The sequence below is a fragment of the Falco cherrug genome, chromosome 7, assembly GCF_023634085.1.
Source record: "Falco cherrug isolate bFalChe1 chromosome 7, bFalChe1.pri, whole genome shotgun sequence".
Lineage (NCBI taxonomy): Eukaryota > Metazoa > Chordata > Aves > Falconiformes > Falconidae > Falco > Falco cherrug.
Window position 1 is genome coordinate 36,492,805 of NC_073703.1, and position 144,179 is coordinate 36,636,983.

The 144,179-nt window shown below is 44.8% G+C and overlaps 2 protein-coding genes across 13 annotated transcripts; both read right to left on the bottom strand.

The window, feature by feature from the left end:
• Window positions 1–5,142: 5,142 nt before the first annotated feature.
• On the bottom strand, window positions 5,143–27,572 carry AMN (amnion associated transmembrane protein). The gene is made up of 12 exons (XM_005437919.3): window positions 27,447–27,572; window positions 25,104–25,222; window positions 24,950–24,994; window positions 15,072–15,159; window positions 13,328–13,563; window positions 11,613–11,750; window positions 11,423–11,531; window positions 10,277–10,359; window positions 9,117–9,303; window positions 8,217–8,391; window positions 5,732–5,834; window positions 5,143–5,462 (listed from the first exon to the last, which is right to left on the bottom strand). The coding sequence occupies exons 1-12, from the start codon at window positions 27,487–27,489 to the stop codon at window positions 5,352–5,354; spliced, it is 1,437 nt and encodes a 478-aa protein (XP_005437976.1). The 5' UTR covers window positions 27,490–27,572; the 3' UTR covers window positions 5,143–5,351.
• Window positions 27,573–33,674: 6,102 nt separating this feature from the next.
• TRAF3 (TNF receptor associated factor 3) lies at window positions 33,675–104,946 on the bottom strand. 12 transcript variants are annotated; one of them, XM_055715502.1, is made up of 15 exons: window positions 104,795–104,946; window positions 104,388–104,525; window positions 103,690–103,745; window positions 102,787–102,914; window positions 101,459–101,485; window positions 68,318–68,574; window positions 65,296–65,347; window positions 62,950–63,054; window positions 61,895–62,062; window positions 57,206–57,286; window positions 54,443–54,517; window positions 52,587–52,679; window positions 47,978–48,118; window positions 42,736–42,910; window positions 33,675–41,535 (listed from the first exon to the last, which is right to left on the bottom strand). In XM_055715502.1, the coding sequence occupies exons 6-15, from the start codon at window positions 68,557–68,559 to the stop codon at window positions 40,964–40,966; spliced, it is 1,704 nt and encodes a 567-aa protein (XP_055571477.1). In that variant the 5' UTR covers window positions 68,560–68,574; window positions 101,459–101,485; window positions 102,787–102,914; window positions 103,690–103,745; window positions 104,388–104,525; window positions 104,795–104,946; the 3' UTR covers window positions 33,675–40,963. The 12 variants fall into 12 exon arrangements, with proteins under 12 accessions (XP_055571477.1, XP_055571476.1, XP_055571474.1 ...); XM_055715501.1 differs by lacking the exon at window positions 101,459–101,485 and having other exon boundaries at window positions 102,791–102,914; XM_055715499.1 differs by lacking the exons at window positions 101,459–101,485; window positions 102,787–102,914.
• Window positions 104,947–144,179: the final 39,233 nt, after the last annotated feature.

Here is a 144,179-nt window from a genome sequence, read left to right on the forward strand (position 1 = left end):
TGCTGGGGACACACCGCTGTGTAAATACTCGCTCTGTGTTTGCAGGGTAAGTGCTTAACACAGCAAAGTCACGGGGAGGGGACTTCAGTGTGGAAATGCCAAAGTTCCAGGCATCCTCGTTCTGCGTGACACCAGATTAGGCATCCCTGGGAGAAAGCAGATGCATAAAGGTCTTAAGAGCTGGCACTGCTAGTCTAAAGCGCTGAGAAGCAGGGAAGCGTTTCAGGGAAAAGGTGATTGTGGGAACTGATCTGCACCTTCGGGTGCAGTTAGGCAGTCGGAGGGAGGTGTCACACCGCGACTGGTCTTGCTGCTGAGTTTAGCCTGTTTTAAAAGGAAAAAATAGATTGTATCCTTGCATGCCAGGCTACTGGAACATCTCATGTTCAATTCACACCCTGCCTGCTCTGTAGGAAGCAGCTCCGGCAGGCAGAAGTGAGGACATACCAATATTAGTGTTCGCCTGCCCTGCCCTTGCCTTCCATTGCAGTGGCAGGAGGTCTGCATTGCCTTCTGCCTGCTCGCACGGATGTGCGCTTCCCTCTCCGTTCCCCTTTCTCTTGTCGGCAGCCTTGGGCTCCTCACAGCTCGGGGGGCCGGAGCTGCAGCCGCTGCCCCCCTCGCCGCCAGGCTGAGAGCTGTTGCCCGTGGCCTGGGCTCACCGCCAGCGGGGCCGTGCAGCAGCCTGGGGTTGGAGGGGCTCTGGTTCAGGGGAAGGGGTGCAGTGGGCACAGGTACCACATCGGGGAGGCAGGAGGGAAGGTGCAGTGGTTGGAAAGAGCCAGCACGATCTCGGTGCTCCCTTGCAAAACCCTCCTGAATGTGTTTCTGGGGACTAGGGGTGATGACGAGACCGGACATCAGCTGCGCGCTTTTGCAGGATGCCAGGGAAAGCCAGATGTTGGCAGAGCATGTCCCAGTGGCGAATGATGCTCAGACTAGCGTTGCCGGCAGGGTTAGCTGAGGACAGGAGCAGAAGACAGCAGGACGTGCTCAGCAAGGGAGAGCTGCAGTGCTGCGCTCCAGCCAGAGGAGGAACATGAACTCAGCTATCAGCCCGTTCCCCATCCTTGCAGCAAATATTTCCCCTGCTCCCCAATAAGCTGCAGCACTTTTTTGTCACCTGACTGCACAGGTTTATGCAGCTCTGTTGGTCTTTTTCTCATAGATAAACCCCTCAGATGTTTTGCAGCATCGGTTGCGTTCCAGTTTCATATGCAGTCCCTGCTCTGCAGTCCCCTGAGGAAGAGCAGTACGGAGCCCTGAATGCTGATGGAGGAGACGGCCACAGCTCTGCTGCAACCCCGCAGCGCCTTGGCCAGCTCCTGCACCCTGGTGCTGCCAGACCCTGCCAAGTCCCCTCCCTTTCGCTGCTGCTACCTCTTGCTAAAAAAAAAAAAAAAAAAAAAAAAAAAAATATTAAAAAAATGCATTGGCCAAAGTCTGTTTGTAGGCTCGGTGGTATTTTAAGCTCTCCTGCCTGCCGCACCGTCTGAATCCAGATTTGCACAACTTCTGTGAGCAGCTGTAACCCGTAGAGGGAAGGCACATTGACACGAGTTGGTGTCCATTAATAGTGCGCAGGTAGACCCCAGGAAGCAGCTACTCCTGAGATCTTGCCATTAACACTAATGCATTTTGCATTAGTCTGTCACAGCAGGGGTTCCCTGACTCTCAGGACCAAGAGCAAAACAAAGCCATCAGGTGCCCAGCCGTGTGCTGCGCACAGACGAGGTGGCATAAACCACCCACCTGATGCGCTGCTTACCGAAGATGTCTGAGCATTAAATTCCTTGTTTAGGCAGGATCCCAGGAGAGACTCTTAGGTACTGCAGCCCTTTGTGTTACCCTGCCTGCGCTGGGGCTCTGGGGCGCAGAGTGGTGATGGATACAGCTGGTTTTCTGGGAGCTGTTGGTCCCCAGCACCACAAACTGACTCTGGTGCTTCCGTTTTTTCTGCAGAGCTCCTTGCTCCCTGTGATGCTTTCTGTACGAGTGAGTGAACGTGGCTCCTGAAGGAAAAGTACAGAATGTGCTCTGCTAGCAGGCTGAAAAAAATTGATCTCTACTTTAATTAAAGCCTCTATTGTAAGTGACCTCGAGCTGGTAATGCGTTTTAGAAATGAAGCCTTGCCAACAGCAAATCTGTACACCCCAATACAGAGGGGTGACCAGGCGGTGATCTGCTGGAAGGTGGCCTGCCTCCCTCTGTGCCAGCTGTGTGGCCAGCTGCACGTCCCTGGAGGCCATCCCACCGCACAGGCACATGCCTGCCTTCCTCACCCTGAAATCCCTGCGCGCCCAGGTGGGATGCGGCACCGTGGTCTTCAGCAGCTCACAGGGGGGAGATACTATCCTGCTGCCATCTTGTGCAGTGGTCCCTGTTGCCAGTGGGTTCTTCTCCCTCCTGTTGCCAGTGGGTTGTCTTTTTCCTCTCCAAACATGTGGCCATGGGATGCTCTTGCCTTCAGCGCACGTTGTGGGGATTGCAACCGCCAAGACCCTGTGCAGTCCTGGAGCAAGAGGCCCAGGAACAGCACGGGGAGGGAGGCTGTTCCCTCCGGTGGCTCCCTGGGGTCCGGCCCTGAGCTCTCCTTGGAGGTGGCAGCGCTGGTGTGCGGGGCTGCCTGGTACAACAGCCTCCAGCACACAGCACTGCCTTGGCCTGAGCCATGGCAAAATCAAGCGTCTGTATGTGTGTACTTGAAGGCTTGTAAGCTAGAGGTGGTACAGGCACTTGCCATGAAGTGATTTGAAAGGGGGAAAAGAGCACAAAGAGGCTCTCACAGGCAGCAAGTAAAGCACCCTTACGGATACGAATCCCTCCCTCTCTGCAGCCAGACCCAGCCGCGGTCCGGGCCAGAGGATGCTGCGGCTGCTCTCACAGGCACCATGGTAACATTGCGGCACCAGCGCCTTGATGGCGAGCAATGCACGGGCTGCCCGCGCTGCCCTGCACCCTGCGCTGTGCTGTGCCTGCACTGGCACCCCCTCCCCCAGCTGCGGGGTGCTGTCTTGACTCGTGAAGTCCAGACAAGAGCTTGGGCTGGTGTGTGTGTGTGGGGGGGTGTGTGTGTGTGTGTGTCTTCCTCAGGTTCATTTCATGGGGGTGACTGTGTGCTGTGGGGTGAGTTTTGGGGACCTGTCCCTGGGCCACTGCTCTCCACAGACTCCACAGAGATGCACTTGTTGCAGGACCACGGGATGGTGAGACTTGGGTATTCCCCACCTGCTCATGTCAGCCACCTCCTGCAGCAGCAAATGGCTTTCTCTGCTTTTTGACCTGGCTGGTGACCATTTCATTCAGCGCCAAGTGCCCGACAGCCACAGCAGAAGCTCCTGCCTGGGCAAGTCGCTTTTCCTCCCAGTACTGCCAGACGGGCACCCCCAAGAGAGGTGAGCATGGTGAAATCCCAGCAGCGTGCACCTGAGCACAGACCTCCTCCCCGCCGGGCTCTGTCCCACTTGCAGAGCGATGGCAGCAACCAGGGCCTTGGAGATGGTCTTGTTCCCTGCCTGGCTTGTGTTTTGTGTCCTGACTGCTCGTACTGCTCGTTACTGAAGTCCCTCTGTGGGCAGGGGGCAGCAGGGCCCCAGGTGATCTCCCCGCCACATGCTGCCCATCACCCTTCGTCAGGGCTCTGATGAATTCCCAGGCCTTTGGAAGAGATTATGTCTTCCAGAGACAAGAACAAAATATAATAAAATTAAAATAGCTGCTTCCTCATGGAATACGCCAACAAGCCCTGCTGAAAACCCAGTACCGTGTAAATTTGCATCAATTTGCATACATCTCCATAATTTCAGCCTCACCCATCAGACCTGCTCCCATAAGGATGTGCTGCCTGACACTGCAGGCAGCTGAGGGTACTTGACACACGCCAGGCCATGAACACCGCTGCTAGCAAGGCCCTTCGGCACCACTGCCCTGACTCTCATTAGAGACTGGCCAGCATGCCCGGTGCCAGCCTGCATCCCTACCCGGCACCCCCAGCATGCCCGGTGCCAGCCTGCATCCCTACCCAGCACTCCCAGCATACCCGGTGCCAGCCTGCATCCTTACCCGGCACGCCCAGCATACCCGGTGCCAGCCTGCATCCCTACCCAGCACCCCCAGCATACCCGGTGCCAGCCTGCATCCTTACCCGGCACCCCCAGCATGCCCGGTGCCAGCCTGCATCCCTATCCAGCACCCCCAGCATGCCCGGTGCCAGCCTGCATCCCTACCCGGCACCCCCAGCATACCCGGTGCCAGCCTGCATCCCTACCCGGCACTCCCAGCATACCCGGTGCCAGCCTGCATCCTTACCCGGCACCCCCAGCATACCCGGTGCCAGCCTGCATCCCTATCCAGCACCCCCAGCATACCCGGTGCCAGCCTGCATCCTTACCCGGCACTCCCAGCATGCCCGGTGCCAGCCTGCATCCCTATCCAGCACCCCCAGCATGCCCGGTGCCAGCCTGCATCCCTACCCGGCACCCCCAGCATGCCCGGTGCCAGCCTGCATCCCTACCCGGCACCCCCAGCATGCCCGGTGCCAGCCTGCATCCCTACTCAGCACCCCCAGCATGCCTGGTGCCAGCCTGCATCCTTGCCCGGCACCCCCAGCACCCGCACCAAACCTCTTTCCCCTTGGACCAGGAGAAGATGCAGTCTCTCGCCACAGGGAATAGCACAACAAATCCAAGAGCCAAGAGGGGTCTTACAGCTGTCAGCCCAGATGCAGAGGGAAGGAGTGAGTCAGGTAGCTCAGTGGAGGGGATGGGGAGGGAAATACTTGCTGAGGGCTGCACCTTGTGCCAGTGCCCAGGGGATGGGAGTGAGGTCCCCAACAGGAGGAAGAGGGGACCCTGAGCAGAGATCCCCCAACACCAAGCACACTGCTGGAAAGCAAAATAATCTCCTTTTAAACCAAAGAGGTCCAAGCCCTGAAAGTATTTGGGCATTTGAAATGCATGTGAGCACTGACTCCATCACACATCCAGGGATGCATCCTTCAACCTGCCACATGCCCTTGGCAAATCCATCATGGTATGGCTAAAGCACAGCATGCCAAGTTAGACCCCAGCTTCTCCAGATATCACCTGGGACCCAAATCTCAATGTCAAACTGTCTCAATAGGACTGATACTTACAAAATCCCGTTTAAAACCCAGAAGCAACACCAGAGAGGCTGTGCCTGTGTGGCTGATCCCTAATGGCGAAGGTTTGCTGTCATTTCCTTCATCGTGCAGACACTTTTATTCAGTTGGGATCTGCCTGTGGTTTAGATCCCACCAGGAGTGATGTGAGGGGCTGTGAGGGCTGGAGAGGCGATGGTGTCCCCGGGGAGGTGGTGGCTGCCCCCAGAATCAGGCCTCTGTCTCGCTTGCATTGTACAGAGGGTTGAAGTAGAAGACCTGGTGGTCTTTGGGAGCCATCTCCTGCGGTATCTCCTCTCCAGGGTCAGTGACTGGTGGCTCCTGCAGCACCGAGAGAAGGAAAGGCAACTGACGGGCAAGGAAAGAAGCCAAACCCTTGGCAAAACCCACCCAGGCACTGAGTCCGTACAGCTGGTGACCTGCAGGACGGCGGGACCGTCCCACAGATCTCTCCTGGCCTGGGGAAAGGAGGAACCCTGCCAGATGCATTGCACCTTGCATTGCCCCCCCACTGGCACTGGAGTGGGCTCTGGCTGGGCCCCCACCACCCCCTGCCCACAGCCCTGTGTCCTGGGGAAATGGTAACTCACCACGTCAAACATGGGGTTGTCGAAGCCCTTGTCACTGGCTGGTGCAGGGGACGCCGGGTCCTCTGCTCTGTCCCAGGGCCGGTGGAGGTGCAGGGCAGGCAACCTGAGGAGAGACCTGGGCATCACCCACCCACATCCCCCACATCCCAGCAGCTACCCTGGTCAAAACCCTGTGTTTTCAAGAGGTGGATGGGAAAACTAGGGGGCAAATATCAGGCTGTCTTTGAAATAGGATGTTTGTACCCTTTCCCAGGGAAAAGCTGCCATATCCAGCAAAAAACATTAAGCCTGGATGTCTGGGACCTGCATCCTGGAGGGAATTGTTTGTCAGATGCAGACAACCCTAGCACAGGCTTTGCTTTGGAGCCATCACTCTCCCCCTGTGGCCTAAAATGAATTGCCGCGGAGCTGACACCAGTTCCCACTGCAATCTCAACAAACACTAATCACTTTTAACATTATTTTTATGTTATCGTTTTATCCTCTTAATCATCATCACTCCTTTTATTATTGTATTCATTACTCTTATCCTAAGGGTCCCAGTCACCAAACATCATTCCCTGGAGCAGGCACCTGGTGCGGGTGGGCTTAAGCAGTGGGCTCGCACATGACCCCGCAGGTCCTGGGAGCCCATGGATATTTAAACCCTGTGCCTTCAGGCTCTGCGCACACAGCTGGAGGAGCTGTCTACCTGCAGGGAGGCTGTGCCAGGCCCTTTTTGGTGGAAACAAGCTAAATTCACTGGTGGTCAGGACAGCTTTGCTGTGTGGAGGCAGGCTCTGCAGGCTCCCAGCACCTCCTGCCCAATTTGCAGCATCCCTACTGGTATCAGATGCCTTCACGATGCTCTGCAGCACCACCCAAAAGGGCCCTGCCAGGGACAGCCGGGGACAGTCACCCAGGGACGCGCAGCAGGAGCAGGTCGGCTGGGGACGTAGCCTGAGCTCAGGTTCATCCCTGTCTCCTGTAGATACATGAATTTCCCTCCTGCTGCTGACGGAGCTGGTTTCAAAGGCCTGTCCGGCATCCAAAGAAGTGTCAGTGGAAGATAAATCATCAAGTAGCAATTATGGAACTGGGAGCTTTATTTAGAAATTAAATGAAGGCGCGGGTTTATTGCTAGGAAATGTCATGTCAGCACGTGCTGAGCGGCAGGACAAGCATTCCTGGCCACGGCTGCTGCTGCGCAGTGAGAAAACCCCGTTGGAGGAACCAGGAGGGAAGAAACAACCTGACTTATGAGCCTGTGACATGTCCAGCCCGAGCACTGGTGAGCTCATCATCCCCTGGCAGACATCAGTGCACTTCGCACATGCAATTTGAGCAATTCCCACCCCCGTGGTTATAAAATGCATAGGGTCTAAACCCACTCACCCATGTTCAGGGAGGTAAGACAAGCCATAGCGGCTCAGAGGATGGCCTCACGCACAAAAAGGTCTGCCACTAAACCCTGCAAAGTCCTCCACATGAAGGTGGGTGCATGAGCGAGGAGCAGAAGTGGGTGCCCCAAGCACCTGCTATGGGCACTGCTGGGATGCCCTATTCACCACCAGAGCCCGTCTCCAAGCTGCAAGGAGAAAAGGTGATGGAGAAGAGGCGGTTCTGACCAGCTCACAGCTGTGATGCAGTCAGGCCATGTGCCCTGCCATCCCTCCCTTGGGACATGCACACCGCTCTCCATGCAGCATGAGCAACTAATGCACCAGAAGCTGCATTTGCTTTTGGATGCTCACACTCCCTTTCATGGCTACAAAACTGTGGAAAGACTGTTTTGCATTATTTTGATGCATTTCTATTTAGCAACTGGCAGTTTCAGTCCTCCACCCCCTGGCAGGGCTGCAAACTGATGGGTACAAGGGACAGGAGGTGCCACCAGGCAGCACGTGCAGGCTGTGCAGAGCTGCAGCCGAGCTGCAGCAGCCCTGCTCCTCCAGGGCATGCTGCACCATGCCAAGAAGCAAATCCTCCCAGTCATGGAGGAGACTGAAGTATCAGCCCAAGGGTACAGAAGTGCCTTTCAGCTACCTCACCTCCAATAAACCATGAGGAACAACAAGGGCAATGGTTTTAGACTAGAAGAGGGTAGACCGAGAGAAGATGTAAGTAAGAAATTCTTTTGTATCAGGGTGGTGAGACACTGGAACAGGTTGCCCAGAGAAGCTGTGATCCCTCATCCCTGGAAGCGCTCAAGGCCAGGTTGGATGGTGCTTTGAGCAACCTGGGCTAGTGGAAGGTGTCCCTGCCCACAATGGCAGAGTGGACTAGACGATCTTCAAAGGTCCCTTCCAACCCAAACCATTCTATGCTTCTATGAACCAGTAATGTTGAATATAGCAGACTGCCTGGCCATGGCCACCACTGTGGGAGATCTGGGCAGTACCACATGCTCCTGTGCCACCAGGATAGCTGGAAGGACAGCCTGGGGTGACAGATGGCCCAAAGCAGAAGCCTGGCAATATGCTGCCAGCAGAAACCCCACACCTACCTTAGCTTTCCCTTCCTGTTGAGAAAGAACATGCCCCCAAGGAACAGCAGACAGAAGAGCAGCCCCGAGACCATCCCTGCTGTGATCCTGCTCAAGGCATGGCTCCCCACTTGCCCGCTGAAAGTGCTGCCAGTGGCCACCTCCAGTCTGGCACTTGAAATGCCCAGTGTTTCACCTGGGAAAGAGCAGGAAGAAATAGGGGTGAGAACTGGACAGGGCGACACATCCCCCCACAGACCAGGCAGAGGGAGCCTGCAGCTGAGTCTGGCACTGCTCACCTGCTTCATCACCTTTCCCCGGGGACAGGGGTTGACTCAACTGGGACAAGCCCATGTGAGCCTGCTACGTACACAACAACCACCATGTCCCCTGGCTGTGATCTACGTGCTCATCAGCATCTGCCAGCTCTCGTGGCTGCCTGCACGTGCAGCGCTCTGGCTGGAAAGCAGCTCTGCAGAGAGGGACCCGGGGGTCCTGGAGGGCACCAAGCTGACCATGGCCAGATATGGCACAGAAGGACAATGGTATCCCGGGCTGCAGGATGAGGAGGGTTGCCAGCAGGTCAAGAGAGGTGACCCTTCCCCTCTGCTCTGCCCTGGCAAGACAGAGCTGGAGTGCTGAGCCAGGCTCTTCTCAGCGGTGCCCAGTGACAGGGCAAGAGGCAATGGGCACAACCTGAAATACGGTAAATTCCATTTAGATATAAGAAGAAACTGCTTTACTGCAGCAGTGGTCAATCGCAAGGACAGGCTGCCTGGAGCTGTTAGTGGAGTCTCCGTTCCTGGAGACATTTAAAGCCCAGCTGGACACGTGGGCTGCTGGCAGGGGACAAGGAGCTCCAGACAGCAGGGGGTTTATGTGAGCCTGCGGGGGACCTGCCGGGGAGGACGGCACTATTACCGTGCTGTGCTGTGTCCTCCACGATGTCTGCTGCCAGTTGCTCTGCAGTGGTGCCCATCTGCGCTCCTGTTCCATTATCAATCAGCACAATTTGGATGAGAGGAACGGAACCTCGAGGTATGACTCCCAGGAAGGTCTGCTCTTTGTGCACCTTGGATATGGCCATCTGCACGCCAGCGTACTTGGGCTTTTCAAAACACAAGGAGATGCATAAAGCCCATGAGAGTGGTAGGCAGAAATTAGTCACCTTTATAGACAGCCATTATGGATGCACCAGTAAGGCCCACCTATAAATCTTCATGCTAGCCGTCACTGTTACCTCAGTGCCGTTGTGTTTGCGTTTCCCAGATGAGAGGTTCATATCCCCTCTGCTTTCCAACCTGTGACCAGCACCTGGCATGCAGCATCCCCCACGGAGGTGAGCGTGCCAAGAAAGCAGTTTCATGTAGCACACCCATTAAACGCTGTATTAAGACATGTGCAGCTGTAAGGAGGGCAGGCAGCAGGCTTTCAGCTCAGGATCAATGGAGCAATACCCTGATATCGATCCTTCCAGTGTAACTCAGAGCACACCTCCTCCTCTGGCAGCTCCCAGCCAGGAGAAGGGATGTCATGCCGTGTCTGACAAGCAGTAGCATGGAGTGATGCTTGGCAGAGCATGCATCTGCACGCTGACCAGTGCGGGTTCCCACCCAGTGCTTGCCTACTGGGGAATGAAAAAGCAGCCCAGCGTTGGGAGCTATCTCCCAGAGGCCACAGCATCCCCTGCAGCAGGTTTGCATGACCCCAGGTGCATGGCCTGACCTCCCACGTTATCTAGACCTGGCCTCCTGTGTTTTCTAGACCAGGGTTTCTAGCAAGTCCCCCTGCATCCTTCCCCATCTGCCTGTCGGCAGCTGTCCCTGCCCTGTGGTGAGAGGGGCAGCGTGGCTGTGGTGGGGCACAAGGGACACTGCACCAGCCCCCATGGCAAGCTGGCACATCCAAGAGGCCAAATGTGGGGGGTGAGCCCTGCGGGGTGGTGGGGGGTGAGGCTGAACCTCCCGCAGTGCTGGCACTGAGTGCCCTACTAGACAGCCCCACCAGCATCAAGTCACCGGCAGATGTGGCCGGTGGCTCGTGGCTCCGTTAGCCCCTTCCAGTCTGGCAGGGTGACGTACCTGGCTCAGCAAGGCTTGGACCACTCTGTCCCGGTACTTCTGCAGGTCAAAATCGGGAGTGAAATCCAGGTTAACAGTGGCTCCTGCAGCCCGAAAAGAGACAGATGCGACATTGTCACTGAGCCCAGGCAGAGAGCTGCTGCGGCAGCACAGCTCCGACTGCCGTGAAAGGCACTGGGGACTCTCCAGTATGCAACTGGTCTGGCTGGGCTCAGGAGAGGTGGCTCCACAGTCCTGCCCAAGCAGCGCTGCCCCAGGGAAACCTCTCCCTCCCTCAACAGTCTTTTTATCAACTGGGTTTGATGAAAGGCTTTTGGTTACCACCATGTTCTGGAGGGAAGCTTTCCCTGGAAATCTTTCTCCCACACATCCCTCCAGGAAGCTCTGCATAGAACTGGCTTTGGGGCTGCAAGGCTGCACTTCAGCAACACTACTCTGGCTTGGGGGGGAAGACAGAGAGGAGGGGACACCTTCGCTCCCCATACCACTGTACTGCAGTCACCGAGTCCAATATTTGCCTTGGAAAAAATGCAAGTAAGCATTTGTTGAAATGATGAAATTCTCCTAAAGGCTATAAAGGGCTCTGCTTTTAGAAACCTGTCAGAGAAATGCATGGTGGCATTTTAATGAATTTGGTATGATATACCAAATACCTAGGTACAATTGCGTGTGAAAAATTCCCCTTAGCAACCTTCCAGATAGATTAATGGAGAAGCGCCCATTGCAGAGGGAACACTGTCAATCTGCATGGTTTTATTTTAAATGAAATGAAACAAACTTGCTGTTGGGAAGCTGACATTATGGTGAAACAGGTGCATTTTCCACTGCAAAAACTCAGCAGAGCCCTATTAACTTGATGAGCTGTGACATCCTGACAGGATAAACCAGAGGCAGGGACAAAGGGCTGCAGCTCAGAACAGGCTCGCAAAAGCCAGGCTGATGCTCCAGAGAGATGCCCCAGGAGGGTGGCACAGGGGATGCAGGTGGGACATGCTAACGGGACCCATGGGAACAGTGATACAGCAAACCATCATCCCACAGCAAGCAGCATGCCCCGCACCAAGCCTTCCCATGTGGAGCCAGGGGCAGGGGGCTGGGACAGCTGACGTGGCAGGTAGGAGGAATAGGGCTGTGCCCCCCACTCACCACAGACCCTGCAGCAGTGGCCAAGGGGCTGCAAAGGGCTCTGGCACGCCGGCGCTGGGCACTGCCGCCCTGACACCCCAAGCAGGGCCGCACAGATGCGGTGGCCATCCTAAAGGAGAGCAGGGCAGCATCAGTCACTCATCCCTCAAATTGCAATGGCACCCCCCCAGACTGCAATGGGAGGACTCACCGGGGCGTTCCCGCAGGCACAGCCAGACTTGTCAGGACAGCCGGTGCCTGTCACTTGGAGAGTACCATTGCCGTGAAAATGCAGCGGGGCGGAGGGACCCCGCAGGTACCCAGCCCAGGCCTCTGGGTTGCTGAACTCCTGCGTGGAAAAGAGCAACAAAGCGGGTGAGTATCCCCAGCCGGGTCCCAGCGCTGTCCCCAGGCACCTGGCCTTGCCGCCTTGGTGCCCAGTGCCGTGGCTGATGGCCACCTTAGGGCAGCCCCATCGTAGGCAGTGAGCGCAGCAGGAAAATTCTGCCAGTACACCCACCCGGGCTTTTCCACAGGGCCAACAGAAAAACCCTTTCTAATTTAAAAAACAAACAAACAAAAAGGACTATAAATAAGTCATGAGATGGCTGGGCACTTTTTTCTTCTTGCTTTCACTCTTTCTGCTGGCCCAGAGAATTCAAGTTATCAGCTTTTAGTTACTGGGAGGAAGGGGCTGGATCTGAGGTGTTTTCCTTCCATCTGGGAAGCGTTTCAGTGGGCTTGGCATTAGCAAAGGCTGAGCTGGACGGACCAGCCTCATCCTGCCAAGCTGCTGGCAATTCCCTCACCTGCTGTCTTCCACAGGAGGCTTCTCCATGCCCTGGCACAACAGGAGGATTTCTCATGCCCTGGGCTGAAAATACCCCCCGCAAAGCAAGGAGTGGGCTGGCTCCAAAGGGCCAATGTAGCTTATAAGCTCAGTTTTTAGGAAACCAACAAGCACCTTCTCCTTTCATTGCTCCGCAGCAGCTTCTGCCCCAGTGCATAGCCAGCTGCAGTCCTGGGGGTGGGGGTGGGGCGCAGATCTGGGGGGGATGCTGTGCCATGGGGTAGTCCCAAGGCATCAGCAGGAACAGCATCACTCCAAGCACCCAAGAGCATTCCCCTCTGTATCCCTGGGGCTACATGTGCCCATGGTGAGCTCCATCGAGGTGCTGCCTTGTCTAGAATTGCCTGCACCTGCCTGGACACTGGCTGAGTTTATTGTTCAAAAAGCAGTTACCTAATGCCTGCCCCCAAAATGACAGATCCCAGGCAGTGCAGTGTAGAGATAATAAATAAGTTATGAAATGACTGCCGCATCTCCCACTCCTGGAAGGAGCCTGTGTTTGCTGCTGTGATGCCTGTGATCTTTCACTCCTCCGACCGGCAAGGGATGGGGCTCGGCGTGTGCCTGATTCCTAGGCTGAAGCACAGACGACTGCCAGCGTTTCTATAATTATCCCTCCAATCAATTAGAGAACAGTACCGAAGCAAAGCTGGGAGACGATTGCCGGGCCACAGGCCATGTTAGGGTTGGGGTGACAGGGAGGTGTCCCCAGAGGGGCCCTCAGCTGTGCAGCTGTGGACACATGCCTGGGAAGGGGGCAGCCCCTGGATGCCAGAGAAGATGTCATGTTCTGGTGGTTTGACCCATGCACGTTGGCCGTTATTTTTTTCAATGTGAATAGTGAGATGACCTGTGCTCCCACACTGCAGGGAGGGAGGCGATAACAAAACGGTAGAGGAAAAAAATCCTCGAGCCCATCCACAGCAGCAGCAGCCCCTGAAGCTGCAGCACCGTGGGAATGCCCCACCTCCCCGTACAGCACCGCTCCTCCATCCCTGGTGGTCCTTCCTCTCCTGACCTACTTTGGGGCCCTGGCAAGGAGGTGTCAAGCTGGTTTCTCATCATCCCCATGTTACCTGGCCCATGAGAGAGAGGCTGCGGACGTGAATCACTCGCCGTGATGAGTCAACGTTTACCCGGAAGGAGGTTTCGGGCTGGAAGATAACATCATCATAGCTGCACGGGACTCGTTCCTCATCCACTGAAAAGATGCTCCCGCTTGGCTCCAGCTCCCCGCCGGGGGACACAGCCTGCCACAGTGTGGGGTCAAACCATGTGCGGTGCTCGGCATCGGCAAAACTCACTGTTGCACCTGGAAAAGCAGCAGAAAAGGTTGAGCATGACCCGGACTCAAATCTGCAGCCCCAGTAGGTGCATCAGGGTTGGTGAAACCAGGCGTCGCTTGGCCTGAAGCAAAGGAGCTCACCCTGCAGGCAGGGAGCGAAGGGCTGGCCCCGGCATCACCCTCCCAGGCAGCTGTTGCGGGCACCTCCCAGAGCTCGGGGAGATTTCCAGCGCTCGGGGCTGGGACCTCAGCTCAGCCTGGACCCCACTTCTGGCTGCAGGTCTCTGGCCCCAGATCCCCCAGGGCATATTGCCCTCTGCTTCTTTAAAGCGCACCTTTATGATTAGGGAGGAAAACAGCTGCCCAAATGCTGAATAATAGCTAAACCAGATAAAAATGGGTATGTTAATTCATGTCCCATTTTCCAAGCAGCCTGGCAGGCCTGCAGAAACACGACTGGTCCTGTTCCCTACCACAGGTAACCCCAAAACCAGTTGTTTTGGTGCCCCATTTAACCACTAATGACTTAACCATTAACCATTTCCCAGCTGGTCACAGTATCATCATGCAGTGCCCTGCTCCCTTTTTACCCCTCTCCAACAGCTGAACCTTTACTGATTCAGTTTATTGACGGAATTATTTGCATTTGTTTTAAAATCATGCTTAAAAAAATCCATTTGTGTAATTTGCCCCAGAAATGCCAGTTAATTTCAGGGGAGCAGCACGTGGTCAGCCCAGTACAAAGTGCAGCTGCCAGAGCATCCCTGATGGGGTGCAAACAGTCCCAAACCATAAAAAAGGTAGGGATGAAGGATTTCAGGGTGGCTCCAGAGAGTCTGATGCTACAGTCCTCCCTCTGGACAGACCCATTTGGACTTTTTCTCTTTTTTTCTCTGTTCTTTTGCTAGTCAGAGTGCAGGCAAAGGCATTCCGCTTGGACTCTTCCTTTCTTGCAGTTGAACTAAAAAGTTACTTGCCACTGAAAGCATCAGGTAGCTTAATGCCCCAAATGCACCTCCCTAGCAAACAGCTGTCAGACTAATAACAGCCACTGATGGTACAAACCTGCTGTCTCAGTCACAGCAAACTTGGGCTGGAGGCTAAGAGGGGAGAGAAGGATGCGCTCGTGCTGAAATGCCTGTGCACACTGAGCCAAGGGCCAGCTCGCTGCGATGGCTGCGGTTCAGCTCACCGGTGTGTAACTCCTAACCAGTTTTCTTTAGAAATACCATGGCAAAGTAAATGAGGGCTTTGATGTGGCTACGTGCTTAATAGGCAGGGTAAAATACAAACAATATTTGCCTCTCTGCTACAACTTCAAAGGTTTCCCTGCTGTAATTATTTTTTTAGAAGACAGGTGATCTAGCAGGAAAAAAAAGATCTGATGTGAGGGAGGTCATCAAAGAAAAGGTAGGTATTAAAAAAGGAGTGATTCACTTTGAGGTGGGCCAGCAAAGACCTTTGTAGCAGTGTTTGGGCTGAATTTGCATGATTCATCTTGGACTGATGAGGTGACTGATCTGGGCACAAAATACCTGAGTCACAGCCTGGATCCCAGCTGCCATCGAAAGCTGCGAATCCTGCACCAGATGCCAGCACCAATTCTCCATTCAGGGGCAGGTACTAGATGAAGGGATTCAGAGTATTACTGTGCAGTCCTGTTGCCAGCCACTCAGGCTTGTATTCAAATAACAGTGCTAATTATTAGGCTGCCTATTACACTTGCTGTCTCTGAGGCACTTTTAAAGTCATTAGGAGTCACCCTTGCCGTGCCCCACGTTAAATCGGCAGGTATCGGCTCCTGTTTTTACAGATGGGGACACTGCGATGGGGAGAGGTAGTTTAACATTGCCTTCCAGTCACGCAGAAAGGCATGAAGCATTCAGGGAAGCAAGAACAAGGGAAAGCAAAATAAGCTCTTTTGACAGCTCTTTCCTCCTCTTGCACACGCTCTCAGCGGCTCAGAAATGGCTTTGTACATTGGTATGCCATGAAAAACCTGACCAGAGGTCCCCTGACTTAATGGGTTCTCACCTCCGGGGGCTGCACTTGCCCTACAAAAAAAAATAACCCAGGGGCCCAAGCAATGCTTGGTGAGGTGTCAGATAGTGGGTTCATGGTGTGAGCTAAAGAAAGCACAAAGTGGCATTTGGCACAGCTTGCCACAGCTACACCCTCCTCCTGTCGGGCAGGACATCGCCAGCAGGTCATCAGGGTCACCACATTTCCCTGGTTTCAGCCTGGGCAGGCTTCTGCTTGGGGGCACAAGGACAAACCTCAGCAGGTGCAGCTTTGCCATGGGGAACCCTTTCGGCAAGGAGCTGTGGCCACCCAGGTCACCAGCTGGCACTGCCAGCTCCGGGACAGGCCTTGCCAAACCACTGTCAGCCGACGGGTTCACAGCGCATGGGTTCTTCAGCCCAGCCGTCTCATTTTACCATGAGAAATTGCCAGAGAGAAAATCAGGTTTTCCCCCAGTATTTTCACACGTCAAGGAGTGAGTGATGTTCAAGGCTCCCTTCTACTGTGACTTGGTCTATCCAGGGCTTTAGCATCACTCCCCAGACAGCAGCCAGAAGCCCCCCAGGACTGCGTTGTGCTGATGCACTGGGTCCTGTGCTCAGGCAGAAGCATGTTAGACGGGATTTTAAGGTTTCATCTACTTAACTGATCTTTAAATATGCATGTAGGTTAGGGAAAGCGAGAATTACGAATGACTGCTGCGGGTGGCTGCGATAGCTCTGTTATTGGCGCAGTCTCGCCTGAGGATGCTGTCCCACAGAGGGACCACCTTGAGGCAGGGGGGAACACATGGTTAAAAGCTCCTCACCCCCACGGTGTAGACAACTGCTTAGAAGCTTAGTGCCTTGGTGGTGCGGTGGTTTGAAGGCCATAGCCTAGCTTTTCCTCTTGGTTCAGGAACTGTGAGAAGCCAGGGTGCAGAGCAGAGGGCAGCTGCCACTGAGAAGAGCCCTGCCGTGCTCCTGGGCACCACCTGCTTCAGACCAAGCAACGCTGTACGTTGGGCTGGACAAGAGGGGATGACAAGATAAATAGCTGATGTCTGGGCAATGTCTGCCCCAAGGGTATGGAGTCTCCCCACCGACCAGGAAGAAGCCTTTGCCTATGGACACTGCCCCATGAGACGGTAGCGTGTGCCATGCCTAACAGGAGACCATGCCATCAAGTTCTCTGAATTTCTACTACCCTTGAATAAAGCCAATTTTTCCAATACCAAAGCACTGAAAGAGGCTGAAAGATCTGCCAGGATAAGAACAGCAACATGTCCTTCAGCCACAGATGCAAAAGCCATGTCTAGTGACATTTTGATGCTCAGGACTTGGCCTGCTTTGAGCTGAGCAAGGTCTATGCTAGCAGCTTCTTTCACAAGATGCTTCACTTCAGAGGTTCCCTGGCTTGTTTTCCTGTGAGCCCATGCAGGAACAGGTGGTAGAACACTTCAGAGCCATCAGCTAATGTCTGTACCCAGGGCAGGTGCCAGCAGCACTGTCAACCAAGTCCCTTCTCCCAAACCCCCTGGGCCACTTCGGGCCGGAGCCCCCTCAGTGCTGCCTCTTGCCCAGTTTGCAGGTCACCACCCTGCAGCCTGCTGTGCATGACGGGGCTAAGCAGCAAGGGTGGCCAGCTGGCTGCTGGGGTACAGCTGAGCTGCTCATGGATGGGACATGATAGATCATTCCACCAGCACAGGGCACCAGCTCTTCACATCAGTCACCTGGGGACACTCAGGCCCTTAGCTGCAGGGACCTTTGGGTGGAGGAAGAAAAATCAGACAGCAGCTGCTGGTGACAAGGATGGGTGACAGCAAGGCCATGGCTGGCTGGCCTCTGCTTGCTTTCCCAGGCTGCAGAAGCTGGTGTTTGTGAATGCTGTGGCTAGATCAAGTGCCCAGGGTTGGGAAGTCCCTGCTCTCATCTCTGCCTGCCTGACAGTTCTTTTCCCTGTAGTTACCAAACGCTTTGACTATAGCTGTGGGTCAGAGCTTCCCAAACACCCTGTGGTGTCCATGCAGGACACAATGAGCTTTCCTGTCCAGGGGGTTGGCCATTCAGGTCTTCACAAAGTAACTAGGGGGGAGAAAAACACCACAGAGACAATGCTTAGACAAGTATGTGCCTAGATTTGTAAGCTGCAACACTCGTGCTGCTCCAGGGAGCAATGCAAGAGCACTGTGTGCACCGAACGCACAAAGTAAAGCAAGGAAAACCTCGTAAGGATCCACCTGGTGCAGCTGAGTTCAGTGTGGCAAGAGCAGAGATAAGGCGGGCTTGCTTGGTTAGATACACATGCGAGTGCACACAGACGCACAAATACTGGTTCAGTGACCAACCAAGGTCGCATCCTCCTGGGCCTGCAAGGGCCCAGGTGAGCGGGGACTGGGTGGGGTGCAGAGCAGGCGCAGGTCAGCAGTGCACAGCACCAATCCTGCCCGCGGAAAGACACAAGAGGAAATGTTCACGCTAAATCTGTCCCATGCCTGCAGTGCCTGTGCAGGGCTCTGGAGACGCTGGGCTCTCTGCGGAAATGAAGCTTCTCCAGCTACCATTGGAGATCCCCCTCCACCACCGAGGCCAGAAGCCCAGGCTGGCTGGACTTCCCCCCCCAAGCCCAGAGGAAGCTGTCCACGTGAGTGTGAGTGTGAGTGTGGCAGAGAAACGAGAGTCCCACGGCACACACGCTGTCCCAGCTGCTGACTCCACACTCTGGGACTGCCCAAACATTGTCAGCACCAGCCCTGGGATTAAAATGCAACACAAGACAATGCAAGCTGGGGGATGGAGCCACCTCACCTCCACAAACATGACGTGCAAGAAGAGCCCTGTACTTCTGCTTTGTAGCAGGAATTTCTGAAGCTGGTCCCTGCAGATACAGCTCCTTGTCCACCGAGGCAGAGGTGCTGCCCATCCACCACCAGTGCTCCCCAAGATGCACACCACTGGGGAGCATTTCAGAAGTGGCTCTGTCATCTAGGCGATCTTAGTTTGTAAACAATTTGCCATTTCTTTTTTCCTAACATAAGTTAAGCATCTCAGCTCACTGCAGGGGATAAATGGACACTGCTTGGGCAGTGGTTTTCTGCATTTGGGAGTTTAGTATAGAAATTGCATATAGGCTGGGCTGCTTTCCAAGTACATTTTGAACTGAGCAATGACATGTACCAAAGGACCAGAGCCAAAAAGCAGGCAGTTTCATCTGCTTTCCCTTGCTCCTGCCAGCCTGTACTCCAGGGCCATTAATACAGCGAGCTTAGAGTCCCACTAGTCATTTTCTGTCCCTGATACTGGTAAATGACTTACCTCCTCGGTCATCCTTATCAAGTGTAGTGACAACTGGAACACAATCATCATATTTCTCATCAAAGTCAGGGAAAATAAAAAAAAAAGAGGAAAAACCCCATGTGGCTCTCAGCTCAGAGTGACCACGTTTGTAACCACAGTGTTGGACCACTGAGAAGAAATCCTGCTGCCCCAACACATAAGCGAAAATGAAACTAACCTCTGAAAGGGCCGAAAGGCAGCTTTTGAAGTGGGTGGCTTTGAACCAGCCTCTGGCACATCCCGACCCTCCTCAATTCACGAGCATCAGGCTGAGATGACTGACAGCAGCAGTGTGACTGGCATGTCACCATCACCAGCGCAGGAAAAAATGCAGCACTTCTGCTTTGAACCTGGATGAGCGATGGTCATGATTGCAGCCAGCTCTTCCCCCAGCCTTGTTTTAATTTGCAGCACCAACACATTTGAATTCCTTGGTCAGGTGAGAAGTGCCACCATCCCCATCATGCAATGCTGAGACTGCCTGGGCACACTGGGCTCTGCAGCGCTGTGCCCATGGGTGCACCAGTGAGCAGGTCATCAGCCATCAGGGCTGCACATGGCTCCTGGATACTTCCCATCACCTGGTACCCAGCCTGGGACCAGCTTTGGGGCTGGTGCTGGTGGCACTCCATCAAAAAACATCGCCAGGGTAGGATGCGAGGGGATTATTTCTCCAACACAGAGTCCTGTAACCCACCACAGGCATTAATGCACAAGTAAAATTATTTCTGTATCATCTCCTCCAGTCCTGCTTTCCTGGGGCAGCAGCAGCCCGCAGATGGCAGCAGGCAGCCCCTGCCTGCTGCTGCCCATGGGTGGGAATAGTGGGGGTTTTCCCAACGCCCATTGGTGCCAGGGGGTCTGAGCACAGCTGGGTGTGTGGGTGCTTGGGTGGGAGCCAGCCGCTGGCTGAAGGCTCCAGAAAGGCATGGTGCCAGAGTCGTCTGCAGGTGAATCCCTTTGATGGCTCTGGAGCATTGCCAGGGGCTTGCTCGCCACAGGGTTCCTTGGGTTCGTTAGCAGGGGTTCACTCATCCGCTGCCCAGGCGAAGGTCCCACCTGCAGCCTCAGGCCAGCATCCTTCGCGCTGGCTGCACGTGCCACCCCACACCCCCAGCCTGCCGCCAGCTCTAGCCTGCCCCCACCACGGCCCCTGATCCTGCACTGGCTATTCCAGGTCCTCCATGAGAGGGGCCAGCAAGGCAGGATGACCTGCAGCCCCCTTGAGACCTCTGGGTGAACCGAGAAGGGCAACCTGCTACTGGACTAGGACCTTGCTGCCCAAATTGCTCCCTGCCCAGCCACATGCTCCCATGTGGAGTGGGGCTTTAGAATCCCAAGGAAACCAGGCAAAACCCACATTTTTTTTATCCTCGTGAAATCCACGCTCAAGCAGGCTGGCACAGGACACAGAAGCTAGTGCTTCTCTCTGCTGGACTGCTCAGCAGCAGGCAGAAGATGCCCACCAGCCCTCCTCTGCTCCTAGCAATAACTCACCCCTCTGCTTTCATCCCCCCAGAGCAGGCAGGGGCACAGGCAAAGGAGCGGTGGGCTGGCAGGACATCATCATTTCAGCATCATCCCCTGCGAGCTAATGAGGCACTTGGCTGCTCTCCCATGCCTGCGTCCCTGCCTCCCCCTCCGTAAGGCAGGGTCCTTTGGCAGCAGCATGGCCACTCTCTCATTAATACAGGAGCCGGTTCCCCGCCGTGTCTGCTTGTCATGTTTTACGTTGCATTTTGGGGTTAGGGCTCCCTACATCACCTGCCCAAGCTGACCTTGCCACCACATCCCCTGGCACGTGGGTGGCCTGGCGCACTGGGCTTCCAAAACATCACGCTCCTGCCTGTCCCCACAAAGGTGCAGCTCCTGGCCATCCCACACAGGTACTGGCCATCACCCGCCTTGCCAAACCACCCTGCGGAGCCCAATAAAAGCCATGAGGGGGTAAAGAAAGCAATGGACTCAAAAAGGCCATGGATTTGACTGGAGCACCCCAGTGCACACTTCCAGATGTGGAGCCAACCAGGCTCCAGCAGGGTGCAGCAATCAGGTGTCCCAGGGAGACAGGAGGACATTGGGACACCATCGGGGAGTGCATTAAGGTAAACCAGCCCAAGACACCTGACTTACAGATGCAGAAGGCACGCAGAGGCTTAAAGCCATTTGCCAAATCTACTTCAGGTTAGTTCAGCTCATTTTCCGGAACCTCCCTCCACAGGCAAGGTCAGAAAGAGCTGGAAAGCGGCTTGAGCTGTGGGCAGGGAAGCCAACCCCCCCCAGCAAGGGCCAGCAGACTGTCCACAGAGCAGCCACCCAGCCAGACCTGCCCCAGCATCCACTCCAGCCCAGGATGCAGAAAAGCTGCTCCACTCATCACAGGTTTTAGTAAGTCCTTCTGCTGGAAGCTAGCCTGCAAGGAGCAAATAAACTCGGGGAGGCGCCTGTAAAAGGCTGCCTTACTGCACTCCTTTCCTAGGGCAAACCTTCAGCAGGAACACTGCTGGAGAAAAACTGGCAGGACTGGGGCTTGTAATTATGTGCTGGCACTCACACACGCACTCCTGTGAAAATTTTTACCTTCATCTCAGGAGAAGGAAAAATAATCCTTTTCCTGGGTATCTCGTTACCCTGCCTTTTGGGGAGCAGAGCAGAGGGAGTGCTGGTGCCTGGGACGAGCACAGACTGTGGCAATTCATTAGAGCCGGTGCCCCTGGAGAGCAATTGGCATTTCAAGATCAATCTCTGCCAGGAACCGAGCAGGAGCATCCTGCAGCAAAGCCGAGTACATTCTGCTCTCGCAATTAGGCAGCTAAAAATATAAGGCTGGGCAAGGCGTCACCAGTTAGACACCAGTGCTCACGCGCTCCCGACCCTCACCCAGACTTTGTGGTCCCTCATGGGATGGGCAGGGAGGAAGTACAGGCAGCTCTCACCACCGTGGCAGGGCTTGGTGATGGGGCAGAGCTGGAAAGGTGACATCAGTGCTGCCGAATAACCCCGGGCAGTGCCCTGACCCTGGCACCATGGGGGTTGAACGAGGCTACTTCTGCCCACGTGGCTAAACCTGACTCCTGCCACCCCAAAAATAGCAAGCAGCATCATCCATCCCTGAGCTGCGCTGCAGTGCTGGCTGGCTCAGGCACAAACTGTACCAGGGCTGGTTGTTATCGGGGCAGATGCTGGGCTTGCAGTTGCAGCATGCCCTGGCCTGGCTCCCTTTGGAAGCAGAGCCATAGCCAGAGGGTCCAACCCCCTCAGAGGAGCCCTTCACTGCAGCAGGGAGACAAGCAAAGCCAAAGCCTTCCTTGCCCTGGAGCACCCGTGTCAGACACAGCCACTCCGAGCACCTCCATCATTTTGGGGGCTTTACTCCCAGGTGCCTGTGAAAGCCGGCTAAATACTGATCTGCATCTTTAGGCAGCTAAGTACCATACAAAATCCAGCTTAATCACAACAGTTGTGCTTCAAAGTCACTTACACTTGAGCTGGATTTGGATTTAGTGTGTGGCTGAATTAAGGATCCACACAAAACTCCAGATCAAATAACCACTGAGGTGGGTGACAACTGGCTTTCCCTCGAGCAGGGAGGCAGGTTGCCTGCCCTGCATGCCCCAACAGCCCCAGGCTCCTCCCAGGAAAGCAGCTCCCAGCACTTGGATGGTGCCTACGTGGGATGGATGGGGAGGGGAGCTAGAGGGATCACCGTACAGAAGTGTTTCCTGTAACATAAATGTCTCGGGTGGGGGCTGATGGTGGCACATGAGGACCCCCAGCACCTCAGGGCTTGCTCCACGCAGCTGGGGAGTTGGGATGGGAGGTCTCATGCTGCTCCTCCACCGGTGGGGCACTGGCACCAAGCATCCCCTCCCTGCACCCACTGCAGCAGGCACCATCCTCATGAAAGTCAATCAGAACCCAGCCCCTTCCCTGGCTGTGAATTTCTTCCTGCACTACTATGGCAAGCAATGTTCTCCTTTTTTTTTTGGCCAAAGTCTGTATAGCATCTCCATGGCGACTCTAAAGCTTAATGTATTCCTGCTGATTTAAGTGATTAATGCTCCAGTGCGGCACGGCCAGCAGCTGAACAGGTGCAGCCCAGCCTCTCTGCAAAAAGCCTCATGACCAATTCATTTTCTAACCAGCTGGTTGCCAAATTTCATGCCATCCCCACAAGTGGCAAACTGGCTCAGGTGCCGGGCTTGAATTCTTTTTCATCCCTAACCTTGGCAGTCTTTGTATCACCTGGTGACAATGGAGCACAGCAGTACACAGGAGGGAAGCGGCTGAGCTGAAATTAAAAAGAATTTTTGACGACCGCACTAGGAAACTTGCTGGGACAGTTCGTTGCCAACCTTTGGGGCGGTGATACTCAGAAGGACGGTATGGGCTGCAGTACGGGTTATGGCCTAGGACGAGCTTGGCTGCTTACAAGTGGCGCAGTCTGTGCAGCGGCAGGGCTAGCCCCTGGCTGGAGGGGAGCAGTGCTGCGCTCTCACAGCCCGTGCTGCTGCCACGATTTATTCCCTTGTGGCCCCCCCAGCCTTCCTCTCCTGCGGAGTGGTGGGATTGTCATACTCACTGTAACCCTGGAGCCTACACAGCCACTTACCAGCACCAGGATCCCGGAGAAACCCCAGGGCAGCAGCGAGACCCTGGGGTCTCCCACAAGGACTGCTGGATCCTTTGATCGGGATGAGTTGGGGGCCACTCTGGCACCCTGGCCCCATCACTCAGGGGATGTGTGGGAAAGACCCCCCTGAGCAGCCAGCACGTGGTCGGCACGGCCACGGATTCCTTGGCTCAGCTCGGCTCTTCAGCTTGGTGGTGAAAGGCTCGCACCATAATGAATAACGCTGCTCTGCAATTACGCACTTTGCAGGCCCCTGATGAAAGTACTTTAGAAATATTATACATTCATCTGTAAGTAAAATAAAATCTACTGGAGTGATATTTCGCTCTTTTCTTCTCTGGGTAAATTCCACATCATTTATTATATTATATTTGAACGTATTTCCCCAGTACATTCTTTCCTTCAAAATTCGTATTTTAAATGCCATATAAATAAAGTAACTCCTCCAAATATTTGTAGAGGAATTAAATGTGGTGCATGGTGTTATTAAAGCATCAAAACTATTAGTGGCGTAGACAGCCTGAACAAACTACACCACAAATTTCAAGTGCTTGTTCGAATTCAACAGCCTATAAAAGAGCAAAGCTGCCCTAAAACCGAGGGGAAACTCAGCTGCGAGCTCGCCCTGTGCAGGGGAGGAGATTTTTCAAATGGGATCCGGCCCATTTTGGGCCATCCTGGTGCTTTTTGCTTTTATTCCTCCCTGTTAAATTTGACTCTTCAAACCATGGGGATCAAGACCCCACAATTTCATGGCTGCCTGTCAGCCTGCTCTGGGCAGGGCTCCTCTTTTGGGGGGACACTGGGCTGCTGAGGAACCCCTCTGAGGCAAGGCTCCCCAGCCCCATCTCACTCAACACATGCATTTCAGTAGTGTGCTGTGCCCATCCTGTCACAACCAGGCTAATAACATTGCAGAAAACTATATAACTCTATGGCACTTGAAAGAAAATTTCTTGAGCAACATTTTGGGATTTCCCAGAACGGTTTGTTTTCATTTCAAGGTATTTTGATGTCAGCTTTAGTTAGTCTCTGCCTGGGGCTAGTGCCTGCTCTGCATCAGCAATGCCATGGGTTGGTGCTTGTCAGCAAAATACCATCAAAGTCTCTCAGTCCCATAGAGGAGGTTTTATCCTTCCTTTGGGGAGAAAAATTTCATTTCTTCCCAATGAAAGTGAGTTTTGGGGTGCTGTCCCCCATCTCCCGTAATGAAAAAAAATAATCCCAGAAACAGGCTTTTTAGCTCCATGGTACAGAGAGACCCAGCCTGCCGTGACTCTAGTCCCTTGCCCCAGCCAAGGTGTCCTCCATCTGGCTGGACCATGGAGCAAACTGTCAAAGTCCCTGGAGAGGTGGATGGGGCCGTGCCACCCAGCTGGCAGTGCTCCAGCACCAGCCCTGCCCTCGCCCACCCACCAGGCACCTCTGCACGCCGCCTTACCACGTCTGTCAGTGCGTGGGGAGAGCTGATGAAGACCGAGACCACCTGTAAAAAAAAGCAAAAGTAAAAGCATATGTTTCCCCGGCAGGTAAAGGGCTCTTCTGATGCCCAATGAGGTTTTGCAAAAAATAAATAAAATAAAAAAGTTCGGTACCTTATTCTCCTCAAAATGAACCACATCACCGGCACAGGGGGCTCTGCCTTTATCCCAGTTGGAGGCGGCTTCAAAATTGGTGTTGGGGATCCACTGCTTGTACACGGCGGCAGTGGCAGCTGGGAGGAGCAGGAAAACCATGAAAACAAGTCCATGGGAGGCACTGGGAGCCATCTCCAGGATGCGTTATAGGATGGTTTAGCTTTTTTTAGGCTAGGTTTGGGGATTTTTCCACCAAAAGAGCAGCCCCTAAGTGTTTCCAGTTGAGCAGTCACAGCTTTCCTCTGCACAGGGGTATTTTTTGGCTGAGTGATGGTTTTTACCCACCCAGGTAGGAAGAGGAGTAAGGGGCAAATACTTGGCAGGCAGAGAGGAGGCAGGAAAGTCCTGCAAGACAATAGGCACCACCGCGGTACCTAAGTGTTCAATGCAGTGGGTTGTGTTGGCACTTGGACTAATTAAATGTGCAGAGATCTCTCAGCCTTGGTGTTTCCAGTAGATACAGAGCAGGCATGCAGAGCAGGCAGGACTGTGAGGACAAGGCAAGAGGGAAAAAGGCATTTCCTATGGGACGTGTAGCAAAAACTATGGGCTGGTTTCATGTGCCTGGGGCTGGAGGGAGAGGATTCAATGGTGTTCTGCAGCTTGAGGCACTGGCAGGTTGGGAGATAGAGGTCTTCCCCACGGGGTTGGCTGGGACAGTGGCGGTCCTGTCCCCACAGGATCCCCACAGGCTGTGGCAGAGGTGGGTTTCCACTCTGTCCCACTCTGTTTGCATGAGCATTGCGGAGCCACGTGCCTCCCAGCCTGACATCACCCGGGCTTGGCTGGGGATGCATGTTCAGCTGGAGAGGAATCTCCAGCAGCCAAAATTAAAATGGCTTTGGGCAGGTGAGTTATGAGACAGAAAAGAGGGCAGAAAAAAAAGAAAAAAGAAAAAAACGTTTGCTCTTAATATAGGTGTTCTTTTCTTTAGAGGGAAACCCCACAAACGACAAAATTCATAGCAAGCCAGTGGTGGAGGGGACCAGGATGTGGAGTGGGACTTGGGTGCTGGAGGTTGGGTGAAGAGGGGACAGGAGGGGGCGTGGGGACCCCCCAGCCCAGCCTGGGGAGACAGGCGTGTCTGAATGACTCTGGCTGACGGAGGGAGGTGCACTGCAAGAAACCTGGGCCCTGCTAGTCCATGCGATGGGAGGGATGTGACCAGTTGTGCTAAATAGACTCTGCAGAGGCTTTATCAGCACACAAGGATGGCCTCACAGCACAAGTCACGCTGTCTGACTCGGCCAGGGGCTCTGCTGAGACCATTGCGGTACGTAGCCATGTCCAGGTGAAGAGAAAATTATGTATTTTTAACCAGAATGAAAATCCTGATGTAGGAATAGGGGCTGAAGCCTGGGTGCAAGGTGCAGGGGGCTCTCCCAGCCCCACGCCAGGCTGCCGCCCCCACTTTCTGCTGCATGAAGGAGCCCTCAGAGCAAACGCTCCCTGCCCCATATCCACTTTAAAACTCCCTGGAAGGGAAAAAGACTGCAACAGTGATAAGAACAGGACCCAGATAGCTGCCTGCAGTGTTGTGGGCACAAATGTGTTGCTGGCTTGGAGCTGAAAAGAGCTTGAGAAAGGAAAAGCCCCCCAGATGGCAACTGCAAGTTGTTCTGTCCCTGCTGCGGTTGACTTGTGTCCCTCCCATGCCGGGAAGTCGGGGAACAGAGGTTAAAGCTTCAGCAGAAAGGTGCAGCCAGCCCCATTGCACACACACCTCATACTCCCGCAGCTGCAAAGATATTTGACGCAACTTGCAAGTTGTGTCAAGCAAGCTCATGCCACACCACACCGAAGAGATGGCTCCGTTGGCAGCAACATCTCCATCTCCTCCGGCCCGGAGCTCTGGGGCCGCAGAGGTTCATCTCCACTTGCCAAGCCTGTTCCCCCATACCACTGTGCTGATGCATTCCTGCACCCTCCACAGCCCTGGAAATATCAGCGTGCTATTTAATCAGCCTTGTCTCCAGGGAAGCGCAGTCCTTGAACATCAAAGCTACATGCATATTCAACAGAGTGTGTCCTGCAGTGCAGAGCTGCTGGCTTCAAATAAGAGCAGGAAAACCCGAGCTGCGGAGGTGCAGTGGACACCATACGGTAATCCCAGCCTCATTCCCCTGCTTTCTCTCAGTCCAGTTAGAAACGCCTTTTCCTATTTGCATTACAGAGACACTTTAAGTGACAGATCCTGCAGCTCTGCTCCAAAACAGGATTGCCAAAGGCACACCCAAAATGGGGAAGTCATCCAGCGGTCACCCCTGCTCACCATGGCAGTCAAGCCTTGGGCATACTCACCGAGGAGCTGCAGGACACTGAGGAGGAGGAACAGGTGCTTCATTTTGCAGCAGGCTGCCAGCCCTTGCCTCTGCAGCCCCTGCCCAGCTGGACCTTGGACCCTCTTCCTGGCAGCACGTGATGGGCTCAGCCTGGAGGAGGTTGTAGGGAGAAGAGGGCAAACCAGTACGGGAGGCAGGTTTCCCCCAGCACTATCCAGACCCTCCCTTAGCTCCAGAAGCTGGTTTGCTCTCAGCTCCTTCCCAAAGCTCCCCCCTCCTCGGCATCCCTGGGATAGCTGCTGGGGAAGGAAGTGGGGAGGTGAGGGCGGTGGTCCCCCCAGCTTGGCTTGCCGGACCTTGCCACCCACGTTCCCTTCACCCATCCGGGTCCTGCCAAAGGGTGGTGAGCACAAACAGGCTGCATGCACGTCCCACCCCGCTCTCCCCTGCAGAATGCCAGCTACCTTGTAATTACTAATAATGGCCTCAATGTATTTCCAATTAGCTCACTTGGAAGAGAGCAGCTCCCAGCGATGACTTGTAATTGTACTTTGGCCACCAGCTGATTTACTCATTACCCGGCACACGCCGCGGCAGCGCCAGCGCAGCCCCACGCTGCTTTTGTTGAGGCTGCCGGGGTTCGAAAGGGGCAGCTGGTGGTGGCACCAGTGCACGTGGCTGTGGGAGGGGAGGAACAACACCATCCACCTCTTCTGTCCCAGCGTGGACTGATGCTGCGTGCAGGTCCAGGCCCACATCTTTACAAGGGTGCAAAAGGTGGGAGGAGCAGAAAAGGATGGGAGGAAAGCAATACCATCCTGGGAAGAGGACAGCGTGGGGATAGTGACAAGAGGCCTATGCCATGAGGAGAGCTGGGAGGCTCAGCACCCCTCCAGCACGGACCCTTTAGCTGACACTGGTACAAGGCAGGGGAAGGGCAGAGGGTTTGTGAATGCATGGGTTTACAGGAGCCCAGGAGGAGACTGGAGAAATGCTTGGAAGAGACACCTGTGGAGGGGTCACAAACCGCAAGAAACTCTGACCTGACACCAGCGAGGATTTAAGAGTGCTGGAGGGGTAACAGGTCATCCCCGTCCCACCCATCATGTTCCCACTGCTTCCCAGCTTCCAGCTGGGCAGACCGCGAGAGAGTGGGGACCAGGGACCCATCACTACTAGGTAAAATCTTTGTCTTCCAAAACTTTAACCCATTTGGTGCCATTTCCCACCTCTGCTGCAAGCACAGGAGTGAGAAGAGCAGCAGGGCTCCTGCCCCAGGGTGCCCCAGCACAGCCCCAGGCGATGCACTGTGCCCTGCAAAGAAAGGCACATGGAGGTCCCCCTGCCTGGAGCTCTGTCCCTACCGGTGTCACAAGCATGGCCCATGAATTGCCAAGAGAAAAAGCTCCTGAGCAGCAGCTCTCAGCCTGGGTATCAGTGAAAATGCAGTCAGCACTTTCTGCACAGGGAGCTGAATGCCAAGAGATGTCCTCGAGGTGAAAGGCTCCTGCGCTCTCATTACCACTCACAAATCTCTCCCAGGGGACTCTCGGGGTGAATGCTGGCTGCAGTGAGATGTCCTGTGTTTAATGTGTGTGTGTGTGAATATAAATCATGGATACTCAGGAATAATAGCTTGGGAAAAGGACTGCAGTGTGCAGAGGGCAGCATGCATGCTTGTCTGTGGCCTCAGCATCCCTCGGCTGAGGTGGGGAGGAGGGAAGAAACAGCTCACAGGACCCTGTGCAGAGAGAAATGCGATGGCCCCTGAAACCTGGTATTTTGGTGGGGGTGGGGGTGCTTCACACCTTCATTTTTACTTTTTGTACCTGGCAGCTGCTGCTTTTCAGTGCTGCTCGTTTCAGCTGCTCAGCAGCTCTGGTCCCACCGAAGCTGATACTTGCTTGATTTTTAAGCGTGCCAGGATTCATCTGACAAGCAGATAAGGGCCTAAAATACCCAACCTATCCTGTATTCATCAAAAAGCCTGTGAAATCCTGGCTGTGGATGGACAGTCCCCACTCCCCCTGCTCTAGTGTTGGGGTAGGACAGAGCAGAGCAATTACAGAAATCCCAGCAAAACCTGTTACTGGGGACAGCTGCCCACTGCAGTGTTGCTGCTAGGACTGAGGTGACAGAATTAACCAGCCTGTGCTGTGGGTCTCTCCCCGGGGCCAGAGCATGCTCCTTTCCAACCCAGCTTTTGCCCCTGCTACTGCCCCAAGATGCTGCTGTGCCCCAGGACCAGGCTGGATGGGAGTGAGGTTTGGATCAGGTGTTACAGAAAAAGAGAAACAAAGACAAAAGGAAGCAGAAATCAGTCCCCAGAAACGAAAGCAGCTGCCTGAGTGCAGAGATCAGCATGTTCTACTCCTTGCCACCAGCCCGCCCTTCTGCTCCCCCAGCCTGCTCCCCCTGTGCTGGCTGCCGCAATACCCCTGGGAGGGTGAGCACATCGCTGACGCAGAGGGGGAAAACAGTGCACAGCGGATGCTTGACCTTCCCAGCACAGAGTTATAAACCGGTAGCAAAGCCAGAAACACCGTTCCCCTTAGCCAGCCAGCAAAGCCACCTCCTAAGCCCATGAGGGACACCCAGCACCTCTCTGAATTACCCTCTTGTACAACTGTGTCTCTTCTTACCACTTAGAACAGTTGTAGCCCACAAAACAAGGGATTTCTCCAGTGCAAGCCCCCAGCCCCAGTGCTTTGCAGCTGGAAAGTGCTGAGCATGAAGCGGTGACGTTTGTGAGCACCAGTCCCCAAGATGGCTGATCACTCCCAACACACACACGCTCCCTGCCGCCCTCCAAACAACCAAGCAGCAGTAGCACCGTCCCCAGAAAGTCATTAAGCACACGGAAAAATTATTCTGCCATAACTGTATTGTGCCCCACAGCCTCAAACAGACGGGAGTGGGCAGAGGCTTGCTGAAACCAGCCGCCTGCAAACCTGGTGGTGCCAAAGCCACCCTGCTGCAGGGGCAGGAGGCTGCTTCCAGGGCGCGCTGACCAGCCAGGCTGTGCCCAGGCACACGGTGTTTACTGGGCTTGCTGGCACTGCCGAAGGTTTGGACATGAAGCTAATCCTAAATAACTGTGGAGAAGTGCCCTGTCAGGTGGCAGCCCCTCCAGCTGTAACATCTCATGGCTGCCCTCAAAGCAGGCAGCCCCTAGCAGCGGTCAGAGGGAGCAGGGTAAAATCCCGCATGAGATTTCATTTTGTCTAAAACGATGTTAATCTCAGATGCAACAGCACAATCTATACTGCCACGGCTGATCCCTGGTAGCAGAGGAGCTGCGTGAGCTGCCAGGAGAGGCACAGCTCCACGGCAGGGCTGGTGGGGAGCCCAAGCTGAATACTCCATCAGCCCATGGAGCCCAGCCTCCCCCGGGGCTCCACGCCAATTCAGCAAAAGGAACTCGCCCAGCGCTTACGGGCTTCCAGCAGCTGCACAGTCACGTCCCCTAGGAGCAGCAAGGCAGGAGAAGTGGCCGGAGGGGATCGCACTTGATCTCAGAGCTATCTAGAAGCCGCTTGCCTTGCGGTCCGGAGCCGGAGCAAGAGGGCTTCCTGCCGAGGATGGCCGCAGGCAGCAGCTACAGAGCTGCACCAAGCCCGCATCTCAGGTCCTGAGCCCGCTCCCAGCCAGACACTTTAACCAGCCCACTTCATCCAGGCCCTGCACTTAGGTAAGATTTCTTTTTATCATCGGAGGACTGAATGCCACTTACACCACTACCTACCCCCAGGACACCTGCTAAAGGGGCAATGGCTGGGGACCGGCTCAGGGCTCAGCCACGTTCCCACTGGCTGAGGGCGCAGGGTGCACAGAGACAGATGCCATTTCTAGCAGCCAGGGCTGATCCAAACAATCTCCTCTGCGGGAGCGCCTGTGTCGGCGCAAAGCAACCATCGAGTCTCCATTTGCCTGCAAACAACTCCTGCCTCTAACAAGCACAGCGGTGCTGCCACAACACACGTTGCCACCCACTGCACCCCGAGCTGCAGCCAAACGCTGCTTCACCCCACGTGCCGCCCGCAGGGTGCGAGTCAGTCCCCCAGGGCCTCTTCAGTCTTTGCCAGCCCAGCTGGTGGGAATTCAGGTCCTATGGGACACACAAGAGCACACATCGGGGTCCAACGTTCACTACTGCCAGAGATCACCCCAAAGGAGCCGCGCGCTGGGTGGGCTCACCCTCTCCAGGTGCCACGTTTGCCTAGGGGGGCACGGGGGGGACACTGGGGTTATCATCTCTTTTGGCCTAACAAGGACGAGCCAGACACATTACTTGACGGTGGCAGCCACCAGGGCTCAACCCAGGCATGCGGGAAGGAACCACACAACTAACTCAGGGAAAACTGGCTTTGGGGAAGGATGGGGGAAGTCACCTCTTTCATCACTTGTTTTGACCACTGGCTATTTTCCCCTTCCTCAAACAATTCCAGGACTTGGTCCCACTGAAGCAGCCTATCCCAGAGAGCAGGAGATTGGTCCATCTGCAGAACCAAGAAGTCAAGAGGTTTTGAAAATCTTTCTCCTTCACAGACAGCAAGCAAACCCAAGGCTTGAAACGCGAGGCAACTTCAAAAAAATTTTAACAAACCCATAAAAATCCCCCCGCAATTCTTGCAAGAGATGGCCCAAGCGGCAGGTCCAGGCTCAGGCAACATCCATGTCTGCACAGCACCCTCTGTAGACCAGGATTGCTCCTCAGCCCACACCCCCCGGCTGCTCCGCTCCCCAGGGCCGGCACTGCTCCCGTCACCCCAGGTACCACCGGAGGACAGCATGCTGCAAAGCTGCCGGCTGCCATCTGCGGCCTGCTGCGAAGAAGAAATCTTTGAAGACTCATTCTTGCCGGGAAGAGCATCATGTATCGTTTCAATTAAGATCCATTGCTGGGGAGGCGGAGCAGAGAGGTGGAGAGAATCAGGGTTTGCCTTCACGTGTAAAGCAATTTGTTTCCTCTCCACCTCTCCTGCAGCACTATAATGACACAAGCGTCACGTCTGAGCAGCACCAAGCAAAAAAAAAAAAAAAAATTGGGAGGAGCAGCTCTGGGGATAGCAAAGGTTGCTCTTCCTTAAGAGGCCTCTGTTTGAAGGTAACCCGTTTCGTTAAGACAAGGAAGTTCACCGTCCTTTCACACTCCACAGCGAGGAGATACGAAGAGCTTTAGGCGGCACAGCCTCAAGCGGAGTAGGGGTGGGAAGTGTGATGAGCAGGGCAGGGGATGCCAGAGCATCCACATACCGGTGACTGCTCTCTGCAGCAGCTGGGAACATCTGCCTCAGCACATCCCGGATGGCACCTCTTAGCCATCCTTCCCTCTCACCGTGCCCACCTTCCTGTATTCGCCTTTTCTCTGGTGTCCCCATTTTGCCAAGAAAAGGCAGTCAGCCACCCAGCACTTCCAGATTACCTGCTGCAAACACCAGCATCAGCTGGCGAGGTCACACTCACATTTGGGTGCCAGCAGCCCAACGGTGGACTCTGCCAAGACACCACGGTCTTGCCTCTCAGCACGCGCAGGACATTCCTGCACTGCTAAACCCAGTATTACCCCTATAGTGACGTGAAAGAGGGGAAATGGGAATTTCAGTAAGGAAGGGGTGCAAGGAAAGAATAAACAGAAGGACAGACTGGTCAGGCATGCCTCACACCCACCTCTGGGGATCAGGGTTTCCATCACTAGGGCAGATCTGAAATGCGGCAGAAATACTGCTTCACTCACTTCAAAACAGGGTGCTGCTTTTACAGACTGCACTGTGGTCCATGATTTCAAACACACACCTGAAATGCATTTCTGAGTTGCGAAAAGTCATTAATGACACTGGAGAAGAAAAAAAAATAATAATCTACATCCTCAGACATTCAAGCCATACTCTCGTCTTTCCTCTCCCACACCTCTTTGGGAAAGTGGTGTACCAAAAGTACATGAAAAGCCATTTCAATTATTTCTACTCTATTTGCATAACGACTCCTGACACTGATGTTAGGACGAATACCATCACCTTGTTTATTCTAGCAGAGTTATCACATCGAAAATCGGACCGATAAAAGTTATGGCAAGTCTCCTGTGAAGAGGAAGGGATGTGCCACAATAAAGGTCTATCAGCCATGTAACTGTAAAGCACCGAACAGCCAACCTACCATGGGTTCAGAGAGGAGAAAGGATGCACCCTGGCCACCTGCAAGTCAACAGCTGCCATTCAAATTCAACACACCAGTTTTTTTTAAAAAATATGATTTCCTACTTAGATTTATTTTTTCTTTAATAACACAGTTTAGCATTTCAGAGTTTGGCATTCTACACTCTTACACACTGTCCTTGTTTATTAGCATTTGAACACAAAAAGACATAGCAAGACCTCCAAACACAAATAAATACAAAAACACAATATACAATAAACTGAAATACAACATATAATAATGCTATTGGGAAATTAAGACATGTTGCTAATTCCTTTTTCATATTATTATTTTAACAACATGGTTATTGCTGAGCAATAAATTATACATTTTAAAGTTGTTTTTCCCCCTAAAAGAAAAGGACGAGAACCACTGGTTACCAGATCACTTGCACTGTATCCTTACAGCTATTGATAATTAAGACAGGCAGAATATACACAATCAAATGAGGTTGGCCTTCTTTGGTCTTTGTTTTTGATCATAAAACTGAACACAAGTGTACCGTTCACTGAAGAGTATGAGATTAAAGAAATGGATACACAAGTTTCAAACACGTTAATTTGTACATTATTCTCGATCACTAATGTCTTTTCCATAGATATTTCTTACAGAATTTCTTGGAAACAAATGTCAGCTTTCGTTTTCCCGATTATTACGTTGTTCCATGCATCTTAAAGGTTATCCTACTTGTCTAAGAGAAATGGACCTACGTTTAGCCCATCATCTCCTAATGGGGTATTTTTCACAGCTCTCTAGTCACCACTAAATCATTGGAGTTTTATACCTTGTAGAAAAAATCCTGAACTTCCCCCTTTTTTTTTTTCTATAAAACTGAAAAATAATCTATAAACCAAACAACACTAAGAAAAACAAAACAGGTGGATCACATGATGCATCAGCAATGATGGAAGCTTGTACCTTCCCATTCCACAAGTACAAATTATACAACTCTCTGCCAGTGATGCAGGTCATAGTTGGAAGATGTGTCCTTTCAGGTGTGAGCTATATTCAAATCCAAAGCTCAGAACACTATGCAAGAAAATGACCTTTACGAATGATAATGCTGGTTTATCTCAGTAACCCTTAGACAGAGTCAAATTTTATCACTACGCATCGCACTGCCAGCAATGGAGCGTGTGAACACCGGCATTGCTAAGAAGTTAAAAAGTCCTTGCAGAACTGGCAACCAAATTAAAAGCTTAGTTCCAAAGGACCAAAAACACAAACACCACGTAGAGACAACAAACCCTTCCCTAAATGGGTAGGTTAGTAAGCCACAGAGTTGGGATCCAGATTTGAATTCCACATCAAGTCTGGGATGTTTGGGTCCAGGATTTTGGTTCAGGTGCTTCTCTGTGAAATTTAGAACTTATTTGAACCCTAAGGAACTAATCCTAACTTGGAGGGAAAAAAATCTAAACAAACACAGCCTAGTATCTACACTAAAGATCATGAAATGGAAGACAGAAGCTGCAGTCTTGACCACAAATTGGAAAAGAAATAGGAATAGTCAGATCCCTTACATGTTGTAGATCTCTACTCTTCTAAATCTTAAGAGGATGTCCCTGAATCAGCAGTCCAAAGTTTTCCACAACCGTCCCTATCTGGTGCTTCTCAAAGGCCTGGATTAAGAGGCAGGGAAGAACAACTAAGCCCTCCATATTTTGGTTTAAAGAAAAAAGGAAGAAAGCCCCGCAAGAAAGAAATGGTTGGTCACGCTACAGGCTGGTAGAACTAAGACGAAGCCACTTCACTTTAAAATTGTATACCCCCTCCTCAGTTAAGAGGAGCATCAAGTGAGACTTACTTTGTTGGGTGATTCTGAACAAACAGACCAGGACACGCATGTGCTGTGATTACTCACGCTGACACATCGTGCTGGCGTTCCACTCTGCAGGCTGTGCAAAGCACCGAGTAGTGAGCAACATCTGGGCTACCGTACACGTACAACCCCAAATCACGACAGCTTGTATGTTTAATACTAGCCCTTACTGTCCCGATGTGGGTCTTTTAAGGTACATCAAATCCTTTTTCAGTTCCTTTAAAGGACAAATGTATTAAATGAGTAAAACCTAGTCATTTGAAGATAACACTAGGAAAACTGGAACCCCTCATTCGGTCCCAGCTCTGGGAGATTCCTTTAATGACTCTGGGCAAGTCACATCTCATCCCTGGTTTCCTTTTTCCAGAAAAGCCAAACAGCACTTGCTCTAAGAGGAATATGTTTGCAGATGCAAAGTGCTTCCTACACTGTAAATAGCACTAAAAACTACTCTCAGACAGGCTGAATTCCCAAACCGATTGTTTTTATTGCAGTAACTATGATTTCTAGGTCAACCAGAATATAGAGGTATTGACTGAACACGACAGAAATTCCAGGAAGAGGTCCAGCTGCTTTTTATTATATTTTGTTCCCAAATTAAAGGAAAGAATTTGCCATCAACAACTTGCCCATCACTATGCTTGTTCAAAATAGCGGAACCTCCAAATTAGCAGAGTATGAGGAAGGACATGTGTCCTAGATGACATTCCAAGGTCTTCAGAAAGACTAAACAAACTGTTTGCTATATACAGGTCTTCAAACCTGGAATATGTGAATCCAAAGTTTGTCCTTAGCCAAGATCCTCCCTTAGCAGCAGCAAGTTCTATTTGCACCAATTGATCAAGTATAACTTGAAGGGTTTTGTTTCATCACTTCTACATAAAGACATTGCATATATATGTGCATGCATGTCTGTGTGTATATGTATGTACCTACACACGTATGAGTCATTTACAGAGCAAAACCTAAGAGATTAGTTATGCAACCCAAGAATTTTTCCCCCTCACCTATTTGTATATTTGCATAGTTAAATCGTATCAAGGCATCAATACTGCAGTCACATTTGTCACTCTTCTGTGGTGCAGGCAACTTTTCTTGTCACTCTACATGCTTCTCTGTCTCGGACCAAACAGCACCAGTGTTTTAAAAACAAAAGAAAACAACAGAAACCTTGCATTGTTGGTGAAACGCCTATCCCACATGATAGAATACAGATACAAATAGGTGATAGCTTTTAAACTCCACCTCAACAAGCCGCAATCATGGCAAGCTGAGAAACATGAACGATACAATCACAACCTACCATTCATGGGTTCAACACTTAAATTACAACTAACACAATCTCCATTACCTTCGCATTTGAGAAATTCACCAGGCACAGAAACAGGCACGTATCTTCAACTTTCCTTTTCCAAGTAGGAAAATCCATGGGAAAAGGAAGTAAACTGTATTTAATATTTATAAGAAAGCTAGCATGTTACCCACAACGCTTTTTCTGTCAAAATTATGCCATCCATCATCCCCTTTTCCCTATTGCACGTTCTCATTGTGAAGAACATTTACAGTACAAGGCTGAAAACAACATTGCATATTGTAAGTCAGCAGTTGAAGGTGTACCATGTAGACAGTAACTGAAACAAGACCCCTTTAATTAGATCAGAGAAGAAATGCAGACATGGTCATGCATCAGCATCACAGGTTGGTCTTTAAACACCCATATAGTTTCATCCTGTTTAGAATTCAAGTCTTACTTTCTAGGTAACAGATGCACTCATCCTGTGCTGAAGAGTGTACAAAAAGGGCAACATCCACATAGTCATACACTGGAATCTCCCTAGAGAAAACTGGAAACAGAAGAGGTTTGTACGTAACTTGAAGCGTCATCGTTAAGAAAGAATACCAGCAAGAGACTTCAGTTGTGTGCTGCTAAGAATTACTAAGCTGAGGAAAAAAAAGTTCCATTGAAGAAACTCTGTTCAAAGTAAAGCAAATACTCTGGGACCCCCTTGCAACAATGGCACACCACAGGAGTTAGCTGGGATTCAAGAGCGTATGTGGGGGCAGACTGCTGCCTCATGAATCACTTTAAACAGACAGACCCTAGAAAACTTTGGATATCTGGTCAGGAACATATAGAAAAAAGGATAAAGGGCATTTCAATGATGAGAAAAAAAAGTCAAATAATTTTAAGTGTTGAGTAAAGCACCAGGTATCTTTTCCTTTCAATTTAGAGAATATACAGTGGCCTTGTGTTCACAAAATGCTACATACTCCTTGCTGGAAAGCAGAGGAAACCGATTTTCTATGTACACAGTAAGAACTCTACAGAGATGGCCCGCGAGTTCTGCGGAGAAAGGGGTGTTACAGTCAAGGCTTTGGGTATTCCACAGCAGGCGGTGTCTACATTTGTGTAGCAAGATCCTGGATTTCACAGTAGGCAGGGTTGGCAAACTGGAAATTCTCTGGCAGCTTCATGTAGTTTTAAAAAATAAGTGCAGTAGGCCTCCATTTTATTAACTGTGATAAAAAGCATATATGCAAAAATATTTTTATATTGATAGCACATTACTGCATTATAAAAGCTGCCCAAGTGAAGCTGAAGATTCTGGCAGCTGGTGCTTTCGGCACTTGGGAGATGTGGAAAGCAGCATAGAGATCTGTGAAATACAACAGTGACTGATGTTTCTGCTACAGTGATCGGCATTAATATAGTTAGCAGTGTTCATATTTAAACTTCTCTATGAAGTTTCTGAGTCAATATCCCACTAAGAGGAGATATTCAGATCTCTTAAAGCTACTAGTTTAGGCTGTGTGCAGACTCAGGAAGACTTCCCTATTAGTTTACACTTTCTCATGTTTCAAAGTCCTTTTTCAATCACAAAGGCTGGAAACACTTTTTTCCTCCTTTTTTAAAGAGCCTGGATTTAGAAGCGCAATTCTGTCACAGGAGTTGGAAACTGTAGTCACAAATCTGCAGAATATGCTGGGCCCTGCTTATACTAGAAATCTCCTCCAAGTCCCAGATTGAAACAGGATATAAACTGTTTTGAGATGGCCAAACGGTTTCATATAAGTTTTCAAGACATGCAATAGCAATGGGAGGAGAGTCCTTTGGACATTTCCACTTGGGAATCCTGTTTTCAGTAAAATTCTGTGATGCACAAACACAAAAGCTCAGCTGCCTACATTCACAATTATTAAAATAACACAAGTTGAGCGAACCTTCGCCCAAAAGCATAAAGTGATGGGTTTGCTTATGCAGCCTGCATAAAACTGCAAGTGCCATATAACTATATCTAGAGATATAGATGCCGGTATATCTGTAGATACTTATCTCTTGTGCAGAACATCCTCCTTCTGTGCTAGAAATTAAATGCTAGCACATGCCTCCATATTTGAGCTTGCACCCGTTGACAGCTATGTACCATAAAGAGAGTACAGCACCTGGACAATGGAAGGCGAGAAAAGGAAGACAAGTTGCTGCTGACAGTTGTGACAGTCAGCAGCAGGCAGTATTCTAGCAGGTGCCTGGAAAACCCATGAAGACCACTTAGCATGCATTGTATATTCATAAATACTTCTTGCAGGCACTGTGTGTGAAGGCACAGCCAAAAAAGACAACGGCAAAGACGAGCTGAAATACAAAGGCATGAATTCAACTGCACCTTAGACAAAAATTGTGACTATGCCTCAAAAAGCAGAAAACTGATGCAACCTGACATTAAAGGCTGAGATGCAACGTTTTCTTTCAAGCCCACAAAGGCTAAAAACATAGGGGTGCAAGTCTGTTCTGCCTAAGAGGTTCTTGGATTTTAAAGTGCACCACAGTCAGACTATGTCTCTAGACTTGCTTGTCACAGGCTATTAAACAGAAGCAGATGAACACAGCAGGTTGCAATCAGCATGTTTCAGGGCTAGCAAATGCTTTCCACTGCAGTTCAGGCTGTTACAAGAAAGAAGCCCATGCATTCCCTGTTAGGATGCTAGTCTGCTATGAAAAGCTGTCACGAGCGTATACATTCACAGCCCCACAGAGTTCTCAGATCAGTCCGTTTCAAGTGATGCCACCCTACAACCACAGGCATTAGAGGAAAAAATGTCGCCTGCCTTCACAGTGGCCATGGAGACTGTCTAGTCCAAGCTCCATAGGAGCACTGAGCATAACGTTTTGGCACCTGAATAAGTTGGATTCCACCATGGCCAAGTCATAGAAGCTCCAGAAGCCAAAGAAAAGGGCTTTGGCTTCTATTTTGTACATCACAAGGTACCTAAGGGCTCTGAAGACAAGGCTAAACATTATGCCTGAAGTCCAATTAAACTACCATTTCAGATATCAGAATTAATCTGAATAAAAAAGCTATGGTTTATAAGCAGCACAGCACATCTAAGGCACATGTATGCATGCAAGCCACCATCACTGTATTAAGACATAGCTGACTTGTCCTTAAGAAGCAATGGCTGCTAGTACAGAACGAACATATAGGCTTTTTTTCAGCACTAATCCTCCTCCCCAATACTGAAAATACTATATACTGCTGACAGCATAATGTGCAACATATATAGCTTGATTGGAAAGCATGGGGCAGAACTTTAAAAAATGTACAGGATTCCGTTTAGAACTCCAAAGTTCAACAAATGCCCTATTTTAGGGTGAAAACAATTATAAATCTGATAATGATGCACAGCATCCATGAGTGATTTTTCCTTAATTTTGAAATAGTGTCATTAACTACGACATATATTGTAGGTTTACATTTCTAAAGAGAAATAACAGAATTGAATAGTTTTTTTTTCTATCACAAGTGATAACCAGTGTTTGATATCTTCTATTTTTCTTCCAAGAAATATCAGTCTATCAACAGTTTTAAAATAAAATGTTTTCTGTAACAATAGAACTTTAAATAAAAATATGATTTTGATTCAGATACTTTTGAGAAGACATGGAAACTTTTCCAAGATCTTCTGACAAAGTAATTATTAAAACAGAGACCAGATGAGGCCTTAAAAAGACAATATACTATATTTCAGACAAGATTGCACCTCAGTTTTTCAAATAATATCATAATTGCAACATTACTTCATCATTTCTTCTTTTAACATGCTGACAATTTCCAGCTAGCCCACGTGTGAAGTTTTTTTGTTTTTGTATTCTAGCTTAAAGAAAGAAAAGTCAGTAATTTATTCAGCACATACTGTATATGTCTTTTCACCTCCAATTGACTAGAGCATTAATAAGTTAAAAAAAAAAAATCCTCTCTGACCATAATCATTATCCTCAGGAGGGATAAGTGATTCTTCAGAGCTTAAGTGTTGCTAGTTCTATTAAAAAATATACCATGGTATGATTTCTTAATGTGTTGCTACTTTCGCAGTTGGACCCTATGCAGTTATGCCTTCAAACTCTTCCATCTGTTCCACAAGGTGGTTCTGTGAGCTTTAGGACCTCTGACTGAAGACAAACTGATATAAAAACCCCAAACGGAGTTGTCTTCTGTTTAATCCGCCTCCCCTATTGTATGTCAGGGGTCTGGTAGATCCGATGTATCCACTATGACTTTAATAAAAATAGTATCATCTTTAATATACGTTCCATTCTCTAGAACAGTTTGAGCCACAAAGACTGGGCAGCCGGATGCAATGTTCATTTCTCCAGTTGGCTTCTTGAAACTGCTGCTGTTGGGATCTGGCTTGAAAGCATCTCCTAAGTGGCGTCGAGACGGTCCCTGATCCATTAGCATGAGAGTCACTTTCTGTTTAAATGGCCAAGGAAGCAATGCATCGTATTCTCCACGCATTATGACAAAAAACAGCGACAAGTGCGTCCCTTTTCCCATGCCATCTCCATTAAGGTAAACCCTGGCACACATCTTGTAGCCAAAGTATCCAGTATAAAAGGGTTGGCTGTACAAGGACAGAGTCTTCCCCATAACTGCCTCTTGCTTCCGACGTTTATAATCTCGAATTTTCCAAATTAATACTCCGTTGTAACTGGCAGTTTCTAAAACTTGGAATCGGAGGTCCATGTCAGCCAGCCGAATATCATGAACACTCAGCATCTGATCATGTCTGCTCAGCTGTGTCTCTAGCAGGCCTGTTAGAAAACAGGAAGGACAGGGGTGAGAAAAGCTTATTTTTCTAAAGACTGTAAAAATCATTCGTAATGTTCCTACTGCATAAGAAAACTCTCCTCCTCAAGAGCCAAAGCACATTCGGCCACTAATGAAGCAATTTCCACAGACAACAGTTTGCCAGCTAGTATCTAGGGATTTCTAAAAACGTGGGTGTTAATCACGCATACAGTAAAAGTCGAATATTCAAGTCATCTAACATAAATTTTGCCTAAACTAAGCAATCTGACTACAGAGGCTTCAATTTTTTCAGAGCAGACTTGGTAGCATTATCTGTAGATTCCTATTAACAGTGAAGAACTTGGAAGTGGTCACACATCCTGCATAAACCCCCTGAAATTCAGAAGCATGACTGTTCTTCTCAGGCACTACTTGTCTCAGAAGTGTAGTGCTGTTACCATGTCTAATGTTCATCACAAAAGAACAGAAAAATCAAGCTTAGCTCTGTATTATATGATCACTTAGTTTGGCGGGAAGGCTGTTTTTAATGTCCCCTTTTCCTCATGTGAAAATGTTACTCGTCTTTGCACACTGGCAAAACTGGCCGACATACAATACCAAGAAGCAGATGAATTTGTATGGCGAGTTTGCTTTATATAGATTTATTTACATGTTAAGTTCTTTGTCCTAATCATTTAAACACTTACATGTGATCTACACTACTTGCTAAATCTCCAGTTCCACTTTATTCAGCAAGCATGACAATAACCTTATTCTCAAGCAGATCCCACAGTTTTCTTTGGATCAAATATACCCCCCGCCGTAACAGATATCTGGACAGGTGCTTTTAGGTAGATAACCAGACTGCTGATCCATTCATGGGGGAGAAGAGTAATAAAAGAAGACTTGTCAATATACCACTACCTTTAAAGAACCTGCTGAAAGCTATTAGCTGTCAAAGATCAACTGAGAAACTACTTATAATGAACTAACACTGTAATCAAGACAGCGGTCAAGAAAACAAGACTAGAATCAAGCCTAAGAAGCGGTGTAGAAGCAATGCAACATTGCCAAAGGGATTACACAGCTCCCTATTGAAAAATCAGAAGAGCCAGCATTATTGATGCTTCCACATAAAAATCACCATGGGAGTGCTATCCAAAATATTTTTTTTTTCCTTGACAGCAGCACCGAGTACTTCAGTCCATTGTGCTTATACTTACTTGTATTTCGAGCTCCTTGCCCAGCAGTTTTATCAACACTTTCCAGCTCAGTCACTCTGTTCTGGAGGGACTCTACACTGCTCTTCATGCTGTCAGCCTCCTCCCAGTTCTGTCTGAAGGGACGGATTTCTTTGTCCAGTTCTTTCAGTTTTTCTGCCTGACTGTCTATCACTCGCTTTATAAAACAATAAGGTATGAGTTAAAATAACAAAAAGACATTAATTTATGCAAATTAATCAAGGACACATTTCCAATATAAAGAAGTTTCACTTATGTCAAATACTTTAGTAACACAAACGTTGAAAATTTATAGAGGAATAGCTCAAGTATTTATAAAACACTTATAAAAATCTTTAGTGCTGTACAGGTATAAATATTAAAGCATTATCAGAATTATCAACACAATTAGTAAAAAAAGAGGAACTGTTAGTATGCTCTCATCTAAATTAAAAAAAACAACCAAACAACTTTCAATGCAAGAACCAATATTCTGAATGTCTCTATATTGATATTATAGGCTGATACCAGAAGGTCAGAGTACTGAAGCAACAAAGCATGGGCACAACAACTTACCATGATGTGAATCAAGTGGCTGCTCATGTGCACACATTTATCATTGGGTAACAGCAAAATAAACTTGCCCCTCCAGAAAAACACCAGTACTCTTGCACACAGGGAGCAGGAGTATATGTATGTGCAGATACAGCGGCATTAGCAAGCTGCAAGCTCACATCAATCAGTTATCAAAGCCTAAGTTACTACGTGCCCGTAATCATAGCAGAAGCCCTCAAGAGTGTAAAAGCAAAACTACCACTTCTGTCCCCTTAAGCATTCTTAAAATTCCCGCCATTACTTCCTAGACTGAATAAGCCATGCATCCTGAAGGTGCTTGCTGGTTGAGTCTTTTTAAGAAAGCAAAGAAAAAACCAAACGCCAGCTGATTTTGGAAAGTCATGAAATATAATACTCCAGAAAAAAAATATCTAGAAAAGGGGGGTATTCTCTGAAAGAGGGGCATTGCAAGCACCTCAGTATATTGCAAGTACAAAGGAGACTTATTTCCCGGTCTACCTCAAATCTGATGCAAAAAACTCATAGCACTTCACATTATCACAGCTAATTTGGACTAGCAGGAATTTTAGCCAGAACCCCATAACCAGTTGTGAAGTTCAAATGATAATAAAAGTATTTGAGACAAGAAACTACTTTTGCTACCACCTACAGTTAAATTCCAAATCTAACTTTATAGTTGATCATCATATAGTGCCAACATATGTAAAAAAGGTTTTTCCCCATCAGTGGGGAACGTTGAATCCACATGGCTAACCAGAATGTAAATGCAAAATAACTGTATTTTCTTGCTTTGTACTCAACTGCTACTTTTTTTTAAGAAGCAAAACCCATTCTGCCTCATGCAACCTTCATTTCCCCTTTTAGGCATTTACTTTTAATCATGTGGTTTCATTTATACTGAAAGTCTGTAACAATTAATTGAAGTCTGTCAATTTGATAAGGCAGCTAGCAAAGTCATGTTCTAGGAGTGTTTTATTTTATTGTGTCTCAAAACCACAAAGTAACATATTCTGAGATTAACTATTTATTTCTATGTTGGTGTTTTAAAACAAGCTTATGTATCTCACTTGCAAAATCATGACTTTGTGAAGGAAAGCTGTGTACTGAATCATAAACACAGTGGTATGGCCCCATTAATAGATAAAGTAACTTGCCTGGACATACTAATTAATCATCAGCTAACAACACAGTCATACCCTCTCACTTCTGATGGTAATCAGAAAATAAAATAGGGAAGGGCTGTAGCTATACATATAAAAGGAAACACACCATGGAATGGCCTGAATGAGTGTTGTAAGAGCAGAGCCACAAGATCTGTCCAGTAGTTCACAGTTAACAGGCAAAAGTAAACTCAAGGTGTGCCCAAGTCTGATCTTTCTCCTTGCACAAAACATGAACTCTCCAAGGCAAAAGTAACACAGTCATAGGTTTGTACAGTGCTTCACATGGAGATGCTCTACTTTCCAACTGGGACCTCTTGGCACTAACACAGTATCAAACAAAATGAATAAACACATTTTTTGATGAACTGGGAAAGTGGTAAAGATGCAGAGGTGTAAGCTATTCTTTCAGGAGAAGTTTACCATAAGTTGTAATTAGGGATCAACTTCTCTCCATCAACCCGTGTGCAACAGTCTACATTCTACTTACACAACCAATTCTGGTTATTAGCTGCTTCTGCCACACATTGGCAAATGTGTAGTATTTTATCTCCTGTACCCCTCCATGAGAATTCAAGAGAGACAGAATAATCAGAAATAGACTTGTATTCTGTTTTTTTTTTAAAGCAGTGGGATCTCTTATCTTTTTACCCTACAGGGAGTCAACCTCACTCATGCTGGGAGATACTGATGTACTAAATCAGAATTTAATACAGCAGTGAAGAATTTCACTCTAATTACTCCATTAGAAAGCACACAGATGTCTCACACCGTACTCATAAATTTTCAAGTAGATATCAATTCTCTGCATGCACTTTTTACTCCAGCAACTGACCTCTCCAGCTCAGTAATCCAGTTGTAAATCAGTAATGTCTGGCAAACCACTGAGGGATCTACTTGATGTTGATTTTCATCTAGGTTTTGTTTGGTATTTCTAATAAACCATTTGCAGAATTTTAGCACTATTCTTACTAAAATTTAGAAAATGTCATGAGGAACTGAAGAAATCTCTCTATTTCAGATGCTCTTAATGTACCTTTCCATGCAACTGACAGAGCAAAACTGGAAAGCTAAAGAACACACTAGAAAAGGAACCAGAGGTACTACTAGACTGCGAAAACAAATTATACCTCCTCCTCCTCTGAAGGATGTATTACCAATCAAATAATTGTATATTCATAAGGTCATTGTTTCTTTTGTCTAAGTATCTCACGTCCACACTCAGCTTAAGACTTGACTTACTAATATGCTTCTATATACCCCTAAGAAAGACTGGATACTGGATGTGAAAGTTCTTTCCATGAGACAGCAGTTGAAAAAGCCATCATATACTCTCTTGGTAAGAACACCTTCCCTAGAGACCAGTATATAGAAAATTAATCTGAATCAGAACATTTCAAGGTTGAGGTTCCTGACAGTGCCTAGACACCTCTGATGCATTTACACCAGTTGTGTTAAATGCCTCGCAGTGCAGATAACGCCAGTTGTGCCCAGTGAAGCAGCTGTTCCCAAGCCAAAGAAAGTTATATGACAACTAATACTGCAACCGTACCACAAATAACTAGCATGCACAGGACTTGGGGGACTAAGCAAGTATCACTTGCCCAGACCTGAATTGGCTAGTTCTACACTGGAAATATCTGTGGCTCTTGTCTAGCCATGGCTGCTCAACGCAACCCAGAAAAAGAATGGCTCACAACAGGTAACTAATTCCTTCAGCTCCCAGTAGGCAACAGAAAAAGGCTAATCACACTGTCCAGGGAAAAAAAACAAAAATTGAGGTGTGTTTCCAGGATGCCCTTAACAATCTGACTGAACCAGAAAGTTCCAGTAAGCGAAGAAATCAGGTTGAAATAGCTGTAAAACACAGTTTGGCTTAAAATAACTAAACCAAAATAGCTGGCAAGAAGTAGGTGGTGGTGGGGGACGGGATGACACAACAAACAAACAAGAGCAAAACACATTCTCCCCAGTACTTCTTACTACCAAAAAGCCACCTGTTAGAATCTGCCAACCATATTGTTTTGTGGCATTTTTTTCCTAAACATAAACCATTCAAAAATTGATTTTGCTAACACAGCTTGAAGAAATCAAAAGATGTTGCAGCCTGTCATCAAGACAATAACGAAAAACTCTCCTCTAGTTTTTTTTCCATTTCCACTCTCATCACTGGTTATTGAGATAGCATGTGTAAAAACCCCAGGCTTACAAATTAACTTACCTCCTGGCAGATTCAATCAGCAGTATCAACACATACAAGGATTAGCTTCCCAGTGTTAGAATACAATACTGTAAGCATGCAGCCATATCCCAGACTATCAACAGACCAAATAACAATGACTAAGGCAAGCTAAACTGGTTACTATGTGGGCAGAACACAGAAAGAAATAAATTCTATAAGAAGAAATGTTGCTGTTGACTAACTTAAAGGTTTCCTTATAAACCAACATTGAGGGTCTCAAGGCTCTGAGCTCTTGAATGTGCTACCCTTCGAGTTTCAGCTATACTCGTTTGGATACTTGTATCTTTCTTGAGTATCAGCACTTGCAGTTTAGTATGTTAAGTGAATAGTAGGTGAAAAAGACAATTTTATTTACATTCCTTTAAGCTGGATGCTAAAATAGGTATTTGGTATTCTAGCAGCACACAAACTAAAACAACATGTGAATGATACCTTCACAATAGCTTGCTAAGTTATCTCCTGAGATTTCCCTAATTGTGGTTAGTATCGCACAAGCTAACACAAATTCCCAGCATCCATATCCCAAGTCAGCTCTGAAAGCAAAGCAAAGAATTTCAGCTTGGGCTAAGCACCACACTAGAGCATCCAGGGCATTTCTGGTTTGACACTGGCTTGTGGCCAGGGGATTTAGACCACAGAATGAGAAATTCACTTACTGGGCAAAGGACTAATCAGATACACTTTTTTAAATCCATGTTTCTGTTATCCTTCTAAGAAAAATGTATTCAAATGAACTGTACTACATTTGGTTTAATTCCACACCAAACTGATCTCACTCATTGTTAATAATTTTTTTCAATACCAGCAAGCAGAAAAGAAATATACATTATACGCATAACAGTCTTAAAGTGCTAATCTTGTCCACCAGTTTGACAATAGTAGTTCCTCAGGGTTTGTTGTTTTTTGAGGGTTTTTTTTGTTTGTTTGTTTGGTGGAGGTTTTTATTAATTTTTTTTTCAGAGAAGAAAAAATAATTATGACTATTTTTCAGGCAAGATTTGTAATTTCATTCTTTTCGCTTTTTAAACAGGGTTTTTTGTTTTAACATAGGCTAGGCAACTGCAATGTTTTAGTTAAGTATCTTACTCCAAGCACAACAAACCAGCTACTGACCAGAAGGGGGAGAAAAAACCAACACAGAATAGCTTTATAATAAGGTAAACTATCACCCCCTTTTTAATTAGAACACCTCACTTCAGAAGCATAAAGGCACATAACAGAAGCTACTACCATTTCTGCTTTAATGGGGAGATTCTAAATTTCTTACCTGTAAATGAAGTATTTTAGATTCATTATTCCGCAGCATTTCCTTCTGTCTTTCAATTTCTATTTCAAAGCTACAAATCTGATTATGTAAAGTTTGTATACTCTTGTTCTTTTCCAAACTTTCATTCTGGAGCAAGGCCACCTGGAAAAAATTCTACAATTACTCCTGCCAAAGTTTATTAAAAATACCTATAACTTTGTTAAACTATCTTGCGCACATGAAAGGGATGAGATCCTAGTAAAGTCTCTCCCCATGTCTTGCAAATAAACAAACCCCAACCTTCTGACAGCTACTTTTGCACTTTCACAGCATGGTATTGGTACGACTTTAGCTAATGAAAGTGCAGACGGGATAACAAACAGCAAAAGAACTTGGGTCTAAGCATAATCTTGTCTTTAATCAGTTTGTTATTTAATGGCTTTGTTTCCAGAGTTCTACTAACTGACTTGGGAGTTGCTTGGAGTTTGGAAAGAACAACCTATTTAGCTCTAGATTAGTGTTAAGAACTAAAGCCCTGCACAGAAGGGATGTCAGAGAGAAGCCAAGCAGCTGAAAAGTCAGTTGGGAAAGGGAATATTAATCTTCCCCACCTACTCCATGCTATCCTGATCTAAAGCAAATTAAAGGAAAAAATCTACATGGAATTGTCTTGGCTTCACAGAACGTGATGGTGATGAAAACTCCTAGAATGAGTGGATACTGAAGGGATCCATGCATTTGAAAGAAAATCCAATGGTGCCTACAAGTAGAAAAGCCTAAAGAGCTACAGAGTGTGGATTACATTCTCTCTCTGTATTGACATTTTATGAATTCATTCATTAGTGACTCATTCTGATTTTAAAACAGGCGCCTAGTTAGAATAGTATCATATATCATATCTCCTTGGGGACTAAAGTAATACAATAAATAATTCTCTATCACACTATTCTGTGCTCTGTTCATTAACACGGTTTGGGGAAGGGATTGCTTTGTGGTGGTGGATTGCTTTTCTTTAAAAATCTCATTTTTCCCCAGCCAAAATTATTCAGTAGCAAAAACATACAGAACAAACATTTTGACACCAAATTACTTTTGGACATGCCCTGACTAGTTCCACAGACAGATCTTTATATGGATAAGAAGCAGCACCATTTTTGACCCAGGAAAATCTTGATCAACGTTCCACATTAAGACCATTACTTGGATGCTTCATGTTCCCCAAAAAATCTACACTACCACCCCCAATACAGATGATAGCTTGAGGATAAGCCATTTTTACTTCTGATGTGGGTATTACTGTGGAATTCCACCACCTTAACTGCCCTCTAATCAGACATAGTCAAATCACTTCACATGTCACTCAATTCCTAGACTCAAGAAGCTGGCCTGTTTAAAAAGGTAAATAATTTCAATTTCTATACTCACCTAAACTAGACAAAGGACTGCCAAAGGCCACAGGCATTCAGCAGGTTCATCAGACAGTGGCCCAAAAACATAGAGATACCATAATATATATACGTATTCCATTTTCAATATAGTGTAGCATGTGTGCGTATACACACATACATTAGTTCCACATTTTATATATGGAAAAACTGGCAGAAGAGGCTCAACAGAAATGAGATATAGCTAATTTTGCCAGTGCAGAGAGAGAAACAATCTCAAGGCTGTAGGAGTGCATGCCTAGGTATGAGTGAAAATTTTCAAGACCAAGTTGAAATTAAACTAGTATCCGTGCCTCCCACGTACTTCAGATCTGCTGGGTAGCCACTTTAATTTTTTGCGTCCTCCTTTTCCTTAATGAATCAGAGTTCTTTAGTTAATTCTGATCTTTACATTCCCTTTCTCTCATCGTTTCCTCCCCAGGCCTCCCAGTCATAAGGCAGTTACATTCTGTGTCACTAGCATTACATTTCCATTTTTGTGCAAGTTACAGAACGTGGGCCTGTCTTGTACTGAGATTTTCCATGCAGTTTTACAGAACACTAGAAAAACAGAATTATGTCCTGCAGCCCTTAATCATACAGAACTGTCATTGCTAAGTCAGTAATTGTACTTCAGTGGTAATTTGTGAATAAGAAATCTTGAACACTAAATATAGTTTCCTAATTGCATTTGGCATGTCTTTGGAACTTCAGGTAAAAAACAGGGTAAAGGAAACACAGCATCTGTTTACAAACTGCATCAGTCAGCTTCCTTTACCTTCTTGTCATATTTGAAATATTCCTAGGATAAAGCATGCTCTTAGCAGCTTTTCACATTAAGCTATCGTTTGTTACTGCTCACTAAAAAAAGAATGGAAGAAATCTCATGCCACAAAAAACTGGATTAAAACAGGTCACATATTTAAGTCACATATTAAAAAACAGTTTACACTGGATTTCTTTAAGAATGTGACAAAGCCACAAAATGATGTTCAACTCATTTCCAACATCACAAAATCCATGGGAGTTCAGTCTGCAAGTCTGTCCCATCACAGAGTGAACAAACAGCAAATTCTAATTTGCCCCAGAGTTTTGATTTAAAGATTTTACATCTGACCTTCTCTCACTTCTCTCTGCCAACAGCACCATTTTCAAATACCAAACTCGTAACTTTGCACAAGCTTTTCAGTTCTGAAGACTTTCAATTAGCATAATCTATAAGCACTATTAAAGAACGTGGTGACTGGGAGAAGCCAACCACCGTACATATCACAGTGATTATCCCAAATGAAATCTTGGCCCTACAGAAACCAACAAGACTTTCACTGACTTCCCCAAGGCCAAGACTTCTGTGATACTCATTACCTAATTTAACTTTGCACTGTTGTTCTTCAGTGCAAGAATAGTTTATTTTCTCAAAGATGACAGCAACAATGAAGTTACAATTCATTTTGTTACCCTTCTCTAGATTAAAGTCACTGACATATGATATGTGGTTAGCTATTCTGGTAACTTGGCACAGTCTTGGGATTTCCAGTGATTCAACTCTTTATTATGAATAGCAAGAAGTCTACAAAGCAGGAAGTGAAAAGAAAAAAAAAAAAAAAGGACAAACAATGATAAGCAGCTATGTCCTAAACGGAAGTTAAACCAAAAATTTAACACAAAAGAGTAGTAAAGTGTACATTCTCTTAGCTCTATAAAGGAGACAAACATAGAACTGCTGGGCATGTTTAAATGGCAGAGCACCCCTCAGGACACTGGCAAAAGGCAGAATATGATCTTCTGGAAGTCACAGGGAACTGTTTTTTTTTTCTTATGATGTAAAATAAATTGTATAGTTTTAATTATACTAATGAAAAAAGAACTAAGGATATCAATTTGTATGTGTTAAAACAAAAATGTATAGTTCCTACATTAACAAAGAGATTGAAGTGCAAAAGCAAACTTAAGTATTGTTATTGATCATCAAACTAAGCCCTACATACACAGTAGAAATTCTATCTAAAAACCCTCCCAAGCTCAATGGTTTCTTTTTGGGGCTTGAGTTCAAAACAAAGGAGTACAGGGACAAATGTGCTGGGGATAAAAATCATATTTTGCTGTTCCTGTTAACTTCTGCTTTAAAACTACACTTCCTGCAGCTGCAAGACAAGACCCTGCTGGAAACCCATGCATAAGAAATCACTGTAGAATAAGAAGGGAATATGCTTTCTAGACAGTTTGCTGAATTTGAGACAGCAGTCCACTGTGAGATGACAGAAGTCACAAGCCGCATATATCTTAACTGCTACTGATCTTAACACTGGAATTGTTACTCTTACTTAACTCATTCTAGAAAAAAATCTGAAGGGGCTCCTGACTCTTCTACTTGCATTTGTACAATAGTTTGGTAATTCTGGAATTTTCATCCACCTGGCTGCTCCCCCCCTCCTTCCAAACAAAAAAGAAAAAAAAAAAGGCATTATTTTAATGGCTATGTAAAACCTTTCTGAAAAAGATTTAAGAAAAGTGATTTGTTCTGAAGTTTTGCATTTTTAAATCAAAGCCTTAAGTTTTATTTGCAGAAGAGACAAACTAATTCAAATGATCCAAACAAAGGATCATAGCTGATACTGATATTGTTCCCAGCATCTCCCAAATCCCAAACAATCTAAAACTAGGAGTCCCAAGGAAGCACAGCAACATGAACTTCATTCTGGTCTAGCACTAAAGCAGAAATCATCATGCCCATGAGTTACAGTATGTTTAATTAACTTTTGCAGGTCATTAAGTTTGGAGAGCAAGAACAAAAATAAATAAATAACCAATTTATTACATGGTATTTCCAATAATGTTATCTCTGGAAAAATACTAATGTAGCAAAACCACAGCTCACAGTGCTGCCATAGCTTTCTGAACCCTCCCTTTGGTAAGAAGGCAGCTCAAAGAGGAAATGTAATACTGGACATTTATCTATGTGAAGAAAGTGTTTTAATTAAGTTATCAACGAAGAAAATTGTATATGGAGTTGCGAAGCCAAGTTTCTCACAGCATTTTATTATAACAAAGGAACCAGATATGCTAAATGGCCTGACTGCTTTTGGAGCCTACTAATGCTTTAGCTGTACTGTTGAACAGCTGTTAAACAAAAAAAAGTGCTTCTTCCAGTATTTTTAAATGATTTAAAGAAATCAATGAAAGTTAGAAGTGAGTAGAAGATATACCTTATTTTCTAGAGCATTGCTCCACTCTTTCAATAAGTTAACATGCTGCACTGCTGAGCTGGCTTCATGTGCTTTAATTTGTTGGTTTGTTCCCTGTGACAACAAAGAATTTATACATTTTAGCCAATTCCACTTCTTTTAAACCTACAAAGAAAGAGTATATCAAGACATCGAACCAACACTACATATTTTGGTTCACGGATGCATGTTGCAGAACCACAGAGAGACGGGAAATTTACTTGGGAATTTACAAAAGTCAGGAATACATTTAATATAGCAAGTGTTGTACACAACTGCCATGTATCTCCACCCAGTGTGCTTGATACATCAGAGACAATAAAGATGCACAAGGTTTACAAAATTAATTGTAGAGTCATCTGTGTAGCTTTACACTGAATAAAGCACAATAAAACTTGAGTCATACAAAAGCTACGATGTCCAATTCCCCAAACCATAATTTAAAACTTTGTTGTATTTCATTAACAGCTTCATAAGCGCTAAGTTTTCCCTCCGTTGAGCATTAAAGACAAATATTTAGGATAAATATATAATCACTGGAAATTGCCAGCTTTATAAACTACTTTGAGAGATATCAGAATGCCTACTTTGTTATCCTATGATGTTACCATGATTGCTCTATAATATTCAGATATGCTGCCTCTGCACAACCTATAAATGCTGTTACAGATAACCACTATATAAAAAGTTTACAGAACACACATAGATCATATACAGAGTACATAAGATGCAGACCATATTACTTCATTTGTATTGTGTTGCATTACACGTACTTCAGTAAGTGTTTTGCAATGCAGAGTATATTAGCTTTGATGGCAGATATGCTGCAAAGCAACTGAAATGGTTTCAATGATCCTCAAGGTATGTACTCTATATAAAATACTAAAAATATATATGTGGATATATGTACATATATGCACACATATACATACATAAAATGAATGGCAATACATAAGACATAACAGTGGGCAGGGTTACAGCATTGATCAGTTCTACCACTAAGAGCATTACTGTTAATACTTAAAGTGATGAATGCTCATTACTTAAGAACTTGGAAATACCTGCAGGAAGTAGTTTATTGGGAAGTGTTGCTGCTTACAGTTCTTGCCTCTAAGTTATCATGGGCTAACAAATGAAACACTATCTGATAAACTCCACTTTTTCCTGTCAGTGGTTTCTGAAATTTCCTGACTAATCTCATCGTTACTTAAGCATCCAAATTCCCCAAGATACATGGTATGGGAAGCAGAATATTGGAAAAGACAGGAATAATACTACTGAAACTAAGCTCTGAGGTTTGGCTTTATTTTTTTTTTTAAATATTGCAGGGATTGCCAGGATTGAAATCTAATTTTTAAAAAAAATAAATTTCATGCTATGCTTTGATTATACACCTATGTGCATACATACATATGAATGCACATAAAACTACACTTTAAGTGCACTAACCTATGTTTAACCCTAAAAATATTAAGATACCCAAATGAGAGAAAACATAAACATACTTAAGAAAATAAATAAATACTTTCATAGAAACAACTGAAGTCACTAGTCTATTTTCTGAAGAACAAAAGTGACTTTCCTTTTATTCTAAGTTATTCAAATGTGTCATCTTCCTACCTCAACAAGACGTACTCAAACCACTGCAGGAATGTGTGGGCTTTTTATTTTGTTCATTTTTAAAATGCAAAACCAAACATCTGCTGCATAATCCCTTGGTGCAACTGGATGATTTTTTTGTTAACCAAGACTAGAGAAGTCCAGAACTTTCACGTCAAAGAGTTAGGTTCTATTTGCAGATTTTCATCAATTGGGAAGTATAATTGTTATATACTGACCTGAAAAGTGCAGCCATAACGCTTAAAACTACAGGTACTTGGGGCATTAATACATTCTGACAAATGTGCATTCAACTGCAATAGGAAAAAAATGTGAGTTTTGGCAAAAGACGTTTGCATGATAATGCTCAAAACATAAAGGGCACAGGTTATCAGGTTTGTATTGTGTGCCATTTGCAGAACATACAATACACGTGTGTATATTTTCTCCAGTCTAAGCTAAAGTGCAAATACTATATATACACATATGTAAACCACACGCACATGCCAATACAGTGTGATACATTTAATATACAGTGAAACTTCTACTAAAGACTATTTCAATAGGCAACCCAATTAAAAAAAGCAAACAAGAACACACTCTACAATTATTTATGATTTCATTTGAATTTAACAAAAGACTAATCTTTTCTCAACAAGTGATTTTACTAATGTTCTTAGCAAGTCTTAAGATCAGTTTCACTGTACTACAGTACATTTTTTTTAATCCTAGTTTCACGAGGAACCAATTTTTCAAAACATAACATGCAATTCTCCGTGCCTAAACTTAATGGTTAAATTACACAAAAAAGACTAAACGAGTACTGCATGAAACAGATGAAGAGTTTTAGAATAGGTATAGTTAAGTAACTAAAGAAAATGCAGTACACAGGATTAAAACTGATTAATAAAATGCCTGCATTTTTCACAGATTGAGGTTTATTCCAATAACTTGGATTATTAGGAGCATAGACAACTTTTCATTTAAAAATAAACCAATTCACAGAAGCATATACATATATACAGACAGCCGCCATTGCAGCAGAGACGGTAGCAGCTGGATGCAAACCACCTGAAAGTTGGAGCAAAGAGCCATTTTTGGACAGGCTAGTGCAACAAACACTCTTCAAAATCAGGATCTGCAGTTTGTATTTCCCACACAGCAGACAGGAGCTAAGGCCTAGCTCCTCATCTGGCACCACTCTTTTGGGTTTCAAAATCTCATTTGAAATTCCCACACCATAAGCCCCACATGACTCAGCTCATCCACCTCCATCGGAAGAAGTGGTGAACCAGTGCTGCTTTGAACGTGTAGCTCTGGAACAGGCAGGGCAGTCTTTAAAATCTCATACCAAAATGCAACTGGTCACTTATCTCTGATATACACCTCATGTTCTAAACACTCTCTGCAGAAAATCACAGTATAATTTCAAAAGACACATGGTTAAAAAAAAAAAAAAAAGACCATATAAGAGAGACATGTGGTGTAACAGGCTTTACAAGAACGCCACATTTTCAACTTCTCAAAACTAGAAGTCTGCCAAGGAGTTATGAATTAAACATGAAAAATTGCCTTTTATTCTACAGTAAGATATTCACTTGCACGCTACAGAATTTTTGCGAACTGTTAGGCAGGCATTTTCCCATTTTCTGCATTAAAAATTGTTATTCCTAATCATGCACCTAAGTAATATATACATTTTCACAGCATCAGAAAAAAATTAAACAACATACAGCAACAGATGATGCAGGGCAAGTTCTGTTTCTACCAGTAGTATCAGAACCCAATCCTGACTATACGTGTAACGACCTAGCCGTTAATGGGCCGATTCTAATTAGCGCTCAGATGCACCTCTTTCTCAAGTAACTGCTGAAGTCAAGATTTAAGAATATGTTTACGTGCTCCAGAACCAGGATCTAAAGTTGGAAGTAAGCACTGACAGAATTGGTTCAGTATGTTCAGTATATGTATTTTCTCTTTTCTTAACAGTTCAATTTCTTTTAATGGGTACAGTATCTATCATGTATTTCATTATCCTGGGGGAAAAGACTGCCTCTGTGTTTCACAGGTGCCTTATATGCCTTGTGCACTATGACATGATCAATAATTTACAAGTGTAACTGAAAAATAGTACGAATCCAACTTCGGAAGCAAGTACCAGTGAAAAGAGAAAAGCTTATCTTCAGATCAGAAACTCAACTTTCCCTAAGTGAGGCTTACAGAGTGGTGAAGACTTAAACAAGCTCTTCCCCATCCTTGGTGAGTAAGTTCTGTTTTTAGGATAAAATAATGCACATTGACTTTCAAAGATATAAGTAGCATCTGTCAATGTACAAGAACATGGATCTGTTCAAACAAGACGGATTTTGATATTTTTTTTTAATATGGTCTATATATTACTGCAAGCTTCTACATATTAAGAGACATTTTTATGCATTGTTGCATCTGTCTGCTGCAATGTTGTACTCCTATTACCCTGTACCTGATACTGATTCTCTAAGTGTCAGTTACTATTTTTTCCCAAATTTAACAGATCTAATAATAATTTAATTTTTTCCATGGAACAATTCTACAGGTATATATGATATTTTTTTCTAGTCTTTGCTAATTCCTGTCAATGTGCACTAAATATTAATTATCTCTTTTTATTTTAATATCAGCTAACTAGCCCAAGATGCTGCTCTATTGTGTTCAATACTTCAAATGGTGGAAGGGCAGGGGGAGAGCTAGTAAAAACAAAAGCAGGAGAGACATGCGCTAATCTTGGGCAAGCAAAGTGTAATAATGACACAAAACTAAGAAATTACTACTTTTAAAATAGTTTTTCAAGAAATCATTAAAAATATTGGAGTGTTATCACACTTAACTGTGGGGTAGAAAAAGCTTTTCTTTAGATCTCACATTTTAATAAGGAAATGGCTTCTGGCAAAATTCTTGCGAGATCTCACTAAAAAAAAAAAATCATTTAATTTTTCAGCACAACACTGGGTATGACTTCTTACCTCACTCCTCATGAGTGTTTTAACACTACATTTATGAGGACACGAAACCATGACACACGGGCAGTCTGTATCTTCATGTTTCTACAGAGGAAAAAGCAAACCACATATCAACTCTTACTCTGAAATTAAAGAGAAGATTTACCTGCAAGGAAAAGCATCACACAATAACTAAAAAAACCCCAAAAAACTACACAAGATTTTTTCAATGTCTAACCCAATTGTACAGAGTTAGAGAACTGCAATTGCTTGAACATCAGTTTATGCTTTCAATAGACGTATTTCCCCACACAGAGTAAACCTATTTGCTTCCCATTTTATTGGTTTTGCTTAGAGCGATGAAACAATACAAGAAGTTACATTTTCTTCCCCAAGAATTTCTCACAAAAATGGGCATCTTTAAGAGCGAGCAGAACCACTGCAGATGTCCTGTTTAGTAAAGTGCATGGAAAAGCTTTTCAAAGATGTACACCCCACTCTCAGAGAATCTATCTTTCCTGTGTAGGGATATTCCCCTTCCAATTCTTTTCTGATTTTGATTCCTAAACATCTGATACTAAGCCACACTGTTATACAACCGAAATTCAAACAGATGTTTAAATTTTATCGTAATGCTGGGCAGGCATTTTGATCTGAACCTAGATGATTACAGATACTTCAGTATAGCTGTCAAACCATATTGCCACGGGGAGGGAAGAAAATCAGGCCCAAGCTTTTTGCAACAAAGTGAAAAATTTGGAAAACAAAGTTTTTCATTTCACGTCAGGTTTTTTTTCTACTCTTTACTAATTCTTGTCAATGTGCACTAAATTTTAATTATTGATGTCCCATTCAACTTCAAACAACTGTTTCATTTCTGGTACTTAAGAAAAGCGAAAGAAATAAAGGTCTAGATTTATAAGCCTGTCAGAAAAGGAAGAACAAATAGCATGCCCTTTTTGCCCAGTAATGTTGTCTGTTTTTTTGAAACAAAACCAGGATGTGAAGGAGACCCAAGCTCTGAGATGTGAAAGGCCTCGGTTCAGAACTTCTGTCATACACCTGCAAATACTTGAAAATGTGTACCTCCTCACGTTTAAAAACAGATCATCCGGTAGGCTGTTCTGAAGCAAGTCTGTCCTGCTGTCCTCCTCATTTGCACTAGTGCACTTGGTATAGCACACGGAGACAATCACAGCAACAAAAGGCATGGAAGCCTAAGCTGCTCCAGCCAGAGCTCCCCAGAGCATGAGGAGGGTGAGGAGCTAGCTCCAGGCCTTCCCCGCCATGATGGAGGGTGAGGAGCTAGCTCCAGGCCTTCCCCGCCATGATGGAGGGTGAGGAGCTAGCTCCAGGCCCTCCCCACCCCAATACAGATACCCAGCCAGGGGTAATGCTTACAGCCTGACAACACCTCTCCTCAGAATAACCTCTGGCAGGGCGACTGCCATACCCTTCTGACAAGCAACAGGCCCATTTCTGCTCAGACTCAACAGCTGGACCTGGGCCCCCACATTCTGAACACGTCTGTAATCATGTTGGAGAGAGACATCACACTATCATGCAGCTTAGGAGCCCACTGCCCTACAGGCTTCTTTAATGGTTTATCAACTACAAAACTAGAAAAATAATACCCCCTTCTAACATTCATTCTCTGATTTTAATTCCCTTACACTTTTCTCTAACCAACCCAAACTATCTGGCAAAGGCCATGACATCGACTCTCTCTTTGTAATAAAACCACAGCTTCTTCTCAGCCCTCTCCCCAACTCTCCTCCTCACCATGCATCCCAGGGCCCACCCACTGAAACCAAGGGGAGCCTTTCCAGTGACTCCAGGATATCCCAGAGTAATCCCATTCCAGTGGCAGAATCCTCTTCCTACCGACCAGGTACATTCACACAGCGGAGCACACAAAACCAAAAGCCAAATGCAGCATAAGACAGGGGTGATGCCACATGCCGGGCACCCGGCACAGACGGGGGGCAGGCAGGGTACTAACATGGCTCCCAGAGCAGCCAGTGCCGCATTAGGAACGCGTCCGGTTCCATAGCAGCAACAAGGGAGCAGGATGACAAATGTCTCGTGTGTGTTCCCCTGTGGCTGTCCCAGTCAGCTTGGCTGTATTTCAGACTATGGAGCGGAGTCCAGACTGCCTTGGCAAGGTCTGCCTGGGACAGCCTTCTTGTGGCTAAGGTGGCAGTGAAGAGCCTAGGCACTAAGTAATGCTGTCCTTCCAGATCTGTATCGTTCTAATACTGCCCAAGTGTCAATTTTGATAGGAGAAGCACTTTCAAGCAATTTTGTGGATCATCCACAGAAAAACAGAATAATTCAGAAGCACTTCAGGCCCCTAATTTTTGTTTTAACAACGCACCATCTTTATCTGCCAGAACTTCTGCAATGGAAGAGGCATTTGTGACATAAGAGCTTTGTGACAAAAAAAACCCCTGACTTTTTAGATGGTTTAAACAAAAGATGAGAAATTAAGACGTTAACTTGCTTAGTGACATTACAGGCAACACAAATACAATCTAAAAAAATGTGTACTGACATCATTAACGAAAGAGTCTGCCTCCAACAGTGGGGATTTCCTACCCCACAGGTCATGGGATTCTATGAAGACATGAACCACACATACTTCGGTAAAATTATTTTTGTTTCCATTTGCATACCTTTTTTCTCGGTATGCTCCCTCTAGCTCCATTTTCAGTTCAAGTCACCGAGGCCTGCTTCAGTCATTATCACATTAGAGAAAATTTTAGGCTACAGACACTAGAGATGAACTCAAGGTTTGGGTGACAAATGAGAAGTCAAAAGGAGCCTTTCATTCAAACATGCAGTCTCATTATCAAAGTACAATGAGGTAACATTTTATCAGGCCACAACAAGTAAAAGCCATTTGCATTTCTATAATCACTGAACTCTTAAAAATCTAGGCAAAAAAAAAAAAAAAATTGCAGCCAATTGCCAATCTTCTCATTGTAGAATAAGCTGTCCTTTTTCTATGTACTGAAACATACAAGCTGATGATTAACATCTAACAGTGCTTGGAAAGTTTCTGATTTGCAAAGGTAGATTTGTTTAGAACTTTTAAGGGCAGATGAACAGGGGTACCAACTTGAATACAATCAAAATAGTGGCATCTCAACATAAAACTAAATTTTAACAAACCACTTTGGCTCCCTGGGTAAGCCAATTTATTACCTCTTAAAGCAACTCAGAATTCCACCACTTAAGATTTTGGAGAACAATTTCTTCATTTACAAACACTATTTTCTGTACTTCAGAGTAACATGCCGTTCTTGTTTCCAATGTGAATGTCTAAAATAGGTTTTGCTGTGAATTAAAAATCTGAGAAAGCTCTTAAACCAGTTCTATGTTCCTCAAAACATAAGTATGATTTCAGACTCTCAAAAATCTAACTACATTGGTCCTATAAAAAGAAACTGCCTACAAGGAATCTGTGAGCATGTTGCTTAGATATGGAAATCCTGTTTGTACAACAAGACATATTTAATAGTCATTGATTTTGTCTGTTAAGGCACTACATATTTTTCAGTATCACTCTTTGCCCCACACCAATTCCCAGCCTAAAGAAAATTCTGGGAGAACAGCGTCCATAATCTAACTAAATACAGTCTAATACTCTGTATCAGAATGTGCAAGAATAAACACATTGTAAACTTAATTTTCCCTGTGTATTTTCACATCTCAGCCACCTTATGCTAGGTAATGCACAATTATCAAAGTACCAGCCCTTGCAAGTATGCACTCAAATAACTGAAAGCCAGATCTAAATCAGAACTTGGTGAGATTCCACCTACGCCTTTTGTAACAACACCTCTGAGCAAAGAATGCTTCTCATTGTTGTGAGACTTCATCTAACAAAAAAATACTCAAGAACACAAATGAAAATGAAATTCTCACCACTCTTACTATGCTAAGAAGGTCTGAAATCCAAGACTGTCAAACTATGGAAAAAGAATTTTTGTAAAAAATGTTAAAAATTACAGAAAAAAATTACAGAACTGAGTGACTCAGCATAATACAGTTCAATGCAAAGTAATGCAAACATAGCCAAGTTACAATTTATGTGTGGAGTAAGTATGATTCTCTCAACCTCTGTTCTATGCTTCTAATTCACAAAACGCTGCTTCTGAGACAACCTACTCGTATGCCAAGAACAGCAACAATGCTGCCTAGGCCTGTCATGTACCATTGCTGGTTACACCAAGACACAATTTGTTTTTACATTGTCTCCTCCTTTCCCCTCGTAACAGATCACACAGTACCCCAAGAAGGATTATACGGAAAGGTGCTATTTCTCCAGTCAATTGCTATGCTTATATTTTTCCTGCACAATGTTTTGCTGTTATCATGGTAGTTGCATTTATCACATCAAAATAAGCAAAATAAAAAAAACACAGAAAAAAATTACTTTAGCATCAATATCATGCAGTGGATCTGAATTCTTTTTAAATGCAGTATACGAACATGAAAAAAAAATATTTCCCAGTCAATGTTGTAACTGGTGTTTACACAGGGAAAAAAAAAAAAGTGTTTTGAAAGTCAGCCTATTTTCTTTTTTGACTTACTAATTCAGGCTGACATGCCAAGGCTCTATTGGCAGCTACACAGAAGCATAAGAAGAGTTATTATTCCATGTTAATGTATGGAATCTCGTTCTATATACACAAGAAAATACTGCACCTGCAACATAATCATTGGGACTTGGCTTTTACAGTATTTACAGGTTGTCTCCCGGTATTTACAGGTCTTCTCTACATGGTCTGGCAAGTCTTTTCTCAGTATTTTTTCTTTGCAATCAGCACGAGGACATGACAGTTCTTCAAACTGACAATCAGTTTTCAAATGCATCTGAAAAATAAAAAAAAAAGTCAACTAATTTTTGTGCACGTCTTTTTATCCTTTGAAGACATCTCACATTAAATAACTTGAGAACCGCAAAGTTATTTTGCACACTATATTGTGCAAGAGCAAACACTCACACATCTACTCAGGAATACATTTCTGACTTTACACTCCCTTTACCTGGACAGCAGATTTCGCTGTATTATAGATGTACGTGAGCTACTTTTGTACTAAAAGCATTCTAACAGTCCAAAATGCCACATAGGCTATTTAAACAAATGCTAAACGTTCTTTTTCAAGGTATATTATTCCACATAAACATAGGGGCTTCTTTAAGTTGTTTCAGTACTTGGGCTTGCTCATTCAAAGCAAGTACCTACACATCTCACTACAAACTGCTGTGTAGCCGTACTTTACAACTGTTAAATTACTGGATTACTGCAATGTTACGCCTTCACGAAACAAAGCTACAGATTATTTTGTGCAAGTCTGGAGAAGCAAGCCAAAGGTTTGACTCCATGCATAAACCACCACTTACATGAGAGGACTGAGACTGGAAAATAAAAATAAAAGTAAACCAAAAAGAAATCCAAATTTCTCACATTTGTAAAGTACACAAAGATTTTCCCCCAATTTTAGCTCTCCCTCAAGTTCTCATTTGCTTCATGTATTTACGTTTCTGAGCTTTAGTGTCACACAATCACATGACTTTTTACTACAGTTCCTTATAGCTTATCAAAACCCAGAGTTTAAAAACAGTTTATTCTGGAATTTATAAATCAGATTAACTACTAGTGTGAGCAACTCACGAAAAGGACCAGGGTTTTTATTTGCAAGATTTCTTCTCGGTCTTTAACTCAAAAGGAAGTTTATGACTATGTTAGATTACTCACCAGTAATTGACCCAAAGATAGCTGTTCTTTACAGCCCTTGTTTTCATTTCTGCAGTATATTTGAAGGGCAAGTAGTTCTCTCCTGCAACAATTATCTTTAAATACCTGAAAAATCAAAACCCACTGTCTTTTAGAAAATGTAGACACTCAAGAATATGCAAGTTCAAATAAAGTAGAGGCTGCAATCTGTCTACACCAGTGTCATTTAATTCTAGCCTTACGTGCCAGAAATAAAACCCTATCATTCAAATTTTCTTGAACGTGCACATCACCGAGATTCCTCCAGTATGAAGCAGCCCAGTGAAAGAGAATATTTGGACAGATGCTCTGCTACTTTTACTATAAATACAATAAAGGGAAGGTTCAGGAAGAGGACTAAATTTTTTGCTATTTGCTTGTCAATAGTAGGCTTGCATAAGCTAGAACATTGAGAAGCTGGTGTATTAGGCACAATAACATAACACAAGAAAGAGCCAAAGCACAGTGGCTCAGAGAGGAAGGATTTCATGGAAGATAGTTCCCACAATGACTAGACTTCATTAGTAGCACATAATTAAAGATATTTTCTATGGTCTTAGACTGGAGTAGCTTTATTATTCCACAGATAAGCAGGCTCCAACTATCTCTGCATTTTAATGTTCATAAGCCTCTTCAGCACTTCTTGTGTATAATAGAACTGAAAAAAGTTGGAAACAGAGAACTTGGGGTTTGGATTTTTCACCTTTTATGGGTGATATCCCATAAAAGATAGAGAGGCAACACAACTGCACATTCAAAATGTCCCCCCTGCCAAGGGCAGGAACTGGAGACAGGACTGAATATCATTACTACTATGTGAAGTCCAAAACAAAGGGATGAAAACTTACAGTCATTCTGCAATTGCTCTTATGACCATGAAGAAATGCCAAAGAACCAAGCCCAACCTGTGACTACTTCTCTGACAAACCGAGTTCTGTGATACTGCATGCACTGCAGCGTTACTGTAATTACAGAACAGTTCCGCATGCTAACATTTAACAGCAGCGGCTATGAATTACGATCGGATCTGTCCAGTGACTATGAATCTATACCCAGTGTCAGTGAAGAAACACCGCAGCCATTCTCATCCGATCTCATCTGACACAGATCACCGATTCCAGTTCACTTTTCAGGTGCATGTGTGAAGTTAATGAATCAACAAATCTCATTTGAATAATCAATTGCCAGTACTGTAGTAATTTTTCCAAAGTAATTCACAGGTTACTGGACACAGTTTTACTGACTGAAGGTTAAGGTAAGAAGACAGTTTTAAAACAGTTTGTCCAAGACTATCTAAAAGCTATTCAGTGATTTTGGACATCAGTGCTCTATGGGAAGAGAGGTTTCCAGTTTCATGAAATCACTGACTTGCACAGTTAGTCTAACATGTATTTAACAAACATGTCCTCCTCTTGTTTTAAAGATATTTGAGGTTCCATAACAAATGTACACATTTATATATATTGGGAGCTAGAAAGTCAAAGGACAAATAAAATAGACATCAAGATTACTGGTCTAAGCTCCCGGAGAGCATACCCATGCCAAAGCTAAATTACACTGAGCACTGTTCAGAGAACTATGCTGAGTTAAGACAAGGAGAGATTGATGTATCCACTAGACTTTTCTTGAAAATGGTTACTATGATGTGTATTAGCTTAGGCCAGAAAGACTACTAATACAAAGAATTTAGAAAACACTTTAGAAGACTAACACAAAAACTGCATAAACCACGTACTAGGTCGAAAAGAATTTTCTCTCCCCACAATCTTTCAAAGGCAACACAAAGATTTGCTGTGAAAAACAGTAACGAGAGTATCAGTAAAATAAATTATCCATATAAAAAGAACCTGATTCTGTTACAGTTACGGTAACTCCACACTGTTCTGGTTCCAGTGTGGTTCACAGAACAACACGCTGTAAAAACAGGTTATCGAAACAGTAGACACTGGTCTGGAGCCAAACCACAAGTAAAGTTTGCCCTGATCTGTGACATCTCTGCATCTACAAGAGATGCAGTATTTCTTATCATCCTCCTGGCTGATGGGAGGACAAATGCAACATGTTGCTGCAGCTCCCAACTATGTAAACAAGATGTGACATCTGGCTGGACCATTAGAGATGAAGCTGACATGTTGTTTTCTACCATGTGGTTAACATTGTAAGAATGAGCTGTCTTCCTATATAAAATACATGGTTTACGTTTTTTAACAAAACTATCTTCCTCAGGTAGCTTATTAGGCTTATGAAATAATTACCACAAAGCAGCAACATATCTTATGTATGCCACACAATTCAATGCTCTTGAGTAAGGAAGAATTTCAACAATACCTTATCTTTTACTATGCTTTCTTGACACGCTGTACATTTTGGGCTAGAAGAACTGGAGAGAAAAGGAAACAGAAAAGTTATTTTAACTCACCTGAAATTTTGTAGCGTAAAATTTTCAGTTTATGAAGACATTTACTTAGTCATGATTACTCAATATATTTTAAAATCAAGAGTATGTAGTTCATGGTAATGAGATAACATGATGTTATCTCAAAGAAATTTGAACACTGAGTTTTCACTGGACAGTATCTGGCATTCCCAATTAAATAAGACCACCACAATTTCTCCAGCCAACTGCTCAGTGGTTTTCTTGAAGCCAGCAAAATCCATTCTCTATTTTACAGTCTGTGCCTGATCCACAATTTTTGTCACTTCTCAATTTATCTGTGCAAACAAGCAAAATCTTGTCTCTTCCATTAATTATCCAGTCCTTTTTCAAACAACACTCGATTAAACTTTACTTTCTCTGACAGTCAATTGCACCTCCTTTTAAGGTAAAAAAATATTTATGTCCACCTCCAAGTCTGTTCTGGTTTTAGCAGTTGTTACAGATCCTTGCTCCCTCCTTTACCTGAACTACTGCCTTGTAGCTGCCTTTGTAATCTAATTACCAAACGTGTGATCCCTTAGACAACAGGTAGATTGAGGAGCAGAGCAGTGCATGGAAACCGGAGTGTAGGAAAGCTGGGTTCCTACAGCTATTATGGGCTCTGACCTCCTAGGTGTCATTGCGTAAGTCTCTTCATTCCTTTTTAGCTCCTTTTCTCCATGTAAAATGGCGATAGTCATACTGATCTCCCATGCAAAGCACAGATGTCTATGGATGAGAAGCACTAGGTACATTCTTTTGTAAAGCAACTCATTGACAGGCAACATAAGTTGCAGCTACTAACAGCAGTGCAAATTAATACAAAATGCTGAATAAGTTTGATTATGTTATATAATCAGTATGATTACTTCAAATCATCTCACTGGCTTCTGCTCCTTCAGCTGACCATTCTCTGTCTCATCATATTTCTGAGCATCTTAACTACCTTGCAGCTTCAGTATCTGTAATGTTTTTCTTAACTTAAAAAAAAGGAAACTAATCTACTTGAGGGCATATAGTGTTTAATACAATGTCATGCTTTTCTTGCTCTTACTGAATTCACTCAAGCATCCACTTGCTCTTTTAAACTACTGCTGCATACTGAGCAGACATCTTTACCGCATTATCTACACTGACACCCAATTCTTTGTCCTCAAATAACCCTGGAACAGAAGCTGCTAGCATATAATCAGAGTGTATGTGTGTGTAGCAGCATATCCACACCAAATGAAAATTCTTTGTGCAAATACAGAAACAACATAAACTTATGCTGCTTTCAATGCTATGGCACATTTTTTATTTCTCAAAAGCAGCAGCTTTAAATTTAGTTTTAATAAAGGATATGTTTGCAACAAACATTAAATATCGTGAAATAACTCAAATGACAGAACAGTGTGGTAGATGGCCTTACCCATGTGTCCTTTTCAATAACAGACTGGTTGGAAAGTCAGGAAGGTAAAATTACACATATTCTAGCTGCACTGTAATAAGCACGTGTGCATATCTCACAGCAGGGAAGGAAAATTGCCCAGATTCCAGCAATACCAGAATTGTTACTGCTTAGACTGTGAAGGATCTGCTCTATCTACACACAGATATCCAAGCATGGCAGATGTTTGTTTTTCTGAGCCACTGCCACTAATCATGCAAGAGTCTTCCAAAAACATATATTCAGAAAGAAATAACTGCATTTCTTAAATACAAATGACACTTCACCTGAAAATGTGCATTGAAAGAAAGGTCGGTGAGGGTTTGGTGTTTTAAATTTGACATGCTGTAGCACAAAACCTACAGGAGTGCATTAGTGAGCTATGGACCCTTGTATATGCCCAATACAGAGGTTACTCTTCTTCATGAGACAGAGTGATCTTATATCCTCCAATCTCCTTTGTCATGCTGCATGTAGTCTCAATATATATCTACCTGAGATTACAGTATTTCCAAGTGAAATATAAACTAATAATCCAGAGTCAGGATGGTCACAAAAAGTAAACAGAAGATCATCGGGACCTTCCAAAGTCAAATAATCTGTTAGTAGTCCAGTGTGCAACAGCCAGTGAGCCCAATCTCTTCTGTACCCCTGCTTTCCCAGTAGTAAATGGAAGTATTAACTAGTTACTTAGCCCAGAACATTAAAGCTTGCAGAATGATCTTCAAACATCAGACCAAGTTTTGTAATCACACTGCTGAATACAATCAGTAGCAACACATCAAAGCTGAGAGGCAAAGAAAGATACTTCTACTGATGCACAGATACTTCTTGAAAGCTAGATACTCCTTGAATGATCCCACTTTTATTCTTACCTAGACTAGGAAATATTGCATCTCTCAGCGTTCATTTTATGCCTGTAACGTTCACTCACCCACTTTGTACTCTGGCCCGAACATCTCAGTAAGAGAGAAGCCAGCCTCCCTGACCCTCCTGGAATCCACAAAACATACAGGACATACAGCTACAAGGGTTACAGGTAAAGGAAGCTCCACGAGCAGTGACATTTATCCAAGGGTCCCACCACTCAGCTGTAAGGCTGGGTGCAGAGCTAGCTTCCTCACACAGCCACAATTTGCTAAGTGTATTCTACACCAAACTAGCCATATTAGCAGTCATGTAAAATAGCTGCTCAGTCTAGGCTCCACAGGCCATGAAATTCTTACCTAACACATCACTACATGGGATTAAACCACTTTAACAACCATTTCAACAATACTGATGGAAAGCTTAGCTGTCTCATCCTGACGCAGAGCAGAACACAACAAACGTTTGCACCAGTATATGGGTAACAAATAGCCAAGCAAGCAATAAGTGGAAGGCTGCTTTGAGTCAGGGCATTAGCTCAACGTATTCCTAAAACTACAATGGTGTTCATACTACTTTCAGCCATTCACAAGATTTAAAAGATATCAACATGTTCTACCACAGCAAAAAAAACATACCTTAGCAAGGCATTCATGCAGGTCTCACAAAATCTGTGTCCACATTCAGTCTGTTTAGGATTACATAAGATGAGGTGACATTTTTCACATTTATATTTATCTTCCACAGCATTTACAAATTTCTCTTTGTAGCCACCTTGCTCTGGAACATAAATTGATGCTGAAGGACTGCGATCAGGATTGGCCCTTTGTTGTACCATTTCTACGGATAAAGGGGGTTCTGTCTTCTTACTGGTGTCCATACTCTAAGATAGTTTCTGTGAAACAAAAATGAGAAAGCTTCTGAGAAATGAAGACCTCTTTTCTATTTAAATAAAGCAAATACAGCATTCTGAGAGACTACATAAAACCAGAAAGCACTAAGAACAGATGCATGTCCACACATCATGTACTCTGCCTATACTTAGGCAGTTATGTATGTATTAAGCATAGCAAATCTGTAGAATAGTCCTCATTTTTTCGAAGGCTCTAGAAGGTCAAGACTTAAAACTTATGCCTGAAAGCAAAGTGTTAGTTAGTTATGAGCATTATTCTGGGAACAAGCAAGAGCAGAGCTTGCATTCTTCCATATCTTTCTCTCTCAGAAGTGACCTTAGTATTGAAGTTTTAACATTAGAGGAAGCAGAAAAGGGTATGGTGGAGAGGGTGCACTGGTACAGTACCATGCAAGGCATTACTCAAGATGCTACTGTAAAACACACACAGCCACCAGTGTCCTACGCAGGGCCTGTGGAGTCTGTGCAGCTCCACTGCCAGCTTTTCCTGTCTTATACTTTGCTATTGCATGGGATAGACATTCTGCTGTAATTCTGTTTCAGAACAACACAACAGGTTTTGCTTATTAAACACTATCCAACCTTGTCATTATACATTCCTACCTGAAGAGAACAGGTAACACAAGCATGATTGACAGAGGAGAAAGGCCAACGTGACATGGCTGCTTGATTAATTCACCAGGACTAAGCACAACTGACAGGCAGCTGAGAAAATAATTAATGCAGTTGAAGACTGAATTACAGTAACTATTGACGATGATTCTTCTAGGCCAGCATGAAAAGCATTAGCAGAGCAACATACCCCATGTTAAATTTTAAAACATGTTTTCAATCATTTCCTTGCTTATCTTGTAGTCAAACAAGTGTAAGTGGTCATAAAAAAACCTCAGCACACACAGGAGAAAGTACAGTTGGAGGATACAACACCTATTTACGTAAGAGAAATGCCTGGCTATTTACAAGAGAAAAGCATGCTTCAATTCTCCCTCCACATTAAGTGACACTTGAAATATAAACCTATTCCAGTGCTCTACAGCCTACAGCTGCCTCAACTGCTATAGTTATAATTCAACCTTAAGAAGCAGAATAAAGAAATGAGGCCAAATTCACTTCTCAGTTATAAAAATATGTCCACCAATACCAAAGGTAGTCACACGCCTCAGATCCCAAACATGCAAACCTTGTACAGTTTTTGGGACCTCTTATCTTCCCTCATTAAGCCCAAAACAAGTATTTTCTTGTAGATGATTTATGCATCTTTATTTTTGGTACAGAATTCTCCATGGAGACTAAACAGACAAAGATATTTCTTACATTTCTGATGCCAACTGTTATTTCTAGAAACAAAAGACAAAATCTTTGTAACTCATCACTGATACCATTTCATGCCTTTATCAACACCAGCTGAGTGAAGGTAGAGATGCTGAGTGAAGAATCCCCACTTCATTGTCTTCTTGCCCCAGGGGAAAGCCTCTCTGCATCCCCACCAAACACAGAGAGCCCAAACAAACCATCCTCACAACTCAGTACATAGATCTAATGATTGGGTCTTATTCAAAAGCACCCAAACAACCCCCAAGCAAGAAAAAAAACCCAAAAAAAACCCCAAAACAACAAAAAACAAACCCACACCACCTCCACCCAAACAAAACAGTTTCTACAGTAACTGAAAGGGCAATTTAAATTGTGGTTAATTTGAATTAACGTCTGGCTGTTCCTTGTCTACTCTTCAAAGAATGGAGAGCCTAATGCCTTGACAGAACAGGCATCTGAAAAAACAGTGTTTAACTGAAAGTAACTTGCACTTCTCATGAATGAGAAAATTCAGATTATTTCAGACCAGGGAAGTAAGCAAAGCCTGAACTGGAGTTTCAACAGCAAATATAACAGATAATGATGACGCCAAAAGAGGCAACTCAAGACATTGTAACCAGCACAAGAAACAAGATGCGATGTTGAGAACAAGAGTCTGAGAGACAAGGAGGCTAAAAAGTGCCGTGAGTGAGAAAGCAAAGCAACTGATGGAAGTTTGGCTTTAGAGATTACCCAAGGTACAACTGCCACTGCTGAATATCTGTGGCTGGACAGAGGGGAACCCAGTCATGACCTTAGGACCTGGCACTTTATGCAGCTGTAAGAGAATAGGAGATCAGCAAGACAGGAAAAAAAAAGTGCAACTCCATAAGCACCTGGACTGGTGAAACTTAGCTACCTATGGATTTGCTTCTTGTGTGGGACTGCAGAAAAAGCTTCATTTGGAACTTGCAGTTTAGGAATCCGTAAAGGTTTTCAGTTCTAAGTTGCAGATAGATACCAATTCCTCTTTTCCCTCTGCAACTGCTTTTTTTTTTTTTTTTTAAATCATATTCAAGAACACTATCATTCAGTCAACTCTTGAAGTCAAGTCAATTTTAAGCATGTTGACTGTTAAGAACAATACAGGGAACCTGATTTTCCTTAAAATGCCAGAATAAAACAAGGTATGGCCTGATTTTGGCCCACAGAAGAAATACAGAAAAACAGGCATTTATAAAAAAAAGATGCTGACAGGAGAATTGTCAAATCAAGGAAGCACAAAGTTCCTGAACTTAAAGTCACACAACACAACTACCGAACGCCTGTTTCCCCACTAAAGCTTCTTCCAAACAAAAAGCAGCTAAAAAGATTATGAGAGATGTGAGTCTTCCCATAGCATGATCTCTTCATGGAAACTGAAGAACTGGTCACAAGGAGGCAGGTAGGGGCAAGAAGAATAATATTAAAGATTTAACTGAGAAAGGTACCAAATATAAAGCAGGTGAGAGTTTCAGAGATACAAAACTGCTCAGGGGTTTGACTGTCAGCTGTCAAGACAGATTTCATATCAAAATCAACTGCACAGGACTCCACTTTTGGCAATGACATATTGGATATCTTGTCACAGAAAATAACCAGAAAACACACAGATAAATAAAATTTACTATGCAATATGCTTAACAGTCAGATTTGTGTGTCTCGGGTTTTATATTTCTGTTTTACAAAGAAGTATGTCAGACCAGAAAAGCTACGCAAGCGCAGCACCAGAGTAGCCGGCTTGGTGAGAGGCATTCTCTTCCCCAACACTTTGAACTGCCAGCATTTTCTTATGCAGAAAACCTACAAAGTTATTGTATTTTATTGTGATACTTCATGAATAGAGAACTGAGTTTAAAAGAACATCAGAACCTCCTTATTACAGGAAGACAGCTGCATTTCACAAGAGGGTGTGGAGACGAGATGTCTGTTGAAGTGCACACAGAAATCTGTATTCCCAGAGCCATGCCCTCACACACACGAGTTACATGCTCTTACAACAGCATACAGGATCAGCGGTGAACACAAATGCAGATAACACAAACATTTCAGCTGCCACCCTTTTGCAAATAGCTTTCTATTACGGTTTACATGCCACTACAGCGCATCATCTGCAACATCATCTCCTCCTTTTCAAGAACCTTTAACAGCAGGACTTAGATTATACCCCACAATCATGTTTCAAACTGCCAAAAAGAAGCAATTTTGAAGTTACACCTCAGTAAGATACAATGTGCTTACAGCGGTGAAGATAATACGCTTGCAGAAAGCAGGGAGAAGAGTCTAGCTAGAATATTCAAGATAGACTAGTTCTGGTGGGGGCCTCCAATTCCTAAAGGCATGGCAAGCTGCCATCAAGTCAGAAACTCTGGTTCTTGTTTAGCAAGCTAACTCTTAACTCCTAATTCACCACCGGCTATTACTTAAACTCCGATTTCTTACCCCTGGGAAAAATCATCACAGTAAGAATGAGACTTTTGGATGTCTTTTAAAACTGTTAGATCTTAGACAGCCACCTTTCAGGACAGATAAGCACGTAAAAAGAGGCACAGTCACCAAGGTCGGTTCTGTCCCCTGTTGATTACATTCTTTCAGCCACCTCTCCTGCAGCCAGCATATCCTTATGTTCATGCTTCTGCAGAGCAACAAGAGCAGAGATTGTTCTGGTCATCAGATGGGTGACACTGCTTGCCCTAGTCTGACAGATTTCACTGAGCTCCATCTTTTGTCACTACTCTTGTTCAATAAAAGTGGTACTTGCATATCTAAGCCCAGACCTCAGGTAGTTTTTCGGACTGTATATACTGTAATAAAGGTTAGAATAATTTGTTGTTACTTAACTCACACTATCATTAGTACAGCAGGTTAGAAAATGGAACCAAAAGTGAATTTACTGACAAAGACATTCCAAGAATTAGAAAGCATGGAAGTTCCCAAACAAAAAGCATTTTGCTTTTTCTTGTTTAATCAAGGATGCTGTTATTACCACAGAGGGCAAACATCCTAGAAATTTGGATTAGTATTCTGTATTACACCACATACATTTTTTATTTGCTCTTTTGCAATAAAACCAATTTGCAACACAGAAATACAATAAAGCTTCCATAAAAATTCAAAATAAATTTCCATCTAAAAAAGCCAGGAAAAAAAAAAAATAAACCTTACACAATCTAAAAGACCCAAAAAACCACTGATTGCAAAACGGACCACGGGATTTGGAACCTAGCAGGCTCTGCAAGAGACAGTTTCAATATATTGACAACACTAAGCAAATAAGCTTTTGCCAAAGTTTTAGAATTCAAAAAGGTCAAGAAGCTATTTGAAATAAATGTCTTTGTTACACTACCAAAGAAAAGGATAACAGAAGAGAGGATCTAATTTGGTTATTACTTAGGACAGAAACGCTTTTCTATCAAATTACAATTTGCACTGAGAACAGAAGTTACTCAAACAGAACACCACTGCATGCACAGTATCTAAATTAAGCTCTCAAAAAGAAAGTTGGACAAGGAGCTAAAGATCACAGCAGAAAAGTGACCAATGAGACAATTCAACCTGTCCTCTTCCAAAACCAGTCTATATATTTTTATCTAAAAAGCATAAAACCACACAAACTTCAGCATCTCATCCTAACGAGGTCTTGGTAGTGTGGGGTATGTTTTTTTGGTATAGCTTTTAACGAGATAGGGCTTGTGATTGCGCTGTCTCTCCTCCCAGCCTCTCAAAAACACATGGGAACCAACTGGTTAGATAGCTGCTCATTTTCATGAAACCTATGTGGGGAACAGAAAGAGAAACTTAATGTAGTTTCCCAGTGAGCAAGAGGGTGTAAAAGTGCAGCCTCAATCATCACCACCTCCGTGTGGTCTATTAGCTGGCCAGTCAGTACACGATTACCTCCACGCCAGCCAAGACCACCAGCTCCCTCCCTCTTGTCCCTCTTAGTTTCCTCCGCTATTATAATGGCGGGGAGTGGGCTGGAGATCTTTTTTTATTATTATGTTATTTTATTGAGGAGGGGGGAGTAAGGGGTAAAAAAAAAAAAAAAAAGTGGGGATACAGAGCAGAAATTAGTAGAAAACTAGACTTCATCAGTTTCACTCCTCACAAATTTTCTTCCGTACTTTACAGGATATCCTCAGAGCACCAGAAAATTGTGTACCCGGTGTGGTATTTCCAGCTCTTCAGTCTTCCCAGCCCATATGCTTTCTATCACCAAGAATTATTGTTTCAAGTTATCATCACACAGAAATCTTTATCTTAAATTATTAAAACAATCTGAACTTTTCCTTTGTCTTATATTCCAGCATTTTATAGCTTTTAATAAATTCCTAGCACATACTTACTGAAAAGAATGTACATCTTTCACTACGGGTTAGACAAGTCTTCTGACTCTGTTCTGCTTCTGAGTACGATTATAATACGCCACATATACTGTCATACCTTGATGACTGGTTGAAACAATAATGCAAGCTGAAAGCTGGATATTGCTGACAACGTATTACCAATTTACTCAGTGCACACATGTCAAAAAAAATTAAAGCTGAACAGGGAGGCTGCCATGGGAATCTTGACTCTAGAGCTCTTAAGCATGAAGGTGTCTTCCTGCAGAGCGCTGTTCTCACAACATCCAGCTACTCCTTGGCCACGTATTCTGGTAAAAAGCCCCACCACTGAGTCTGGATAGGGGCACAGAAGAACAACTGATCATTAAAATGCAAATAGCCTGAATCGCTCCAAAAAATTCCTTGGCAGTGACTGGTGCAGCACTGGAGTGGCAGGTCTGAAAGCAGAGGACCATCCATCGATTTTGCCTTGTGTGAGGTCGGAAGTCCCGGCACTGTCACTCCTCAGTCTGTACAGGGGAACCACAGATTTATTTTCCTTTTCCTCCATGCACTTGTCACGCCTGAAGCACTGTTCACTGTTTCTATACAGCATATATAGGATCAACTAACCAGTGCTGAGGTATTTCCAGCTTATGCTTTAAGAGAAAATTATAAGGGCAATCCGGGAGGATGGGGAAGGGTTGCTGGTCACCAATGCTAGGTATTTTACATAGCAAAAAAGACCATACCTTACCTTCTTTTATGCAAAACATTCAAATACTAATTCCTGTACAGAAACAAAAGCCGCATTGATACATAAAACTTATTTTTCCTTGTGTTAAAATTGAAATAAATTTAACCACTTTAAACTTTGCCTTTTACTTCCATAAGCATCCACCTTACTTGCATAAACTAATGCAAGCCAACTGTGAAGACGACCTTGAGATCATATACATAATAGAACAGATGAAGATCAATAAGGGAAAAAAATCACTACTTCAACATAAGCAGTAGGACAGAAGCATTTCAAACCACACAGAAGATATTGAGTATTCTCTGCACAAGGAGTTTCTGCCTTTTGCAGGGTCTTCACAGCCACTTATTGGTGCCATATCCCAGAAACACTGAGGTTGGAACGCACCTCTAGACATCATCTTGCCCAACCTCCTGTTCAGAGCAAGGCCAACTTCAAAGTTAGATCAGGTTGTCCAAGGCTGAGTTTTCAAGAACTCTAAGGATGAAGATACCACGACCTCTCCAAGCAACCTGTTCCAGTGCTTTACATTCCTCTGTGAGGAGTTTTTATTCTAGCAATTATGGTGTGATATTCCTATTTAGAAAAAAGGACTGTTCCAATACACGAACTACATTCTCTAGCAACTAAACCATAAACCATCATAATCTATAATGGCTCTACTCTATAAAAATTATAGAGCAAATCTCAAAACTACTTTTGGCTTGGATGGTACAGGCTATTCTTGACCTAGAAAAATCAGAAGGATAAGCAAAAATGGTACCTCAATATTCTTGCAAGAGAACAATCATGCATGTCACTTGAATCACAAACATGTATTTCCCATATTCAAGTTTATAAGATGACTGAATAGTAGCAAACAAACTATAAATTGAGTTTTACATTGTTTTATTCTTTTAACTTTTTATCACTTTCCTTGGCTCTTTTTCTTACGACAAGTCCACACTTTCATGAGAAGTGTCTTCATAGGGTTAAACAAAACAGCATCCCAGCACAGGAACAAATTTAGCAAGCCTGCTAGACTACGCTTTCATGAAAACTGTTCTAATATATACTCGCTCCTGCTCAGTGCAACAGATTTCTAGATTCTAAATAGAAAAGAAAGCATTGTATAGATGTGCAAAGTAATTACATCAACATTAAGAGATGAGAATGGGAATACTTACAAATAATAATGTAGTATTAATAGTTTGGAATATCCAAGAGCACAGGGACTGACACTTTTAGTAACTACCCAATAACATGTGGAATAGAATTAACACTCAGTCTAATATATACTGCCATGATGGGAGGAAAAAACCCAAATCAATCAAACAAAACAAACAAAAAAACCACACAAACTTTTAGAGGGATCAAATTTTAACTATTAAAAAAGACAGCAGAAAAGTAATTCAGTGCAATTTAGGAAAACTGATTTTTACATGACACTATGTTCAACTATGACTTTTTGAAAGTTAACAGCATTCTTTTGAATCATGACATATGGGCTGGAAAACAGCTTTATGATTGAGCCTGAGGCAGCAGTAAAAACAAAGTGTTTGTATTTTGACTTACACTTGCTATCTACAGCTCTCAATAATTACTTTGTAATCTCAGTGGGCTACCAAAATACATTATAAAGTCATTTGAAGTGCAAGAAATTAAAAGCCTCTTTTAGAAATCAAAAGACCTCTTAAGCTTTGAAAGCCTGGGTCACAACAGATAAGAGACATGCTGTCCAAGCTTGCAGCGAGTACCTTTTCTGCATTTTGAATTCCAATTTGGGTTCTTGTCTATGGATGCAGGAGAGACAAGAGAAAACATACAAGGTTACTGCATTTCACCTATGAAGTTAACCCCCAGTTGGGATCCATATTTCTATATGAGGTTTTTAGTAGAAGCATTTCAAGAATAGGAAAGATCAAAAGACAACCAGATGATCACAGGACAAAGTGTACTTTAATCTCTTCCTCTGGTGTTCAGGGGAAGTCCATGATTGAGATACATGTGCCAGTCCCATGTGGAGGAAGTGGATCAATACTGTGTATTTTTTTCGTAACTTCTGGCTCTGTTTACAAAGGAAAAGTTCTACCTACCACAGGGGGGGGGAAAAAACCCCTCAGATCAAATATTCTGAGAAATGTTGTGATAATAACAGTATTTCAAATTAAATTTCCTTTTACAAAATTGTTTTATATATGCTATATATTTGCTTAACTAGCAAAACCAGTTTATATTTGCATACGATGTACTCTGTTTTTATGGCAAGCTCTTTCCATCAGTCTAGATTTCTTCCTCTTCTCATTTTATGGCAAGCTAAACATTTCCTTTACTTTTGTTGCACAGCATAGAAGTCATTGGTTCACATGTTACACGTGGCAATGTCAAAGCACATACACCCAAAAGAGAAGTCATTCATTATATGCTTCACGCTTAGGATCCATGCTATGACCTGGAAACGGTAAATTTGAACTACCCATGACAAATCCTACCAAGGATCAACAAGGGTTAAGGCAGATGGTATATCCAAATCATTTCAGCCAAAGCATACTGTCCTAGAAAAAGAATTCTCATTTGCTAGTGACCTGAAAAAAGTCCCATTTTCCTCCCAGTGTGCCTTCAAGAAAAATCTGCTGCATGACTTATCAGAAACACCTTGCTTTTAGATTATATCAACTTAAAGACACTAAAGTCTTTTCATCTCTGAAATCACCAAGTAGGAATAAAAAAAAATCTTGCTTTTCAAGTTGCCAGTCTTTTTTTTTTTTTTTAACCAAGACCTATCAATGCTATTCATTTCCACTCTGTTAATCAAATAGATCCTCAGTTTCAAAACTAATGAAATTTCAGAAGTCAGAATAGCAACAGATATTCTTCAAATCACAGTTTATCTACTCTGCTGACTGGCAAGTGCACGAAGAATATTTCCTGCATTGCCAATTTCTGGCAGAGTACATCTGTGCCGACTCTTAATGAATCCAGCCTTGAAATATAAACAGAGGTACTATCCACCTTAAAATTCTTTACCTCATCTTCTCCAATTATTAAATGAAAGTATCTGAAGGCAAAGGTATCAGAGACAGACCAGCAAATAAAAAAACCCAAAGCACTTGAAGAGGCTTATTATAAATAATCACATGAAAACTGCCTTCTTAAGAATCCCAAAAATATTACATTAATCTGATTTTAGAATGCAGCTCATCTTGAACAAAATAATCCTCCCAAGAAACTCTGAACACAGCAGAGTATAGAGGAAGCTGGTAAATAAAATAGAATGCAACTTCAAGTACAGCTCTGCACTTCCTGAATTCAATGTTGAAATGAAGTACTGTGGAACTAGAAATGGCCATCCCAGAAAACAGAGACCACAGCATGTCACTTCCACAAGAAATTATTTCCACTGTAGCCAAAGCAAGTTCTCTAAGCACACATGCAAAGCTCAAAAGTCTATCTACCACGTCCCCTACGGAAACTAACTCACCCACATAAAATATTTCCTGCTCTTCCATTTTATCCATTCGGCCAACACAGACTATCAACACAGGCAAAAAAAAATATTACTTTTTCACACTGCTCTAAATACTAATCAAATTCTAGAAACTAACAACAGCACATGATACAAGCAGAATATTTTATTTAACATTAAACTGCCTGGAAGACGTTCATTCATGCACAGATCTTGACCTCTAACTAATCGTAAGTGGGTTTTTGCACCATTCTAAATGATGTCTTCAGCTTTATCTAAAATTATTTCTTCTTATTCAGGAAGGAAAAAAAGGCATAAGGGCAACACTCTCATCATTCATCTGTATTTTATTATTTATCAGACTGTGAGGGAAGACAAAGCATTGTCCACTTGTTAAGCCTGCTATCACGTCATTAAACTTCAGTGATTTCAGGTTTATACTGTATACAGAATCACAGAAGGGTCAGGGTTGGAAGGGACCTCTGGAGATCATCTAATCCAACCCCTCTGCTAAAGCAGGTTCACCTACAGCAGGTTGCACAGAATCACATCCAGGTGGGTCCTAAATGTCTCCAGAGAAGGAGACTCCACATCCTCTCTGGGCAGCCTGCTCCTGTGCTCTGTTGCCCTCAAAGTTAAGAAGTTCCTCATCATATTCAGGTGGAACTTTATGTGTTTCAGTCTGTGCCCGTTGCCTCTTGTCCTGCCTCTGGGTACCACTGAAAAGCACCTGGCCCCATCCTCTTGGCACTCACCCCTTAAGATATTTGCATGCATTGATAAGGCCCCCTTTCAGCCTTCTCCAGGCTAGACAGGTCCAGCTCTCTCATCCTTTCCTCATTGGAGAGATGCTCCAGTCCCCTCATTTGTGTAGCCTCCACTGGACCCCCTCCAGTAATTCCCTGTCTCAAACTGGGGCACCCAGAACTCAATATACTAAGAAAACAAATACCTCACTGTTTATATTGTATTTTCTATGACCAACATCTTGACGTTTGTAAAGAGGGGTGTATGGGGGGTATTGCTGTTAAAATTTTTCTATTAAAGGAAGAAAACCAATTGAAGCACATTTGTAAATATAATTCAGAGAAAAAAAAAAAACACAGAAAAAATTAAAAAACCAAAACACTTGTGCTAATATTTCTAGTTAAAATAAAGTGTATTCCAGTTTCTCCATCTCTAGCAAAACGTATTACTGAAGCTGAGTTTTCAGAAACTAAAAGTAAGGTTTGGAAAAAAAATCACAGACCCTTAATTCAGACTTGTCAACATTGAGAATCAGAACTTCTCATTCACTGCTATCTAAAGCATTTTTTACCTTCATGTAAGAAGTTGGGTCTTTTGCAACTGAAGATTTAGATTCACAAACCCATGTTTCCCAGCAATGTAAGAAACGAAGGAACTTGTTGCTTCCTCTTGTAGTAAACATAGGCTTTGGGAATATGCTATTGAAGGCCAAGTCTGTAAGACACAAATTCCTTCTGGTGTATGACAGTATTTGTTCTTCCAGCTGCAAAGTCTCATTAAAAGATTCTTTTACCTGGAACCTTCATGCAATTTCCTAGTTTCTCTGTCAGACTGAGATTACTTTCCCATATATCAAACTATTTTATTATTTTGCCTTGCCAACCTTAAGTCTCGTATTTACTGCCTGCAGGTTTCTAATAACTGTTATTCTGGAGGTTTCAGATCAATAGATATCGTTGACACCATAAGAATAAGCCATCTCTACAGCACCCGTTCAGATAGAATACTACAAAGGACAAAAAACCCCCTTTGAATATTTCTCTCTTGCACTGGCTTTTGAGAATTAACAAAAATCGATGAGGATCTTGTCCTTCTACAATTTACTTAATGTGAAGACTTTAAGAGTACTTTACAAATTTTTCTAACTAGATTTCAAATCACTACCCAAAAGCAAGTGTTTACCACTGTTACGCCACCAAAGAAGTTTAACACAAGAGACATCAATCTTTCAAAGAAACTTCTGGTGGAATTGTACAGTACTGCTGCTGCTTAAGAGACACGTTAAAAACTGGTGCTTTTTCCACAAGGCCTTAGAAAGATTTCTGTCTTCAGATTTGGAATATGAAGTCGCCAATTTCAGCTGAAAATTCTTTTTGCATGCCTAAAGCCAGAAGGGGCTATTCTAGTTAATATTAATGAAATTGTGTTCACCTCTACAAAATAAATACTGAATAGAGCAATTTTGTTTAATATATTAATTGCAATCTAGCATTTAAATGTGCATTTTTCTTTTTGAAAATTCAAACCTGAAAGCCTCCAGGTGTTGCACTAGCAACTAAGTGAGAATATTCAGAGATTCCTTGGGGAATTTATGCTGATAAAGAATATCTGTTTGCATTATGAAGATCCAGGTAGGCACAGTCTAGATATGCAGAATGCAAAGAATAACTTCCAACTGGAGCAAACGCCAGATTTAAAAGTATGCAGAAAACACTCACTGTTAAACCAAGAGGCTTAAGTCCTAAGATTAGTGTTTAAAGGATGTTGCACAGCTAATGACTATTCAGAGGACAGACAGTGCTGATTCCCCACTTACTTGCAAATAACTTGTATCTAAGCAAGGAAGCTTCCAATATTACAGCAGTGGTTTGGAATTCTTTTCCATCAGTTCCACTGACCTGTGAGCTCTGTAGCCTTATGTAAACTCACGCTGTATTTTTTTTTCTTTATATAGTTTTAGTAATTTATTCTCCTGTGTATTGACTGCACCAAGAGTTTTACTAATCACAGCTATCACCAGCATAGCTGTCAGCAAATAAGTGAAGGTTATCCCATTTTGAAACAAGGATACATTTTGTTATCAATCCAAACAGCTTCTGAGTCTCACTGAAGTAAGGGATTTCATTAATGTGCTTAGAGAGGATACAGGGCCAGCAACAGCTGTAATTAAGGCAAATCCACAATACCTTTAGTTCAGCTTGAAGAAAGACAATCCCAATTTTTGCTCTCTTCCCACATGCAAATTTCAAATCTTTATTATGTCACCACCCAATTTTTTAAAAGTTATCTCCAGATAAATTTATTTTTAAGTCGCCTAAGCTGAAAATACAATATGCAAGAGCTCACCTCTATCAATAGAAATTTCTTGTACTAATATACTAGCCTTTATATAGCCCCCTTTTTTCTCTCATCTGCTGAGTTTTGACCAATAGTTTCAATCAAGCCCTCCACTACCATATTCAAGTTCTAGCTTGAAGCACAACATAAAAAAAACACTACCACAGATTTTTGCAATATATATTCCTGGTGTCTGTCTTTCATCATAACAGGAGTGCAACTGAAATCAAGCGTTGCATATGGAAATTCAGACCAAAATCATAAAAATAAATGTTCATGCTCACAAAAAGTTGTAATACATTTTCAATGTAAGGAGGAAATATTATGTGTATGACAAGGTGCTGAATTAAAAACAGAGCAAAAAGGAGGTTTCCACTAAAGTTTGAGATGGCAGGTAAGAAGAAACATATTCCACGAGCCCCAACAACCTATTTCAATGCAGTAAAAAGACTGCTCAGGTAAAATCTTCTCCTCTATATAAATATTCATGCTTTGTGCAGGGAATAATCACAAACTCCTTAATAAATGCAGTAATTTGTCTCCTAACTATTAAGTGGCAAGCTCACAAAGTTTGCATTGAGTACAGCCCAGTTCAGGTATGCACCCAAACAAAAAGCAGAAGAAACCTAGGAGAGAAAGTACATTAATCTGTAATTCCAAATAAATCTTTCTCCTTCAAAGTTTATCCAATGCTATCAGAATTTTCATGTGTGATAAATGTGAGATTTTTCCTAGTAGCCATAAAGTTATACTAAAAACAAAAGCATCAAGAAAGAATTTTACCACATCACAACCACAGAAAGCAGTGGCAGTGCCACCAAAGAATTTGACACAGATGCGAATAGTTTCAAGCAACCTGCAAGTCAAGTTGCAAGCATTAGAAGATTAAAGTCGAGCCTCCAAACTAGCAGTAACACAATTCCATAAAATATATGTATTTTCTTGGGATCTATTTTTTAGAACAGGTTTGCCTTAAGAACAGGTTACAAGACCCTTTTCCATTTGAATACCTCATCAGTATCACAGCTGCTGTCAAAACAGCATACAGGTTGAAATCCTCAGTAGTTCTTACCTTCCTCCCAGCCCAACCTTTGCTCTTACTCTTTGCCTCTTCTAACCTCTTCACTAGCTCTCTGCTACCAGGTAAACGCTCTATCAGTCTGGAAATTATATCCTCCTCACATAACAATGCTCCTTGACAGACAACTGAAGAAACTAAAATATTAAAAAGGAGAGTTGTTATTTATAAAAAAAGCTCTGGATTTCCAAAGTTCATGCAACTATTCTTGGCCAAATCCATGTATTTCTTTTCTTCACATACTTCGTTCCTTCAAATTCGGAAGACTCTGATTGCTTACATTCCCTTCCTTTTACTTGAATCTCATTTGATCTGCAGATTGAGAAGAAAGAACAGGCTTTCTTCCCCCCGCCCTGTTAGGATTCTCTTTACACGTGCCAATAAGGGGAGCTTTGCTATAGTCTGCCCAGTTTCTTTCTTTGTCCTAAAGAAATAAAGGTTTATGTTACTTTAATTAAAAAACCCTGTAACAGGCTTCTTGGCATCTGTGAAGTTAGTGTAATGAAACTGAGGAAGTATCAAATTTTTAATGTTAAATTTTAAAAATAACATGAAGAACGTTATAGATAACATACCAATATATGATTTTTTAACCATTTTTTTCCTCTCATCCTCTATTGTTCACAAAGGACTCAACAAAACAACATTATAGGACATGCACAAAGTTAAAAATCACACCTAATTTTTCCTGCCTTCACACACACAAACTTCTCCACTCAGACACACTAGGTGTTATTACAGTCTGTACAAAATCTTCAGAGCTGTGCCACTTTCTTCATAGCAGTCTGTAAAAATCCATTTGGAAACCATCAGCCCAATTCTAGGAAAGTAACTAACTGTTCTGCAGAGCATTTCTTAAAAAAAGACCAAAAAACCCACAAACAAACAAAAAACCCACCAAAAAACCCAAAACACCCTACGACAGTATTAAAACAGATCATTAGAAGAAAGCAACCTGTTTTGGGGAAGCTTGTCTGATCTCAGGATTTTCACAAGCAGAGAAAAAGAGGAAGAGAGTCTGAAAGCGTAATTGATACAAATCTTCATCTCTATCCACCTGCATGCCTAAACGTGATAGTATAGTTTAGCTGCAACAAATGCTACAACAATGCCCAGGCCACCAGTACACTAAACCTGACGGCCCCCCAGTCTCTCTCATATTTACACTCCAGGGACAACATTTTTTGACCACACTGCAGTAACCTCACCTGCCCATTTACAATATATGCCGTCAAACCACACTTCTGCAAGAATTTTAGTTTCTCAACTCGTCAGTGAAGTTTGCATCCACCTACCACAGAGTCCAACAGTGCCAGTGAACTCTGACAAATCTGAGCAGCTAGTCCGAAGTGGCAGAGCAGCGATGTCCCCAGATGACACTAAGCAGGCCAGCACCAAGGGCCCACCTCAGCAGCATGCTCCCAGCTGCCATCCTGCCAAGATCCATCAGCCCCAGCAGTTACACACAGCTGGTTATGGAAGTTCAGTCAGTCACAGAATTGCATACCTGCTACTAGATGTGCCGGGCTCTCATTCCCATTATGTCTAAAGTAAATGACTTCGTAACATAAGACCAAGATAACAATCATTTAGTCAGGAGAAAAGCCACAAACTTCCACAGCTATAGGAGAGCCTTTCGTGTGGCTTTCTGATTTTTTCATCTTTGTCACATGCTGCAATTCGCCTTTGGTCCTCAGGAGGTGGAAAGGAAAGGCTACTACTGCTACTAACAAAGCAGGAGCCACATTACACTGGAGCAGAATCATATTAAGTCAGGCTAACAAGTGGTTTCAGACTCTGGCAGAAGAAACACACTGGCCAAGGACAGCCTGATCTGGCTCATTCTACAAAAACAGTAGCTGGAAAAATAACCCAGCACTGAGATTTTTAGAAAACTACAGGAATAAACTCTTACTCATATGAAAAGGAGATCTGCAACTGTACAACTTTCCCCACCAAAATAGTATATAAATTGCAAATCAGCCCATAATTCTTACAGATGTCACGAATGAGGCACGACACTCTGTACTAAATATTTATATAGTAACTCAGAAAGAAATCTAAGTTCTAAAGCTCTTTTAAACTCCCATCCTGAGTTTAGACACCAATTATGATTGCCCCAGTCACTGTCCATTCATATTCTTAGCTATAAAGCTGAATTTAGTGCAGGGAGTTTTGCAGTTCCAGCCTCTCCTCTCCCCACACACCAACCAACCCCTCCTCTTCTGATTCCGAGAATTCAGGTGCCACCAAGGTTTCATTCTTACTGGACAAGTGTACTCCACAGCTGAACAGTAACATTATGCTATAACCTTAGAATTCTGGCATTAAAAAGCCATCCAAAGACATGGATGAGACAGAAAGGATTGGGTTTTTAGCTCTTAAGATTAACATAAGAGCAACATTCCCTGAACACTGTTCTTGAAAACAACTCCTTATTATATTGGAGAACCAAAGTGAAAACTGACTCAAAAAAAATTATATTTTAATACATATGAAGTACAAATAACTGTGTCAACTTTAATCCACTAGATAATTCAGGGAATGTTACAGTGAATTTCTATGAGTTACAAGCAATAAAAAAGGTAATCAAAACTTTTATTTTCCAACAGAACACAATTATTGTTGCATGCTACAACACACAGAAATTACTTCTATTATCCTTTCTGTATTAGGCAACAAAAAGTACCTTACCTTTTTCTCCACTGTCTGAGCACAGAGGATTAAAAACAAAGTATTAGGAAAAAATTGCAAGTGTTTCATATCAAGAAAAAAAAACCAAGCCGCTGCATCAATAAACTTAACGTCTGTCCAGCATTCCATGCATACACTAGGGACACTTAATGAAAACTTATCCACCTCCTTTTTTTTGCAGGCAGTCAGACCTCCAGATTGGAAACCTGAAGGCAGCCATTCATTACCTCCTCCTGCTCCACAACGCAGATCTCTGCAACACTGCTGGAGGAGCCACCATAGCTTGGTTTTCCCTCCTAGGAACTCCCTCCTTGCCCATTACTGCACTGCAGTCTTTCTGAGGGCTACGCAAAACGCAAACTGGGAGGACTGGAAGGGCCCAGAAAGAACAGTTACAGAAGGAACATTCTTTCAAATCATCTCATGTCTTATTACTTGTGGGCTGAAAGGAATCAACTCAGTTTGGGGGATCTCTTAAGATGCTCTCTGCTGTTCCTCCTCTCACGTTCCTGCTTGCCTTCATTTATCATAGGGCAATTTTGGGATTTTTACTTTGTGGCAAAATGAGAGCGAACTGGGGAAAGATAAACAGGCTTTTAAATTTTTAAGTTGTTTCTTACATTTAGTGACTTGTTTATATTAAAGCTACCTTTTATTCTCATAACCACTAATATTTTAAGGGGTTAAAAAAATTAAACAAAAAGAAAAGTCTTAAGGTTTGGGGTGTTTGGGGGGGGGGGGGGCGGTGTTGGTGGGTTTTTTGCTTTTGCTGCTTAAATCAGGGAGTTTAGTTAATTACCTATTTTAACACTTGGATGCCTTCCCTATACAATTAAAACTGCCATGATTACACAGTAGCAGCATTTCTGAGACAAATGCCTAGCAGGGGCATTTGTAATTATTTCCCAAGTGTTCCACCACAGCAGCTAAAGAATACATCCCAATATTAAAGATGTTTTCACAGAAGGATTGAGGATGGAAGGGACATCTGGAGATTACTTCGTCCAATCCCCCTGCTCAAGCAGGGTCAGTTGCCAAGAATAGTTTCGCATCAGGTTTTGAGTATCTGCACAGAGTGCGACTCTACTACCACCCTGGGCAACCTGTTGCAGTGTTTGAGCACCCCCACAGCCAAAAGTTCTTCCTTTGTTCACACGGAATTTTATGGTTTTTATTAACTTATGCCCACTCAGGACACTAGAGGTCAAATTTATACTTGGGTTAGCTTTTTTTTCCATCCTCCCCTTGCTTTTTCATTCTCCATAGATGCATTTAAGAGCAAAGGGAGCAACAATGAGTGCTCAGTGTCTGCCAGGCAGTTGTCAGCTCATGTGCAACAACAAGGCTCATCACTGCTTTCCATCCCTCCTTCCCTCTGCATCCTGCAGAGCAAGGCTCAAGGCCAGATCTTTCAGCCCATAGCAGCCCAGCTGCCTACCATCAGCAGCCTGTGATTCCTTGGAGATCCACATCCTCCTTCCTGCCCCATCTTTTCTGATCTGGCCTCACTGAAGCATCAGGCAAGGCTGAACACATGCTGACAGTGACACGGAAAGCTCAGAAACCTCCAGCAGCTCTTCAGCACCTCCCCACCTTCTGCTGCAGGCCCCCAGGAGAAGAGGCAGTAGCCAGCATCCAGAGCATGTTATACGGGGGATAAGCAGAAAGGAAAGTCTGGAGGTAGATGCATCTTTTTGGGTTTTGGCTCACAGCTATGAAATCGCTGGTTGTTTTTAGTGGCGTATTTCAACAAGGTTTACCTTGGCCTTTTAAAGAAAAGGTAACGGGCAACATAGGTACTGACTCACAGATACAACGAACATCCCTACTACCCACTGCCACACGCACAGATGAGAGAGATTAATTTATCACAGCTGTGCACAAGTCCTTTGCTTACTCTTCATAGGAGCTCCTGAGTTTCCATGCACTAAAACAGCAGGTTTACAATTCCTTTGGGTTTTTTCCCTTTTTCTGACATGGCTTAGTTAAAACTGAGATTCCTGTAATGGACAACATACACTCAGCTTAGGCTCCCAAGCAAAGTTTTAGTTAGTTTTATTTTAAGCTTGCCTATACTAAATATACTCTATTTAACACTAAAGGTCGTCTTCGGTTTCAAATCCCTTCCCTGGTTTGTAGAACAAACATCACATACCACATTTGAAAAATATGATAATGATTTTAAAAAAAGGAGATGTTGGCTTTGAAACAGAAAAAAAAGATATCAGAAGAGCTATCAGAGACTTTCTGCATGATTTAGAGCACTTCCGTATACTTCTAGTCTCCTTTGTTGTGGAACACATATAATGCCTCCTTTCTCAGATCTTACCTGGACACCTACCAAGCTCCCATCTCTTCACATACTTGTATACATATTACCTTGTATAATAGGACGACTTAAGCTGGGAACTGTCGCAAGTGATAAAATAACTAAAAATAAGGAATACAAAACCATAATTTTATCTTGGTAAAGTTGGGGGGAAGGAGGACCAAAAATATCCCCTTGCTCTAAAAACAAATAAATGGTAAAATAAGATCTTTAAATATTTTCCATTTCCGTAGTTAGTGTAAAACTACCACCTTAATGATACTTTTTAACCTGTTTTGCTTCAGGACACTGAGAATGACTTGAAGCCACATGCAGCCTAGTTGCTTTCTGATTGGGATTCACACATTATCAAGGTTGCACACAGTATTTCCTCAAGGAAAAACACCCAAACACCTGGCACTAAGTTAGAAGATGGGGCCAAGGAAGAAAATCTTACAGAAATATAGCATGTCTGCTTCATAAATTGTTCAAGATCCCATGAATTCTTGAGGGGAGGGTAAAAGAAAGAAAAAGCCAAGATAGTATCCAATCATTCCAGCAGACTATTTCCTCCTCCTGCACTCTTCAGGTGCTCTGTCTAGGTATTTTTTAAGCTATGTATAATATATATATTATTATATTTTTAAGCTATGTAAAATAAAAAATAAAAATAATCTTTCCTTCAGATGTTTAATGAAATGGAGGTAACAAGTTTGCTTACTTTCCTTACAAATACAGCAGAACTGATAAAATGAACCAAAAAATTATAAGTAAAGAAGCCTACATATACTATCAGGCAACTTAATTCCATCAGGCACAGAGTGCAGAAGAACTTGCTAAATAGTCCATTCTCATTGTGTGGAAGACACAGAACAAGGAAAAGCAACACTATAAAAGGGTTTACTTACAGAAATAAGAATGAAACTCACTTGACTTTTGAGGTATCACCCTCATTCATAACTAAAGCAAGTCCAGGCACTGAAGATGATTCGTAAAATTAATACCATCAACTTAAAAGATGTGAAAACGCAAGGTACTTTACAGTTTCATGCAATGATACAAGTACTACCAAAAGAAAAAAAAAATCCCAACAAAAAAACCCAACTCACAGAACTGTCACGAGGTTTCTAAATGTACACATCACAAAAATACATACAGCAGAAGAATTGTTGCTACCTACCTGTTTACATGAAAAAAAAAATTCACAACACAAACCACAGTGACACACTAGACTGCAGTCTGTGCTTCCAATGGTTTAATATATTATCTCCCACTGCTGAGAGCTGGTCTTGATTCAGTTAAAGCCTAAGCACTCAGGCTCTCCTGCTGGGAAACAAACAAGTCAAGTCGGTTTCAAGCATCTATTAATATACAGAAACAATTCTCACAAGCCTGAAGGCAGAAAAGAGAAATAGTAGGTTAAGGTTGCACGAAACTGTAACAAACTAGAGCAAATCAGAAAGCTGCACTGAGATTCAGTAATTCGCAAGAAAATTCATTGCAAAAGTCTATTTACTTCATGGAGGAAGTCACCACTGCCACCAGTTAGTGAGTCAAGCTAATCTGCAAGAATGTTTTACATAATGGGAAAATTTTTATTGGCCAGAGGTTCACAGTGTTCTTAAATTTCCAGAAACTGCAGATGTAAAGATACTTCTGTTAACCTAAACCAAAACCAAGAAAAGAAACTATCTGACCATTTCACAACATATGTCTAGTTTTACTAGCTACTGTACTTCAACCTATTCGGCACAGGAAATAATTACGCTTCAATATAAAAGGAAGGAAATATGAACACTGAAAACACAGGTAGTTTTAATACTACCAGCAAATGGTATTAAAACATACTGGCTGGCACATCATCACCATTTCTGAACCGTGATACTGAGAACTGAAGTAGTTTTTTAAATTACCAGTTTTATTCTTGTAGAAAACTAGTACTAGTGAAACCATCGGAACGGATTTACAAGAAAGCACGATACCATCTTCTTTCTTCCACCTTCACTTTATTATGAAATAAAAGCTAACGAGAGCCAAGAATCCCTGCAGACAGACAGTAACAAACTGAACGGTGGTCTTCCCTTCTTTTAGCAATGAAAATATGCTGCAACACAGCTACAGTATAAAATCCATTTTGCTCAAAGTAGCTCGAATGAATGAATCTTTCCTCACTTTTCAGAAGGCTGATAACAGCTTAAAGCAAGCCGTTTCAAAACATTTCACAGCTCTAGTATTCCTCTTATTCTGCTAAAAATGATCCATTTAAAAATACAAATTTGTTCAGATTATATTTTAGGTGCTGCTTTTAAAATATTTTTAATGATACTTAAGTTTATTTTTTTAATTACACAAGTATTAGGATTTGAGCTCCAAAACAGGCTTTAAACTACAAAAGTGACCATAAACTAAACACTACTATGTAAAGCCTCAAAAGAGCAAGTACACATTGAAGCGGTACAACTCTTACCACGACGATGTAATACAACTTCCCTAACAGGCCACAAAGCATGGGGGGAGCAAGTTTAGAAGCCCAACTCCAGAGAGGTAAATTCATCATCTTTTGCCAACCCCTGGTGGTAAGGTCTCCATAATGCAATACATTAACAACTGCTTCTGCGGTCCTTATTTTATCTTACTTACAGTGATGCAAATCCTTTATAAAAAGTGCTGCCCTACTGAAACAGTCTTTCTGAAGCACAGTACATTAGGAAATCCTATCTCACTTTTCTCCCCATAGACAATTTACCTATGTATTTGCCAGCAAAAGCCGTATTTCTGATTATGCGAGTTCCATCTTAGTTGATGGTAACAGAAGAATGAATGAATGAAAAAAGCCTTCCGACCCCAGTAACTGTATGTTCCTTTTTAAATTGAAACCTAATTAAGAGGGCTGTCTCCACTGCATGACAGAACCAACCTGTAATTATGGAGAAAGAAAAAAACAAGTATGCAACACCAAACAAAAAGCACATTTCTTTCTGATGTCTGGCGATACACTCCATTTGAAGGGCACACAGACCAAGACCAGCGATACAGCTGCACTGCCCAAGTGAAAAGCAACATCTCTGTCTTGCAATGACCAAAGCAATCTCTGGGAACCATCCTGAGGACCCAAAGGCATCCATCAGTTCACACAGAAAGCAGACAGTAGCACAGCTTTTTAAGTTCCACAGGATAGCTAAATACTTCTCCTCACCTGCAACTAGATTTTTCCTGTCAGTCTTGACAGCACTGTGCTTTGATGGACTTCATCATCTTTATCCACATACCAAATACCAGTCCTCACCCTCCACGAACTGGCAGGCTGCACTCCCTGTATGCCTTATCAAAAAACCACAGCCAGAACAATACTGGTTTTGTGGTCTGCCATAGGTTTTCCACCTAAGGCAACTGCTACACTTCAAATCACAAGAGTAAGCACAGCTCTTCCTAAAGCATTAGACATCTGGAACTCACGCTAGAGCAAGCTTAATCTGCTGTTTTGCAAGATGGCTCTACAGAGATCAGAACCCTTGGAGCTACTGTCATAAGCTAAGGTCACACCGTGAAAACAATTTCCTCAGTTCAGAGGGGAATACAATGCTATAGAGGCTTCGGTCGTTCTTGTCTAACACTGTATCTCCATGTGGTTCGGGGAAGGACTTCAGTACAGTAATCCAAAACACAAAATGCAAAAAAAAAAAAACCAAAACCCAAACCAAAAAAACCCACACACACCCCAAACTCTAGACCAGAGGCAAAGTATGGATTAAAAGAAGAAATCCTTGCAGCAGCAACCAACAGCTGTGTTCTAGCCTATAGCCCAGGCCCTGATGCAGTCCTCTGGTGAACGGAAACAAGTAGACAGAACACCACACACACCTGAAAGGCTCCTTTTTCCTGTACTGGAGACCTCTGTCCTTCCAGAGTGCTCTGCTTGTGGACATAAGAAGATAAAGCCCCCTGTGTCACTGTTTGAGAGTTCTCTACTGACATAACCCACTTCCCAGACTTTATACTTCCAGTGCAGCTATCCATACGTCTGAGTAGGGACTGGAGACAACCCTAAAGCCTTCTGTGCTTAGACGACCACCAGAAATAATTACATGACAGCAAATGGCTGGCAATGGTATTTAAAACTGGTAACATTCCAAGATCTGTTTCCCCTGTGAATTTCTGCCTCATTCAGTATTGGTAGTAGGTCAGTGTTATCAGTTATACATACCCTGAAAAGTCATCAGCCTGGTACCAATTCTCACCTGGCCTGCTTTTCCAGTTAGTTAATTTGGACTAACTAGTTCTGCCACAGTCACAGCAACACTGTGACACTGTCACAAAGAGTGGCCATTTTGAGTATGTGCAGAAAGAATGACCCAGTCACCACTTAGTCTCATCCTAGTTATTGAAAACAGACTAACATCCTGTATTAGCTTAGAACAATGGAAACTGAACACTTCTGTACTGGTTTACAGCCATTATACTCTGGCCTCTTGATTCTTGCAGTGGACATCTGGATATGTAGGGTAGTTTCATCAGAGGGCGTAAGGAAACAGCATCTCAAAAGTCACTTGTACGCAAACATTGAAATGTTTTTAAGAAACCTTTTATTTGCAAGAAAATGAGTAGAGACCAGAAGAACAGACACAAAAGCTTTTAAGGAGAGTATCGTACAGGCTCAGGGAGCTCTAACAGGGAATAAGGCCACATAGAAATGTGTTATTATTAAAACACTCTCTAGACACTCTTGTATCCATTTTACTTATTATATGTAATACTTGGCAACGGGCTCTGATGCTTGAGCCCTGGTGACTATCTACAGCCATTAAGATACTGGTACATCTTTATTTGGCCTTTCCACATCTTCCTTGGAATTTACTATGCTTATGGTAGTAAAAAAACCAAAACCAAACAAACAAAAAAAACCCACCCACGGCCAAACCACCATAATTCTGTCTCCTTGTTTTTTTACAGTTCCCTTCATAACATCATACAACACAAAACTCACGTTCACTGGTAGTTTAAACACCACTCCAGGTACAAAGTGAACTCCAGCACACTGCAGCTCTGGGTCTACTCCAAGGGGAAATACACAATTTCATTTCAGAGTTGGTAACAGCATCAAGACTGATGCATTGAATCTAGTCTTAACATCAGGTCCGGGCATTTCACTAAGATAACACAGAAGGCTGTAGGCCAGGTACTTTGAAGCTCAACGACATCCCGAATGGGATTCAGTACTTGAAATCAGGAGAACAAGAAAACCTAAAGCTGCACCCTTGGTTGCAAGAAAAACACAGGCCATAGGAAAACTTAAGAGCAGTGAGCTACTCATTGCCACAGACCTCATATTAAGACCTGTTCATTTTGAACTGGAGTTATGTTCTCCAGAATGCGTACAGAGGTTCCCAGTTTGGTATCCATTTGCAAATGTACTAAAACCAACTGACCTCTATTATTCAGTCCTTCAGGTCACTACTGGAAAACTTTAACTATCACACAAGCCAAAACAGATGCTGAGGCAGTATTACCCAAGATGATGACAGTTACCTGCATCTTCCTGCTCACTTCTGCAGTCCATTGCATGCTACCCTTGCAGCTGTGTCCTTTAAACCAGGCTGTTTCTCCTCAGTCCCCTAGACCCTTAATCAGGACTCACAAAGAACTGTGATAAAATACTATGGAGAAATTTCTAATGGCCCTTAGCATCATTCTGTTATCTTGCAGATGTTTATAGACAAAACATTTATATTCTAGTTTTTCTGGAAAATACATTTCATTACTCTGTTTCACATCACTCGTATTGCAGAAAACAAAATCACAAGATCAAGTACAAACACTCTTTCAAATTGCATTTAACCTCAGTCAATTATTCCAAACACATGTAAAAGTCAACAGCTAACTGGTTTATGCATTGTATCACTTGGTTCTTCTAAAGACAGAAGAAAGAAGAATTACTTACTTAATTTCTCTTGGCATGAATTTTTGTCGCTTTTCCCTCCATACTGGCTACTGGAACAATACCTTCTTACTGCTCAAGACCATATGAAAAACATTTACTCATTATCCTTTTAAGTCCAGTGTTAGTTTGGTATTGCTTTATGGCTCAAACACTTCCATTTTTTTTCCCTACACACCTGTGCCCTTCTTCCTTACTCCTCTTTAACACAGTCACCTAAATTCATACAATTTCTTCTCAGATTTCAGATCATTAGCCACGTAGTGATTTAGCCAAAGTGATCTGTTGCTATGTTTCTGTGCAAAAAAAAGTAAAAATTAATAATTCACACTTGCTCCCTAAAAAAAAACTTCACTGAAATCCTTTTAGACTGCAACATGCTTCTTATGGCATCCTACCAACAAGTTTTCTGAATTCTTGTTGTCATCTTTATTTTGCTGTTCTTCCTCCTTTACTTCCTATAAATACCGATTTTTATCAGTTCAAGTTAATCTTTCACAAGCTGCCTCCTTCTTCCATCTTTTTAACCAGCCCAATCATCTCTTGGTCAACATTAAATCAAGACAATCATCCACATTTATTATCAAGAGCTTTCCCGTACATCAATAAATTCTTGCATAGGAGTGAATGTCCCACGCACCTTTCTCAAAAGACATCTGCTGTAAATGAAGGATTTTATTTGCTCAGTTCTTATGTTTGATCATTTGTTCATTTAGTACTTGTATAAAACAGAAATAAGTTTCACCACCGTACCCATTTTTGGTGGGCCTGTCACAATACCACCCTTACCACTCCGTAGACCTCTCCCTCTTACCTTCTTCACCTAAAAATAAACACACACGTCCGTAATACAATACATTCTCACTTCTTCCCTGACCATCCTTACTATGCCCTCTCTAAATCAACATTCCTGTGGGATATGCTGTTGATGCCATTTTGGCTACAGGAATGATAGATATTCCTTGATCTGGAATACAAACACAGCAAACACAGTGACAAATCCTGTTAATTGTCAAGTCTTAGCCTGCAAACACAAAGGTAGACTCCAAACCAGCTGAAAGCCAAGGTAGGAGGGAAGATGCAAGGCTAGGTTTTGTTAATATTTAAGTGTCTATGAAAGGAGCCCAGGACGCTGTCACCCTTCTGTCTATACTCTACCCTATAGCAAGGTTAGAACCAAGGCTTCAAGGTGACCAAGCACGACTTTCTGCCCAGTTCATTTCCACCTTTGGTTTTGGCATCACTTAGCAAGCCAATCACCTAACTGAGGAATAGCAACTTCACATCTGATGTCATCCAGCAGTATGACTTCACATCACAACCGCTATCTTTAAATGATCCCTTTAAGGGTTATTATTAGCAAGCTGTAAGTTATTATTAGCACACTGAGAAAACACTAATGACCAAGTTCTCTCACGCAACAGCTTGTCTATTTCCCCAATTACCACATAACTGGTAACTTTTCCTATTTGAGTTATTCCAAAAAGGATGAATAAGACCAAGGAGAATCATTCCTCTGCCTGTTACTTCAACCTACCAGATTTTGGGGAACAGCACCTGGCAATCACCCATTTCAACCCTGGCCAAGGTTACAAAGATTTTTGCTAACTTCTCATTTTTTTTGAGGACAAAAAAATAGACATGAAATCCACTGGCTGCTGCACACCACTTTAAAATGTTAAACTCGGGCCAAATCTGTTAAGCTAGGTTCCTGATGCTAGATCCGAAATTATTTAAACCACCCAACCCCATTAAGTGGATTCTTGCTAAGCTGCTACTTCTTCAAAAGGAAAAAAAAAAATCTCAGTTTCTTAAGAAAGATTTTATCTCTTACATTTCTTGCTCAATGCTATTTAATGCTACTAGACTTTTTGCTAGCTGGTCACAATTACCCTACTCTTTAAATCACACTACAAATACTTCTACCTCTAACGAGAAGAGGGTTGTGGCTTTATAAACCTGTCCAACTAACTCTATAACTCTTGACCACCACAATTTCTAAAAATGAGGTGAGTTTTCTACTTACAACCCTGTGCTGTGGGAGAATTCAGACCTCAGCAAATTTGCCTTGCTGTCTTTGAAGGAATCCTAACAGCAAGGAGCTTTTAACAAGTACACTTGGGAATGCACATTTTTTTTAAAAAAAATTCATATATATATATATCTCAATTCTAACTACTGCAGAGTGAGTCGGGCGTCCAATCACGGGTGTTTAGTACAATTTTAGATGGGTGCAGGACTGGCAGGTAGGAAGTCTGGCCATATGGAAGACTGCATGCTTTTGGAGCTCCAGCTTCAGACCACGTGGAATCACCTACAGCATTTAAGATCATACTCTGACTCTGTGTTTAGGCACCACCTTTGTTCCCTTAAGTTCTTCTAAAATCACTAGCCAATCAGGGCTCAAGCAAAGGAATGCTATCATTATGTGTTTAAGTTAAAACACTGCTCTTTAAAAAGAAATGCTGGTGTACAGGGATCAACAAGATAGGAGCTCAAATACTAGATTCACAAGGGTTTTATTGCTGTAATAGTCAGTCTAATTTCTGGATTTTTTGATCAAGTATTTCTTTACATTGAATTTCTTTAATACTGCAGTATCCACATCTACATGATAACAGTGCATGAATGTAACATATAGGCAACACTTAGACGAGAGCTACAACAGAGGCAGCTGCAAAAATCTAAATCACCCATGCAAAAAGCTTATGATCTATTTCTTCCATAGTCCTTCCTATGAAAACAGCCTGTCTTTTTAGTATCTTATCAACTAGCCCTGCTTTTGGGAAATATTTTAATAAAGATAAGTCCTTTTAAAAATAAAAAAATACAGCCATGAAAACAGTTCTAGGCAGAAGCCTGCTTTCATTAGGCATATTAATATTTCAATCCCAGCAGCACCATCTAATGGAGAGCTCAACAATTTTTCCCCTTCTTTAACGTGACAAGCATTTTATTTTGGAGGTGTTAACAACTGATACTTCAACACATGGCCTACTTAATACTCTATAAAAACTGATTAGCTACAAAAGAAGCCAAATCATTTCTCCATAGGCAATAATCACACGGTTCTTTCTCCCCACAGACATTACATTCACATACAAATTTACTGAATATGACCAGGATGTTTGTTTAACCAGGAGTGAAGATTTTAGTTAGAAATACTGTAAAAATAAACAACCAAAAAACCAGTAACTGGGAAGCAGCAATGCCAGCTTAAAAATAAAGCTACCTTAAGTGTGTTTAAACTTTACCTCTGAAAGCAAGAGAGATGTCAGTACCTCTGAAGCATAAGGAATATTGACAAACCTGGACTTCAACCACAGCAACATAAGTCACTACCTACATCTGCTTAAGATGAAGTTAAGTATTCCAAGACATCTTCAGGTTGCACTTCTGCTACAAAAGATGGGTAGCTAATTGTCATAAACATCAATAAAGCATGTAGCATGATGACTCTCGTCAACTTCCACTATTTCTCTCATTACCATTTTCTCATGCAAACAAACATGACAGAACTTATGTAAGAAACAGATGTACAGTAGTAGTATTTTTTCCTCACTGTATTTTGTCCTCCTTGTTCTTTATTTAAATCACAACACTGCAAGTAAGGGTTCAACTACTTTGATCTTTTCCAATTAACTTAGCATATGGACACTCTTGTTCCAGCATAACTGTCTTTTTATACATAGCTCAAAGGACTTCCAAAGTCTGTCTGCCCTATCCTATCTCAGAACAGTCAACTAATCCATTGAGAGTTCATATTTAAAAAAAAACAAACACCACAACACCAAAAGTCTTAATAAATAATTCTGCAAAAATACAGCACCATCCTTTGGCTTTATGTACTAACAGCTTTATTTACACAGAGGACAATTCAAAGCTTCTTCCTCATTTATTTTGAGAGAGTCTCCTCAGCAAAAATATACAGAATGCAGCAAGTGGATATTTATTTGGCTGTCCTAAATCTTTATTTAATAAAAAAAAAAAAAAAAAAAAAAAGACACCACACAAAACCAAAAACCCCAATGCATAGATAAAAACCAAACCAACCAAACAAACAAACAAAAAAAGAACCACCACAAAAAATAACCAATAGAGTAAATCCCCCAAATTGCCTCAAAAATCTTACTGGCAGCCAAAATACTGGAAGTTGCATGTCTTTCATCCTTTCAAAATGAAAGTGAAGTTTTCCGGAATTTGTAAGAAGGAAAGAGGAATAAGGGAAATCAGCAGCTATTTTTCAATACCTGGAAACATAGAAGTACAACACACAAATAACAACAAACTTGTTTTAATCTTCCTAGAGATTGCCAAGAGCATTCTTCTGCACGTGCTCCAAGAAAGCGTCAAAACACCTTGCTGTTAGCACAGACAGAAACCCCCCTGCCAAACAGTACGAGCAACGCAACAGCAATACCTACTAGCTGAACTACAATGTGTGATCCGTTGGTATTTCCATTACATACTGACACCATAGGTGAGTAGCGAGATATATTTCCTAATCTGAAATATAGCATGCTAAGGTTCTGTAGATAGAAACATGAATCAACTTCTGACAGAAAACAGAGAAGATACATAGTGTCACTTGAAGTCAGCAGTATTGCTAACCTAAAATGAAGTTAGCTCAAATCCTTTCTTTTTTTTCCTCCCAAAATGCAGAGTTTTAGAAAGCAACGAAGATACTACTGCATCAAAGGGTTCCAAAACTGCTAGAGATGTGCATATGCAAATCAGCAGCCTTCATTTATTTAGGTATCCAACTTCCTTCTCAAACTGTCAGCCAAACGGTAGCATTCTGAAAACGTGATATTTTACACTACAAGCACTTTACCTTTGGCACCTACTAAACAGAACCGGTATCCTAATCAGGTTCAACCATAACAGTCATAAAACAAAAACATTCCCAAGCAAAAGCACAATGCTCCTCTCAAAGATGTTGTGCTGAACATAAAAGAGGACAGTGAAAAGGATGGAATGAGAGAGCAAGTGTAGATTTAAAGATACATGTACTTCAGACAACAGCAATATACACTGCAGACTACCTTGAGTAACCTGGAAGACAAGAGCCTGTTAGTTCACCTGAAATGGGAGGTGGGATGGGGAGGGAGGGATGGGGAGGGAATCAAAGAAGCAGGTAGCTACAGAGAGGTCAAAGAAGAGTGGATTTGCATATTAAAATTAGCCAGAAGTGTAAACGTAAGTACAAGCCTGGAAACAAGTATTTCAGTACAAAAGTGATCTAAATGGAAGTAAAGGGGAAAATGCAGTCCTTCGCTATAGTGCAAGGATGAAACCACCTTGGAATAAAAGTTATCCCTTAGCAACTCCAAAATTACAAGAGAACTGACTGAAACCAGTTCAAAATAAGCCACTTGAGGAATCAGAGGAACCAGCTTGAGAAATTAAGAGCATTTATACTGTTTGGCCAAACAAGACGAAAGAGAAGCACAGCATGGACAGGAGCATTCCATTAGTAACTGAAGAGCTTAAAATGCCAGAAGAGGAGTCAGTTGGGATGGTTTAAAGGAGAGAACAAGTTGAATGAAAAATGTAAGGCTATACTTCCTATGCAAAATAGAGACGCATATCTGCAATTCGTTAAGTCAGAAGTGACAACACTCGAGGCAACCTAGTCTCAGAAGGTTCCTCTCTGTGGAAAGGCAGAGGGCACAGTCAAACTGGTACAGTACACAAGAAGTCCATTATAAAAACCTCTAATAACTGTTCTAATTATCACTCTCAAGTACATGGATGAGCTTACAAAATGAAATCCATTCACGTTGCCATGATCTGGTCTATAAGCTGGGCTTTGCTATTAGAAAAGTTACTTTAGCCACATTATCATGTAAGCTGGTTCCACAGAGTAAGAAAAAAAAATTGTTACTTTTCTACAACATCCAAAGCAGCAAGTTGGGAACAAGCACGAGCACCACATTAATTCTGTCATGTACACCCGGCTTCTATAGCACTGCATGCTTGCTGTACACAATGGAAGAGTGTGAACCAAATACAGTTTCCTGTCCCATGACGTTGACAGTGCAGAAAGGCACAGCACTGCAGAGGAGACCCAAGGGGATGCCTCTACACAGCACTTGCTGTCCATTTCATTTATCAACAGATGATGTTTGTACCACCCTGCTGGGTCTCAGCACCTCACCCTCATGTCCTCAGATTCTACGATTCAGGAAACTTCTGTCTTGACAGCACTGCTCACCTGAGCAAGCATCAAGTTCAAATCCACCAGAAAAAAAACAGCAGTGGAAGAAGCATCAGCAAGACTGTGTCTTTCCTCAGCCTGCTAATCGTGCTAACCACTTGACTGAGACATCATGCTTCCTCTTGCTCCGACTCTTAGGCACGCTGAGTTTTGATTATTCTTGGCATAGCAGAAGAATTTCAAGAGAAGGAAGTGACACTACTCTTAACAGGCCTGTGGCTTAATGATGAGAATACTCCCCAGGGAAGTAGGAAACTTGGATTGGAATCCCCCTTCTGCCCCTGGGACTTGGGCATGGTGTCACATCAGCACTGCAACATCAAAGCCCCTTGTTGGTGTGGCCCTAACTGAATGACAGTACACATCTACAGGAATGAAAAAAAACCCCAGCCTCCAGATTTCCTAGATGCTTACACTGGTATCTTCAATGGACTATCTTCTCTTTCTTGACAGATGTCAAAGCCAGAATGAAGTGGCAGCCAGGAAGGTACTTCTTATCTCACAGTAGCATCTGCAACATGCTTTTCAAGACAGACCAACTCAAAATAACTTTTTGCTGGACGTCTAAGGAAGCTGGAAAAACTCAGAGCATTTTGAGCTTGTCTTGAGTGGGCACATCTTATATTTACAAAGATGTTTTTCATATTAATGCAGCAACCACAGACAAAAGTTCGGTATTACTCCAAATGTTAAATTTTTCTAGTTATGAGCTTCCACATAGTCATCATTAAGGCATGTAAAACATGTTTCATGACTTTTCACTAATATTTCTGACTGAAGCGTTTGCTACATATATTTTATGTGAAAGGATATATTCACTTCAGAGCATTTAAACTATACTACAGAATTATGACCAATTTGTATCAACATAAATAATCTACAGAATGGTTCCTCTAAAATCAGAGAAATCTCTTTCATGAATGGTCATTTTACGATACTATGTAAAATAATACTGGAACTACAAAACATTCCAACTTAAAGCAGTCCTGCTATGCCCACTGCAGTTCTAATTTCTGCAGTTTGCAGAAATTCAATCTTGATGTTGAAGTACACAACACCCCAACTTTCAGTACAAGAAGGGTGCCAGGGAGGGAGACCACCACAAGTGTCCAGTACTGAACCTCTGCGTTCGTGAACATGTTGAGACTTTGCTTCCAATGCTGCTCTTGATTAGATGAACTGCAGAACTTGGAATTCTACTAAAATCACACTTTACACATGCAGAGTAAAGCAGCAGGGAAGAACAACAGCATAGGAATCAAAGGCTTAACATTTTTTGGGGGGTGGAGAGGATTAGTGACCTACAGTTGTATATAATTTGAGAGACACCTACCCTGTTAACCTAGTTACAAAGCCAACAGTCAGTAGCAATTGACTTCACAGTGGCAATGATTCTTTGCTGTCAGTGCTCCAGTAGACAAGATCAGGAAGAAAACACACACCTTCAAAACTATATAAATATACATACACACAGACATCCCTCTCTCTCTCTCTCACAATTCCCAATATCAAATAATCTTTTGCCTTATTTTCCCCCTAAGTTCTAAGATCTTTCTACTGTATACTTCACTTACAGATTTTTTAAGGGCTTTTTTGTCTTTATTTCCTTTTCCTTCCCATCAGAAGGGCACATCTCTTCCTACTTTGCAGACACCTAATGATCTTTCATTGCAAGTTGCATCCCTTACCTCCCAATTCTCCAGTCCTTTCTCTTTCTACCTTAAAAGAAGAACGCATAGAAAAAAATGAAATGTTTGTGATACGTCAAAGCAAACATATACTGACTTTAAACTATACATTTATGAGGGTATGGGCTACCAGCAGGCAGAGCTGGGAGACCAGTTATATTCTCTTTGCCAGACCTTCACTGCTGTAGTTTGTCACCACTTCACTACCACAGGTTAAAAAAGTCTAAGACAAAACCTAGTGGCACTACAGCATTATCTCCTGTGCTACTGTCACACCTTCATTCTGTTGCACAAAAGTAAAAAACTCTCCCTCCCTCAGCTTTTTCTCCCCATACCACATCCTGAAATTTCCCATTTCACTCTGTCCCACCACCTTTGGTGTTCCTGAGCCATATGCCAAAAATGCCAGGAGGCTTCAAATACAAGCATCATATTCTGAAAGTACCCACCCACAGGCACTTTAAAAAAAAAAAAAGGCGCCTTGGCAATTCTTTAAAGGAAATGTGCACAAAAGCACAGACATCTGAAACTGATGTGTAATGAGCAGTCTTCAGACATCATAAGATTCAGCACCTTCAGTTAAGAAACACTATTATAATAAAATAAAAAAACCTAATGAAATCTAGTTATTGCATCATCTAAGATATCAGAGATCAAAATGTATTATTCTTGCAATAACTACTGCTACAAAGCCAGTTCAGCATACTGGAGTAGATTTAAGTCATTCCTATTTTTAAACTGTCTTTTCATCTGCAAAGAACTATGAACATCTACTTATCAGTGTATTTATGTTCCAGTGGTTTAACAACGAAAGTTAAAATTTAAAGATTTCTGGCATTTTTATTTTCAGCATTGCTATTTCTACTAATAGAACAGCTGGACTTCAGTAGTGATAAAACATGTTCTTCTTCTTTCACCTGAACTTTTCATTATGGACACGATCAACGCAAAGATCCAAAATACAACAAGATCTTGGAATCATTTAGAAGACAAATGTCTTACCAGTCCATGCTAACACTTCATGAGCAATTTTTTTGTCACTGATGCTACTAACTACTGCCATCTTACACAGTTTTCCAAGGTACCAACAGTAAAAATGCTTGCACGATGATCAAATGCTCCGAGTCCATACAAGAATGGTTTCTCAAAACTGGTATCATCAAACTTAACTGCAGAAGGACTTCAGGAAAGCCTAAAGACTGAGTTATTTAGCACCCTCTTTTGATTAGAATGAATTTGCTTTGCTACCGAATGCACTTTCCTTTTCTATATTCTAGGTCCAGCTATTATTGGAAGCTTTTCATCAAAGTCTTATTTCAGTAAAACACCTACCATTTTCATGCTGGAACAAAGCAACTTTTATAACCTCATAGGGCCGTCTGCTTGCAATGCTCAAACTCAAGATACATCAGTGTTTCCGTTATCAAGCTTTATGACAAGGGGTTTCCCAGTTCAGCTGTAAAAAACTCTGATTCAGTCCAAACGTTCAAGTATTTCTCATCTTAAAATAAAAACCCACTCCCCAATCACAATAAATAACATTTACATCTACTGCAATCCATACACTGTGTGTACAGATTGCCATTTATCGACACCTTTAGCCAAACAACTTGTTTTAAAGGAGGAGATATGGTATACGCTATGATCTCTCTAGTTCTAACTCTTAACAACCAGTGTAGCCTTTAAATCCAGGCTTCTGTGAAAGTCAGTAGCTATTCCAAATACATATTTTTACTATTTCAAATCACGTTATTTGTCTAAGCTAAATACTGCTAGTACAGGTTCACATCATACCCTGAACTCCTTTCCGGGCTACAAACGTAAGTTCAGGTAAGCACGCAATAATGCTATGTGTGTTCTACGGGACAAACCTGCAAGGGAAAATACACAGAGCTACTGAAGAAATAGTAATAATAAAAAAAAAACAACCCGCACAAATTACAACATCCAAAGGCTCAAGAAGCTAGAGAAGTCACTGACCCAAGGAGACTGTGCATTTCAAATTGTATCGTTGGAACTTCCCACATTTTACTACTAGAGAAAGAGGGAGAGGGAGCCCGTCCCGATGCGGGGTGCAGACCCACGGAGGCACGAACAGCCCCCCACGCCACCCCGCACCGGCGGGACGTGACACGATGCCCCTCGGTATGAACATCGCTTCTGTTTTCCCGCAGAGAATTCAAACCTCAGACACCTGAAGATACAAATAAATCAAGACGTAAATGCCTTACCTTCCTATTTTACAAGCCACTGCAGTTCTCAGATTATGAGTCAGTCATAGGTTCATCTGCAGAGGAATGACTCAGTATAAACTTTTAAACACTCGTTATTTTTCCTAGCCGGCAACGCGGTAATTAATTTAAGGCGTTAAAACGCGGTGTGTCGCGAATCAGCGCACAAAATGAATGGCGTGAAAACAAAACACTTTTCTTTCCGCTCACGCCAGGCAGGCGGGCTTCACGGCGCAGGGCCGCTGTAGGCAGAGCCTCCGCCACAATATGACTCCTCCGGCACCGACCAGCGCCGGCCCCGCACCGCCGGCCGCCCCAGCCCCGTGGCCCGGGGCCGCTCCGCAGAGCGCAGCCGGAGCCGCCGCAGAGGGCGGCCGAGGGAGGCGCAAACTCGCGGGGCCCCGCGCTCGGCGCCCAGGCGCGGCGGCTGCTGGCAGTGCCCCTTTAAAGGCCGTCGGCCCGCCCCCAGCACTGCATATGGAGGGAGCCAGGAGCGGAGCGAGGCTTCTGCATTCAAACGACACATCAAACGCCGCAAGCGCCGCCGCGCCGCCCGCTGCCGCACGGCCCCGCTCCGGCCCGCCGGCCGCCTCGCCTCCCTGCCCTCCCCGGCACGCACGCACACACACACCGCGGGGGGAAGCCGAAGGGGGGTGGGGTGGGGGGTGGGCAGAAATAAGTAAGCGAAAAGGGGGCACCTGCGAAGCCCTGGAGTGCGAGTGCGTCCGGGCAGGCAAAGTCCACGCCGCCCCCGCCGGAGGCTGATCTATCTCCGGGCACCGGCCGCCGCCAAGGTCCCGGCAACAGGCTGCGGGTGAAGCGCGCTCGGCCCCTGCCTGGTAGCAGATGCCCAGTATCAGCGCCGCGCCGCCGCCGCGCTTCCCCGCCGGCTCCGCGGGAGCACCCCCCAGCTCCCGCCGCCCGCCCCGCCGCGCCCCCCTGCCCGGGGAGCCCGAGCGCAGACAGGCGAGCCCGGCCGGTACCGGAGCCCCGAGCGGGAGCCGCCGCCACGGCGGCAGCGAAGCGCCCTTCCCCCCCCCCCCTCCCCCGCCGCCTCGCCGCCGCGCCGCTCCCCGGGGCGCGCCGAGCCCCGCGGCCGCCCTACCTGCAAGCGTGCGAGGGGAGCGGGGCGGCGGGCGGCAGCTGGAGCCCGGCGAAGGCGACCGCCAGCCCGACGGAAAGTCCCTGCCGCTCTGCGCCGTCTCCCCCCGCCCCGCACTTCCTCTCCCGCCCGCTCAGGCTGGAAATCCCCGGCGAAGCCCGCTGCTCTCCCGGCTCCTCCTCACACACGGAGGGGCGGGCCCGGCCGAGCCGCTCAGCGCGCAGGCGGGAGCCGGGGGTTGGGCCTGCCCTGCCCGCCTGCCCCGGCTGCACCTGATGCCGCCGTTACCCTCCCCCCCCGGCCCGCCGCCGCCGCGGGCACAACCCCGGGGTGAAGGGGCCTCCTGCTCCCAGGCGGAGCCCGTCCCGCCCGCCGGCCCTCCGCAAGCGGCGAAGGGGGCGCGGGGTGGGCTGTGAGGAGACGGCGCGTCCCGCTCGGGGAGGTGGGGGCGGCCGGAGGGCGGGCGTTGCTGCGCCGGCCCGGCCGTGGGGGCACCGGGGAAAGGGCGCGGGCGATGGCGGCGGGACGCGGGGCGCCGGCGGGGCGGGATCGGCGCGGCGGAGAGCCGCTCGCATCCCCTCTCCGCCCCGAGGGACGTTCGAGCAGCCCCGCGCAAAGAGTCGCCTCGAACACAATAGCCTTTATTAAAAAAAAAAAAAAAAAAAAAAAGCCATTGGGAAAAAGAGGAGGGAGGAAAAAACGCGGGGGGCGGGGGTGGGGGAGAGGAGAAGAGGGGAGGGGGAGAAGAGTCTGGAAAAGATCAGAGAAGAGCGGCGAGCCAGGGCCGTGCGCCCCCCGGCGAGGCCGATCGCCCCAGGGGCCCGGGCCGGCTGCAGGCGGCTGGGCTTGACCGTAGGTGGCAACCCCGATGGCCGGGCGAGGGGAGCGTTCCCTTCCCCGGGGGCGCGGCGGGGCGAGAGGCACCCGGGCCCCTGCTCAGGCGGTGCTCCCGGCAGTGGGGGAAGGGGGGCGACGGCGACACCCGATAGAACCTGTCGCTGCGGTCGGTCGGATTAAATAAACGCCTGTCTCGGGCTCCGCTGGTACCGCGGCATGTCCCGATCGGGGCAGATGCTCGGCCGGTACCGGCAGCCTCGTTGCGCCGGGGCAGCGTTGTGCGGCTCGCTGTGTCCCCGCCGCCGCACCGCGGGGGGCGGCTCTGGCGCAGGAGCGGCGCGGGGGGCTCGGCCGGGGCCGGGGCCGGGGCCGGGTGGGGGGGTGGGGGGGACTCGGCCGCAGCCGGCGGCAGCGCGGCCCGGAGTCGGCGGGGACAACTCCCGCAGAGGGGCCTCCGGAGCCCCGGGGGCAGCGGTGGGGCTGGGGGGCCAGGGAGCCGGGAGGGCCGGAGCTGTAAGGAACGTGCGGAGCTGAACACGGAGAAATGTGTGGTGTTTGGCTAATTTCAGTGGGATGAGGTCACCGTCCTTTTTGGACGTTGTTTATCGAGGGATCACTAGGGAGGAACAGTTGGATGTGTGATCCTGAACGGACGAGCTTTGCGTCATAGTTGCCGCTTACAGCATCTCTCCACGTCCTGCAATCCATCCTGACCCTCTTCGGTCCTCATCCCCTGGATCTCCGTAACGCCCACGCTAACCAGCGCTGCAAAACCAAACGTCCCCAGCTCCGGCTGTGTCCTGACACAGCCCCTCAGACACGAAACTTGGCCTGCACTGCTAATCCCCTCCTTGTGTGCTGGTTTTTTCCTCATCCCACCTCTCTGCTTTCTCCCCCCATCTCCCGCCTTTCGCTGCTGTCCCCAGTAAGGGGCTGGCTTAGCTGTCAAGACAACTGCGCCTTTTGAAATGATGCTGTGAACCTGCGATCAGAAAGACAATCAAAGACCAATGTCTTAAATGTGCCCATCACTTGTTCAAGATTGCTTAGCTCCGGACCGGCTGATAGGACTGGGCACCGAGCCTGGATTTCTCCAGCAGCAGGGCTGCAAATAAGTTTCTATCAGAGACAAGCCTGCAATTTTCTTCTTTGCCACTCTTTTTGCTGTTGTGTATGTGTCCTCTTGATTTGCCTCAAAAAAAAAAAAAAAAGAAAAAACATAATAGGATTCCAGTGCCTGTAGCTCTTGCAGCTATATTAATGTATCTTTCCCCAAAAAGAGAAAACAAATTCTTACACCATCTAAAAGATGTTAAGCTTTTGCCCATTTAAAAATGTCTGTAGCCAAAGGGATAAAGTGTTGATTTACTGCAGTATGTACTGTTTCAAGTGCTTTGATGCTTTCTTCTTTTTCCATGTCATTGCTACAAGATTGTAAAGATTTCTAATACAATGAGATGCAGCAAGGTATGTCACCAATGCCTTGTCTTTAACTGGTTTAGAATTTTATCTTATAAGCGACATTTTCACTGGGGCCTGAAATGCTGTGTCTCAATGCTGCTGCTGCTGCTTAACAGCAGTGTTTAAAATACAGTCGTTGGAGGGATAGCCACTTAGAAAAACAGGAATAATGGTAAAGACCATAGAGTATATTTCAGTAAAATGGTTTGAAGAAATACATAAATAGGGCATTACATTGAAAAATTACATGGGAGCAAAGAATTTTTTAAAATCCACCAAGAGAAGGGTGGTAATCCATTACAAACTTGGACAGGGATAGTTATCTCCAAAATCTATGAGGAAGATACAGAAGAGCAAATACCATGTGATTATGGGAAACTATAATTTCTCAGATAGAGACTGGAAGATACCACTGGGAAATGGTAGGGTTTAAATGTTCTTGAGTGTCATAGAAACTCGATTTCTCAAGGAAACAGTCCATGAGAGAGGATGCTATTTTAGGCCTAGCAGCAAGGACCTTGTAGAAAGCCATAGCGTTGAAACTAATCTTGAACTGAGTGATCACGGACTAATCCAGACAAATGCAGATCTTTGTCTAAGACTTGGGGTCACAGAACAGCAGACTTCAAGAAATGGAGGCAATTCCTGAAGTTGACAGGATGGAGGAACCCAAAGATGATTTTTACCCCAAGATACTGAAAGAAACTGGCAAAGGAAACAATTGCCAAAACAAGGATTTGTTCAAGGTTAGAATTAGTACCCTGTGCCTAAAACACTCTATAGTGAAAGGAGAAAGGCGGTAATGCTGGTAGCCTCAGGCCTACTCATCTGACCTTATTATGTGGTGACTTCTTCCATGAGAAAATGACTGTGAGCTGCCAGCGGGAATAGCTGTGGAAAAGGCTTATGTGAGTCTATGATGCATGAAGCGGTGTATTTTTAGTAGAGAGAGGGAAGTATTAGTATGGCTTTACACAGCACAGCTACGGACCCTTGTTTGGAAAATGATGTCCAGTTCTGGTGACTTACAATCAGAAAAGATTGACTCAGGTCACTGCAGGTGCAGAAGACGAATACTGCGGTGCCAGGGGAGCAGTGTGTGCGTATTCTTGAACAGGAGCTGCGGGCAAGCAAACTTGGCTTCCTTAACTAGCCAAATGAAGCCAAAACAGCATGATGATTCTCTGTAAATAGGTTCAAACATTTAATATCAAGGAACAAGAATTATTTAAATTAAAGAATTATCCTAGCGCAGGGATGTATGGTTATAAATTGGTCATGAGTATGCTTAGACTGAAAAAGCTTTCTCACCGTCCCAGGAGCAAACAAACAGTGCTGTAGGCACAAGCACCTATATGATTTTAAATCAGGGCACGATAATTCGGTGCATCCAAGGGGGATTTAAAAGGGACTGAGCTGCTGACCTTTGACATTGGACTTTGACTACTCCCAAGCTTCAGGGCTTCTTCTGGTCCTCTAGGCCATCTGCATATGGCTTGCGAGGGATTTTTCAACTGCCACTGAAGCACTGGAAATTAGTCAGAGACAGGATGTAGAAAGGACACTGGTGACATTAAATCATCAGGTGGTTTGTGGTGCATCTTGCTCACAGTTGAACTGATTGCCAGATTTGGGTCACAACAAAACCTTTTCCCTCAGGTGAACCTGGCAAAGGGCTGGTTTACCTCGCCACCACCACCACTTTCTCAGAATCTTCTGGGAGATTTATTTGGTAAATATCTTGTTGCAGGGGTACTGGTTATAGTCTTCTGTGATATTGTGCTTGAAAGGTTTGGTGGTTTACTGCAGCTCTTAAGTTTATTACCTGATATTGAAAAGTGACCCTCGATGAGTGGAGGCTGCAGAAAACGTGTTCTGTGAGACCTTCTCAGCAAAACTGCCATTGTGTAGTTGTAGAGAGGGATCATTTCCGGTCCTGTCTTCCCAAAAGTGGCATCAGGAAGTTATTTTTAATGCTGGAAGTAAACCTGAGGGAGGGGGGAGAGAGAGAGGGCAGCAAACCATTGTTTCTTGTGTGAAATGGCTTATTGCAATTAACAGTCATTCAGCTGAACATTTGTAATTGGTAACGATACAGTACATCATCCTTATGAGCCCTGCTGTTTCAGGTGCAGTTTGGCACTGCTCCTGTACATAATGCTCACTCCAAGCACCGTGATTGGAGTACGTTGTGCATGCCCGCTCTGCCGCTGCTGCAGGAGGTGGTTATGTTTCGTTCCTAATCAATACCTATTGTAGATCTGAGCAAGGCTTAGCAGGACCCAGTTTCTGCATTTCTGGCACTGAGGCAGCTTCTTGCAGCTTCCTCATCCTATGCTTTGGATTGAAGATGCTTATTAACAGAATCATAAAATCATTAAATTAATATTCTTTTCTATTGCTGAAGCACAGCCCAAGGGGACCTATATCTTGGGAATACACATTTGTTTATTGCATCATGTACATGAGATAAAGATTCCCCAAGGTTTATTTCAACTGCTACTAGGCAATACTGTCTAATGTGGTAGCCCACTCGCTTAAGGAAAAAAAAAAGATTTCCCCTGCCCAAGTGGTGATTTTCTACTTTAAATTCCTAGAAAGTGGTGGCTTTCTAAATGACAAGCATTTGAGGTGAAACATTCCCCAAGTCTTCCAGAAGTTAGTTATATATGCCTTTATGAGTACACTATGTGACAGTTTTTCTTTCTTTTAAGCTAATTGTAATTCCCAAGTCACCTGATAGATCTGCTTCACAATTGACAAGAAATAATTAGTATGGCATATCACAACCACCTATCAATAATCTTAGGGCCTTCTTACCCTCTTGTTGAGACCATTCAAAATATATTGAGGTCCCCAGGCTCCCCTACCATCAAGACTGCCATTATGCCTGTGCCAAATTGACTTCGGAGTCAAATGAAATTTTTGAGTGCACGTCAGTGGATTTCTAAAGAGGCCTGTAAAATGGTTCACATGGACTCTAAGCTGTACCTGGAAAAAGAGACAAGATACAGTTCCACAGCAGGGAATTACTAGAGCACAGCAATGCTTCAGCTGTACGTCTGTCTCGCAGCATGGCTGCGAAATCAGAGCTGTGATAGGAAGAGTGCAGGCTCAGCAAGACCAGCTCTCCACCATATGGAGATTTCCCTGTGACAGCTGAGTCGGAATATAACCGGTAGAAGCATCTTAAAGGCTGCTCTGTGCCTTTTGAGCAGCACAGAGTAGCTTTACCAGGAACAAGGGTTTGGTCCAAAAGTTTTCCCCAGACATAAAATGTCAGTTATTATACTAGTTTGTAACTAACAACTGCAAGGATTCTGTTGAATACCTGGCAAAGTAAAAGGCTGATATGGGTATAACAGCTGTATTGATTTATCCAGATGCCCTCATTTTCTGGATAATACATCTGTTTCTGAAAATATCCTTAGGATCTTTTCTCCATCAAGAACCTCAGAATCTAATCATGTAAGAGGAAAAAGCTTTACCTAATATTGGCAGAAAGATCAGATGAGTATACTTCCAATGCTGAGAATTGTTCATTATTGCATAAACTGGCTTTTCACAGTAATCGATAATAGCATTTTCTTCAGGGTGATGTAACTATTTTTACTTTCACCTTTTCTACATGTAGTCATGGGAACACAAACCGACCTGTGAGAATCAGGCTTAGGAACAGTTTGAGCATTTGAGGTGACTGGGGGGGTGGTTGTTGAGTCTCATCACTTTCCTGGCTTCCAGCTTAGATATGTGCCTTACCTCCAGTGCCATCAGAGCATCAGAACACATTTATTTCCAATTGTGCCAGCTGAGAGGCTTTTCCCCCCCTTTTATTGACACTGCACCAGCAAGTTCTAAAGGGGGATTTCAGAGTACTCTTCAAGGTTGTTTGAGCCTCTGGGTATGTTTTTGCTCTAAGTGAACTGTCTGCAAAAGACACAGTTCCAAACCCTGAAATATTCTGTCCCGAGTTCACAGGCAGCCTGACCCAGGGAGACCTACCAGGCTTCAGTACCGAAGAGATGACTGTGAGATGGAATCTCTGTATTTGCCACACTGATAATGCCAGCAGATTCCTGGAGAGAATCCAGTCAGGAACAATCACCTAAAGAACAGTTGTTCTAGAAGCCTAGAGGAAAACAACACTTCTCTTGTCAATGCTGTTCCCTTGGGAGCTATAGCTGCTAAGGCTAACCCTGATTCCCTTTGTTAAATTGCGTGGATCTGGCCCTGTGTGTGTGACAGAGATACTGTTGTGCCACTGAAGGATGTTCCATTCCAGATCTAGTGCTTACAGACAGTTTTGGGACTTCACAGCATTAACAATTCCCTGCCAGCCTTTGTCTTAACATGTCCAGCCCTCCAGGGGATCCACAAGTGTTGAATCTAAGACATATGTGCACCTATATGATGGTATAATGTCCTTCTGTCTCTCTGGCTTTTACCATAAAGCTTGTAGCACCGTGTTGGTCTGCCTTGTGTTACTTAACAGTTTTTTTCCACTGTTCTTAGCAATTTTCTCACCTTGTGTAGTAAAATGATAAATCACATGTACAATTTCCCAGGTACCATTCATTCTGCCTCATGATAGTATCTGCAAAATGTGGTAACTAGAGAAAAAATAATTACCCAGCTGTTTTTCCGAAGATATCTCTTAGCTGGATTCTACTTATCCACCTGAGTCTTCAGAGTCAGGAGAGGGAAGAAGATCAGCGTATTTACTGACTGAAATTTAGAATAATTTCACTTTCACCAATTTTTTTTTTTATCACGGGGTTTGGGGAGGTTTCTGCCCTGTGCATATGAAGAAAGTGACAAAAAGTACTCCACATGGTATCAGGATGAGAGGGGCTGTCTAGGGATGCAAACAACTAACTTAGCAACACCCACGTATTGCATAGGTGAGACCCAAGAACAGGTGTCTAGTTCAAATGTATCTTCAGGGAAGCATGATTACAATAAAATATTTTCCTTGCTGAGTTTCAGTATTCTCTGTAACAAATATGTTCGGTTTTCAAGTAAAAACAGTAAAATCCAAATGCTTTCAGGATGACTTCAGCCTAGCCCCTAAGAATCAAGCTTCCTTTCTTCTCCCTTCTCACCAGTTATGATGAATGCTCTGCAAGCCACATTACACCCTAATCAGCATTTGCATAATCTTTACTATCTCTATGATTACAGTATGAGGGGGTTATATATAAGCCAGACAGTAATTAAAGAGAGCTAGAAAGAACCCAGCTCCAATGATTAGCATAAAGGAGTAATGACTCAAGAGCACATAGACTAGGCAGAAAAGCTGAGAAGGAGAAAGGCGAGCTGGCTATCCAGTGTAAGACTTCCAATGAACCTGAGAGGTCCTGGATGGTGGAACTGCTAGTGCAGGGACAAGGAAGGAGGAGGCCTCCCAGTCTGAGGAAGGCCAGTTCTAGTCAGCTGACGGACAGTTGTGAGGAGCTGTGGGTCTTCCACATACAGCATTTGGAAGAGAGCTGCCCTGGTAGGGTAATTACCTTGAGTTTCTTAATCATGTGGGACTATTCAAGACCTCTGGTGCAGACCCACACCAATGCCCGAGCAGCAAGAGGAAGCCAAACAGACCTGTTGGACATTGAGTCTTCAACTATCCGATACAGTCTTAAACTATTCCACTGCAGAGGCTACTGTTTTGATATTGGGAGGATAACAGAGAAGTTCTGTTGTCATCAACCCACAAAAGAGCTATGTGCACCACAGAAACCCCTCCTGCTCTTCCAGATGCTGAAAGACCTGAGGTGGAAGTGGTGAAATGTTAGCTCAGACCTTTGCAGGGTCTGAGACCTTTTGCAGACCCTGCAAAGGTCTGACCTGGCAGTATGTGCTGGTTTTGGCTGGGTTTTTCATAGTAGGTAGTATGGGGCTGTGTTGGCTTTGTGCTGGGAAGGGCGCTGGTAGCGCAGGGATGTTTTCGTTACTGCTGTGCAGTGCTTACACGGGGTCAGGTCTCTTCTGCCTCCCACCCCACCTCAGCAGTGAGTGGGCTGGGGGTGCACAAGGAGTTGGGAGGGGACACAGCCGGGACAGCTGACACCAGCTGATGCAAGGGATATCCCGTACCATACAACACTGCGTTCAGCATAAAAAGCTGGGGGAAGAAGAAGGAAGCGGGGGGGACATTCAGAGTTATGACACTTTGTCTCCCCAAGTACCTGTTACATGTGATGGCGCCCCACTTCCCTGGAGATGGCTGGGCCCCTGCCTACCGATGCAAAGGGGTGAATGAATTCCTTGTTTTGCTTTGCTTGTGCACGTGGTTTTTGCTTTACTTACTAAACTGTCTTTATCTCCCCCCATGACTTTTCTCACTTTTACCTTTCTGATTCTCTGTCCTGTCCCACCAGGGGGGAATGAGTGAGCAGCTGTGTGGTGTTGAGTTGTCAGTGGGAGTTAAACCCCAACAAAATATTAGAAAAATTCCTTTGGAGCCTTCAGATAATTGGAAAGGAGTGTGTCTGACAAAACTGGCTTGAAGATTTTCCACAAGAAATGGTTGAGCTACTGCTGTCAGTGGTGGTCATCCACTGTAGCCATGGGATGGTGTATCAGTCACAGGCGTCTCCCTGCAGAAAAATGGACAAAGGGTAGTAATACTTGGTAGTAATACTTTGTTGTAGCTGCTGTTGTGACAAGAGGAGAGCTCCCTTGAAACTCAGGAGGGATGCTTAGGCTGCAACTCTGTAAAGAACCCTTGGAGCAGCGGAAGATGTATGGAGAGATCATTTCTCATCAGGACACACCTAGTAATCTGCTGCCAGCATGGAAAACAAGGACAAAGACTCTTTGCAAAGCAAAAAGACATCTGCATGTGTTTGTTCATGGAAACAGGTAATCACAGAGCAGAACCTGTTGTCAAACTGCAGGCAGTCCCAAGCACTCTTGTCATTTTACCAGATGTAGCCAAAGCAGCCCCAGAATATTCTGAGTGCAACCCTCTCACTTTAATAATAGCAGTAAAACATCACTGCTGGCTGCCGTGTCCAGCCTCAAATGGAATAGCTGAATTCTCAGGGTCCCTAGGGAGATGGCACAATGGGACTTCAACATTCACTAGGTCATGCCACAGCGGTTTCCCAGGTTCTTCACTTTTTCATTCTTCCTAGATTATATCCCAGAGAGATATGAGTCCGTATCTGATCCTGTACCACTTTCCTGAGTTCAGCCTTCAGTGTCTGCTCTAGCCATTAGAGAAAAGTGCTTCCATGCCCTGAATTAAATGCTCCTCTGTTGCAGACAGATGTGAGTTAAAATGCACAAAATCTAATGTCATGTTTGTACTGACCTAAAAGTTGCAAAAAGCTAGATTCTTCTTTGGCCTCAGCCTTATCTGTGGTATGCTAATGTGTCTGTGCAGTTGCTGTAGAATTAAACCAACGTAATCCAGAGCGGAAGGAGGACCAAACCTCTTCTGGGCTGTTCAAGATAATACAGAGTCATAAAGCGTCCCTCTTTCCTCCAGTTTCCCCGAGGTATCGGGAAGCATTCTGATCTTAGATCCCAAGTGGAAAGCTGTGGTATTTGCACTAATTTTCCTGGAGTGACTCCGGATCCGTACTGTGGTAGCATAGTGTTGACTCAGGTATTTTTTTTTTTTCTTTAGCTGAGCCTCCCATTTCAGCGGTTGTGGAGAGAAGGTGGCAATCTGCATCTTTCCCTGGAGAAGTTATTTCTAAGGGTATTGCTGCTAAAGTATAGCGTTGCATCTTTTACATCCTTCAGGAAGTTCCTTATCTGTAAGAAAGGCATAGCTAAACTCAGACACCTTTCAGGAGCTACACATTGCCAATTCTCACAATTTTTATTGTAAATTTTGTGATATTTGAGGCTTTTTCCTCAAAGTACCAGCTCTTGGAGTGTTGTGATTATGTGAGAAACTCTCATTCTTCTTTCATTTAAACAAAAAGGCAGTAATTTTCTTGCTCTTATGGCTGTAGATAGAAAGCTTAAAAATATAGCCTAAGCACACTGCAAAGGCTCAGAAATCAGAAGGCAAAGCAAAATGAGTTGAACATATATTCGCTCCTAAACATTATTATCAGAAGTCCATGTCATAATATTTTTTGTAAAAAATCTGACTCATGATTTTTAAATTATTCAATCTGGCAATACCATAGAGATTCACTACTATTGGTAAAAATTCAAGAGTAATCCGCTACAAACAATTACACGTATTGTCTATTCTTGGCTTTTTAAAAACATCATCTACTCTTTACAAAAACTCTGTAACACAATGAAGACTAAAGCTTTAATCCAGCCAAGCTCCAGTATATGACAAATACAAAATTTGAAAGGCACCACAGAAACAGAAGCTAATAAAACTTGAAATAGGTGAGATTTATTTCTTTAAAGTGTAACTTTTCCCATATCCACTGGACCAGAGTCAGTTCTGGGTTACACTAGGGTAAACCCAAAGTAAATCCAGTGAAATAACCTGACTTTATTGGTCACAACTAATATATTTTGCAGTGAATTGATATCAGTTCTGCTAAGTATACTTGTCATTCCATTTCTAGTTCCAGCATTTATATCAAAATCTAGTAAGAACAATGTGACGAGGGAATTGAGGAAGTACTAAAATTAAGTTTGTGTGTGCAACTTCAGTTTGACTGATATCCCTTCTGCCCTGCTTCTGAGTATTAATTCTGAAGCCTTTAATGATGTGATCGCACTTTTTCCACAGATTCCACTACCTTTCCTAGTAATGGATCACTCTGTTGGAGTTTAGATGTGAAGTGTGCAGCAAAAGAGGCTCCTGCCTTCCAGATGTCTATATCACTTCAACCTTAAAAAGGTACTCAGAGTTCCACAAACCAAGTCCTATAGAAAACAGGTGAAAATAGAGTATTTGCACACTCAGCTTGTAAGGAATCCAAGATTGCAAAGAGAGTTTACCATGCCCTCCTTCAAACATCTGGAATTAGAAGGGAAAAAGCATGTGGCCTCCAAAAGAAAAATGATCCAGGAGTCATGCTTGCAGTCTTCTGATCTATAATCAGAGGGTGTTATCCATTATGCTGCTAGCATGCTGTTGGCAAGGTTTTTGCTTGGACAGATGCACCCTATAATCAAAGTTGAAAGATGGATAATGAAATTTATTTCTAAAACCCCACCTAACTTTTCCCCAAAATAACAGAGCAAAATGAAACCCTCGCCAGGCTGGTATGAAGATGAATTGAGTGTCTGTGAAGCCCTTAAGAACAGCAGAGATGAGCACTAGAGAAAATTTGGGGACTTGAGCTATGACATCACTGATCAAAAGTAAGAGGAGTAGAGGTCTTGCATGGTAACTCTCAGTTCCTCCAAATCCAAGAGTACCTATCCCTCAAACTCGCTTTTAAAGTTCTGTTTACTGCCTGAAAGAGTCACAGGTGGGATTCAAAGGGCAGAAAAGAAGGCTGTACCAGAGAAAACAAATATATGGCATTCCTTACTTAGGAGGAAACAGACGGCTTTTAAACCAAGCCTGAATAACACACAATAAAATATGTAGGGCACCACACATTAAATACTGCAGATAAAACAAAATGACTGAGGGATCCTCTGGCAGTCTTGTGGAATGAAGAAATTCAAGTCCTTTGCAAAGAATAGTATCCCACTAAGGACTGCATCATAATGCAGTCTTCATTCTGTCATTTTTCTGAGTCATCTGAATTTCTAAACCACTTGAACTTTGACTTCATTGTCACTTGTACGTGTAGTTTTCTAGTTTGGAGTGAGGGAAAGAAGCGTGAAGACATTTTTTTTAGTGTATCATCTGGAACTATTCATAGTCTCATGCTCAGAAAGAGGAGACCCTTTAGAACCACTCCACAGGCTTTTACCACTTGACCTAACGGAGTATCTGCTCATGGTACCACAATGTTATGTACTCTGGAGGGGAGAGCACCTCTTCTGCCATCACAGCTTCACTGCTATTTATGGACAGCAGAACAGGGATGTTCAGCAGCCTGAATTCTTTCCCATGCACTGATGGGGGTATTGCACATCTTGATGGGTATTCCCCTAAAATGGACCTTTCTGTATTTCAGTCTTTTCCACATCCCTACGTCCTCTCATGCTGTTCACTTTTCCCGTTGTTTTAACTCCACTCTCCTTTGCTCAGAGATCTCATCCTCATCCCAGTCTCTATAATGGCCTCACCATAACCTCCATCTCTGGATTTTCCATTCAAGTACTGTTCTCCTTCCGCACTGTCAATGCCTTTGCACCAAGGACCACCCATCTTTTAATCATGTTATTTCCTGTTTCTCCTCCCTCTTGCTCACACAATTTCCCTTTCCCTTTCTGTCCCTCTCACCTCTAGGCCTGTGCCCCATACCAGGGTATCATTGTGAAACCTTTGCCAAAAAAACCCCAAAGACAGGTTATTGAAGACTATCATGCTGCAATCTGAGCTCTTGTTGGTACTGGAATACTACAAGGGCCATATAACACGAACATTGAAATACTGCAAAATTACATGCAGAAGTAAGGGTCAGTATGTTTGTCTGTAATTCACTAATACATCACATAATACACTTTGCAGAACACGCACATTTTTTAATAGTTATAGGAGGGCCCAGGAGACCCGAAAGCTGCCTACAGCTGCAGGACCGACTTGTGCTCTGGTCTGCTTAAGAGATCAAAGGGAGGGGGCTAATTAGGCTTGATACCCTCTTTCCTGCAAGGCTAGACTGGGTTTTACAACCCAAATGGAATAGGAGGAATAGTCTGGTGAAGGTATTTATTGAATGTGAAGTAAATCCAGAGACTCGGTCCATCCTACACCCTTAAAAAATTAGGCAATAATCACAAAATCCCTAAACTTCCCACAGCATAGTCAAAGGCCTTTCCTCATTGAAGAAGGTCAAGGAAAACAGGTTTGGAAATCTCACCCAATTTCTGAAGAAAGAAAACCCAACCACTAAACCTACAGATGATTTTACCATGAAGCATTAAGAGACACACTTGCAAGTTGAAGGATCAGAATAAATACAACATATCCTGAAGCCTTCAAAGTGATAGCAGTAATATTTAAAATACCAGTGTCAAATTTTCATGTCCTTGGTGTATTCCAATAATAACTGGAGTAAGACTGATTTTTTTCTCTAAGCTTATATGTCTCTTTCCCCACAGTTCAGAGAAACCCTGCTGTCTGGAATAAAGTTTTGAGAGGACAAAGACAGACAAGACTAGGCATGACAAGCTAAATTATTAGGGATGGCCTGGGATGCTGAGACTCAGAGACAGGTGCTGTAATATCTGGAACAGAGTTATTCTCCCCGTTTCTCCTCCCTCAAGAATCTCTAATTATTTCATGCAGCAGAGAGAAGCTTCAAAAGGTCTGCAGGGTCTTCTCTTCCAGCATAGTTCCAGCTACGCCTGGATGCTCTGCTGACAGACAGGAGGTGAAAGGATCTCTTTGTCAAGTGCTCTAACCCCTGCCTCTTGTGTCATCTCCAGCAGCTGACACAGAAACAACAAAAACAACAACAGACTAACACAATAAGGCAAAGTTTCAGGCATCTCACTGCAGTTTGAATTCTGAAAGGAGAAAGGCACTGCCTGGTGACAGTGCAGTAAGATCTCTACGCCATGGGAAGGGATGGATTGAAAGCTTTGGTCAGATGGGCTCTTGCAGACGTAACTGTGGAAGCGCAAGGAATTAGCTCCTTGTCCTTCAGCTACAGCTCCTGGGCCGAAAACTGTTGCTTTCCCTTAGCAGGGCTGGCAGAATTGCTTGTGGCATAACTCATCTGCTCCAGTGTAAGAACTGATTGGTCAGACGTCACACTGGAGCAGATGGGAAGCACTCAGGTGACCTGTTCTGCTGTGACAATGGTGAACTCAGGCAGAAACATGATCAGCTCAAACAGATAAAAGAATGATCATGTCTTAAATTGCTGCAGTCTCTTCTAAAGTAGTAGTGTATATCCAAGGATGTCTCCTCTTTTCAGTGCCTCGTTTGGATTATTTTCAATAACTAGCACTTCAGCATAGTGGCTTTTGTTACCTTACCACCTCCAGGCATTGGGAGACCAAGGGGTCTACCACAGATCTGCAGATCCTGCTGTGGCTGGTGTGTAGCTGTATTGTGATTACCCCATCATTAGGGCAGTCCTCCCTTCACAGCAAATAAATGCGCTAACAATTCAAATGCACTGGTAAAAGGCAGGAAGGAGGCCACAAGGAACTTTTTCCCATATCAATCCTGCCACAAAGTTGGTCAAGCTTAGCCAAGAGTCATTTGTATTGAAAGTGCATATCCTTTAGCTAAAACATTGTTGTCACTGTTATGGGATGGTCCAAACAATAACCTTAAATGTACCTTTAGCAAAATAAAACCAATAGCAGCAGAAAGGCATGGAGATGCCAGCTGGTGCTTGCCCAGTCTTCAGGATCCCCAGATGTGCACAAAGCCAGCAGGCTGCCTTTTGAACCTTGAATGTTTTTACTATCAACTGACTTTGGTTTTGCCCTGTCTCCTGCCTCCCTCCCTCGTCATCACTATGGTGACTACTGTATCACAGCCTGTATCCTAGCCTTTGAAACGGTCTCTCTCCCATATTCATCCTTTCTCCCTTAGCATCCCTTTTGCTTTCGACCCAATCCTGCCCTTTAAATGATAGGATCCACTCTGAACTGTGGCTGAAGTCATCCCAGCTGTCCAGCCTGTCCCTGCTGCGTGCTTGTCTCATTGCTCATCAATCATCTCCTGAACTACCTCGGTTTGCCAAGCCACATTTTAAGGCAAACTGAAATAAGCAACAGTTCACCTTGAAACACACGCTCCCAACTGTGGCAGCCAAAGAGCTGACTGACAAGCAGCTGTACAACAAAAAGGAGGGGAACAAATGTCCTAAGGTAAACTTTCCCTTCTCTTAAAACAGTCTCCTCAATAAATACAGGTAATGAATGCTCATCCATCTTCCTCTTATTGATTTAATCTATGTCAAACCTATCTTTTCATATCTTCTGGAAGAGATCCTGTTTTCCTCCATGTGTCACCTAGCATCACCTAGCACAGCAACTGATAGGAGCGGAGTTCAGAGATGATAACGAGTTGTGTTGTTTCTGATGCAAGACACAGCCCCAGAGGCTCGGAGGTGCTAACTCAACCTCAGCTTGGTAAATGAAGTCCGAGGCTTCAGACAGAGCAATCTCAGCCCTGCATATCCCCCTTAATGTATTGAAAGAGAGAGAAAATGTTAAAAGCATTGGATATGCAAAGGATTAAGTAAGGCTGTTATTTCTAACACTTCTTATTCCCTTTCCCATTTTATCCTAATTTGCTATTGAAATAAGGCTCATGAGATCAGCTGGGCAATGCACATCTCTACCCCCCATCTTCTTTCCCCCCATTAGCCAATCTCACCAAATTTAATACAGAGGGTAAAGTTCTTCAGACAATCAAATTCTTAGAGAATTTATAAAAAACAGTTGCCGGGAAGCAAAGAGCGTGGTTTGGACCTTCCCAGGTTGACCTCAGATGATGTTGCTCCTATCACCCAATGTCTAGAATATCACTTGGCTTTAAAATACTCAGGGCAGGAGGGAATGTTGTAAGGGAAAAGAAAGGGGAAGCGCGGTGCTTTGGTGAGTACACACAGTGCCTCAGCTCACACCATACGCAACAGCCACCGCAGTGCCATTGTGGCCAAAGATGAGAGCCCTCCTGGCCACACTCATATAGCACACCAAGGGCAGGCAGTAGAGGGAAGAAGGCAAGCTAATGCAATGCCAAAAAAAGTGTGAAAAAGACAGGAAACCTCATGTAGCTGTGTAACGGCAGTCACACTGCTGGGACTGACAAGCTTCTCCTGAGCACCGTGGCTTACGGTCCAGACAAGAACTGACCAAATCCTAGCCTAAAGGTCTAAAGTCTGACTTAAGATGAGCTGTAAAAGGATACTGGACATTAGGGATATGTCATCCAGGAAATATCTAAATATAGCTTTACATGAAATGAACATGGGGTGCTGACAATGACTGCCATAAACGTGCGACCTTAGGATAAGGATGAAAAATTAATCAATTAAAAATGTATAATAGGAGATAGCAGCCACCGAGGAAGTGTGCTGCACAGTGCAAAGGGCTGATTGAGTACAAGGCAGGAGTAGCTGTAGCTCAGTTCTTGCACCTTTAGTTGCTGTGCTGCATGGGCCCTGGCACTGGCATTACAGCTGCTGTCCCACCCCCACACCGAGAGCTGAGATGAACCCTGTTCTGTCTAGAGCTCTCTGAAAGGGCTGCGGCCCTTGCAGTGCAATGGCAGAGAGCAGGAGGAAGAGATTCTCCAGCTGGACTATAGTCAGTGGATAAATGGTCAACGGTGGCAGAGGACCATTTATGGGTCCCATCTGTGGAGCACAGCTAGTTCTGGAGGGCCTGTTGTGGCTAATGAGGATATAGGAGACCTTGAGAGATCACTGGTTGTGGGAAAGTGGGGTGAGGTATTGCCCCACTTCCCCTGGTGCTCCCTGTGTACTGGGAGTTGTTGCTGGTTGACCACAGCCCTCCTGTTCTTTACAGTTACAACAGCAGCTCACGTGGCCCTGCAAACAGTCATGTCAGGGGAAGGGATGGGTTAAAAAGGAGGAGGAAATGACAAGACAATCTCAAGAGAAACCTGGAACAGCAGAAAACCACGGAAGCTTTAACATGCAGGGAAAATGGAAAAGACGAGGAAAGCCAGCCAGCTAAAGCCAGCGGAGCAGCCGTGGGGAGGCGCGGGAGGCAGAGGGGCTGAAGAACATGGAAGTCACACAGCACGACATCATTTATGCTTTATGCAGAGATAACAGTAGATTTGAGCATAATTAAATTAAAAGTCAATACTGCCCTTTACGTGGCAGGAACATAGACCTGCAGAGAAACAGGCTTCATTATTTTTCCTACTTACAGACCGGCCTGCTACCGGGGAAAGGCACTCTTTGGCTGGCTCTTGTAAGGTACTGGAGGTGACAACGACTGTCCATTTTGGCAGAAAGGGAAAAGGTTATTTTAAATGGGCCTGAGCAGATGTTGTTTTCTTTTGTTCCTCCAGAGGAAAAAAAAGACAAGAGCGCAAAAACAGAGAGTGAGAGGGAAGAGATGCAGAGACAGAAAACACAGTGGCTGTTGCGGTGCTGACTCTTCCTCTCCATCTCATTGTGAAAGAAAGGGCACAGGACATGCTCTTATCATTTCCTCTGAGATGATTTGTACCAGCATTTCGCTGTTCAGGGCACTGCTCAGCCTTTCTGAGCACCCTCGCAGTACTCTAACAGAAATGCAATCTTGGCTGCCTAATCCAGACTTTGAAATAGGGGCACAAGAATACAGAGGGCAGAAGAGGAAACAGGGAGACGGAAGAAAGAAAATAAAAAGTAGAAGCCCAGCCAGGTGGAAATGAAGATTTCAGACAGATCCTTTCCTTCAGTTTCCCTGACTACATAATTTTTTCTGAGAGCAAGTAGAAGACACCCATCTTAGTAACTAGTGTTTTCTGGAATTCGAGAAGAGCCTGGGCAGGGCAGCCCTGACAGTTAACAGCTTCCCCAGAAATCTGTCCTCATCTAGTGTCCACTGCAGAACCCAGATGGGCAGGAACCCCACTCACTCATCATTTTATCCTTTATTAATGACCTTCTAGTTTGCTGCATGAATTTAACAGAACCCTGAGCCTGTGACAACAGGCCTTTTGCTCCATCCATATATTTTTAATACTTTCACTGCTTTTATTTTTAAAAAAAAATCTTGTGTGAGGAACCAAGTGCTGCCCTGTGTAACTCCAAATACCTTAAAGGTGTTGATTTCCACATTTTCACCCTGCTTTATTAAACCAAAATCACTCCTGCTTCAATTTAACGTAGCGGACTGTCACAACTGCCACAGTTCAGAAGCTTCTGCACATCCTCAGATCCCGTCCCTGCTGTAGGGATGCTGTGGAGGGTGGGCACAGCGCTGCTGGGAGGCTGATTCAGCTATCATACTCTAATCTGCTGCAGCGTGTAAGCTCCCAGAGAGTGGTCACCTCTTGTAGGACAAGCTCTCCTTGTGCCAGGCTGGGCTCCAGCAGAGCCCCCATGGCCAGTGCTGGGAGGGGAGCAAGCCCCGCACGCATCCTGCTCCCGTGCCGCCACAGGGGCTCGGGCAGGGGGCCCGCAGAGTTATTGCTCTGGCTGGCACCACAGCCATCCCCAGCCACTGTTCTCCCCCATAAGCGGAGGACGAGCACCAAGCTCCATGCGTGAGCAAACATCTACCCCTGAAACGCCAGGGAAGGGATTGCAGGGCTCCAGGGAAGAAAGCAAGGCTGCTGCTGGCAGCTGCCCCGAACGGAGAGCGGGCAGGCAGACCCTCCCTGGGCCAGCACGGCCGCAGCAGCCCCTCTGCAGTGCCAGCTCCCCTCTGCGACCCGCAGCGCAGCAGGAGAGAAGCCAGCCCTGGCTCCCCCAGCCCCTGGAGAGGGTCTGAGCCGCGGGGCTGCTCACAAGGCTGTTGTGGCTGTGCCAGAGCAGAGCCTTGGCCCAGCACAAGAGGGGACAGGAGAGGGGTTCCCCTCACCTTGACTTGCAAGAAAGCACAGCTACAGACACGTCGGAGGTGGGCTGGATCCTGTCCTCTGCCGACCCTGCGGGGAGATGCATGGGCATGAGCTCAGCATCACGCTGGTGGCTTTAGGGGGGCAGTGGCTCCGCGCACACACACGAACTTCAGGTGTCTGTTGAATTTTCATTTTGAAAAACAAGGGGCTGCTTTGGGTTAGGTTTGAGCTACAGAGGGATTTTCAGGATTGTGGTTTTCCACTTCCCTGGGTACGGATCTGCCCCTCGCTGCCTGTGTGCACGCTCTGTACCAGCCCTGAGAAAGCTCCCACCGCCCGTCCCTGGTGTGCATGTTGGTGGCATTTTGTTCATTGTGTTGTGTGACAGGCTGAGGATCCCAGCTGTTAATTCCTCCCTCCCTGCATTTTAATGGGGCCTGTTCCACCTCAGCCATGCCAGCAGAAATATTTACTGTAAAAGTACAAATGCCAGGGAAAAAAAGAGTTGTTAAAACATTGACCCTGAAGTACAGAGTGAAGTAAAGAGAGTCTCCTGAGAAAGCCTCCTCTGCTCCATTTTACTGAATAAAAATAACCTGGAGATGACAGAGAGTCAACTATTTGTCCAGGCCCCAGTGAAGAGAATTGATTTTTATTCTTCTCTTGCTGCTGTTCCCTTTTCTTCCTTGTGATGGTAGGAGGATAAAAACACCTGACCAGGTTGGCAAAAGGGTCCCGTTCAGCCCTGGGCCCAGGTGAGGGAGCTGACAGCTGAGGGTGCTGCTGGGTCTGGTGGGGGAGAAGGGACAGGAGCAAAGAAGGTCAGGCAGACTTTCTGCATCATGCAGTGACCCACCTGTGCAAAATGACCTGAAGGATTGACAGCTTAAACTCCAGGACGTTTTATACATCTTAACTTCATGCCAACAAAACTGAAACAGAGCTAAACAAATATTTGCCTCCACTCCCTGTAAAATTTCATAAGCTGAATTGGTTTGGTCTTTGCTTTTTCTTTGGGACTGTCATTTTTTTTTAATAACCCGGGCATTGCTTCAAGAGAAACCTCGGGAGCTGAGAGGCTGTTAAAGCTGAGGAACACAGGTAGCCAGGGAGCACACCAACCCAAGAATGAAACCGGTAGTCCTTGACAAAAATAAATCATTACCAAAATAGAACCTAATCTTAATAGATTTTTAATGCAATTTTTTGGAGGTGTGGAGCCCAAGAATTAAATGAGTATTATCTAGAGGCTAAAGTGCACTGGTCTCTCTAGATTCTCCCCAAGCCCCCAGAGATGACACGTGATACTGGGGACTTGAACTGCAAACACTCACAGAAGGACACCAGTCCCTTTCAGTCATCAGGGTCATTTCTTGCCCTTCTGTGGAAATACCCATTTTCAGTCTTTTCGCTTCTGACCCCTCAGGCAGCCCTTAGTCCCACTCCCAGCACTTGCAGGATCTCTTTGAGGAGTGTAATGACAGAAGAAAGGATTGAAGGTCCCCTGAGAGGTCATCTAATCCATCTGGTTATCTAGTCCATTCGGGAGGATCATCTCTACCTTACAAACATAAAAACCTCAGAACTCTCCCAGACTGCAAGACATTTAATTGCTAAGCCAGGGTGAGAGGATTGTAAAGCTTTCCCAGAGGATGGCTCCAGCAGAGAAAATCTGTACCCCAAAGAGAGCTGCTAGAGCCAGATGTAGAAAGAAAAAGGAGCAAAACCAAACACAGTGAGGCATCCTGTAATTTCTCTGTCATCACAGCACCTGTTGGGGATACGGCACCCATGCAAGTTAAGGCAGCTTTCCAGAGCTGCTGCATCCATGCTGCATGCTAAATTAATCCTCAGGATCTCAGCTGTAAGCTTCTCACCTTGCACCAGCATTCCTACCAGCACACCAACAAATGGGGACAGGCAGCAGCAGGGTGGCTCCTCAAGACAAGATGAGCATGAAATGCGGGCAACGGGGCAACCTGCATGAAAGCCTTACAGCCTGCTCAGAAATGCATCTGTCAGCCCTAAGAGAACAAACACTGGCCAACTCTTTGAGAACTTCAGGGATATTAGGACACTGACACAAAGGAGGACTCATCTGCAGCTTAACTTTGGAAGGTTACTTTGGAGAAGTGACTTAATATTGTGCCATATTCGGGATGTTCAGGATATTGAAGTGAGGTTTGCTCCATTCCTTTATTAAATAAGAGGTAATTAGTATGTTTTCAAACTACTCAAGCATCAACACAACCTGAGACCTGAAGTGGGAGGCTGGTCATCCCTCCTCACACATCAGCCAGCCAAACCCAGCCCTTGGCTGCAGTTGTCTAAGTGGAAAGCGTGGCAGCTACCTGCTTCTTGGTCACCACCTTAAAATAACAGATTACAAGACAAAGCCCAGCCATGATTTTTGACTCTGCTTTTCAAAATGGACAGCTGCCTCTAGGTCAGTAAAAGCACTTCTTTTTCTGTATCAGAATTAATTATTTCCTAGGTTCTTACCAAATCTTTTTAGCCATCATAAGCGAGAATTGCAGGAGTGATTTTTATTTAGGTGACAGATAGAACAACCATCCCCAGGAGACCTGGGGAGCCCATGCTCCTACAAACATTGGCACATGTTTGTGTGCCTGAGACTTTGCAAACAGAGTCTGGAGAAGCTGAGACACGCACTGCAAAGGAGCAGCTTTCTTCCTGGATGTGTAGCGTTTCCAAGCAAAGGACATTCTGTTCTCTGCCACCTCTAAAAACAAAACTGATACTGTAATCTCCATGTTTGTTTTGCTACATCTGATATTTTTAAATTGTTTATTAAATACAGTGCTGATTTAGTTGAGTGTTTGTAATAGCATGAGATCTGTGCCATTGGCTTGAGCCAGAAGGCATGCAGAAAAATTTCCCCCATCACGCTGCTGTTGCCAGGCTTCCATGGCTTGCAGAAAATCCCTTTCCAATCACCCAGTACTAAACCTCCTTAATGTGATTCCCCCCTGCAAGGACTGGGATGAAACTTCTGTGGGAAGTTGTCCCGGAGCCTGAACTCATGCACAGAGGGCCTCTCTTTAATTTCACCATAATTGCCAAAAATTGTTTTCGGAATCCTACTGTAACCACCATATAGAAAGAGTTCATGTAAAAATCTTCTCTTCTTGCTGCATGTACCAAAATCATAGGAATCGTGCTGCGGTACTATTGCACTGGAAACTACCAGAAGGGAAGCTCATTAAATTTCATTGCAGAAGTGACCAAACATGAAGTGTGTACAGTAAAACAATTTCAGGGAAAAATCTTTAAAAATCCCACTTCAGGAAAATGTCAATTCAGGGGTTTCCATCTGGAAACCGAAGGGAAGACTGTGCGCATATAGCTACAATGCTAAAACAAATACCCAAAAATAGGGAAATCAGCTTTGTAATAATGAAATAAAGTCATTTCAAATTAAGTGACTGCTTACACAAAATACACGAAACAAAACCAATGTTAAAATTACAATATTAAGACATAAATCCAGAAAAGGGCAATTCTAAATTAAGTCAACTCTTTGCTTAAGGCAATTCCTATAAAAATTACACTTTTCCATAATGATACCTTATTCCCAGCATATTTTTTTTCTGTGTGCCAGACCGTAGAGTAAGAATGAATAAATCATTATTTACACAGTTTAAGTAATGCTCCATATCTCACATTCACAGATAAATGTTTGGGACTCAAGACATACAGCAATATAAAGAAGCTGCCTGGGCTTCATTTCGCTATGGTTGTCTCTCTTCCCATCACCCTCCATAGTCTAAAGTCACTTCTGCAGGGAAATCAGTGACATTTATGCCCCCCTACCCCACGCTTTTCTCAAAACCTAAAGCAAATAACAAGCGATGGAAACCATCTCACCTTTCTCTCCGCTGCTGCCCTTCCACGCAGAGAAGATGGGTGGCTGCCTTACTGCAGGGGGGCAGCAGGCTTCATCTCTCAGCTCCCTCTCCCATGTGCTCCTCATTGCCCACCACAGCAAAGCTCCATGGCTGAGCTGGGAAGACACTGGTCCCCTCTGTTAGGCTTGAGGCCACCCATGGGAGATGCACTATGACAGCACCAGGGGGGTCCCTGAAGAGAGAAACAAGTAAGAGATGGTGAGCTAAGGGTGCCAGGCATGATGGTTTCACTGAAACGGGGTTGAAGAGCCACGATGGGCGACATCTCGTCCCTGTTGAGGGTTGAGCACTGGCTGAAGCTACTAGCAGTATAAGTCCTCAGCCACCACTGTAAAGCTGTGCCTGGCCCTTGATGGGGCAGTGCCTGGCCGGGAGGGGAGGGAGCCTGACCTGAGCTAGAAAGGGAACCCAAACCACCGTGGGCAAAGGAGCCAGTCTCCAGGACACCTGGGCATCAAAGCAACAGCAGAGAGCAAATGGAGCAAAATGAGGACAGAAGTGACAGGGAATGCATGTGCCAGGTGCCACAGGAAACAAAACAGGAGGCCAGTGGGAGCAACGTATGATAGAGAAAGACAGAGGAGGCAAAAATTGATGAAAGCAAGGGGAAACAAAGAAAAGTACTTACTCTGCTCGAGAAGGAGACACTGGCCTTAGACGACTCCCAGTTAGACAAAGCCCTCCTTCTGTTTCCAAATTCCCCATACAGAAATGTGGACAAGAACAATTTTCCTCCTGCTCCTGATGAAACAAATTGGGACATGTCCTATAACAAAAGCTACTGAAGCTGTGTCAGCACTGGCACAAGAACAAATGGGTCTGAGCTGGCCACAAATGTGTTTAAGGTGGCAGCAAGAAGCATGGCTCTAGGGTGGCAAAGAGCAGGAGCTTAATTCAGTATGAAATGGGGCTTGATGTATTCATTAAAGGGATTATACAGTGCGAGCCCTTGCAAAGACAGGCAACTTGTTTCAAGGGTCCCAAAGACCCCCATCTCTGTTCCAAAATCCCTCTGTGCTTTCTGTGCTTTGCTTCTGTCAGCCTCTCATGCTTTGATGGACCCACCAGCACCATGCTTCAAGAATAAAGGACAAAGGCACAAAACAACTGTGGAAGCTATTAATGTAGCACCATACATATTTATACTCTTACACAGATAAGACCAACTTTTTCATTTTGGGAACACAGGGCCAGTCAAAGGCTGCAAGAGCACATACAGATCCATCCCAAAATAATGCTTTCTGTATATTTCAGGAATGAGCCTTAACTATACTTAGGATAAGGAATTTGCCTTCATGTGATGAGCCTGACCTCATCATCTACAAAGGGAGAGGCTGTGAGCAAGCAGGCACTCCTCTCATCTGCAAGGTCCAAATCACCAGTATATTTCATATATTTAAAGTACTGATCTGTAACCCATTGCCGTAGCATCTGGGAGCCTCGTAGTCTGCCTAAAAATAAACAAATATCAGTTACCCAAGTGGGTGACTCATAATCATACATGAGCCCCTTCCAGTGTGAGCTGGTTGGCTGGTTAATTAACTTGAAGTCTGACTAACAGATGATCCTAATACTATCCCCAAACTACCATCAAACCACTTTAATTAGTATGCGTAAAAGGGCCAAAGTGCACAAAGCTAGTAAACTAATCACCCCGTCCCTCTCACATCACGTGCTAGAAAAGATTCCTTGTTCTCAGACCAGAAATCATCCCTATTGACAAGAAACACCCATAGAGCTCTTGTTCTACATTCAAAATATGAGCAGAGGGACAGGTTTTCATCATAGCACCAGCAAAAACCCTTCACCAAACCATGAACCCAGCATAAAATTCAATCCACTCTTCAGATACCGCTGCGATGCTCGTGTAGCCTGTTGTTGACATTTCTGATAACTTAACCTCACCCTGCATTCCCTCCACACACCTAAAAAATACACAGTCTTTTGAGATGATATTTCTGAATCTTAAGCTCATGGGGAATGATAACGCAAATATTTCAGAATAAAAATATTTTTGAATCAACAGAGCCCTTTGGGATCTGATAAGTGGTTTATTTCCTTGAGTTCAGTTTTTTGTTTTTAAAAACTCCCATCTATATAGGTGTATAGGTACATACACACATGAGAGAACATATATCTCTCTCTCCATATATACACACACACACATATACATACAGATATATGGGACCATATGGAACTCTTTTTGCCAAGCCAGACGCAGCCCAGGAGAAGCTTTGCTGGCAAGCACAAGAACCTTTGCTGTCCTTTCACTCAGTAGCAGCCCTCTCACCACCAGCCGTGATAGTTTAGTTATCATTCAAAAATGACGAAAAAAAATCTAGGCTTCATTTCCTTAAAAAGCCACCATACTCGACTGTTCCAAGAAAAAATAAAATTCACCTTTTTTAAAATAAACAACGAAACCCCAAACAGATCTTGTGGCATCTTTCTCTGAAGCTACAGCTGGCCACCTTTGAAAGACACCAGAGGTTTAAACCTGTGTCATGCTCCACATGCTGGTTGCTTTCCACTCCTCTGGGCTGGAAAGGGAAGGAAGGGGGATCCCAGCAGACACTCTTCATCTATAATCAGCAGCTATAATTGCACTTTCCTTTAGCTGGCTCCAGCATTTTCCAGGCTAAACCCCACCGTTGTCATGCAGAGAAAACTCTGGGGAAGTCGATACAGAACGGCCGCCCCAAAGTCAATGAGAATTGACTTTTTCAGCCTGTCTGCAGGTGTCGGCCATGGTTGCTTTTTGACATCCCTGCATTACACCGGCTTTGTGTGTACAAATGAGTGAAGTTGCTTCCCAGTGACTGACTTGAAGAGCCTTATTACTACCAACAGCTGCAGGAACTCTCTTTTTGCTCAAGAGATCAAAATGTATGGTTTGGAGCCAAAGAACCAGACAGTCAGAGTACAACGCACTGAAGTGGATGAGAAGACTCCTACCAGCTTCAGTGGGACAAGAAATTCAGCCCTTCTCCTGGTGGCTAACAGATATGTACAGTTGTGCCTCTTGGTTTTGTGGCTTCTTCACAGCTCGCACGCCGAGGGTCTGCTCTGTAGCCCTGTGGCACGCGGGCATAGCGACAGCGGGTGTAAGATCAGAGCTCACAACACGAAGTGGTCTCCTGCCTACATCAATCCAAACATTTTTCTGTACAGAAATATATGGCGGCCAGTGCCTCTTAATGAATGTGAAAAACACCTGGTCTGGTAACGGCTTCTGTGGTCTCCGTGGAGCTGGACTGAGATGACTCTTTAGGGCTAAATGCACACGTACAATAATTCTGTCAGCATTTCTTCTTGAGTTTGCTATAAGCATTCCAAAATGTGTGGAAACAAAGATAATTCAGGTTTTCACCTTACTTTATTGACTATTTAAAGCCATGTTCACCAGTGCTTACATAATTATCTAAGTGAGATAATACAGCAAACACCTTTTAAGCCACAGGACTGCGCCAGTGGATGAGCTGTGCATGTTATATGGACCATGAAAAATACTGTTAAAGTAAGTGGGGGTTTGTTCTGAGTTATCCTTCAAAAGTTTTTTGGTTGGGGTTTTTTTTTTTTGGTAGGAGTTATGAAAGTACATGAAAACAAATGGAAAAATGTGCTGCAGAGGCAAACACAATGCTCACCACAAAAGCCAGCCCAAAGTAAAAAGAAAAATCCCAACATTGTTTCATGCTGGTTTTGTTTCAGGGGAAATAATTAGCATGAATATTGCAAACAGGCAGTTCTCTGACCTGACTGGAGTCTGAACAAGAGCAAGAAAATCTTCATGCTGTGGGGTTTTTTTCCTTTTATTTTAAGATCCTTGTGAATTCCATGGGATATTTTCAGCCTGATGTTGGAAAGTGGTAGAAAATACGGACAATTTCACGTGCTACAGCTGACCCTTTCCTCTCCACTGAATGCTTCTCTGGGTACATAATTGCAGTTTCCTTTTGTGCTTCCTTCTTACTCTAGAAAGGAGCCACCAGAGCTACAAGGGAAACAAAATAGCTGGTTTTACATAGAAGTAGCAGCAAAACTGATTACACAAAGCATGTCCTCAAATTTATCCAGTGAACACACTAGAAACTAGAAACACACTAGAGACATTTTAATTATGTAAAAGTAGCGTGATGCTGAAATTGGTAGCATCCTTTCAGCATTAGCAAAAGCTGCCAGTATGTGCTGGGGGTCAGAGCGTTCTTTATTTATACATAATGGGGTTTTCTCATTTAATAAAGGTACATACATCTCCCTCTGCCATCAAGCAGGGGTGTTTTCTACTTCCGTTAAGGAAAACAGGAGATAAAATTAAAAATCAGAAAACCCTTGGCACGAAACAAAGGATGACTTTTAAAGACATTCAAACTACAAGTTTTATTGCTGTCTAAAGTAATGTCATTTGTGCCCATGTAATGTGTGCTCTGACGTTACGCTGTGGTAAAGTAAATTCTGCCATGAATGTTACTAAAGGAAAATAGTTTCTGTTGTAATTCCCACCTTGGGGCTTGTGTCTGGATTTGTTCTTTGAATGGAGGGCTTTTTTTTTACTTTAAAGTTCCTATGTAAAAAATAGCTTTATTTTTTGGGGGGTGTGTGGGTTTTGGGTTTTTGTTTGTTTGTTTTGTTGTTGTTAACTTCAGCATATAAAAAGGAATTCCTCCCTTTTGCTTTGGTGAAGCCCTGTGGTGGGATAAGAGCCCATGCCTAGGGGACTGGCCATACCAGCATACTTAGGGAGACTCCTTCCCTTTGGCTCCCTAAGACCATGGGGAAAGAGCTCCCCACTTCTCCCTCACCTCTCTGTTGCCAGGAGCTCAGAGGTGGTGTTCCCATGTGAGTACCTCATCCACTGCTCATCTGCCAAGCAATTCCTACAGGATCCAGAGGACATGGACTTGACCCCTCTCTCCTTTGTCTGTATCCTGAAGCAAGGAGAGAAACGAGTTGTATCTTCAGTCTGTGCAGAAGTGCGCTCAGGTACATACGGTTTCCCTCCACCCATGTAGTGCGCACATGCTCTGGTCTGTCCCAGCTCATGGACATCAGACGTTGCTCCAGGCTGAAGCACTTCCCAGGTGCTTGATGGCTGAATCAGAGCAGAAATAGGATCTAAAGTCCATAGAGAGCTCAGAAACCAGAGAGCTTGGCACAGGTTTTTTTCATACCAGTAACAGAGGGGCTTGGAACGTCCTGTGATCATCTGGCCACAAAGAAAGGACTATCCTACACCACTGCTACTAGTGATAGCGCTGTTGGTGTCACTGATGGCAGGCAGATGGATTTTAAAAATCCCTTCCCAGCTCTGGTGCCTGTGATTCAGTAACCAGCTGATCCTGCAACACCTGTGCCAGCCCTGTAAGTCTCAGAGGCATGTCCACGCCATGCCAGAAGTACATGTGTCTGCGCGAGACTCAGTCCGTGCTGCCCTGCCTCACTCTTGTGTCACAGCCCTGAAATACCTGCTGAGCACCATCAGCACCAGCGAACCTCTGTCAGTGCTGACACTGGTTTGCACCAGCAGCACATAAACTCAGGCTTTGAGCACAATCCTGAGGTATCTCGGTACCTCAGCACAAACCGTGCCTCAAGCACCTACACTGATCCTCCTTCTGAAATGCCAGAAGGACATTAGTCTGTCATCATCCCCATTTCTACCAACCTGTCCTCATCCAAATTTGACTTTGCTAGGGTCCCTCCCCAGGCATATCCAGGTTGCTGTTACCTTTCTGCTCAACAGACTTACCCATCAAGCCAACTGGCAGGGTCAAGTCCAGGTCCAGGTCCAGGCAGGGGTCCTTCTGAATCTCACTGCACTGGGTTTTGGTGCAGGCAGCCAAACCAACCCTGACGAATGCCAGGGATGTCCTGGTCCGTATCACCTGGTTGTTCGTGTTGCAGGCCATCAGCACTGGTCAGCATCTTCAGGCTACACCATGGGCTGTCTTGAAAGACTTGTCATAGGGGACACCTGAAGAGCAGCTGCTCAACTGTTCACCCCCCACCTCCCAATGCCCTGTGCCATGACAAGGTCTGACACAGATGTCGTCAAGGCTGCCCTGCCCTTGGGCTTTAAACAAACCCCGAGTCTCAGCATCATGGAGGCCTGCTTGGGATCTTTATGCAGTAAAACAGAAAAGTGCTATCAATTAAAGAAACAAGTAATATTATACACGGCAAAATAGTTTTGTTTCCCACCATAAAATTCTTTAAGTTCAAGCTGGATTCTTCCCAGGTACCCAGGGAAAGCTGAGTCGCTGCCCCTTCCTTGTCCTAGGATCTAGCTATTAATAGAATTGAAGGAACTTAAGACTTCTAAAGTCTCTGAAATTTTGTCTGATTTGGTCAAATGAGTTCACAATCAGAGGACAGAGTGATAATATGGACATGCAATCTCACTTGCACAGTAACCATTTAGCCCAACTCACACGCCCCCTTTCTTGCAGCTCCCTGGCCCTCTGCGGGAGCTGAGGGCAGGACAGCAGAAGGATGTGCCACATTGACCTTCTTACCATGGGAACTTTTCCTGTGTGCTGAACAAGAGCGCAGCACAGCAACGTGTGTGTCACACATTTTGAGTGGGACATCCCTAACAAGCGTGTAACCAAGTCCATTTTTTCCCTCCTGGATCACTGATGCTGGGGGACCATTCACAACTGAGACAGGGACTCCCATTCACTGCTACGCAAGTGGTAACGTCCAGCAAAGGCTGGGGCAGTCAGATGGAGACAATCTGACTTTGAACCTCCACCACAGCACCTCCTGGAGCTCATCTGGCAAAACCCTTGGTCTTTGTGGCTTGGTCATTCTCATGAAGATAAAACTACTCCCTCTTTCCTGCTTGCACTTGTCTGGCTCTCACAGTAACTGCAGAGGTTTGAAAAGCATGCAGGGAAGCACCACAAAAATCTGGGGTTTGTTTTTAGTTTTTATAGGTGAACAGAAATGCATGTAAATTTGCCAGTGGTTGATTAACGTTTTTAAAAAGATACCTTCTTCTTCCTGAGCATCCCCACATTTCCCAGCTACAGGTCACATCTCCCAGCAAACACCCTTACAGAAATGCAGCTTATTGCAAAGTCCTTCAGCTGGAATACCTCAGACTAGCTCTTGAGAGAGAGCAAATAATGCCAGCAAAGTCCTTTTCAAGTGATATGACTGCATCAGCACTGGGAAGTTTGCCAGCACAGCTATTTTTTGGCAAGAGGAAGGTAAAAGCCACTGCTCCAACCAACACAACGAAGCTGGCAAAACAGAAGCACAGGCCATTGCATCTCTGATAGCATCTATCTGCTCTGTCCCCCTTCTCCAGCCCCACTAACTCCCACACCACTTACACACAACATTTTGGGAGGGGAGGAGAGGGGAGGGAAGGGAAGGGAAGGGATGTACTGCTATCTCCACATGCGGATAAAGCAAAAATGTCTCACGTAAACAAGTCCAAAGGACCTGTGGGAGATGCGGACTGTATGCTGCAGGTCAATTCATTCACTCAGTCGCTTGTTACCTCATTGAGCCCCTAACCCGACAGTGTCTCCTCAGATCTTCTTGCTAACTACAAAGTCTTTGTTTCAAAGGAAAAAAGCTTCGAATGATCTTTGTGCAAAAAAAGACACCATGTCGGTGATGAGAGCTGCAGTGCTGCCGTTTGGTCTGTGGGTCTCTGCTGAAAGAAGCAAACAGCTAGAAGCGGAGCTGCAGCCTGTTCACCTTAATGAGCACTGAACTTCAGGGGGGAGTTGGGACTGTTTCATCAATAGTGTTATTAAGTAAAGTTCATTTGCCCTCCAAGCTTCCATCTATGAAAAAAGGAGAGAAGTTCAATACTGAACTCTGCGCTAAAGCAACTGCAGGATTACAGTTTAAAAAAGAGCTCAAAAAGGGGAAGCTGAGGGGCTGTTTTAACAGCAGCTGTAGTCAGCCCAGCCTTGCTGCAGTGACCCAGGTGAGTTTCCCTGGGTGAGGGCACTCTGACAGCATTACAGCTTCCATCACGATGCTTTGGCACAGCAGAGAGCTCAGGGAGACTTGGCACAGCACGGGTGCAACTTCCAGTGCCTCTGCAGGCTTGCACCTTGGCTTTCATTTCAGCAAACAGTGCGTGGTGCAGTCTGACAGTGCCTGGAAGGAGGATGTGCTGTAGCTACACATGCATGCGAGCAAACTGAGGAACAGATAGGAAAAACAAAGTGTATGCAGCCACATCTCTCCTTACATGCAGGTAAATCCTGATGACAGACTCTAATCCTTGTTAACGTACCTAGATTTCTTCCTATGATTTAGTAAGTTGATGCTATTTGGGAAAAATACCACAATCAACATATAAGTTGGCAGGCATGGCAAATTGAAAAGGCTTTGAGTAATGTTGATCCAATTTCTAGCTTGAAAGCTTATAGCTTACAAACAACATAACATGTAACAACACTATGTATTGATTTCATTAAATAATAGCATTGGGTGGGGGAAAAATTGCTCTGAATAGCAGCTCTTAGGAAAATCACTTTATAGTCCATAGTATCTGATAAAAACGTGGTGCTGGCAATCGAGACCAAGGGGAGAAAGAGCTGAATCAGAGGCCCTCGGGATGCAGTGCCAGCCTCTGCTGCAAGGGTGTGGGAATCCTGCAGCAGATTTTACTAATTCTCCTCCAGCCCTGCAGCAGCAGCATGTGACTGCAATCCCCCGGCCCCCGGGCTGCCACCGACAGCCCCGCTCTGCCCTGCGTCCCCAGGAACCACCACTGAAATCCTTCACAGCCAGACACAGCATCAGTCTCTCCAAGCAGTGCTTGTGCTTGGACCGTTCAGATGATGCTGCAGAATAAAACGTTGCTGGGGCAGCCATGAACATTTTGGGTAGGGGCTGGAGCGGGGTTTTACCAGGACAACTAGACCAGACTATTCCTAGGCAAGGCCACCTGGGTGCAGGCACCGGTCATCTGCAAAAGTGAATTCCTGCCAGATACATGTACCCTACCTCTCCCCTGCTCCCCTTACCCCAAACAAGCCCGAGCAGGGAAAAACCTGCTCGGGCCATATCCAAGGGGCTTTTTGCATCACAGATCTGTCAAGCACCCCCTGCATCTCATCACACCTCCAGCCAGTGCAGCTCCGCAGGGCGAGACCACAGCCTGGCCTCCAGCAAGATGCGAGGGAAAAGCCTTGGATTTGCAAATTGGCTCCCGTTCAGAGCAGCACGGACTGCGTTAGTGGCCGGTGGGGCAGCCATTTAACCTTGCTGTTAGGTTTCCATCAGGCAACGCCGCTGCCCCTTGCCAGGATGGAGCCCAGTTAATGGGGCTTGTGACCTCCCCAGGCCCCGGCGCGGCTCATTCAGAGCAGGCTCATAAAAGTGCAGACGTTGCCAGCCAGAAGCACGCTATTAGTAGTAATAGTAGTGGCGCTGTTATTATTAGCTAGTCTTTTATTTATTTTTTAGGAAGTTATACTGCTGGACTGCAGACCTGCCTGTAATGCTTTTCGGGGGGGTGTGGGGTGTGGGGGGGTGGGGAGGGATGCCAGACTCCTCGGCACCAAACCCATCATTAATCTATTTTGAAAACAAGATCATGTTTTCCAAATATCACTGCGTGACTCGCTCCTATTCTGCCAACATTTTTATGGTGGTTTGGGATTTTTAGGGAGTTTCTTGGTGGTGAGGGAGGAGGTTAACAACTGATAAGCACACTTAGCTGCTTCACAGCGAGCCAGGAGAAGTCTGTGCCCTTGTCCCGGGTGAGCTGAGCATATAAAACCCTTCTGCACCAGGGGGGCTTGGGTCCACGGGAAGCCCTCTCCCCACGTGCTGGCTGCAATCCGTTCCAGCCAGAGGATGTGCCCATTTCGATGCGCAGCAATTTCTAGATCTAGAGGTGATGGCATCACTGGCCACACATGCAGGAGGTTTGCTCGGGTGCCTGCCCCAGGAGCGTGGTTAACCCCCCCAAAAAAGCTAGCGTGACTGCAGCCCAGCAAAACGTGGGGCCAGATGCTCCGCCGATGCTCTGCAAAGCTGAGCTTCAACTGCCCGGTCCCCGCTGGCACTGCTGCCCCCCTGCCCCGCTCTGCCGCCACCCCGCAAGGCTGACCCCGCAGCTGCTGGCGGCCGAGCCCAGCTGGACCTGGTGGGAGCAGCTCTGCCGGCACCTGGGGTAGGTTCCTGTGGGCCCCTGCCGTGTTTGCCAAGTGCCAAGGTCCCATCTCTGTCACTGCTGTGATTAAGGATGAGGCTCAGCTCCAGGCTCCATGTCAGAGCTGCTCTCAACGGTTTACAGCGCTCAAGCGCGGACCAGTGCTCCAAATCGGAACGGAATTGGCCTGCACCTCCGTAAAGACCAGCTCAGGATGGAAAGCTGGTTCGGCCTCTACCCGCTGTTACCTCGGGGAGATGCGCAGTGTCCTGACAGGGAGAAATGAGCTGGCTGCTGGCAGCCTCTGCGGGCAGGAGCAGCGGGGACAGGCGAGGACCAGCAGCCTTGCTGCGAGGGCAGTGTGGAAAGCCAAACGCTAACGTTTGAGCTCAGAGGTTTGGACCCTGTTTGGGGAATTCCGAGCATTCGAGAGCTATTTGCTTTCTCCCGGGGTCCCTCAGGAGCTTTCTGGCAATCACAAATGCGTGTGGCGGAGCGCAAATCCTGGCTTCTCCCTGGGACAGGCGAGGCAGCCTCGTCCCTCGGCAAGGGCTTCCAGCAGCCTGGAGGTGCCGGGCTCACCCTGAGCCTCTGCACATCCCCTGCCCGCAGCCCGGCACCAACGCGAGTAAAAGGCACCCAGGCGAGAAGCGACAGAGGTGACAGCACGGACCTACAGCTCAGGAAACAGCCTGGACCTCCAGCACCACCTTTGCTTCCCGATAATCCCGTGCAAGACAGCTGGCTCTGTGCCTCAGTTTCCCCCTCTGTAAAATGAGTTCACAGCCACTCTTCTGGCAAGCGCTTGGACAGGGGGGGAGGGGGAGTGCTGCAAGGGCCATCGCAGGGATGCTGGGGAGAGGGCAGGGGCAGGGAGATGTGCCAGCTGTGTAGCAGGAACAGCAGGAAGGGCCTTAACACCAATTTTTCTCAGTTAAAAAAACAGGAATCCTGGCAAAAGGAAAATAAATTATAGTCATGTAAGAAGCCAATTAGCTGGCAAAGTCATGCCACTGGAGAAACTGAGGCAGAGACAAACTTCACTTGGAATCAATTCACTGACACTGAAAAGCCACTTCAGCAGAGGATCTTGTCCACTCCTGAGACTGGGACAATCCTGGCACTAAGAAGCCCATGTGCTAAGGGAGTCTTCTCCCTAGGACAGAGCCAGGCCAGTTCAGGAGAACGTAGGTGTGCTGCAAAACAAATCCCACGGAGAGGCTACCGGGTGCTTTGATCATTTAAACCAGCGTTGTTCTTATTCATCTTTGTGCAATGTCCCCTGTGATCGCGAGTGGCTGCACGCAATACTGGAGAAGTTAGGAGAAATACAATTATATTGATTTACAGGAGAAAGAGACAATAACAAATGTAATGGGTAGTTGCTATTCCATATTTTATCGTGAGCCATTAAAACTTCGGTTTCTAATATCCTCTACCTTTAGCGTGAGAATGAAATTAAAACAATCATTTTCAGGATGAGGCGCTTACCCACACAAAGCCTAGAGCTGCCAGCTAACCAAGTGTCAGCACGCATAAATCAAGGCCTCCTCCAATCTGGGTGCATCCAGATACTTGCTGGAAATCAACTGAAGAAGGTTCCTCTCAGAAAAGGTGCTTCTTGATATAAATATGCCAAGCAGGTATTCCACTTATTGTGCAAATCTAGTTGTAGACTGGGTAAATACACGGTAGGAAACTGAATCTGAGGCGACTCCTGTTTAACGTCCATGCTCTGAAGATCCACCTTCTAATTACTAAGTAGGTGATCACAGCCTACAGCAGGGAAATAGAAAACTCAAAGTATTAAGCTAAAGCAAGCAGAGACTTGTACTGGTCTGTAGCACATTCCGGGTACCAATGCCCAAAGCCTGACGGGGTTTAGGGGAGACCAGAAAAGAGACAGATGTTTGAGAGGGGTAACAAAATCAGTCAAGCAGACTTGAGGTCACCAGCTAAGAAATCTCTGGCATCTCCCGCTGTTAGAGACACATATCGCTAGTGACAGCTTAACGTGCTGCTGACCTGCTGCCGGGTGTGTGGCCCCACTTCCACGAGGCATAAAGCCCTGCGCCGCTCCTAACCAGGCTTTCCTCCTCTGGCTCACCTTTCATTCAGGGTTGCAGTACCATGATGGCCCAGATTGAAAACAAAGTGCAACCAATTTTCGAGACCTCTGCCTTTCAGCAAGTAACATTTGAAACCCCCTCATTTATAGATATGCCGCTAGCAGAGGAGTTTCCCTCCCCAGTATTCAGATTCTGCTGGGGACACACAACCAGGCAGCCACTTTTTATAACATAGGCTGAAAACACCTGCTCTTTATTATGGGCAAGGGCTAAAAAGCTGCTGAAGCACATTCCAGCATTGTAATATTGCTCTGAAAAGAAAAACAACAGGATAAAACTCTGGCTTCTTGAGGTAAAGCGTTCTTATGTTAATTGTGTTTTAGGAGCCCTGCTCCATAGTTGAATGAATGACCATTTGTTTGCAGCATCTTATGCTACCACTGCATGCAGTTTGTGGCAATTTAACAGAGTATTTATAGCCGAGGTTAATAATTTTCCTGCAGTTTTTCTTAGCTCCTTGCCATCGTTTGACACTTGGAACGGCTCCTCCCCACCCACTGCCTGGACTGAGCAGCGACGTGCTGCCAGAATGTCAGCGATGCCTCTCTCTGCGCACTCCTGTCCCAGCTGAGTAGTGGGAGCAACTTTTGCCTACGTAAAGCAGGACCCCCTGCTCCCTGTACAGCTGGCTGTACAACTCATTCTTGGAGTGGTATATCTCTCTCCCTGACTCCATCGATGCTGAAGGCTTCTGAAAAGCCACCTGCTCCAGAGACACCAGGGCAGCCCGTGACCCCCTGCACAGAGGCTGGTGGGACCCTAGTGTGGTTCCCACAGGATGCGAGGAAGACTGCCAACCCACCCAGCCTTCCTCTGGTGAGCTGACAGCGCTGCTGCTTCAGCTCACAGCTGTCTGGCACTTCTCCAGGTGATGCTTCTTGCTTTTTAAAAGCAAGCCACCCACAGCTGAGTCCTCACTGAAGGTGCTTTCCCCAGCTCTTGCTTTCTGCATGAAGCCTCATGGTCTAAAATCACTGGTGGGTGGAAAGCGGCTACCTAAGCCCTGCACGTGGACCCTTGCCACAGCATTGCCCCTGCAGGAGACCTCCAAAGGGCTTGTGGTTTCTACAGGCAAATTCCTTTCCCTTGGGGTAGAAAGAGTCCAGAGGGAAGCTCCCTCCATCAGGCTGTGCCCCAGAGCATGTGTTTTGCATGGATGGATGGATGGATGGATGCTTCAGTGCCTCCACCTCCTCAAGTACGTACATCTCCTGTGGGGCAGGTCACTGAGGGCTGGCTCTGCCCCAGCCCTGACCTGGAGCTTGTCCCATGGGTCCCTCCAATGCTTTCAGACCACCTCTGGGGAGAGAGGACCTGAAGTTTACATGGAGGCCAGGTGGGTGGGAGGGGGCTCTGGGGCATCCCCAGGGTGCAGGGCTGGGGTGTGAGGGGAAGCGGCAGCTGCACACCTTCCCTGGGGAGCAGAGAGCTGAGAGACAAGTTTCAGTGCCAGTTTCAAAGGCACATGCTTCTCACAATTAACCCTGTGACCTCCTAGCACACCCTGGGCAGCCTGCTGCCACCCTCCTTGGCATCTTGGGGGCTCAGGGCATCCTCCTCAAGCTTTACAACAGGGCTACAATGCACTAGCTGTGTCTCCAAGCAGGAGGAGGGAGCAAGAGGAGCAATGGGACTAGATGATCTGTGGTATCAGGGTGAATGAGGCTGGCAGGGGCCTCTGGAGACTGTCTGTCCACCCCATGCCCAGGGCAGGGTCGGCCAGAGCAGGGTGCTGGGTCAGGTCTGTATCTCCATGCACATGGTGTATCTCCATGAGTGGAGATGCTACATCCTCCCTGGGTGCCCTGTTTCTGTGTTTGGCCACTGGTAACGTCCAGGCAGGCTGGGATTTTATCTCAGTCAACATCTGAAAACGTTATCAAAGCTGGGACAGAGCTGGTCACCTTCACCCTTACCCCAGGTCTCCTGCTTTTCCGTGTAAATCTGGTATCCTCTACAGGGCCCTGGTCCAGCTCTGCTCCTTGGGAGCCTTCACCTCCTCAGAAGTATGACCACATCAGCACAGGATTCTCAGTCTCCCAGCTAGACCTACTCCCTGCCCTGAGTTCACCACCCATATTTGATGTAATTCACAGATTCGAATATTCTACCTTTTGACGTTTAACCTTTGCCAGCAAAGTTAATTTGCAGAGGCAGATTGTGAGCTCGGTGGGACAGAAACCACATTTTGTCTACTGTGTTGTACATAGTAACAGTTTCTATGTAATATTCCATAGAAATAAGAGTCATTATCGCTTAGGCTAAATATAACAGTTCTAATGAAGTTACCTTTGGTGTTGAACGTAACGTGCCGCCTGCCAGCCTGCAGGGCTTCAGCACATGCGTTGTTCCCCTTTGTCAAAAGCAGTGGAGTAGAGTGGCTGCTTTTCTGTCCTCAGGCAGATTTACCTGCCTCCTTTTTGGCCTAGGAGCGACTTCGATACATACTTTGCTTTCTAAATATCACACAGTGACCCCTAGGAAATGTCACAGCCCTCTTCTGCCACCTCCTCCTGCCCAGGCCACTTCCCAGCTCTGTCCCACCGCTCTGTGGCCTGCTCGACCTTGCCCCTACGCTTGGAAGAGCCCCCTACCCCTGCCTTTCTTAGCATCTCCATTCCTCACCAATTCCCAACACTACCCAAATGTCAGCAGAAAACAGGCCTGCCACCTTTTGCTATGCTCATGTTTTATTTCCCATTATTATCTCTCAAAATGAGATAAAGTTTATGGGAAAGAAAACAAAATCATCCCCCAACCTCAGGATGCACAAACCAGAGTGTTGCCTGGTTAGGTAGAACGGAATCGAAACTTCCCTCTAAAAGCTCGCAGCACAGTAGCTTCAAAACCAAGGAGACTTTAATGACCCCAGCTAATCACGCCTATGCCTTAGGCTGCTCGGGTTGATCCCTACTTGTGAGTTACATGGCATCACACATGGTGCAGCGACATGGCCATTCAGGGTAAAAACATGCACAATCACTTTCAGGGTTGCAGGCAGTCATGGCACACAAGGGATTCCTGCCTGGCCCGAAGAGCAAGTGCCTTCGGTCATTGCACTCCAGTGTGTAAAATTATTAAATGCATTTGTCGGGATCATCTGCTCCGAGAGCTGCAGCACGAGGGCAGGGGAAGCTGCCCGCAGTAGCTTGCTGCTTCTAGCTGCTTATCTGGAACTCGTGTCACAGTTGACTGGTGGTCCAGAACTGAGAAATGAAAGACACCCAGATGAAATGCAGTGGGCTCGAGCGGTGCTTTAGCATTGCATTAACAGGTCGCTCTGCTTAAAATCACTTAAAACTTCTGCTACACATGCAGAGGAAAAGAGCACTGCAGAAGCTATGATACTATATACGGGTGCACAAAAATAAACACTGGCTTAGCTAAAATTGTGTATAGATACAGGGGGCATGGAGGAAACCCAATATCCCTATCGTGCATTTCAGGCTCACAGGTCATAAGAATCTGATTTTCCTTTCCTACCTGCTACCTGCATTCCCTTCCACAGCAAGCGATGTTTGGACGACCCAAATAAGCAAAGAGCACCTGATGATGTGCCCCTACAGAGGGAGTGGTGGCACTTGCTATTTGCACAGAATTGCCTTTGCTGCGTAAAATGGAAGTTGTGCTCTTATAAAACAAGCCAGAGACCCCCATCCCACATTCCTTCACTAGAGTAGAACTCTACCTATTTCTATAGGTAGAACAGGTACACTCGTTCTCTGTACCCAGTGGATGCGCTGGATGAACAAGGGGAGAATTCCTTCAAAATATTGATTTTGCATCCATGTGAAGGCCAGATCCAGCCAACCACACTCTGTGCCACATGCATTGCAATAAGCTGTAGATCGTTTGACAGGAGACTTACCCACAGGCTGCCAAGCTCTTCCAGGAGCTAGGAGCAAGACACCTCGCTGCCTCCGACTAACCCTGACGTGCTTGGGACCTGTGGACCACTGTGCAACAATCTCTGCCGTGAAGCAAACATCGCTCAGTCCAGGCCATAAAATTACTCTCATTGGCAACAGTGAGCAACGCATCTGGCCGCATCTTCGGTCACGTCCGAGAGCCTCTGGGCTGGGCTTGTTGTGTGCAGTGCCCCGTGGGCTCTGCAAAGGGCGACCAGGCAGGGTGGAGGTTAATGCTGCTGGTCAGCTGGCTGGCTCCTGGCCAGTGCTCCAGACAGCAGTGGAGGGTTATCTGCCTTGGGAGATCTCAGCTTGTGATGTTCAAGTAATAGGTCAATTTACTGAGCTAGACCCAGAGCTCTGTGTTTGACGGAGCCCAAGGTGCTCTTTCAAGCACCAGGCTGTCCCCAGGAGCCCGCCACGTGCCAGCCCCAAGATGTCCAGGTTGGGTT

Excerpts from the sequence above, each read along its gene's own strand:
- AMN (XM_005437919.3), bottom strand. The coding sequence starts at position 27,489 with ATGAAGCACCTGTTCCTCCTCCTCAGTGTCCTGCAGCTCCTCG. Across the intron at positions 15,160-24,949 it reads CCCACGCACTGACAGACGTG|TACCTGCCCCTGAATGGAGA; the intron begins GTAAGGCGGCGT and ends CCCTTCATCTAG. Across the intron at positions 9,304-10,276 it reads TCCAAGCCTTGCTGAGCCAG|CCCAAGTACGCTGGCGTGCA; the intron begins GTACGTCACCCT and ends TGTTTTGAAAAG.
- TRAF3 (XM_055715500.1), bottom strand. The coding sequence starts at position 68,559 with ATGGACACCAGTAAGAAGACAGAACCCCCTTTATCCGTAGAAATGGTA. Across the intron at positions 63,055-65,295 it reads AAAGCATAGTAAAAGATAAG|GTATTTAAAGATAATTGTTG; the intron begins GTATTGTTGAAA and ends TTGATTTTTCAG. Across the intron at positions 57,287-61,894 it reads TCCCAATGATTATGTTGCAG|AAACATGAAGATACAGACTG; the intron begins GTGCAGTATTTT and ends TTTCCTCTGTAG.